General features: G+C 43.8%; 3 protein-coding genes, 1 long non-coding RNA gene and 1 other non-coding gene across 7 annotated transcripts; 1 reads left to right on the top strand and 4 right to left on the bottom strand.

The window, feature by feature from the left end:
- Positions 1–1,362: 1,362 nt before the first annotated feature.
- On the bottom strand, positions 1,363–5,124 carry LOC118944093 (uncharacterized). 2 transcript variants are annotated; one of them, XR_016491281.1, is made up of 3 exons: positions 4,952–5,124; positions 3,023–3,065; positions 1,363–2,507 (listed from the first exon to the last, which is right to left on the bottom strand). It is a non-coding gene; the product is annotated as an uncharacterized LOC118944093 (transcript). The 2 variants fall into 2 exon arrangements; XR_016491280.1 differs by having other exon boundaries at positions 1,595–2,594.
- A 6,944-nt stretch (positions 5,125–12,068) lies between these two features.
- Positions 12,069–36,202, bottom strand: LOC149972345 (uncharacterized). The gene is made up of 4 exons (XR_016491279.1): positions 36,009–36,202; positions 16,750–16,903; positions 13,843–16,594; positions 12,069–13,175 (listed from the first exon to the last, which is right to left on the bottom strand). It is a non-coding gene; the product is annotated as an uncharacterized LOC149972345 (long non-coding RNA).
- A 16,428-nt stretch (positions 36,203–52,630) lies between these two features.
- Positions 52,631–56,711, top strand: LOC110503490 (prolactin-releasing peptide receptor). The gene is made up of 2 exons (XM_090219103.1): positions 52,631–53,563; positions 53,854–56,711. The coding sequence occupies exons 1-2, from the start codon at positions 52,739–52,741 to the stop codon at positions 54,178–54,180; spliced, it is 1,152 nt and encodes a 383-aa protein (XP_090075229.1). The 5' UTR covers positions 52,631–52,738; the 3' UTR covers positions 54,181–56,711.
- A 10,430-nt stretch (positions 56,712–67,141) lies between these two features.
- On the bottom strand, positions 67,142–77,096 carry LOC110503491 (G protein-coupled receptor 4). Of its 2 annotated transcripts, XM_036962018.2 has the most exons (3): positions 76,574–77,089; positions 73,255–73,349; positions 67,142–69,175 (listed from the first exon to the last, which is right to left on the bottom strand). In XM_036962018.2, the coding sequence occupies exon 3, from the start codon at positions 69,132–69,134 to the stop codon at positions 68,142–68,144; it is 993 nt and encodes a 330-aa protein (XP_036817913.1). In that variant the 5' UTR covers positions 69,135–69,175; positions 73,255–73,349; positions 76,574–77,089; the 3' UTR covers positions 67,142–68,141. The 2 variants fall into 2 exon arrangements, with proteins under 2 accessions (XP_036817913.1, XP_036817914.1); XM_036962019.2 differs by lacking the exon at positions 73,255–73,349 and having other exon boundaries at positions 76,574–77,096.
- Positions 77,097–82,953: 5,857 nt separating this feature from the next.
- Positions 82,954–141,231, bottom strand: LOC110503492 (serine/threonine-protein kinase D2). The gene is made up of 18 exons (XM_021581826.3): positions 140,261–141,231; positions 102,287–102,425; positions 101,398–101,529; positions 99,389–99,690; positions 98,903–99,086; positions 98,736–98,807; positions 98,019–98,181; positions 97,799–97,910; positions 96,485–96,562; positions 95,879–96,200; positions 95,443–95,495; positions 95,223–95,295; positions 95,020–95,126; positions 93,379–93,540; positions 87,515–87,613; positions 86,420–86,687; positions 86,213–86,298; positions 82,954–85,981 (listed from the first exon to the last, which is right to left on the bottom strand). The coding sequence occupies exons 1-18, from the start codon at positions 140,585–140,587 to the stop codon at positions 85,769–85,771; spliced, it is 2,892 nt and encodes a 963-aa protein (XP_021437501.3). The 5' UTR covers positions 140,588–141,231; the 3' UTR covers positions 82,954–85,768.
- Positions 141,232–144,179: the final 2,948 nt, after the last annotated feature.

Genomic DNA, 144,179 nt, shown 5'->3' with positions numbered 1-144,179 from the left:
AAACGGTTTGCTTTGAGACGACACGGGGGTGCCACGTGAAGGGGTAGGCCTGTTCAGCCAATTGAAATCAGGGACTCCCCTAGATCCAACCAATCCCAGGAAAAGCCGTGTGCATATTGGATGGGGTCAGGGATCAAACTCCCCACCCTACCCTGACCTTTACCCCACCTATTTGACCAATCAGACTCTCAGTTACACCTGGTAATAACGTGCCCTGTGATCAGATTTGACCCACAATGTCTACTCCAGACCAATTTGATTGGGTGTGACCGGATGTGACCACAGATCCATTGCCAGGGCACATGTTAATATCAGGTCTCAAGGGGGTCTCAGATTCCCCCCTACCGGCACCTCCTGCCCCAACAGCATTGCTACCCCACTATTAAAGACTCTTGTACATAGCAAAGTGTTTTGTATAAATAAGTACTGTTTTCAACATCTCCAAATGAAACCAGGGCAACAATGTAAACTTTGATTCAAGTTATAACTTTAAACAGGAGAGGGTTAAAGAAAACTATAGAATTATAGTGACACTGCTTTAGAATTAGATTTTTGAATGGGGCAACAACAAACGAAATCCAGAATTGCTTTCACAATTGGTTCCTCTTTTTCAAGACGTTTTGCTTAAAATATTGATTTTCTTTCTTGTTCACTTTTTTTTTTTTTTTTTTTCTGTTGAGGAAAAACGGCATTGCATGCTCTGAATTATTTGTTGGTATAAAAATAAAGATGGAGAAACACATTTATGAAAAAGGGGTGAGGGGAAAAGCGTTTTAAAAAATACTGAGAGAGTTCTTAAAGTTTTATGGAAAATTTGCTTCAATTTGCAATTGCTTGTTTAACTCTACCGTTTTTTTTTCTTTTCTATGAAAACAAACAAAACCAGAAAAAGAGTACTCCAACACCTTGTGCAATAAAGCTATCTTTCTATGAGTCATATCTTCCTTTTTCCATCCTTTCCTTCACGCTGGATCAAGGGGTGTATTTATTAGTACATAATGTGGCAAAGCGTTTTGCCATGCAAAAACTTTTTGAACTAAAACGAGCAAGTTTTATTGAAAATCTCACAAGAATGATTGAATACTTGGTCGGAATAACCCAACGTGAAACTAGAGCAATTCATTACTTCAGCACTAGAGGGCAGTGCAACAACATAAAGAACGCCAATCCAGGATTACCCTGGAGTTTAATGGAGTGTGTTCAGTGTATGTTTTTTTTTCATTAGCAATCCATCTATTCATCTTTGAAATAGGATACATACTGCAATTACATACAGCACAATGTGCACCTTCTCACATGCTCGCTTACACACACACGCACACGCAAAGATACTCTCGCACATAATTATCTTCACAAATACACATATGCACATTTTTTTATTTATTTTTATTTTACCTTTATTTAACTAGGCAAGTCAGTTAAGAACAAAATCTTATTTTCAATGACGGCCTAGGAACAGTGGGTTAACTGCCTTGTTCAGGGGCAGAACGACAGATGTCAGCTCGGGGATATGAACTTGAAACCTTTCGGTTACTAGTCCAATGCTCTAACCATTAGCATATAAAGGACATATTATTCATATATATTCAGTTACATAGTATAAGACGGGATGTGTGTCATATTTAGTCCGTTCATTTTGTGTGTGTGTGTGTGTGTGTGTGTGTGTGTGTGTGTGTGTGTATGTGTGTGTGTGTGTGTGTGTGTGTGTGTGTATATAATGTCAAGTCAGTCTGTACTATTTACTTTGTTTTACTTAACACGCTGCGCAACACAGGTAACAGAGTTAGAGGAAATGTTTAGTCCTCTTGCTCTTTACATTTTGGAGAGGTCTCTGTCTGTCTGTCTGTCTGTCTGTGTCCCCCGCCAGTGTGTTTGTGTCCATCTGTCTGTCTGTCTGTCTGTCTGTGTCCCCCGCCAGTGTGTTTGTGTCCATCTGTCCGTCTGTCCGTCCGTCCGTCCGTCCGTCCGTCTGTCTGTCTGTCTGTCTGTGTCCCCCGCCAGTGTGTTTGTGTCCATCTGTCTGTCTGTCTGTCTGTCTGTCTGTCTGTCTGTCTGTCTGTCTGTCTGTCTGTCTGTCTGTGTCCCCCGCCAGTGTGTTTGTGTCCATCTGTCTGTCTGTCTGTCTGTCTGTCTGTCTGTCTGTCTGTGTCCCCCGCCAGTGTGTTTGTGTCCATCTGTCTGTCTGTCTGTCTGTCTGTCTGTCTGTCTGTGTCCCCCGCCAGTGTGTTTGTGTCCATCTGTCTGTCTGTCTGTCTGTCTGTCTGTGTCCCCCGCCAGTGTGTTTGTGTCCATCTGTCTGTCTGTCTGTCTGTCTGTGTCCCCCGCCAGTGTGTTTGTGTCCGTCTGTCTGTCTTGCAGAGCTCGGGTGGTGCGGGTGTGCTTCTACTTGGTCTCCTTCTTCTTCTGCTGGTACTTCCTGAACTGGTTCTGGATGGTGGCGGCAGCTTTCTCCACGGGCAGGGTGAGGCCGAGGGGCGCCGCTGCACACCCGTTGCTGCAGGCGGAGTCTTTCCGGTTGCACGTCAGGAGACAGGGCACAGCCAAAGTGGCAACAGCAACAGCCAACGTTGTATTGGGGAAGAGGTCCGAATTTACTGTGTGTAGCACACGTAGCAAGTACATAAGTAGTAAGGCACAAGTGGTTTGTAACGTTAGGGGTTATGAAGTAATGTAGCCTTTCAGCAAGCCTCTACTTTGGGTAGGCGATTCTACTACGTTGTTATCAATATAGATATATTGCCACGGAATGTCCGGGTGTTATAGATAAGAAAAACATAAATCCACACACTCGTATTACTGCTCCCGAAGTGTTTTGACGAGAAAATGATTTTTCGACCCCGTAACTGGGTTGCAATGAGGAAGACCCAGTCAAACCATTAAAACACTGTGTGAGCAGCATACCAGTGTACCAATTAAAAAATATATATACACGAATGATTTCCTCTCGGATCCATTTCCTGGGAAATGTTTTCGAGGTGTGTGCATTTCACTCTTTTAAACATCGTTTGGTCTCATTACTCACTCTTTCTGAACACTCCTAGGCTGTTCCTCCTCGGGCCATCGTACTGTAAACAAGAACACAGTGTGAACTGCCAAAGAAGCTTTAAAAAAAGACTATAATAAAACATTACAGGGAAAAAAAAAGGTGGTTAAAGGGGCAATCTGAAATTGAAACAACAACTATTTTGGTGAAAACCTGAGGGGGTTGGTGCCGGAGAAAAGTAACCCCTTGGAAATTCATTGACGGAGAGCTGTGGATGCAAGGACTGGCCATCCATTACATAAAAAGTATAGTTTTAAGCATGTTTGGAGGCTATACGGTGTCATTTTTACATTTGTTTTATTTTACAAACTTGGGGTAGAACGAGCTTATATTCTGAGTTCTCATGGGGTACAGGCAGTTGAACGACGCTCACGAGGCATTTACAAAGTTATTTTCTTCCAGAATTGATGGTTGCGTATAATTTATAAGTACCAAAAAAACTGGATGTACGCACCAGCAAAACTGCAGGTTACATCCCTTTCACTTACACACACACGGGCACGCAGCACGCAGCACACGCTCGCAAACAACACACGGGAAATGCTCGGCTACTGCGGGAACGCCCTGACTGTCCACCTCCTGTTTGCTCAGTGTATCGGGTCATTCTTCACAAGCCATTCCAAGGAAGACAGACAGACTTGCAGACAGGCAGCTATGTGTCCCCATAGCTAAGGTCATGTAGCGAATGTCATTCCGTAGAGGTGTTTCAGTAGCCAATTCGGTAAATGTTGGTAATTGACCCTTGTGTGTTTCAGCACTACAATAACGGGTGGCCCGGAGGCATTGAAAAATGCTGTGCGTTGATGGATCCAAAAACGTGTTGTTAACTAGCTGTTCGTGGTGTAATTCTGTCATCGCCATGGCATTGAAAAGGCTAAGTTATGCAGTCCATCCTTCTGCCAGTACGCTTTGGTCTCTCTGTGTCAGAATGACTTTGGCGCCCCCTATCGCATCTGAGTATGGCAGACTAACAAAAACTAGGCACCTCAAACATAATGGTTTCATGAGATTTTCATGACCTTATTTGTAATAAATGTCTGGGGAAATTATACTTAGCACTGTCAGATACCTCTAGTCTGTTATATACCTCCATTCCCCTGTACATTTGTTCAGTTCATTATATCGGCAGATTGCTATCCCTTCCACCAGAGATCACACAGCTACAGCTGCACATGTTCTTGACAGAACTGTGGGCCTTGACCTTGAGCAGAACCACACACACTACCTCTCCGATCTCCGGTCTGGGTAACGTCCGTCCGCAGACACAAATCCCCTCAATAGGGATTACAGGTACCGCCTGCTGGAGAAGGTGAAGCCTGGGATTGGCCTGCCTGTCTGTCTCTCTGCTGTACCTATTGGCCTGTACCAATTGAGCTGAGGCCTTACATCGTGTCGGTCAGCAACCATTCTTAAGACATTTGAGGTCAGGCTTTTCAAAAGCGAAAGGCTGCTTCTGTCTTGTTATTGTAGCGCCACTTTCCATTGTTTCTCATGAAACAGTTCTCAGATAGCCTGTAGAGCCATGTTTCCTTGTACACGGCTACCATCCCCCGCACCCTACTCTTAATCCCAGTCCCAGCCTGAGCCGTCACTGCTGCTGTAACACATGACTACCTGCTGGCTGGATGTTGAGCCGAGGTCCTCGGTCAACGTTAGCTAATTCAAGAGCGTGCAGTGGGGCGAGAAATTGACTCCTCCTCCTCCACAGCAGTCACCTCAGCACAGCGCGTCGTGTTGCGACGTCAACGAGTCAAAAAAACGCTAAACGAGGACGTATCCGACATGAGTGGTTGTTTCAGTTGTGAGGTCATGCCACAGGGGAGGCATGTTTCCGGGGAGGGTGAGGTGGTGTTAGGGGTGTGGTGCTGGCGGTGGCAGATGGTGGATGGGAATGTTTGAGGGACTGACCTCTGCTGTTGCGCTGCTCCTCCTCTTTTGGGACACATGGTGCACCTGCCAGGGCAGAACCTGGGTCACCACGAATCATACCACCATGATTACATTTGCGTGTGCGTGTGTGTGTTCCTGAACTTCTTGTTTACCTTAACGTCAGTGGAACACTCTTGTCGTGTGCGTGCATACTGTGAGAGAGAGAGAGGGCTGCAATTTAACCATGACTATTTGTGTGTGAGATAATTAAAGCCTCTTCAATCTGTGTGTGTGTGTGTGTGTGTGTGTGTGTGCGTGCGTGCGTGCGTGCGTGCGTGTGCGTGTTCATCCAATTACATCAAATCCTAAAGTGAAATGATGAGATCAAGTTGAGTATTGACCATCAGTTCCCTCTCTTTTTACAGAACACAGAACACTAATCAGGACAACTTCCTCAATATTTCTTAATTAAAAGCCCTCACTGTGGAGAAAGCTGTCTAAGATATTCGTTCTCACGCGAAAAAAAAACTTATCAGACAGTATTGACATAGCAATGGCTGATGGGGATCCTGATAAACTAAATGTAGCATCGTAGCGCCATAGATATTACATACGTGGACAACTCTTTCGGATACTCCATTAGGACATTTGATGACGCTACTTAGACAGCAGCTTGAAGCCTATCAAAGCCTATAAAAGCCTATCAAATGTGCAATACAGTGGTACAAAGTCAAATATACAGATCGAATGGTCTCCAGAATGCATATCGAACTCCACGAGTTGGACCAGCTGTTGACAGCATGTAAAAGTTATCGATAGACATGGGCTTACCTTTTCAACTACCCTGACCACCATGTACATAGCAGTTAGCATTGTAACTATCATCGTGACAACTCTTCCGTGATGCCACGGGATAGGCCCGCCGTGATACTGCTTATTTCCCTTATTTCCTCAGTCCAGCCGCGGAAGAGAGATCAGGTACACGCTGATAGATCCAAACAGTCAGTGGAGTGTGCTTTGCAGGAGGTAGATGGAAAACACACACACACACACACACACACATTCTCTGCCACAGCAGCCTAAGACCAATAAAGAGCTTGGCGGTACAGAAATAGAGAGGCGGTAATCATTTCCTCTACGCACGACTTTTCGTCCCTCTGGTGTGCCCTCGCCTCCTTGACAGTCAGGGAAGCTCTATATTCTCTGGCCAACCCAGGTGGCAAACAAATCATCTATCATAGAAGAAAGTCAATAGGTTAAGTCAAACAGGCCAATTTACATTCATAGTGGGGTTGTTGGATGGACCTCTTTGATTGGGCATCCGGGTCGAGCAGATGCCAGGCTGCCTGGGGTCAGATGTTATGCTACAGGCGAGGAGCAGCTAGAGTATAGACGACGCAGTGGCCAGGGATTTGTGAACAGATTGAGCTCGGTTGATCAATGAGATGACAACGTACGTTCACCCACTCAAAAGAAATACATCAGAAAGTTTGTTTGCGTTTTTCCCAATGTGTTATCACCGTGCTTTCAACCAACTGAAAGCACAACCAAATTCCAATGTAAAAACTATGTCTGATTTTTGGATTGGCTGTCATCGAAATGTCCATCGCTACGCTTTCAACCGTTTGAAAGCACAACAGCGTTCAAATGGGAATACAATGTCAGATATTTTCTTTATTTATACAACAAGGTGAATGTGTTATCACTGTGCTTCATCTAATAGCACAAACAAACACCTGGATTGCAGTTGAGACTACATCAAAACTGGATGGTGCTTGTGATCAATGCCGTTGGAGATTCTGTGCAGATTATTAAAGCCATTCTGAAGATCTCCACGTACCGGCAATCACCTCTGCAAGCTATCTTGAACATGCACACTTTCTATAGGTAGCCTAGCGGGTTGCCTAGCGAGTAGAGCGTTGAACTAGTAACTGAAAAGTTGCGAGATCGAATCCCCGAGCTGACGAGGTAAAAATCTGTCGTTCTGCCCCTGAACTAGGCAGTTTAACCCACTGTTCCTAGGCCGTCATTGAAAATAAGAATTTGTTCTTAACTGACTTGCCTGGTTACATAAAAATATGATTTTATAGGAAGAAATGCATAGTTACAGCAACTTCAAAATGTGGCCATGGGTGTGTTACTCATGTTAAGGTTGACTGTTACATTTGTTTGGAAGCTAGTCATAACTTTAGGCTATTTTACTGTATTACAAAGGTAATATTGAATTGTGTTTGGGTGACAATGCAACCAAATATCAACATTTAAATGAGATGCATCAACTACTGCTTGTATAGATCCATCTGAGCCACTGGCTTAATCCCATTTCTATCTTCTTTTTTTTTTGGTTGAGTTGGAGATGTGAATCCAACATACAATTTGTTAACTTGTCGATAAGTTACATGGCAATTTATTGTATTTGAAAAGTGATATTTGATTGTTGTTTGGTTGACAACACTGGGCACAGCACTTCATTTCAACGTGGATAATTGGGTAATATTTGATTGAGACCTTGATCAATGAGATTATAACCTATCTTCACCCACTCAAAAAGACATCACAGCCAAATATCAACATTTGAAGGAGATGTATCTTCTACTTGGATAGCTCCGTCTGCCCCACTGACTTAGTCTGGCTTTAATTCCAGTTTGTCTACAAATGAATAATTGATGCGAAGGATTCACGTCTCCATCTCAACCAAAAAATCTAAGGTAGCCCTTTCCTGCAGTCAATGACCAAAAGCGCCCATTTTGGCCTCATGTGTGGAATGTGATTAGTATTTCTCATAATGTCATCATTCTTCTTCTTTTTTACATTTAAACAACGAAAATCCTGTTTCTATGTCAGACAGTTTTGTTATATTTCAGTCTTCTGTGATGTATATAAAGTGTATATAAAGTGTAATATTGGGACGTAAACTCAAAATTGAATACATGTAACTCTATATATGACATGGAACAGGTGTCTTTTTTTTTGTAAGCCCATAACCATGTGTGTGCGTGTGGTGTATACTTTTGATTCAAAGTAGATTTGTATAAGACTATCAAGAATCACTCTGTGTGACCCTGATTTAGCCCACTACAGTAAAAGGTTAAACCCAGCTAAATTCAAAACAGCACTGTTTTTGAGAGCTGTAGCAACACTTTTCCTGTTGTGCAAAGCTATAAGCTATATCTTTTCAAAAACCTGCAGTAGCAAAGATGATCTATACTCTATACTGACCGGGGAAACCCCCATTCTGTTATAGACAGAATCCTGTGACGTGACAGACCAATCAGGACTCATCTTTCGGCATGGCCAACCACCCCATTATCTAAGCCAATAATGACTAGCTAGGAGAGACATTTCATTCTCCGGTAAAGCTAAGTGCTTTCCCCTGTGCTAAACTAGGCTCATAATTTAACATTTGAATTCATATTTACGGATCACATACACGTTTGTAATTATGGCACATGAAAGTTCACATGTTCAAGAATGAATTTCAAAAATATATATACACAGTATCTCACAAAAGTGAGTACACCCCTCACATTTTTGTAAGTATTTGAGTATATCTTTTCATGTGACAACACTGAAGAAATGACACTTTGCTACAATGTAAAGTAGTGAGTGTACAGATTGTATAACAGTGTACATTTGCTGTCCCCTCAAAATAACTCAACACACAGCCATTAATGTCTAAACCGCTGGCAACAAAAGTGTGTACACCCCTAAGTGAAACCTTTGAAAACTTTTGAAAAGTGCCTTCCAAAAGTATCCATCCCCCTTGGCATTTTTCCTATTTTGTTGCATTACAACCTGTAATTTAAATGGATTTTTATTTGGATTTCATGTAATGGACATGCACAAAGTAGTCCAAATTGGTGAAGTGAAATGAACAAAATGACTTGTTTCAAAAAATGATAAAAAATTTCAAACTGAAAAGTGGTGCGTGCATATGTATTCACCCCCTTTGCTATGAAGCCCCTAAATAAGATCTGGTGCAACCAATTACCTTGAAAAGTCACATAATTAGTTAGATTGTACACAGGTGGACTTTATTTAAGTGTCACATGATCTGTCACAGGATGTCAGTGTATATATATACACATGTTCTGAAAGGCCCCAGAGTCTGCAACACCACTAAGCAAGTGGACCTTTCCAAACAGCTCAGGGACAAAGTTGTGGATAAGAACAGATCAGGGTTGGGTTATAAAAAAATAAACAAAACTTTGAAAACCCCATGGAGCACCATTAAATCCATTATTAAAAAATGTAAGAATTATGGCACCACAACAAACCTGCCAAGACAGGGCCGCCCACCAAAACTCACGGACCAGGCAAGGAGGGCATTAATCAGAGAGACAACAAAGAGATGAAAGATAACCCTGGAGAAGCTGCAAAGCAGCACAGCGGAGATTGGAGTATCTGTCCATAGGACCACTTTAATCTGTACACTCCACAGAGCTGGGCTTTACGGAAGAGTGGCCAGAAAAAATACATTAATTAAGAAAAAAATAAGTAAACACAAAAGGCATGTGTTTTTTCCATCTACGTAACATTGCAAAAATCAGAAACTTTCTGTCCAAAAATTATGCAGAAAATTAATCCATGCTTTTGTCACTTCTAGGTTAGACTACTGCAATGCTCTACTTTCCGGCTACCCGGATAAAGCACTAAATAAACTTCAGTTAGTGCTAAATACGGCTGCTAGAATCCTGACTAGAACCCAAAAATGTGGTCATATTACTCCAGTGCTAGCCTCCCTACACTGGCTTCCTGTCAAAGCAAGGGCTGATTCCAAGGTTTTACTGCTAACCTACAAAGCATTACATGGGCTTGCTCCTACCTATCTCTCTGATTTGGTCCTGCCGTACATACCTACACGTACGCTACGGTCACAAGACGCAGGCCTCCTAATTGTCCCTAGAATTTCTAAGCAAACAGCTGGAGGCAGCGCTTTCTCCTATAGAGCTCCATTTTTATGGAACGGTCTGCGTAGTCTGGCCCAGGAGTGGGAAGGTGAACGGAAAGGCTCTGGAGCAACTAACCGCCCTTGCTGTCTCTGCCTGGCCGGTTCCCCTCTTTCCACTGGGATTCTCTGCCTCTAACCCTAACCCTAACAGGGGCTTAGTCACTGGCTTACTGGGGCTCTCTCATGCCGTCACTGGAAGGGGTGCGTCACCTGAGTGGGTTGATTCACTGATGTGGTCATCCTGTCTGGGTTGGCGCCCCCCCTTTGGTTGTGCCATGGCGGAGATCTTTGTGGGCTATACTCAGCCTTGTCTCAGGATGGTAAGTTGGTGGTTGAAGATATCCCTCTAGTGGTGTGGGGGTTATATCCTTCCTGTTTGGCCCTGTCCGGGGGTGTCCTCGGATGGGGCCACAGTGTCTCCTGACCCCTCCTGTCTCAGCCTCCAGTATTTATGCTGCAATAGTTTATGTGTCGGGGGGCTAGGGTCAATTTGTTATATCTGGAGTACTTCTCCTGTCCTATTCGGTGTCCTGTGTGAATTTAAGTGTGCTTTCTCTAATTCTCTCTTTCTCTCTTTCTTTCTCTCTCTCGGAGGACCTGAGCCCTTGGACCATGCCCCAGGACTACCTGACATGATGACTCCTTGCTGTCCCCAGTCCACCTGGCCGTGCTGCTGCTCCAGTTTCAACTGTTCTGCCTTATTATTATTTGACCATGCTGGTCATTTATGAACATTTGAACATCTTGGCCATGTTCTGTTATAATCTCCACCCGGCACAGCCAGAAGAGGACTGCCCACCCCTCATAGCCTGGTTCCTCTCTAGGTTTCTTGCTAGGTGTTGGCCTTTCTAGGGAGTTTTTCCTAGCCCCCGTGCTTCTACACCTGCATTGCTTGCTGTTTGGGGTTTTAGGCTGGGTTTCTGTACAGAACTTTGATATATCAGCTGATGTACGAAGGGTTATATAAATAAATTTGATTTGATTTGATGATTTGATTGGATTTGATAAATTTGATTTGATGTGGGAGACTGTCCAAACATATGGAAGAAGGTACTCTGGTCAGATAAGACAAAAATGTTGTTTTTTGGCCATAAAGGAAAACGTTATGTCTGGCACAAACCCAACATCCCCATCACCCCGAGAACACCATCCCCACAGTGAAGCATGGTGGTGGCAGCATCATGCTGTAGGGATGTTTATCATCAGCAGGGACTGGGTAACTGGTCAGAAAGCACTAAATAACTTGAGGGAAACCTGTTTCTGTCTTCAAGAGATTTGAGACTGGGACGGAGGTTCACCTTCCAGCAGGACAATGACCCTAAGCATACTGCTAAAGCAACCCTCGAGTGGTTTAAGGGGGAACATTTAAATGTCATGGAATGGCCTAGTCAAGGTCCAGACCTCAATCCAATTGAGAATCTGTGGTATGACTTAAAGATTGCTGTACACCAGCGGAACCCATCCAACTTGAAAGAGCTAGAGCAGTTTTGTCTTGAGTTTTCGGTTTAAAAAAAAAACGTATTTCGTGTTTGTTTCACAATAAAAAAATATTATGCATCATCAAAGTGGTAGGCATGTTGAATAAATCAAATGATACAAGCCCCCCAAAAAATCTATTTAATTTCCAGGTTGAAGGAAACAAAATAGAAAAAATACCAATACCTAGGTATTTGTAGGATGACACTTTTTCAATGGATAAACCACCAGATGTGACAATGCTAACGTTCTCTGGCAGAGTTCTAGCTCTGGTAAAGGTCATGAATTTATTTTTTTGTACATTCAAGGCCAGTTTGAGACCATAAAAGGAGGGCTGCAGTGACTGAAAAGCAGTCTGGAGCTGAACCAGAGAAGGAGCACATAAATATATGACTGTATCATCGGCATATAGATGTAGCTTTGCTGGTTGCATCCCATTCCCCAAATCATTATTAAAATTGAGAACAACACAGGAGCTAAAATTGAACCCTGGGGCACACCTCTATTAATCTCAAGAAAGTTAGACGTGTGATTGTCAGTATATACACATTGTGTTCTGTCAGAAAGATAGTTCCTAAACCAATTTACAGTTCCTAAACCAAGTTACTGCCCCTTCACTGAGACCAATATTTCTGAGTCTAGCTAGAAACAATTCATGGTCAACTGAGTTCAAAGTTCTTAGATAAATCAACAAACAGATTACCGACCATTTTGAATCTCACCATACCTTCTCTGCTATGCAATCTGGTTTCAGAGCTGGTCATGGGTGCACCTCAGCCACGCTCAAGGTCCTAAACGATATCTTAACCGCCATCGATAAGAAACATTACTGTGCAGCCGTATTCATTGATCTGGCCAAGGCTTTCGACTCTGTCAATCACCACATCCTCATCGGCAGACTCAACAGCCTTGGTTTCTCAAATGATTGCCTCGCCTGGTTCACCAACTACTTCTCTGATAGAGTTCAGTGTGTCAAATCGGAGGGTCTGTTGTCCGGACCTCTGGCAGTCTCTATGGGGGTGCCACAGGGTTCAATTATTGGACCGACTCTCTTCTCTGTATACATCAATGAGGTCGCTCTTGCTGCTGGTGAGTCTCTGATCCACCTCTACGCAGACGACACCATTCTGTATACTTCCGGCCCTTCTTTGGACACTGTGTTAACAACCCTCCAGGCAAGCTTCAATGCCATACAACTCTCCTTCCGTGGCCTCCAATTGCTCTTAAATACAAGTAAAACTAAATGCATGCTCTTCAACCGATCGCTACCTGCACCTACCCGCCTGTCCAACATCACTACTCTGGACGGCTCTGACTTAGAATACGTGGACAACTACAAATACTTAGGTGTCTGGTTAGACTGTAAACTCTCCTTCCAGACCCATATCAAACATCTCCAATCCAAAGTTAAATCTAGAATTGGCTTCCTATTTCGCAACAAAGCATCCTTCACTCATGCTGCCAAACATACCCTTGTAAAACTGACCATCCTACCAATCCTCGACTTTGGCGATGTAATTTACAAAATAGCCTCCAATACCCTACTCAACAAATTGGATGCAGTCTATCACAGTGCAATCCGTTTTGTCACCAAAGCCCCATATAATACCCACCATTGCGACCTGTACGCTCTCGTTGGCTGGCCCTCGCTTCATACTCGTCGCCAAACCCACTGGCTCCATGTCATCTACAAGACCCTGCTAGGTAAAGTCCCCCCTTATCTCAGCTCGCTGGTCACCATAGCATCTCCCACCTGTAGCACACGCTCCAGCAGGTATATCTCTCTAGTCACCCCCAAAACCAATTCTTTCTTTGGCCGCCTCTCTTTCCAGTTCTCTGCTGCCAATGACTGGAACGAACTACAAAAATCTCTGAAACTGGAAACACTTATCTCCCTCACTAGCTTTAAGCACCAACTGTCAGAGCAGCTCACAGATTACTGCACCTGTACATAGCCCACCTATAATTTAGCCCTATCAACTACCTCTTTCCCAACTGTATTTAATTTATTTATTTATTTTGCTCCTTTGCACCCCATTATTTTTATTTCTACTTTGCACATTCTTCCATTGCAAAACTACCATTCCAGTGTTTTACTTGCTATATTGTATTTACCTTGCCACCAAGGCCTTTTTTGCCTTTACCTCCCTTCTCACCTCATTTGCTCACATTGTATATAGACTTGTTTATACTTTATTATTGACTGTATGTTTGTTTTACTCCATGTGTAACTCTGTGTTGTTGTATCTGTCGAACTGCTTTGCTTTATCTTGGCCAGGTCGCAATTGTAAATGAGAACTTGTTCTCAACTTGCCTACCTGGTTAAATAAAGGTAAAATAAAATAAAAATAAAAAATAAATCCACAAATAGAGCAGCACAATGTTGCCTTTTATCAAGTGCATTAATGATGTTGTTTGCCACTGCCACAGCTGCAGTTGTGGTGCTGTACCCCGATCTAAAGTCAGACCGAACCCTGCTCAGTATGTTCTTTTCAATTAAGACGTTTTTTTAACTGAGTTCACTAGAGATTCATCGACGTTGACCAGGATAGGGAGTTTAGAGATAGGACGATAGTTAATAGCATCTGAGGGATCTCCACCCTTTTAGCAGTGGGAGGACATAAGCTGATTTCCAAATGCTTGTTATGGAATTGGTCAAGAGACTCAAGTTGAAAATGTGAGCCACAGGTTCAGTAATAATACCAGCTGCTATCTGTAAGAGGTAGGGGTCCAGGTTGTCTAGACCTGCAGACTTTTTAGTGTCTCTAGCCTTTAGTGTTTTATAGACCTCAGTATAAGAAACAGGCTCAAAGTTCAAATGGTTCACACGAGGGCCTATATCATAGTTGACTGTAACAGAGCTGACATTAGAGGCCTGGGCATCACCATTATCAATAACTGAACCAGAAGATATGGAGTGTTTGTTAAAAGCCCCTACGATATCGGCTTTATCCTTCACTTCATTTGAATCCATCATTAAATGGTCAGGAAGGCCAGAGGATACATTAGAACCTGATTCTGATTCGATTAGCTTCCAGAACTTGGTAGGGTTGTTTAGGTTCTCTGTGTCTGCATTTAAATAGTCATCTGATTTGGACTTCCTGATCAATCCTGTGCATTTGTTTCTTAGCGCTCTGAGTCCAGGAGATATTTCTCTCTCTAATTAATTCTGCCAAGTTATCTGAAAACCAGGGATTGTCCCTTTAACTGATTCTAAATTTCTTCACAGGGGCATGCCTATCACAAATCAACACACATTTCATATAAAAATAGTCCCAGGCAGTGTCAACATCGGGAATCAGTTACTCTGTCAATATTATGGTACAGATCACGTAAGAACGCTTGCTCATCAAACAGTCTAAAATGTATTTTTTTAAATATAATAGGGTTTGGATTTGGTCATTTTTGTGTTTCTAACACAAGCAATTGCACAGTGATCACTGACATCATTACAGAATATCCCAGTCGATGTGTATTTGTGATGGGGATTCGTTAGAATAATGTCCAATAGAGTTGATTTGTTAGGTGCTCTGGGATTCGGTCTTGTAGGAGCATTAATTAATTGAGCGAGATTCAGAGAGTCACACAGTTCTTTAAAAGAGTCCGATACATATCTAAGCACGTCCCAGTTCAAATCTCCTAAAATACTGAATTCAGAGTCATGTAGCTTATGCAGGACATCAGAAAGAGAGTTTAGTGCGTCTCCCGAAGCCGAGGGCGGTCTGTAGCAGTCGACTACAGTGATGTGGGAGTCCTTACATCCGTTCACTTTAACCGCAAGCAATTCAAAATGTTTGGCTTTGGTAATCGAGAGAATTTAAACTCGGATTTAACATAAATTGCAACCCCTCCTCCTTTACTCATCCGATCCGTTCTAAAAAAACATGTACCCGTCAATAGAAGTTATTTGACACAGATTGCTTTAGCCAAGTTTCTGATAAAACCATTACGTCTGCATTTGTCATTTTGGCCCATATTCTAATCATGTCTATTTTTGGAAATAGACATGTGACATTAACATGTAAGAGGCCAAAACCTGCTCTGTTTTTAAAATCACAGGGAGTCGGTAGAGATTGCATGGTATCTACCTGCCCAGGGTTTGGTCGCACATTACCAGAGATCAACAATAAAAGCATAACAATGTATCTGGGTTGCCTAATGCGTGAGGACTTGGTGGAGCCAGCCCCATTGTCAAAAATAACGAACTTGAGTCTTTCGACACACAAAAAAAAAGTCAATCAATAGTTAGAGATTTTGGAAGTATGCCATCAAGTATAGGTCCAGTTGCGTTTGAGTGTGGTACAAATGTAATTGTAGAAAGAGACCAAGTTCCAGGTGGTATTGACATGATGGTCTCGTCGGAGTGTTTGCAAATTGTAGGGCATAAGGTGAAGATAATTCACTCACCCATTGATCATTCAGCCTATTAAATCCAGGATGGCATTTAGTAGAGAGCAGGCACAGTAACAGATACATAATGCCGGTTTTTAGAGGTATTTCCGTACAAAACAATAAAGGCCTTCTCAATCCAAAATCTTTGTACAAGTAAATTTCATAAAATAGAGACTGAGATCTAAAAAATAATAGTTGTTATATACAGCATCCACCTTCGCACACAAAGCATTTTCTTCTGTAAACAGGATCAGGGTCATTAAAACATAAAAACTCTTAAAACTCTGAACTCAAGGATCACACATACAAATGGACAGACTGATTGGCTACCATCTTGGATTTGACTGCATGTTCTTGTGCAGTTCACGGCTGATGAGGTTCTCTTTCAGCTTTTGGATCACCCTAGCAGTAATGTCCTCTTTCAGGTCTAATGTCAAAAGTTAGAGAGCGACTCAGACCACAAACCTTCAAACTCCTCTTCCAGGTCCTTGTCTTCTAGAGGAGAGTTGTTGAGCTTGCTGCTCTCCATCAGTGCATGCAACTTCACCTCCATCCAATACTGTCTGAAAGCTCATCAGTATTGATTGGACAGTATTGATCTTCTATAGCACTCTGTAGCTTCTTCATCATCTCACTCGTTGCCCGTTCCTGGAGCGCATTCAAACTCTTTTAAAAGTGGGGCTTGTACCTCTCAATATACACACTGTGGAGGTCATCCTTCTTCAAGTTATCCTCCAGTGTTGACCGGATTTTGTCTAACTCTACCTTGACTTCAGTCATGGCTTCCTCCTTCGGCACACCAAGAGGGTCACCTCCTTTCTCCAAAGCTGTTGCCTTGCTGGTGATGATCTGATCCAGAGCCTCTGAAACATTGAAACAACTATCAGTTAGGTTGTGTTTCAATATAAATTATTTGTTCATCACAAAAGTACACACAGCATATTCAATTTAGCGTTGATTTATGATTTACTGGTGTAGGGCCTTACGAAATATATTGCCACTGGACATGGGAACTTACTCTTCTTCTTGCTGCTTATTCTTTCAGACATCTTTCAGTTCACAGACATGGTGAACCTGGGTGTGTTTCTGCTTTATCACTGATTGGGCAATGGCTGTCATCCAAACATGTCCCCAACACAGCCTCAGGTTAATCTCCCACGTTTCCTTGGATACTGCCAACAACAACAAAAAAACATACAGTATATTCACGGAAACGTTCTCTTTTTTTGGTATGATATGTTTTCAGTGGTGGTAGGTGGGGTTCAACAACTACTGTTTAACAACCCACCTCCCCCTACCCTCCCCAGAAAGATAACATATTCTCATGTTTACATTAAAGTGGACCTTTTGACTGTAATACACTTGGCACTGAACATAGTGGACAGTATGTGACCTCAACAGTGGTCAGTGCATCGACAGGTGACAATAATAAGAGTAAAATGACCGGAGGGGAGTTAAACTGCCTCTGACATATCTCTTAAAAGGTGTCTGTTGACCAACACCTAGATCGGATAAGGGTTTCTCTACATGTGGAACCTACAGTTGTGTTAGCAGGCTGGTTTGTCCTGTCTTTGTCTCTCTGAAATGGTTTACAGGAGTAGGCTCTTTCATTTCAGTTAAAAATGGAAATGGGTTGAGGCGAAGGAAAAACAAATAAGTGCTACCAAATATGACAATATACATTTCGTAAATAAGACGTATTAAACACGTCTGTAAAACCACAATGAGGACATAGACCTATAGAGCAAGTTTACATTCATCATTGGGTACATCGTACAAAAAAAAAAACATCAGAGTAATCTTAAATTGAGAATAATTAATGTTTAAATTCACAACACAACATACGTAGGCATTTCATTATTAAGTCCTTTAGGAAATAATGTCTGGAGGGTGAAAATCACAAAACATAATTCTGATATCGTAACTTTCTCTATGCCACAAAATGTAAAAGGTAGAAATGTCATGCTTTAGGTCATTAAAATGGTCACTGATTCTCTGTTTGAGAGAGCGGGTGGTTTTACCTTCATAACACAGCCCACATGGACATTTAATCATGTAGATAACATGGGTGGTGGAGCGCGTAATAATGTCAATTATTTGGAACCGTTTTCCTGTCTGTGGGTGGCAGAAATATTCACACTTTATCATTATTGTTGCACTGTGCGCCTCCTCTGCATTTATAGCTACCATTTGGAAGAGGGCGTAAAAGAGTCTGGCTGATTTTCTTTTGTGGCTCCCAGTTGGCATGAACCAATTTATTGCGTAAATTGCGCCCTCTCCTATACACAATAAGTGGTGGATTTTTAAATTCACCCGGCAATGCTGGATCCGATTATAAAATATGCCAGTGTTTCTTGACTGCATCTCCCACTGTTCGCGAGTTCAAAGTACATTATGGAATGTTCTTTAGCGGGTCTTTTTTTGTACCAGTTAATCTCGTGTTTTTCCCAATGCCGATTTAAGAGCTTCATCCACACATTGTGGAGAGTAGCCTCTTCTTAAAAACCTAGTGCGCATCTCCGCTGCTTTTTCTAGATAGTCCTCTGTGTAGTGGCATATACGGCGCAGTCTGAAAAACTGGCTTCTTGGAACTTCTCTTTTTAATGGCTCAGGGTGGAAGCTGTCTCCCTGTAATAGAGTATTTCTGTCCGTTTCTTTTCGATACAGAGTTGTAAACAGGGTTCCATTTGATTTCTCAAGCCACATATCGAGGTAATGAACACGTTGAGTGTCACATTCAATGGTGAATTTGAGATTGGGGTCAATGTCATTGAGTAGTGCCATAAAGACTGACAGCTCTTTTTTCCGTTCTTTCCCATATGCCAGAAAAATGTCGTCAATATATCAATACCACTTCAGGACTTTATTCAAAAATGGATTTTCGTTTACATTATTTACAAAACGTTCTTCAAAAAGACCCGCATAAAGGTTAGCATAACTCGGAGCGAACGTGGAGCCCATTGATGTTCCATTCGTTTGGAGGTAGTATTCATCATCTGAAATAGTTGTACGTCAAAACATATTCAGCCAGCTCTAGAATAAAGTTTGTTAGTGGATATTCGTTAGTGTCTCTGCCTCCCAAATAGTGAGCTAGGGCTGCCCGCCACCCCACATGGGGAATGCTGGTTTAAATACTCTCGACATCTAATGTGATGAAAATACAGTCTTCTTTTAAACCCGTTATTAGTGAGATCCTGTTCATGAAGTCTATAGAGTCTTTCACATATGATGGCATTGCTTGCACATGAGTTTTAATAACAGAGTCTACAAAGATCGACAACGGCTCTAGCATTGAGCCTATTCCTGCAACCACTGGTCTGCCTGGATCGTTGCCTTGTGTTTTAGGTTTGTGTAGTTTCGGTAAAATGTACAGGCGTGGATGTATAGCACATTTGCAGCGAAGATATTCATATTCAGGTTTTGAGAAGGTTGTTTAATAATAGGGCTCCAGATTAGAGCATATATCCCTTTGGAACACCTGTGTGGGTGGCTGGGTGAGGTCTACATAAGGGTGCTAATAAACATTTTAAAAAATAAACTCACAAAAGCTCTGAGGAAGGCCGAAACGTAAAGCTTTTTAAAGATCAGCGATACTGTCAAGAGCAGTGTGCAGTTTCCTTTTCCCTTCATCTTGTTCAACTGTTACCATGCACCTGCAACACGATTGCTCAGATGTGCGAGTGCCTTTTGACTTTTGAGTTAAAATGAAATCAAATGTAATTGTACACCTTGAAATCTCAGCCGTCATCCATGCTTTGGAGATTAGGACCCTGGGATTGCGATGCTATTAGACAGCCCCATTCAGAAGTGAATGCCTTCTTGCCACCGTCTCTTTTCAACCGAAATAATAGGATCGTACCCAGTCTGGTGAGCGGAGCTCATCTGTACCTATCTGGGTCTCCAGAGAGATGATACTGTAAAATAAACGTTCTAGCCCTAGGCGACAATGGTCGATATGCACTACCGTTCAAAATGTTGGGGTCACTTAGAAATGTCCTTGTTTTTTTAAAGAAAAGCCAGTTTTATTACTTTAATCAGAACAACCGTTTTCAGCTGTGCTACATCATTGCAAAAAATACATTTCTAATGATCAATTAGCCTTTCAAAATTCTAAACTTGGATTAGCTAACACAACGTGCCATTGGAACACAGGAGTGATGGTTGCTGATAATGGGCCTCTGTACACCTATGTAGATATTCCATGAAACATCTACTATTTCTAGCTACAATTAGCGGGCGGCAGGTAGCCTAGTGGTTAGAGCGTTGGACTAGGTTGCAAGATCATATCCCCGGGCTGACAAGATAAAAATCTGTCGTTCTGCCCGTGAATAAGGCAGTTAACCCACTGTTCCTAGGCCGTCATTGAAAATAAGAATTTGTTTTTAACTGACTTGCCTAGTTATAAAATAAACAATAGTCATTTACAACATTACTAACAATGTCTACACTGTATTTCTAATAAATTTGATATTTTACTGAACAAAAACATTTCTAAGTGACCCCAAACTTTTGAACGGTATTGTATACAGCCCATGAGCGAAGTATTACTGTATCTGTCTGGGTCCTAACAGTCATCTTGGAGGACACTCTAGGATATCAGTCTTACCGTTTTAGATTAGCCATATAAAATAGCAATATAAAGTTAATTACTATGATAAAATGTACAATTTTAAGGTATTAAACAACTCAATACAGTAAGTCCAGAATATATTTAGTACGTCTGGTAAATACCCTTGGTAAATCTTACACATACATACTATTAATATTGTAAATATCCATCAGCATGGACAATTATGCTCCAACCAAAACACAGTTCTTAACTGTGATGTGCTTCCTTTTTCAACTTCTGGATAAACCAACGAATGGTATAGATGGCGTAGCCATGAAAGTGTGACAGAATGACCCGCTCTCGCTCTGGGGGTGTTCTCATACCTGTGTTTAATCAAATACATTCCTAGAGATATCTAATCCTCCTTGTACATGTGGAACGTGCGCATGCACATTCATAAGCCAGGGATATCACATCAGGGAAAGCGATCTTTAGTTTAACAGGTTGGCAGGAGCGAATTACATGTTTACAAATTCAACCTGCGGGTTGATGTCGAACATAAACTTGATAACAGCACTCAGCAGAAGGCTATTACTGTCACGGCTGTTAAAAGAAGAGGACCAAGGTGCAGCGTGGTGAGCGTACATTTTCTCTTTATTTGGAAAATGACGCCGAACAAAACAATAAACACAACAACAAACCGTGAAGCTAAAGGCTATGTGCCCTAAACAAAGTCAACTTCCCACAAAGACAGGTGGAAAAGAAAAAGGGCTACTTAAGTATGGTTCTCAATCAGAGACAACGATAGACAGCTGTCCCTGATTGAGAACCCTACCTGGCCAAAACATAGAAATAACAGAGTATAGAATACCCACCCTGACCAAACCAAAATAGAGACATAGGATCTCTAAGGTCAGGGTGTGACAGTACACTCCCCCCCTTCCCCAAAGGTGCAGACTCTGGTCGCAAAACTTAAACCTATAGTGGAGGGTCTGGGTGGGTAACTATCCGCGGTGGCGGCTCAGGTGCGGGGGGACTTGCTGGAGGCTCCGGTCTGAAGGACGTCACTGAAGGCTCCGTGCCATGGATCATCACTGGAGGCTCCGTGCCATGGATCATCACTGGAGGCTCCGTGCCATGGATCATCACTGGAGGCTCCGTGCCATGGATCATCACTGGAGGCTCCGTGCCATGGATCATCACTGGAGGCTCCGTGCCATGGATCATCACTGGAGGCTCCGTGCCATGGATCATCACTGGAGGCTCCGTGCCATGGATCATCACTGGAGGCTCCGTGCCATGGATCATCACTGGAGGCTCCGTGCCATGGATCATCACTGGAGGCTCCGTGCCATGGATCATCACTGGAGGCTCCGTGCCATGGATCATCACTGGAGGCGCCATACCATGGATCATCACTGGAGGCTTCGTGCCATGGATCATCACGGGAGGTTTCGTGCCATGGATCATTACTGGAGGGGAGAGACACACAGGAGGCCTGGCTCTGGGAGCCGGCACAGGACTCACCAGGCTGGGGAGTCATACAAGAGGCTTAGTTCTAGGCGCTGGCACAGGACTCACCAGGCTGGGGAGACATACAGGAGGCCAAGGCACCGGATACACTGGGTCGTGGAGGTGTACTGGCGGTCTCGAGCGCAGAGCTGGCACAACCCGTTCTGTCTGGATGCCCGCTTCCACCCGGCAAAGAGCACACCGGCCTGTGAATGCTCAACCGAGACACCGTGCGCATCACCCCATAGCACGGTGCCTGACCAGTCACATGCTCGCCACGGTAAGCACAGGGAGTTGGCTCAGGTCTGAATCCTGACTCTCCCCCAAAAAATGTTTGGGGGGGCTGCCTCTCGGGCATCCTTGCTAGTCGTGTTCACTCATAACGCTGCCCTGCTTTAGCTGCTGCCTTCGCCTTCCTCTCTGCTTCTACCTGCTCCCAGGGTAGGCAATCCTTCTCGGCCAGGAAGTCCAGGATCCCTTGTCATTTAAAATGTCCTCCCATGTCCAGTCCTCCTTCTTACCACGCTGCTTGGTCCTTTGGGGGTGGGAAGTTCTGTCACAGCGGTTGAAGGAAGAGGACCAAGGTGCAGCGTGGTGAGCGTACATTTTCTCTTTATTTGGAAAATGACGCCGAACAAAACAATAAACACTACAACAACAACAAACCGTGACGCTAAAGGCTATGTTCCCTAAACAAAGTCAACTTCCCACAAAGACAGGTGGGGGGGGGGGAAAGGGGCTACCTAAGTATGGTTCTCAATCAGAGACAACGATAGACAGCTGTCAATGATTGAGAACCTTACCCGGCCAAAACATAGAAATACAAATAATAGAGTATAGAATACCCACCCCAACTCACACCCTGACCAAACCAAAATAGAGACATAAACAGAATCTCTAAAGTCAGGGCGTGACAATTACAATAAAAACCTGGATTAACACATGCAAACACCAACCCATAGGATGACATGGGGCTAATTCACAGGGGTCAAAGGTAACACAAATTACAACATAATCCACACTGGTTGGGGCCATCACTGATCTACGTTATTAAAACCACATTGTTAACATTACTCCCCTATTGGTTCGAGGCACACACAACATTCTTTACCTGGAAAGCTATGGGTCAGCAGTGTTAGTTAATGAGGTATGGGCAGCATGTTTAAACTCTAATCATTACAGGCACAGCATAGTGCCATTACAGTAGGTTGCAGTTAAAGTGCCTCAGAAGTCAAAGGAGAGAGGAGTTGCCGCTTCAAATACAAACACACTGTGCGTGCAGCGACTCTAACGTAGCTAAACAAAATATGTTCGAGGATCGATATTGGAGTATATTCGTTGAACGTTTGGACATAAGCACATTTCACGATCTTTTGTGAAACTCTCCCAGTTGACAACATTATATTTCCAGTGCGCTGGTCAGTGGGTTTGCACCAGCCCTACATGATGTCCTTTCCTAAGAATCCCTTTTGTGTGCTTTTGAAGAAAACACCCACTGGGCACAAACTGGTTGACTCAACATTGTTTCTATGTAAATGTGTCAACCTAATGTGATGTGGAATCTAAGTGAAAAATACATTGGATTTGAAAAAAGTAGTCAACTGTTGATTGAACACTGAGATTTCAACCACATGATTTTCTATCCAGGTAACCAGATTTCAGCAAAGACAAACCTTGTATAAAATATGTTGAATTTGTACCTTTAACACTTCTTATGGCTGCAGGGGCAGTATTGAGTAGCTTGGATGAAAAGTGCCCATATCAAACGGCCTGCTCCTCAGTCATAGTTGCTAATATTAGCATATTATTATTAGTATTGGATAGAAAACACTCTGAAGTTTCTAAAACTGTTTGAATGATGTCTGTGAGTATAACAGAACTCATATTGGCAGGCAAAATCCTGAGTTGAAATCAAAACAGGAAGTCAGAAATCTGAGCTTGTAGTCCCCAATGAAATCCCCTTGAGATATGAATGATGTTGCACTGTCTAGGGGTTCCACTAGATGTCAACCATCAATAGAAATTATAATGAGGCTTCTATGTTGTCGTGGGAGTGAATGAGAGCAGAATATATCAGATGTCTGTCAAGCAGCCATTTTGTGATCGCACTTTTTCCTCATGGTAGTCACTTGCGTTCCAGTGCTCACGAAGACAAGAAAGAATACTCCGGTTGGAACTTTATTGAAGCTATATGTTAAAAACATCCTAATGATTGATTCTGTACTTAGTTTGAAATGTTTCTTCGGCCGGTACTATCACTTTTTGAAGTTCTTGTCCGATATAACGCTGACCAAAATTAGCGGTTGGATATGTATACCAAATGTATTGCAAATTAAATTCGCAACCATATATCAAAATATTTGAAGGAGACAGTTCTTCTGCATAATCTGGCTTTAATTCCAGTTTGTCTTCAAATGAATAACCCTCTACTGCACAACATTGCCCTCAAGCAACAGAAAAATATATTGCCCCTCACACCGCCTATATTTTCTACAATTCATAAACATGGCAGTATGTGATGACATGTCTGTAAACAATCCAATGAGGCGCAGAAGTTGGTATGATGGATCAATTGGGGGAGGGACCTTATTTTTGGAAGCAGAGAGATGTGAGCATATGGTTTAGCGGAGGGTAAGATACATTTCATTATTTAGCATGTTTAAATAGAGATAATGTGAAAAAAAGTCTGAACTTGTGTAGGAACCTCTGTAGAAGCATACTTGATAGGTTTTGAGCATGTTTAATTTTTCTATATACTGCATATTCAATGTTGTGCAGGCTACTTTTCAGGGCAATATCATGCTCAATGAAAAACATGTAATTTGATGTAAAAATGGCCTTGGTCAATGTTTTTGCCAACGTATCCACTCACATTCACAGCCAATGGACACAGGGACATTCTATGGGTGAAAGGAGCTTAATTTACCACACCCTCTGATATTGAGGACAGTGAGCTTGAGGACAGTGGCAGCGAGGAAGAATGGACTCCAGAATCAGGTTTGAAAGGCAGTGAAATAATAGTTTATGCCCAACTTGTATTTTCTTATGAAAATAGTGCTTATTTCACTTAATAAATGTAATGAAAATATGAGATTTTCTTTGGTGTTTTAGTGAAGTGTTGCCCTGAGACAACAAAACAATTCTGAGTGTGGGAGGTAAAACAGTTTTTTAAAGTATGCTGTAGAGGGATAATTGATACGTTGGATTCACGTCTTTAAAGAACAGGACTAAATCAAATCAAATGTTATTTTCAATGCATTTAAAGTTTGATTTGATTTAGTCCAATTATTTAAAAGTAGACTCAGCTAAATGACGTTGCCACAAGCAACACCACAGATATTGAGAGGAAGGAGATGCAAGACTTGTCTCTTACACATTCACACACAATGTCTGCACGGTGTGCTTCAAACTGTTCAAAGCGTGGTAACCAGGCCACCAAAACAGTGGAGAAGTTGAGCCTCGCACTTCAACACTCTTAGTTGTTACGGAAATTGACCCCTATGCTGTTTACTTTCTGCATATTCGTAATATTCACAGAGTCTATCTTTAAGTAGAGAGGACAATGCCATGCTGACTCACGTGTGTTTACATGTGTGGGTGGGGTGAGGATAAGGCTTAAGTGTGTGAACAATGCTGAATGGACTTGAACAAAGCAGAGTTCTCTAGAAGTGTGAAAAGCTCAATGTCTTTCCAAGTGCATTCTTCAAATTAAGGTTTTTTTGTCACGTGCGCCAAATACAACAGGTGTAGTAGACCTTACAGTGAAATGCTTACTTACAGGCTCTAACCAATAGTGCAAAACATTTATTAAGTGAACAATAAATAAGTAAAGAAATAAAACAACAGTAAAAAGACAAGCTATATACAGTAGCGAGGCTATAAAATTGGAGAGGCTACATACAGATATCGGTTAGTCAGGCTGATTGAGGTAGTATGTACATGTAGATATGGTTCAAGTGACTATGCATACAGTGCCTTGCGAAAGTATTCGGCCCCCTTGAACTTTGCGACCTTTTGCCACATTTCATTTTGCCACATAAGTTAATACTTTGTAGCGCCACCTTTTGCTGCGATTACAGCTGTAAGTCGCTTGGGGTATGTCTCTATCAGTTTTGCACATCGAGAGACTGAATTTTTTTCCCATTCCTCCTTGCAAAACAGCTCGAGCTCAGTGAGGTTGGATGGAGAGCATTTGTGAACAGCAGTTTTCAGTTCTTTCCACAGATTCTCGATTGGATTCAGGTCTGGACTTTGACTTGGCCATTCTAACACCTGGATATGTTTATTTTTGAACCATTCCATTGTAGATTTTGCTTTATGTTTTGGATCATTGTCTTGTTGGAAGACAAATCTCCGTCCCAGTCTCAGGTCTTTTGCAGACTCCATCAGGTTTTCTTCCAGAATGGTCCTGTATTTGGCTCCATCCATCTTCCCATCAATTTTAACCATCTGCTGAAGAAAAGCAGGCCCAAACCATGATGCTGCCACCATCATGTTTGACAGTGGGGATGGTGTGTTCAGCTGTGTTGCTTTTACGCCAAACATAACGTTTTGCATTGTTGCCAAAAAGTTCAATTTTGGTTTCATCTGACCAGAGCACCTTCTTCCACATGTTTGGTGTGTCTCCCAGGTGGCTTGTGGCAAACTTTAAACAACACTTTTTATGGATATCTTTAAGAAATGGCTCTCTTCTTGCCACTCTTCCATAAAGGCCAGATTTGTGCAATATACGACTGATTGTTGTCCTATGGACAGAGTCTCCCACCTCAGCTGTAGATCTCTGCAGTTCATCCAGAGTGATCATGGGCCTCTTGGCTGCATCTCTGATCAGTCTTCTCCTTGTATGAGCTGAAAGTTTAGAGGGACGGCCAGGTCTTGGTAGATTTGCAGTGGTCTGATACTCCTTCCATTTCAATATTATCGCTTGCACAGTGCTCCTTGGGATGTTTAAAGCTTGGGAAATCTTTTTGTATCCAAATCCGGCTTTAAACTTCTTCACAACAGTATCTCGGACCTGCCTGATGTGTTCCTTGTTCTTCATGATGCTCTCTGCGCTTTTAACGGACCTGCATTTATACGGAGACTTGATTACACACAGGTGGATTGTATTTATCATCATTAGTCATTTAGGTCAACATTGGATCATTCAGAGATCCTCACTGAACTTCTGGAGAGAGTTTGCTGCACTGAAAGTAAAGGGGCTGAATAATTTTGCATGCCCAATTTTTCAGTTTTTGATTTGTTAAAAAAGTTTGAAATATCCAATAAATGTCGTTCCACTTCATGATTGTGCTCCACTTGTTGTTGATTCTTCACAAAAAAAATACAGTTTTATATCTTTATGTTTGAAGCCTGAAATGTGGCAAAAGGTCGCAAAGTTCAAGGGGGCCGAATACTTTCGCAAGGCACTGTATATGATGAACAGAGAGTAGCAGCAGCATAAAAAGAGGGGTTGGGGGGGGAACATAATGCTAATAGTCCGGGTAGCCATTTGATTACCTGTTCAGGAGTCTTATGGCTTGGGGGTAAAAAACTGTCGAGAAGCCTTGTCTCTTAGCTAAGTAGGCAAGTTTACCGACTTTTAAAGCGGAATAACTTTCTTATGTTTCCTCCAGCTACAGTGTATGATGGACCATTAAAAGCTCTTACATTTGATAGAAGCCTCTATGGAGAAATCCAGACACATTTTGCTGTGGTGGCTGGGACAATAAAAAATAAAAACATCACTTCAAATACATGTTGAATGCTGAACATTTACTTGTCTAAATGTCTCCTCAATAAGTTCTTAACGTTCTTTCTCATTCAACTAGAAATCGTTCAAATACAATTCACACTGATAATGCCTTGACTCTGAAGCACCTGGGAATATTTTTGAAGCACTATTGTTCCAGATGGACTGATATAGTATGGCTTTATGTCTTATGTGGTGCCCAATGTTAAATCAGGAAAGGGGGGGTTTTCGGATATAGAAGGTTTTTATAGTGGAACAAATTAGGCCTACCACACGAGGGCAGGGTAGAACAACTCTTCACTCCGTATGTTGACAGCTCTTTGGATTTCTGTTCTCTGCTTGACATGGCCCACTGTGCGCACGTAATATGTTGTGGTTACTTCTAAGGTTTAATGTTCATAACATCAGCCTTAGAATATACATTGGTTTCATATAGGCCTAATGTGCCAATGTCCATTGTTAGAGACTGGTAAGGGCTATTTGGTGTAATCTATGGCCTATCAAACACTGTTGACCTGTAGCCTACCCTACACCCTAGGAAAGGATTTTTGAATTCATATTTAATGTTTTTGTTTTTATATTTTAGTCATTTAGCAGACGCTCTTATCCAGAGCGACTTACAGGAGCAGTTTGGATTAAGTGCCTAACTCAAGGGCACATCTGCATATTTCATCTAGTTGGGTCGGTGATTCGAACCAGCGACCTTTCTTTACTGGCACAACTCTCTGAACTGCTACCTGATAAAACTGCATGTTGACAAAACAGGCCTTTAGAATGATTTCAAATACAATTGACGGAAAACACAGGTTGGATAGCAAATGGCTCCTGCTGAGAAGAGAAGACTGTGCTGTAAGGCTACCAAAATATTTGATCAGGTTTCAAATATTGTTTAACAAAGTAAAACGAGAGAAAGATAGGCTTTTGGCACAAGAGCATCGGCCATCCCCAACGAGTCAGCTGTGCATCATTGGGTGAGTCGGTGAAACTGGAAATCATTTTTAAGACTATAATTTCCTCCTCCAGTGCCGTTTATGATGATATTATTTTTTGCTTCAGGAGCATGGCCTTATTTCTATTACAGGATATTGGATGACTTTCATTCATATTCCATTCACATAGTTCAATGTAACATCGATAGGTTTAGGCTACTACGTTGTCGTGACTTGACGTTAACATTAATCTGAGGACTCTTATTTATCTAATTAACTAACTATTTAATTGTTAAACCGATTTAAATTAATCATGTAACAGTGAACTCATTAGAATCTGGGGCACCACGAGAGTGGTTCTTTAAAGAGTTACCATCTCCCAAATGAAACTCTGAAAGGTCTTTACTTATCAATCTATAAACAGTCAACTTATTAATCATAACCTTGTTTCATATCATCATTATGAACAGCCATAACCTCCTTGTATCTGCAAAAACACGAGGCTTACTTGTGCTTTCAGTACTACACAAATTGGTTTAATTATTTATTTACGAGCTAATTAAATGGCAACACCGGATAAACACAAGATTATATTTATTTTTTTTGAAAAATGTTTTTTTATTCAAATAGTATATTTGAGTTTAACCACAATATTTGTTGTATTATTTGTTCAGTCTTTTCTGGTGGATTAAACTGAAATTGCAGCCAACTTTCTATGGCTTGTTTAAAAAATAACAATATTTTGGAGATTTCGTTTTCAAGTAACTGAAAGTGAGAGGTTGTAATCTGAATATAGGGAAAAGGCCATTTTTGAACATGAGGTGAGACATTCTTACTAATCTCCTAGAGAACCAGTTGGGATTTAGTATAACTTTTGTATGACGGATGCATTTAGTGAAAAGTCTAGTGCTTTAATATTTAATCATTTCTGCCCTCCTAATTCATATTCATTATATAATAGGCCCTTTTAATTTTATCTGGCTTGCCATTCCAAATAAAATGGAATATTAGGACATCTAGTTTGTCTAGTTTGTGCATGACACAAGTCATTTTTCCAACAATTGTTTACAGACAGATTATTTCACTTACTACTCACTGTCACAATTCCAGTGGGTCAGAAGTTTACATACACTAAGTTGACTGTGCCTTTAACTTCTTGGTGACAAGGGGCAGTATTTTCACATCCGGATGAAATGCATGCCCAAATTCAACTGCCTGCTACTCATCCCCAGAAGATAAGATGTGCATATTATTATTAGTATTGGATAGAAAACACCCTGAAGTTTCTAAAACTGTTTGAATGTCTGTGAATATAACAGAACATATTTAGCAGGCGAAACCCCGAGGACAAAGCATTCAGATTTGTTTTTTTTTGAGGTCACTCTCTTTTCAATGAGATTTCATTGGGAATCCAGATTTCTAAGGGACCTTCTTGCAGTTCCTACCGCTTCCACTGGATGTCAACAGTCTTTAGAAATTGGTTGAGGTTATTCCTTTGTGTAATGAAGTAGCACTGTTCAGAACAAGAGTCACTTGATGTGTACTGTTAGATAGAGGAGCTTGACCAGAAAGCTAGCTACAGTTTGTTTTCCTCCTGTATTGAACACAGATCATCCCATCTTCAATTTTATCGATTATTTACGTAAAAAAATACCTAAAGTTGTATTGCAAAAGTAGTTTGAAATGTTTTTGCAAAGTTTACAGGTAACTTTTGAGAAATTTTGGAGTCACGTTGCGTAAGTTGGAACCGGTGTTTTTCTGGATCAAACGCTCCAAAATAAATGGACATTTTGGATATATATCAACGGAATTAATCGAACAAAAGGACCATTTGTGATGTTTATGGGACGTATTGGAGTGCTAACAAAAGATGCTCATCAAAGGTAAGCCATGAATTATATTTTTATTGGAAAAAATTTCAGTCTCTCGATGTGCAAAACTGATAGAGACATACCCCAAGCAACTGGTATTACAGCTGTAATCGCAGCAAAAGGTAGCGCTACAAAGTATTAACTTAAGGGGGTTGAATAATTTTGCACGCCCAATTTTTCAGTTTTTGATTTGTTGAAAAAGTTTGAAATATCCAATAAATGTCGTTCCACTTCATGATTGTGTCCCACTTGTTGTTGATTCTTCACAAAAAGTGAGGATCTCTGAATGATCCAATGTTGACCTAAATGACTAATGATGATAAATACAATCCACCTGTGTGTAATCAAGTCTCCGTATAAATGCACCTGCACTGTGATAGTCTCAGAGGTCCGCTAAAAGCGCAGAGAGCATCATGAAGAACAAGGAACACACCAGGCAGGTCCGAGATACTGTTGTGAAGAAGTTTAAAGCCGGATTTGGATACAAAAAGATTTCCCAAGCTTTAAACATCCCAAGGAGCACTGTGCAAGCGATAATATTGAAATGGAAGGAGTATCAGACCACTGCAAATCTACCAAGACCTGGCCGTCCCTCTAAACTTTCAGCTCATACAAGGAGAAGACTGATCAGAGATGCAGCCAAGAGGCCCATGATCACTCTGGATGAACTGCAGAGATCTACAGCTGAGGTGGGAGACTCTGTCCATAGGACAACAATCAGTCGTATATTGCACAAATCTGGCCTTTATGGAAGAGTGGCAAGAAGAGAGCCATTTCTTAAAGATATCCATAAAAAGTGTTGTTTAAAGTTTGCCACAAGCCACCTGGGAGACACACCAAACATGTGGAAGAAGGTGCTCTGGTCAGATGAAACCAAAATTGAACTTTTTGGCAACAATGCAAAACGTTATGTTTGGCGTAAAAGCAACACAGCTGAACACACCATCCCCACTGTCAAACATGATGGTGGCAGCATCATGGTTTGGGCCTGCTTTTCTTCAGCAGATGGTTAAAATTGATGGGAAGATGGATGGAGCCAAATACAGGACCATTCTGGAAGAAAACCTGATGGAGTCTGCAAAAGACCTGAGACTGGGACGGAGATTTGTCTTCCAACAAGACAATGATCCAAAACATAAAGCAAAATCTACAATGGAATGGTTCAAAAATAAACATATCCAGGTGTTAGAATGGCCAAGTCAAAGTCCAGACCTGAATCCAATCGAGAATCTGTGGAAAGAACTGAAAACTGCTGTTCACAAATGCTCTCCATCCAACCTCACTGAGCTCGAGCTGTTTTGCAAGGAGGAATGGGAAAAAAATTCAGTCTCTCGATGTGCAAAACTGATAGAGACATACCCCAAGCGACTTACAGCTGTAATCGCAGCAAAAGGTGGCGCTACAAAGTATTAACTTAAGGGGGCTGAATAATTTTGCACGCCCAATTTTTCAGTTTTTGATTTGTTAAAAAAGTCTGCAGGACGACGCCGGCCAGGGGAGTCAGTTAGAAGACCAGGAACCACCGGGCAGTGGTAGTGACTGGGTAATTGTAACCTGTATGTCACCTCATTGACCCTCCGGAGAACCTTGATCGGGAGGAATGTCGATAGATCAGGTGAGTCCTCTCTTCCCTACTATGCAATCAGGCAGGGCCTCTTGTAGTGGGTAGTGCAATGAAGGAGGGGAAACAGGAATTATTACTAATGGTACCTAAACCTTACAGGGATACTGTCCTACAGCTGGCCCATTCCCACATCCTAGGACGACACCTGGCATGGGACAAAACAATCAACAGAATCATGCAGAGGTTCTATTGGCCCAGTGTCACCCGAGATGTGGTCAGGTATTGTAGGACGGGTGATCATTGTCAGCGTACAACCCATGGCCACACCTGCATAATCCTTTGATTCCTCTCCCCATTATAGAGACTCCCTTCTAACGCATAGCTATGGACCTCATGGAACCCCTTCCAAAATCCGCCAGAGGACACGAGTACATCCTGGTGGTCATAGATTATACTACCAAGTTCCCAGAGGCCATACACCTTCGCAACATGTCGTCAAAGGGAATCGCCAAGGAATTGTTTGTGTTTTTCTCCCGGGTGGGCCTTCCCAAGATGATCCTAACTGACCAGGGAACCCCGTCCATGTCCCGGTTGATGAAGGAATTGTCGGTTAAACCAGGTCAACACATATGCACAGTCATATTCCACCCGCAGACAGACGGTTTGTGCGAACGCTTGAACAAAATTATTAAAAGCATGTTGAGAAGAGTGGTGTCCAGAGACGGAAAAAACTGGAACATGCTTCTGCCCCACTTAATGTTTGTCCTGTGAGAAGTACCCCAGGCATCCACTGGGTTCTCCCCGTTCGAATTGCTCTACTGCAGGCCATTTCGAGGGATCCTTGACTTAGCCAAGGAGACCTGGGAGGCCTAACCATGCCAGTTCCAGTCTACAATAGAACATGTTACCCTGATGAGAGACCGCCTGTCGGCAGTCTGGCCCATAAAAGGCACAGTGGACTCAAGGCCGGGCCTACAATAAGTCAGTGACACCCAGGGAGTTCACAGTGGGAGAGAAAGTGATGGTACTCGTGCCCACGGCCGAACACCGCTTGCTGGCACAGTGGATGGGGCCTTATGAGGTAACGAAAGAGCCTCACTGTTCAATTACCTCATCAAGTACCGGCCCTCCGTCCGGTCCTGAGGGGGGAAGTAATGTGGAAGGACCACCAGAGGGCAGGCTGCTCCCACGGACAGTAGCACCGCCCCGGCATGTGAGTCAAGGTGATCAGAGGCAATTAAGCACAGCTGACGGTACTAATGAGCTATTCTCTTTCCCCTACAAGAGAGAGGAGGGAACCGGCAGAGAAGGGAGAAAGAGAAGAGCATTTGCTTCTCCAAAGGAGAGGACGTACCTTTCGGAAGGGAGAAGAAGGGGACAAACTACCTCTGGGGAATGGCCACCACGGATCTGGACCACCACCCGAAGGGACCTCTCCACGGACGGATCGTCAAGGCAGCGACACACCCGTGATTTATGTTAGTTAGTTTAAAGATACTCTCCTTATGTTCATTGTTCTTGTAAAGACGATTTGTGTTTTCCTTGGGAGATAACCCTTGATTGTGTTGGAGTGTTTAAGAAGAAAGAATTTCCTCAGTAGAGAACTTTGTTCAATTCAGAAAACCTGCTCCTGACTCAAAGTACTTGGTCCGCTCACATATTACATATTGCTACTAAAAATATATATAAAAAAACACAGCTTATCTTAATTTCCATAATTCATTTGTAATAATTGTAATTGTAATAATGCAGGTAGTGTATGTAAAGGATTGTTACCTCATACCAGTATTGACATTACAAAAAATACATTTTGGCAAGCAATTACTATTTTAGCAAACAATTATTGTGATTCATCCAATTTTGTTCCTAACATCTTTACTCCCTTGCAACAGTTGTGAGATACACACACACACACACACACACACACACACACACACACACACACACACACACACACACACACACACACACACACACACTCAGACCCTTTCCCCCACAAACAATCATACACTCAGATGGTCAACAGCTGTTCCAACCCAGAGCCCAACTCAAGAAAGGCCTTGATTTGCAAATGTATAAACAGTTGCAGCTGTATGAATAAGCATGCAAAATTGAGCAAAAATTGGCAAAAATTGTGAGATTTGATTAACCATTGTCACGTCCTAGGTGATGGAGATCAGATATACCCCCTTCCCCTGAAACACTCAAACGCTGTCCCCTGTTGTGATCATATTCCCAAGCATCTATGTGCAGTCAGACCTTTGATGATTTTGTGCCACCAGGGCCACAATAATATGCCCCTTCTCTGAGTGTGACCCCCCCTCCCCATGGGATACTGCAGTTAGTGTTGCCAGCACTGCCACTGCCTGGGTGGGGGCACCCCACCGGAATCCCCACCGGCTAGGTACAAGGTCGATAAGATTCTCATTAGCAGCTTTGACAATTTCCTTTGGCTTTGTAGGACCAACCCTGTCAGGCAGGGTCAGACTCTTGAGGGGGCGGTGCTGCTTTAGGAGGTTTCTGACCACATTCATCTTTCTGATTTGGCTACTTACAGTAGGCCCATAAAACAGATGACTTCTCCTTAGTGTATGGGTCTCTCAGGCGGGTGTATAGGGTTGGGGACCATTCCATCATGATAGGACAGTGAATAAATAAATATGAATAATTTATTTTAAAATGTAAATCCCATATCTGCACTCTTGTAACCCCTGCTCACAAACACACATGGTGTCACGTCCTGACCTTAGTTCCTTTTTATGTCTGTGTTTGGCCTGGTATGATTGTTGTCTCTGATTGAGAACCATACTTAGGTAGCCTGTTCCCACCTGTGTTTGTGGGTAGTTGTTTTCTGTTTTCCGTGTCTGTGTTTTCACCATACAGAACTGTTTCGATTTTCGTTGTTTCACGTTTGTTATTTTGTGTTCAGTTGTAATAGATTTAACATGGACACGTACCACGCTGCATATTGGTCTGATCCTTCCTGCTCCTCAGAAGAGGAGGACAATCGTTACACATGGGCTCTGGGATTTGCAACCCGTATCCTTTTTCACTCACTTATAACCTCCACACTTTTCCAAACACAAAAACACACACCCCACCTTCCGTGACGATAGATGCACGCATACCCACATACTGTGCCTTCTATGTCCTCTGTGTTGAATCTCTACCATGTTGATTCAGTACTTTTGCGTTCTAGTTCATTGTATATAAATATGTATTCTTTCTTTAACTATCCTTCTAATGCTGTCTTGTCAATTTATGAAATACTATAAATGGAAAGTCTAATTTTCCAACAATCCCTATCTAGTAAGGTGTAGTTGTAGTTTATTTGTTTAACAATTGTTGTATTTTATTGCTTTTCTATATTATTTTCTATGTTTTTTTCTTCCCATGTCTAGTATTGTTTGTTCCATTATTTGACTCCTCTATGGGAACTGTGTAATATTTAGAATAGCCATTGAGTAGTCTTTGTGTCTCTGAATATTTGGTTATCAATGTACAGTTTATCGACTACAGAACTTTGCGCCGTTGTGCAATTTCCTTCGGGAACTGATCATTCATGCCTATTTTCGTTTCAGCAAGTCTTTTACCCAGGCTTTTAACCATTATTTTATATTTAAAGGAAGCTAATTTGGCAATGATTGGGCGATCATATCGCTGCCCCCTCTGTCTGAAACGGTGTACACGTTCGAGTTGGATTTTATTGGCAGCTTCCCGTGGGATCTGAAGAGCTGTAAGGAGGAACTCTCTAACTACATATTCAGGAACTTCTCCTTCTTTCTCTTGGATACCAGTAAGTACTAGATTCTCTCTCATGGATCTAGTCTGTCTGTTAAGTAAGCCTTCTCTCAGAACGGTGTTCTCCATTTTAAGTTCATTAACATCGGTTTCAATCCCTTTTAGCTTGTTTGCCTTTCTCCAATGTCGCAGCCTCATCTCGAGGCCTTCAACTCTTCTAAATCCTAACTGACTAGTACAAGTATGCCCAGTTTGTCATTTGTTGGTTTTAACAGATCGGTTTCCACACTTACCATCCCCGGTGGTGAAAATATTAAATCGTCTTTGTCTGTCGAAGAGTCACGTTTTCTTTTCAGGATTGGTTCCCCTGTTTAACTTACCGTCGTGTTTGGGTGTAGCTTGTTTTCGTAATATTTGTCGCTAATTTCTCCAGCCTAATGATTTGTTTTGGTTTGTGAAGTGCTAATATTTAATTTAACTTACTGATATTGAATATTATGTTTTTATCTTGAGTTGATCTCCACTGATGTGTTCAGTCCGCCATCTTTACTACCCTTCTTCTTCTATGAGATTTAACGGCGGTTGGCATCTAATTTGTTGCATTACCGCCACCTACTAGACTGGAGTACAACTCCCTTATACTTTGCTTGAAAAATACAAATGTACTAAATAAATACCCTACCATCTAACACTACACTCACTAATTTCAAAAGTATATAAAATCAAATTAGCACCAGCCTGCTCCGTTAATTAAATGTATTTATTCCTACCTCATGCCATTAAGGATGAGACATCACCACTTAACACACCACCACTTAACACACCCTGTAACTCTTCTGATGTCAAGTCTCGTACACCCAAATATCTCTCTGCAGCTGCCACCACCACCTCAATTTTCTGCGACTTCCGTTCCATCCCTACAGTACAGTTGACAGCCATTGTTATAAATGCTAAAAATCCAATCTTACTGAAACTTATCACTTTTTGGCCAATCCCTCTGTACTGGTATGTCTCTACTACTCTCACCACACCTTAACCCATCTTCCTCTACTTTCTCCACTGCCTCAGCATATGACAACTTCTGTACTACTCTAACCCTGGAAACCTCAACCTGGAATCTCTCCAGCTCTGCAAACTCATTCAATGGAGAGACTAGTGTCTGCTGTTTTTGTTTTTTTCTTTTAAATTAAAACTTAAACAATCGGGTAAGGGGAGTTATTTACTACTTAGTGACCTTAATTCATCAATCAAGCACAAGGGAAGAGCAGACACTCAGCGCCCTGGAATGAGTTTGACACATGTGCAAACAAAGTCAAAGTCGATGTTCTGTGTCTGCATGTACTCTATATGAAAGTGTTCAACTTCAAATCTAGCTATATAAAAAAATATCTGAAGTTGTACATTGTACTAATCACAGAAAGTGAAATGATGATAATAGTAGTCTACATATTGGTCAGGGATGGGAAACTCCAGTCCTTAGGGGCCTGATTGGTGACACATTTTTCCCCCAGTTTTAGCTCACACACACCTGACTCCAACAATCAACTAATCATGGTATTCTGTTTAGAATACAATTAGTTTAATCTGGTGTGTTAGCTAGGGCTGGGAAAAATCAGTCCCCCTCTGACTGGATTTGCCCATCCCTGATATAGATGATCAATTAGTTAATTGATGACAATTAATTGACAACAATCCCAGGGCTCTGATGAAAACCTTGACCGGTCACCCAGGAGCCTGGACCTCCACACCCGCCCACCCACCCAGGGCAGGATCCGGAAGGCTTCTTGATCTGCCCTACCTCTGAAGCTGCTGGAGATGGCCACTTCACAACTGGAACCTGCCCCACGCCTCTGGAGGCCCCCCTCCTCCTGCATGCTCGGCAAGGCAGGGAAGTGTGAGGCAACCACTTCCCACACAGCCAGGACCCCCCCCCCTCCTTGGTATTGATGCCGTTGGCCAAAGAGTCAACCAAGACCTTACAGAGGAACCATCACAGCCCGGGCCCCAACTGACTAGACCAGACCAGAGCTGACCAGACCAGAGCTGACCAGACCAGTGCTGAAGGTCAGGAAAAAAAGCACCAGCATGAACAAATCACTTCATAATGACTTTGAGATAAAGGATGAGATCTTTCTGACAGGTTTACTCTGAAGTTCTCCGTAAAGTCAATATCTGTGTTTCCTATCTGGCCTCATAACCTTGGTGTGTGTTGATGGTACAGGGTACTGCACTGGTAGAATTAGTATTCTGAGCCTGTCGTTGAATCCTCAGACTTGGGACACGGGACCAGGGAGAAGCAGCAGGGATGGAGCTTATCAAATGAACCGTGTAGCAGAGCCGGTGAGAAGCCAGTCATCCCTGATATACAGGTAAGAGGTCCAATCACCTTCACACACACACACACACACACATAGAGAGAGATGTCAAATGGCACTCCGGGACACTTATTATATATTTCTCACCATCTCCTGCAGTCAAGAGGCAAATCCAAGTGGAGACGACGACAAAGTTAAACAAACAGCTCCATCCCCTGACCACCTCAATGTTTTTTTTTTTTTTTTTTAACACTATGAATAAATGTTATCGAAATGATTGCATTCAAGCTGTTAAATGGTAGTGTGTTCTCATTTATTTTAATCTACTCATAAGTTGACTATATCTCTTCTCACTGTCTGTGTATCCTCCATGAACAAAGCCTATTGGGCCTACGGACTATTCAAACTTTGCATTATAAATGTGAATTAGTCAGTTAGTGGCTAGACAAAGACTGCCTGCAAGTCATTTTCATAATCTGGAGTATTAATAGACTGGGTAAATTCATGACCGGGAGAGAGAGAGAGAGAGAGAGAGAGAGAGAGAGAGAGAGAGAGAGAGAGAGAGAGAGATAAAGAGGTAAATATGCAGGGATGATGAAACAGGGTAGACTGTTTTCAATTAGCCGAACAGAAATTACATTCAATGATTTTAATTAGTCTCCTCTCTTAGACACCGAGCACAATAGTGGTTTGACAGGTTACAATATAATAACCTACAGAGAGATGACAGGAAAGTATAATCGCAGCTTAATGTCAGTAACTTAGACATATGGAAGCAATAACCCGTTTCTATCGGCATGTATTTCATTTTCTTCTAAATTGTATTATATCTCACTTCACACTGACGTGAGTTTGCACAGACGTATTTGTGCCTGAGAGATATATTGGGTTGTATGTGGGAGGTTAACTTGAGTGTGCCGGTCTGTCCTCTATAGGCGTAGATGAGGGGTTTTGGCACCATCAAATGAAACGATGACAGGCTGAGTGTAGTGCTCTCTGTCTCCCTCTGTCTCTGTCTTCAAACAACAACCCAACATTCCAGCCAGAGAGCGAGTGATGAGGGAGGGATGAAGGCAGGTGACCGGTGGGACGGTGACCCTTGTCCTTCACTTATAACCTCCCTCTCTCTCTCTCTCTCTCTCTCTCTTTGTTTATTTCCTCTTCCCTGGCCACACACAAAGGCAGCAACCTCACCACTCAATAAATGTTTCCTTTATATAATGTGCAGATTTTTTTCCAAAGTACAATCCACATTACTACTAAAAAGCAAACTTACCGTCATTTGTTAGAAGTATAGTTTAGCTTTCTAAATGTTTAAAGGTAGACAGCGCTAGGACGTAGCTGCAGAAAGTAACCAGCGGGTCAATTAAATAGTAAATAGTGAGTCAATTTCCACGACAACTAAGAGCATTTGAAGCAAGTTGATTGACAAAGTCATGAACAATTGGAAGAATTGAAGGAACCACATTTGGACTATGATAAAAAAATATATATATATGCCTCTTGGGTCAAAGGGATAGCTTGAGGGTTAAGTCTCAAAACAGGTTCCATTGCACCCTTCCTTCAGTTCCTCGTGGGTCTATATACCATTCTGTCGTGGCTGCCTTCTTTATGCTGAGACTAGTTGCTCCACTGGGTTCAGGGTTCAGGGGTCAGACCTGAGGTGGTGCTAGTAACTGGTCCCGGGGTAAAGCCAGGATTAAAGTGATCTGTCTTGATTGTGTTGGACTAGCGGCATGGCCCCTGGCCAATGCCACTAACAACCCAGGCTAAGACATTTACCAAGACAGACAGGCTCACAATTAACCTTTCAACTCTTCCCAGTTCACCTGTATAATCATAGCCATTATAGCTAGCTGTATCTTAGGGCATCATTCAAGGAGACGGGAACACAATCACATCTGAAGTTTAAAAAAACAACTTTTTATACCATGTTTACTCTGTCAACGTTGACATTGGTGGGCTGTAAATATGGTTCCTGCAATTTACATTCTAAAACTCTTTCGACAACAAGCCTAAGCATAAATTCTATGCCCATACAATATGTTAAAACATTTCCAAATATGCAGTTTTGCGTGTATTATCGGCAGCAAGCAACATGATGGTTATAACCCATAGATTCAATCAGATCCGGCGTTAACCGGCGATAGCTGACACCGGCACAGCTGATGTTTTGGCCGTTGTCGGATGTGCCACTACATTGCAGCTGTCAAATCGCTGCGCAGCTGCTCTTGAGATCATTGTCATGAAGCCACACCTGTCCCGCCCGTATTAGAAATTCAGAACGAGAAGACGGAGCCCATATAGAAATAGTGATGCTCAATCTGAAAATCATTAAACGAGGTAATGAGGATTTCTATCAGCCCGAATCGAAGTGTAGATTGCATCTCGCGTTCCAGGGTTCAAACTTGTAAACAAGACTGCAGAGGATTTCTCTGAAGGTGTCCGTGCAGCCAATGGCAAAGTCCACTTTAGGTACAATGCCAGGAGCCGCTTGTACATTTTCACCACCGGCACCGCCAAAACAACCACTATGCGGATGTCGGCTAAAGCAGATCTGATTGAACCGAGACCTACATTTTCTCTTAAATCACTTACTCTTGTGCCCAAAGGACTGTGCCCTGTATCGTCTCTAAGGGGCAAAACAGGAGATGGTGAAGTTGGACTGCCCTTCTCGTTGGACTTTGTGTCGCTCTTGTTAAGGTGTGAATCATGAAAGAAGCTTGTGGGACCTTGTTCTCGCCTGTTGTGTTCTGTTGTTGTGTTGCCTTCTGTTGTTGTGTTGTGTACCTTTCGGACACCTTCTGCGGTCTGACCCTCTCTGCCCTGCAGTTGACGCTCACGGTCAGCACACACACACAGACAGACACACACACACAAACACACTCACTCGCTCACACAGGCACGCACACACATACTACCACGCACATTTAAACACATTATGTAGCCACACAGAGCACACACAACAAACACCAACAGAATAATGTAAGCCTCAGAGTGACTACACAAACACATGTCACTTGGACTGCATCATTTGAATTGTCACCAAAACCACACAAACACGATGGCCACTTGCACGTTGGAGAAGTGTGCTCTTCACGGATGAATCCCAGTTTCAACTGCACCGGACAGATGGCGTGTATGGCATCATGTGGGCGAGCATTTTGCTGATGTCAATGTTGTGAACAGAGTGCTCCATGGTAGTGGTGGGGTTATGGTATGGTATGAGCAGGCAAAAGCTGCAAACAATGAACACATTTGCATTTTATCGATGGCAATTTGAATGCACAGAGATATCGTGACGAGATCCTGAGGCCCATTGTCATTCATTCGTGCCATTCATCTACCACCATCAAGAAGGACGACACAGTACACATGCATCAAGTGGAAGAAATACATTTGCAACATACACACAGTAAAACTCTGTTCCTCATGTTGTGTGTAGACCGGCCTTATTTGTGTTCAAAGGGGCTCATTTATAATTTCCATAAAATACTGTATGTAAAAATGTGTCCTTCCAATTTGTTCAGTTCAAAGCAACAAACATCAATAGTGATGCACACCTTGTTTCATTTGTATTTGAAGATAAACATGATTCATTCCACCCATTTTTTTATTATAAACATTTGACATAAAAAAAAACGATTAGCGGTTTTATTGATGAATGTGATCTAGCAGAGGTAAATAGCATACATGGTTAATATTTGCCATCTAAATCGTTTGTAATTTATATAAGTCAACATGTAAGTATTATTAATGATATCACCCATTTACACACAATACGCCATAAGGATGAAGTGAAAACATGTTTTTAGAAATGTTTGCAAATGATCACTTAATATTCTTTTCTGAATTCTTCAAGCTCTGTCAAATGCGTTTGACCATCGCTAGACAACCATTTTTCAGGTCTTGCCATACATTTTCAAGTAGATCGACGTCAAAACTGTAACTCGGCCACTCTGGAACATTGACGGTCTTCTTGGTAAGCAACTCCAGTGTAGATGTGACCTTGTGTTGTAGGTTATCGTCCTGCTAAAAGGTGAATTCCTATCCCAGTGTCTGGTGGGAAGCGGACTGTACCAGGTTTTCTTCTAAGATTTTCCATTAGCTCCTTTCCGTTTCTTTGTTTTTGTTGTCTGTGTTTGTTTCAGCTGAGCTATCATGTCAACACATTCAGAGATTGATCAGCTTCCATACTAATTTGCGTAGACTACCTAAATAACACCGTGTAGTTTCAATCTTACTTTTCTAACAGAAGCTGTTTCTGAAAGTAAATTCAGAGTGAGGTTGGGTTTATGTAGGCTACATTGACATCTGATTTGCCCAAAGGACACCATCATTCCAATGGGAAGGTATACTATCATTCAACCATGGTTGATTGGATCTTTGGAAGTTTAGAAGTAGTTACCATGAGCCCAAAATCGGATGTCAAATTCATGATATCTATAATAAACTTGTACCTTTGGATATTGTCGTTTATGTTATTCATTATGTACACTGAGTATACAAAACATTAAGAACACCTGCTTCTTCCATGACAGACTGACAAGCTGAAAGCCGTGATCACTTATGTCACTTGTTAAATCCACATCAATCGGTGTAGAGGAAGGGGAGGAGACAGGTTAAAGAAGGATTGAGACATGGATTGTGTGTGCCATCATTCAGAGGGTGAATGGGCAAGACCAAAGATTTCAGTGCCTTTGAACTTTAAATATAACACAATAGATCTGGCAAGAGAAAGGCCATAATGTATTATTCCATTGCAGGTGTAATTTCAATTTTGGCCACTAGATGGCAGCAGTGTATGTGTAAAGTTTTAGACTGATACAATTAACCATTGCATTTCTGTTAAACATTTTGTATCAAGACTTCCCAAATGTGCCTAATTTGGAATTGTAGTGTACAATGCACTGCTGAAACACCTGGGTTGTATAAGAATAAACAATAGCAAGAAAAAGTATGTGAACCCTTGGATTCAATAACTGGTTGAGCCACCTTTGGCAGCAATAACCTCAACCAAACGTTTTCTGCAGTTGCGGATCACACCTGCAAAACGATCAGGAGGAATTTTGGACCATTCCACTTTACTAAACTGTTTCAGTTCAGCAATATTCTTGGGATGTCTGGGGTGAACTGCTCTCGATTCCTGCCACAGCATCTCAAGTCGGTCAGGACTGACTGGGCCACTCCAGAAGGCATATTTTCTTCTGTTGAAGCAATTCTGTTGTTGATTTACTCCTGTGTTTTGGGTCCTTGTCCTGTTGCATCACCCAACTTCTGTTGAGCTTCAATTGGTGGACAAATCGCCTAACATTCTCCTGAAAAATGTCTTCATAAACTTGAATTCATTTTTCTGGCGACGATAGCAAGCTGTCCAGGCCCAAGGCAGCCCTAAAACCATGATGCTCCCTCCACCATACTTTACAGTCGGGATGAGGTTTTGATTCTCCACCACAGTGTTGTGTGTTCCTTCCAAATAACTCAACTGTAGTTTCATCTGTGCACAGAACATTTTGCCATTTTGACTTCTTCCGTGGTGTCCTCCCACGAACACCATTCTTGTTTATCGTTTTATGTATCTTAGATTCGTCAACAGAGATGTTAGCATGTTCCAGAGATTTCTGTAAGTCTTTAGCTGACACTAGGATTCTCCTTAACCTCATTGAGCATTCTGCACTGTGCTCTTGCGGTCATCTTTGCAGGACAGCCACTCCTAGGGAGAGTAGCAACAGTGCTGAACTTTCTCCATTTATAGACAATTTGTCTTACCATGGACTGATGAACAAGGCTTTTAGAGATACTTTTGTAACCCTTTCCAGCTTTATGCAAGTCAACTATTCTTAAACATCTGCGATCTCTTTTGTTCGAGACATGGTTCACATCAGGCAATGCTTCTTGTGAATAGCAAACTCAAATTTTGTGAGTTTTTTTATAGGGCAAGGCAGCTCTAACCAACCTTGTCTCCTTGATTGGGACTCCAGGTTAGCTGACTCCTGACTCCAATTAGCTTTTGGAGAAGTCATTAGCCTAGGGGTTCACATACTTTTTTTTCCAAACTACACTGTGAATGTTTCAATGATGAAAAATACAACAATTTGTGTGTCATTAGTTTAAGCACACTGTTTGTCTACTGTTGTGACTTAGATGAAGATCAGATCAAATTTTGATGACCAATTTATGCAGAAATCCAGGTAATTCCAAAGGGCTCTTATACTTTTTCTTGCCACTCATCATTTGAATTTCATTGAATGGTGTTAAAGGGAAAACTCCATCCAGAAGCTATATTTTGGTACTTGTTTCATTAGTCCATTGTTGACACTGCCCCAAAATATTTTGCTTGTCAGCAATCAAGTTTTCAAGACATGTCACTTTCAAAATACAGAAATCGTCGTATGATCGTATGATATGACACTGCGTTTTGCATCGTACAATGGAAAATGCATCATACTCTTATGTACTTTGAAAGTGACTATAAAACATTTTGGGACTATGTCAACCAGTGGTGGAAAAAGTGCCCAATTGTCATACAAGTAAAGATACCTTCATAGAAAATGACTCAAGTAAAAGTGAAAGTCACCCAGTAAAATACTACTACAGTGAAAGTATTTGGTTGTAAATATACTTAAGTATCAAAAGTAAATGTAATTTCTAAAATACTTTAAGTATATCCAAAGTATAAATCATTTCATTACATTTTTGAAAATGTACCGGTAGCCAGGGGCACAATTCAATTGACAAACTAGGCATGTGTTTAGTGAGTCAGACCAGGGATCTACTCTTGATAAGTGTGTGAATTAGACCATTTCGCTATCCTGCCCTGCGAAGCACTCAAAATGTAATGAGTACTTTTGCGTGTCAGGAAAAATGTACAGAGTAAAAGTACATTATTTTCTTTTAAAATGTAGTTAGTGAAGTACAAGTTGTCAAATATAAATAGCAAAGTACAGGTACCCCAAAACTTAAGTAGTACTTTCAAGTATAATTACACCACTGATGTCAACAATGGTGGATGAACAAAAACTCAGGAGTGAGGACCAGATTTCAATGTAACCCTTAACTAGTTGCTTGAACACACCTCCTTAGCAACTCAACAAGCACCAGCTGCTAACCATTGCCAATCAGCCTCCTATTGTTTACAACACTTACCTAGTTTCCCTGAACTTTGCTCCTCAAACAAGCTCCAGCTGCCACTAACTGCTAATCAGCACACACACCCGTTCTTAATCACCATCTCCAGCCTATTTAAACCCAATCAAAGAGGCATTCCTCCTCTGTTTAGTGTTGCATCCCTCCTTCTCCCATGTCATTCTCCTTTTACATAGGTTCCTTCAAGGATCTGCTGGGGGGGGGGGGCACAGCAGCAGCCGCCTTACCACAGCAGCCTTACCACAGCAGCCTGAAGGTGATGTCTACCTGAGACTCCAAGCAGCAGGGGTATCAAACACATTCCATGGAGGACTGAGTGTATGCTGATTTTTGTTATTTCCTTTCAATTTGTGTCCAATTAGGACCTAGACACCCAGGTGGGGGGAGTTCCTAACTAATCAGTGACCTTAACTGATCAATCAAGTACAATGGATGAGTGAAAACCCGCAGACACTCGGCGCTCCATGGAATGAGTTTGACACATATGCCCTATAGAGTCAACTCCCCTGGATCCTTCATCTGCAGCCCTTGGCTTCATCTGGTCTATTCATATTCTCAATATTTCCTCAATAAATATGCTAAACCCATTCCAATTTCTGGTCCTTACACTTCTGAATACACTTTAAGCTGATCAATTACATTGACACATTGTAGGGTTGCAAAATTCTGGGAATGTTCAATAAATTCCCTGGTTTTCCATAAATCCTTGTTGGACGATTCTGGATTTCCTGTTTATTGCTGTTCTGATTCTGGGAATCCTCTAACCAGGATTTCTGAAAAACCAGAGAATTGAAATGAAAGTCGCTGGAATTTTGCAACCCTAATGCAATGTAAGCGGATAAATTTTGAGCAGAGAGACTAGCGATACTGTATCAGCTGACATTTAGAAAAGGTGATCTTGTACAATGGTGCATGGGGCATAAATGGCACACAGCACCTTGCTATTTTTTTTGTTGAAAGTAGCTAACTGCTTTACAATACCCTATTTCTGACGATTTGTCCTATGCGTGGGTTGTGTAAGGACAATGAAACTGTAAGACTGACAAACTTCTCAACATGCTCACAACCTGCCATTGGATACAAAACACTTCAAGAATTGTGCATTTCAAGTTTTAGTTAAGTACAGTATAGAAAATCATAACGCATTCTACTATTCTTACCAACCAGGACTTCAAAATATAACATTTTTGAAATGTGCATCTTGTTTTTTTGCCTTTGGATTAAATGGTAAATGGTGAGCCCTATCCTCATCGGATGTATTGGTGACGAAACCAAATGTTCTCATGGTATTTCACGGAAAACTTTGATTCTGCATGAATGACTGAGGGGTGAACCATGTTTGAAACCCCGAAGCAAAGTCAAAGGTTCTGAACATAAGACAGGGACCATCTACAAGTGTTATAAGTTTGACGTTTTGTACTTTAGAGTTTAGAAAATATACCACCTACACCTGAAAAATGTGCCAAAGTGATTGAAAGAAACTAGCCCTATAGATAGGATGCCAATTTCACAACACTAACAATATGCCTTTACCTCTGAATATATGAAGATGTGCAAACTCACAATCCTGTTCCAATTGGTTGCCTTAAGGATCGCACACGTCGCACCAAATGTGGATCTAGTATCCGTCTTACCGGTCATTCAGGCTGTGTTTCCAGGGACCACTCGCTGGAAACGCCTGCTGAAAATGCTCATGCGATTCTACGTGTAAAATTGGTGCCCACTCAGTTCGAAAATAACACTCAGAGGTGCTAAGTACTCTCGGACAGCGAACGCTCTTGGTGTGTCTGAGCCCTTACGTTGAAATCCCCCCAAAAATTACTCTGAGTGTGTGTCACAGGACGCTGCTGAGGGGAGGACGGTTCATAATAATGGCCCGGAACGGAGCAAATGGAATGGCATCAAACCACCTGGAAACCACATGGAAACCACCTGGAAACCACCTGGAAACCACCTGGAAACCACATGGAAACCACATGAAAACCACATGGAAACCACCTGGAAACCACCTGGAAACCACATGGAAACCACATGGAAACCACCTGGAAACCACCTGGAAACCACCTGGAAACCACATGGAAACCACCTGGAAACCACCTGGAAACCACATGGAAACCACCTGGAAACCACCTGGAAACCACATGGAAACCACCTGGAAACCACCTGGAAACCACATGGAAACCACCTGGAAACCACATGGAAACCACCTGGAAACCACATGGAAACCACCTGGAAACCACCTGGAAACCACCTGGAAACCACATGGAAACCACATGGAAACCACCTGGAAACCACATGGAAACCACATGGAAACCACATGGAAACCACCTGGAAACCACCTGGAAACCACATGGAAAACACCTGGAAACCACATGGAAACCACATGGAAACCACCTGGAAACCACCTGGAAACCACATGGAAACCACATGGAAACCACCTGGAAACCACCTGGAAACCACATGGAAACCACCTGGAAACCACATGGAAACCACCTGGAAACCACCTGGAAACCACATGGAAACCACCTGGAAACCACATGGAAACCACCTGGAAACCACCTGGAAACCACATGGAAACCACATGGAAACCACCTGGAAACCACCTGGAAACCACCTGGAAACCACATGGAAACCACCTGGAAACCACCTGGAAACCACATGGAAACCACCTGGAAACCACCTGGAAACCACCTGGAAACCACCTGGAAACCACATGGAAACCACCTGGAAACCACATGGAAACCACATGGAAACCACATGGAAACCACCTGGAAACCAACTGGAAACCAACTGGAAACCACCTGGAAACCACATGGAAACCACATGGAAACCACCTGGAAACCACCTGGAAACCACCTGGAAACCACATGGAAACCACATGGAAACCACCTGGAAACCACCTGGAAACCACATGGAAACCACATGGAAACCACATGGAAACCACCTGGAAACCACATGGAAACCACCTGGAAACCACATGGAAACCACATGGAAACCACATGGAAACCACCTGGAAACCACCTGGAAACCACCTGGAAACCACCTGGAAACCACATGGAAACCACATGGAAACCACCTGGAAACCACATGGAAACCACCTGGAAACCACCTGGAAACCACATGGAAACCACATGGAAACCACCTGGAAACCACCTGGAAACCACATGGAAACCACCTGGAAACCACCTGGAAACCACCTGGAAACCACATGGAAACCACCTGGAAACCACCTGGAAACCACATGGAAACCACCTGGAAACCACATGGAAACCACCTGGAAACCACCTGGAAACCACCTGGAAACCACATGGAAACCACATGGAAACCACCTGGAAACCACATGGAAACCACATGGAAACCACATGGAAACCACATGGAAACCACCTGGAAACCACCTGGAAACCACATGGAAACCACATGGAAACCACATGGAAACCACATGGAAACCACCTGGAAACCACATGGAAACCACCTGGAAACCACATGGAAACCACCTGGAAACCACCTGGAAACCACCTGGAAACCACATGGAAACCACATGGAAACCACATGGAAACCACATGGAAACCACCTGGAAACCACCTGGAAACCACATGGAAACCACCTGGAAACCACCTGGAAACCACATGGAAACCACATGGAAACCACCTGGAAACCACCTGGAAACCACCTGGAAACCACATGGAAACCACCTGGAAACCACCTGGAAACCACCTGGAAACCACCTGGAAACCACATGGAAACCACCTGGAAACCACCTGGAAACCACCTGGAAACCACATGGAAACCACCTGGAAACCACCTGGAAACCACATGGAAACCACCTGGAAACCACATGGAAACCACCTGGAAACCACCTGGAAACCACCTGGAAACCACATGGAAACCACATGGAAACCACCTGGAAACCACATGGAAACCACATGGAAACCACATGGAAACCACATGGAAACCACCTGGAAACCACCTGGAAACCACATGGAAACCACATGGAAACCACATGGAAACCACATGGAAACCACCTGGAAACCACATGGAAACCACCTGGAAACCACATGGAAACCACCTGGAAACCACCTGGAAACCACCTGGAAACCACATGGAAACCACATGGAAACCACATGGAAACCACATGGAAACCACCTGGAAACCACCTGGAAACCACATGGAAACCACCTGGAAACCACCTGGAAACCACATGGAAACCACATGGAAACCACCTGGAAACCACCTGGAAACCACCTGGAAACCACATGGAAACCACCTGGAAACCACCTGGAAACCACATGGAAACCACATGGAAACCACCTGGAAACCACCTGGAAACCACATGGAAACCACCTGGAAACCACCTGGAAACCACATGGAAACCACCTGGAAACCACCTGGAAACCACATGGAAACCACATGGAAACCACCTGGAAACCACCTGGAAACCACATGGAAACCACCTGGAAACATCCTGGAAACCACATGGAAACCACATGGAAACCACATGGAAACCACATGGAAACCACCTGGAAACCACATGGAAACCACCTGGAAACCAACTGGAAACCACCTGGAAACCACATGGAAACCACCTGGAAACCACCTGGAAACCACATGGAAACCACATGGAAACCACCTGGAAACCACATGGAAACCACCTGGAAACCACCTGGAAACCACATGGAAACCACCTGGAAACCACCTGGAAACCACCTGGAAACCACCTGGAAACCACATGGAAACCACATGGAAACCACCTGGAAACCACCTGGAAACCACATGGAAACCACCTGGAAACCACATGGAAACCACATGGAAACCACCTGGAAACCACCTGGAAACCATGTGTTTTGATGTATTTGATACCTTTCTGTTGATTTTACTCCGGTCATTACCACGAGCCCATCCTCCCCAATTAAGGTGCCACCAACCTTCTGTGATGTATGCGTGTGCATGTGCGTTTGAGGCAGGAAGGGATGGAGGGATAGCCTACATAGACATTCAATTGCAGGTTGTCCATCTGTTGTTAGCACATCATTTGATGCAGGTTAGGATTTTGTACCTGACTGCATAAGAGAGAGAACTATATGCGTTGCATTGTGCACTTATGGAAGGAGGTTAGCAACACGTTTTGGGAGGGAAATCATTTAGAAATTCATGCAGTGTGTGGGATTGACATCTCTGGAGCGTGTGAGGGAGAAAGGGAGAAAAAGAGGGAGGGGGTGAAGGGAGGATAGTGTTGGGACACCACACAATCTCTCTTTTCAATCACCTGCCTATATATATGTGCTGTGAAGGATACAGCGTCTGTGGCAGCCTGCTACCCCCCATTCCCAGACTTTCTGCTGGAGCACAACCACTGGTTGGGCTCAGAGAGAGAGAGAGAGAGAGAGAGAGAGGGGCAATGCTCACATCACAGGGAGAGGGGGAAGAGAAGAGGAAGAGGAGAGAGACACAGTCACAGAAGTGAAGCGACGTGACAGAGAGGAGAGACGCGTACTGCCTCTGAGGAAAAGCAAGGCACTGTACAAGTAGGCTTTCTCTCTCTTATCTTACACACAATGCACACAAATGATGCGTACAAAAAAAACCTCACAATACACATAATTACAGCTTAAATCAATGTTGCTTGTTTTATTGTGGAATACGGAAAATGTCAACACTTGATATTCTATTTTGAAAGGTTCACTTAGCCCCCCCCCCCAAAACAGTACTAAAACTACAGTATGTACAGTTGGTTTGACGAGTTGGAAGGATGATTTCATGAAATTGTTAAAGGTTCAAATGCTACCAAATATTATCATTTGTAATGATATGTCATTTGTTCAATCACAGATAAAAAAAATTTTTTTAAAAGGAATGTGTAAAAATGTTATGTGTATTATTAATTTTGCATTAGCCAGTCTTTTCTTGTGCGTTTTTGTCGTCAGCCTGATCCACCAGTGTGCTAGATCAGATGGCAGGGCAACAGATTAAACATGTTTCAGGAGCAATTTGACTGTTGCCTCTGTTTGCCATAGATTTTTTTAGGCTCACTTCAAAGTAAATAGGGAACCTGGTCATTTCCCTGTTGAAATAACCATCCAAAACTAGCCTGCAATACCACCCAGAGTACAGGACTGTCTTTCATCTCAGTGTCTCGCTCTGCTTGGACGAGTACATCACATATGCAGCCTATAAAGACCTGAAGACTCACTCAAAATGTACTGTAGGCACTGGACATTACGGCATGAAGACACCACTCACAAACGCGTTGTGTGTTATGTCACAGTGCAACGATTTAAGCTACATATTCAATCCCTCCTTCTTCCTCTCCACCTGTTGATTTACCACATTCAGAGCGACCGGGGGACAAAAACGTGAAACCTTTTTTCAAATCTGTATATCAATCTACCCACCTCTGTATCTCTTGCCTAAAGCATATTTGATTACGGGCAATCATAATAGAATTCTTCGAATAGTAGGCTATGATTGGGGGGTCACTAATAATCTCCTTTTCCTAATCGAAGAAATCATGATAGTCTCCCACATTAACTAGAAGAAGAGGGTAAAAAAAACAACATTTAAATCAATAAAGCCATCTGATTAATCCCACAGTATGCGTCAGTGCAGATGTGACACGGTTGAGTTTTGGATGAGCTGTAAAAGAGCTCCTCCGTTATTGCAATCAGAGGGTTTTCAGCTCTCGTCGAGGATCAGAAATAAGTGGCTGGAAGAACTCTATCAAGTGCATTGCAACAGCATTAAAGGGGAGGGATATCCGAGGCGCTGAGACCAAGTGAGTAAAGTGAGTGCAGGTAGTAAAGTGGGCGGTCACAGTATTAAAGAGACCGGACAAGGAAAAACATGACGTTTACACACACACTCACATCCCGCCTCCCCCCAAAAAATGAAAGAACATTCAGGTTAGTACATACATAGAGGATAAAGAAGAGAGATGCCCAACTAGGTGGAAAATCTGTCTCTCACCAGCAGGTGGCGCTTTTTCGTTGTTTCGCCCACCAAGCGAGGAGTTTCTGTATGGAGGACAATGAGTGTTTCGAATTTGGTCAACAACAAAAAATGAATGGCTTATTGATACGTGAGGTTTATTTGATTGAATGGAAGTTTCGTCATGCTGACGTTGTTACAAGTGTACTAATATAAGTAGGACACGTGACATCCTGGGCAACTTTGAGAAAAAAAATAACTTTTATCTGTTGTCTTGAGATGGCTTTGCATATTCATGGGATGAGGCTAGCAGCATAGCATCTCCATTGAATACAGGTGGTTGATGTCAACAACACTCATTGAGTATTCAAAAAAGGATTACAGTAATGGGATGCATCCACCAATCAAAGTAAGGATAGGCGGGAGCTAGACAGCCCACCGTGCCGCTTTGTGGACAACGTCTCCCATTGTTAGGGGCGGAGAGACATCTATCTTGTCAGTATATCCATAATCGTTGGTACATATTAAGTTAGCAGCTAATGCAGAAAGGGCTGATGAGGGTCATGGTTATGAACAGGTTGAACTCAGAAAATAAGTGAACTTCGATATTGGTTCAAGCCTTTTCTTTGCTATATCATACTGTAAGTGCTGATGCTTCCCCCAGTCTTTCTTACCTGCCACAACTTAGTGACTGTCTATGTTGTGTCGTAGGGGAGCAGTGTACTGAGATGGATCCCATCCTGGAGGTCCTGAGTGGGCCCAACACTACTGGAGGCCCCTCCCTGAACCACAGCAACAACCCCCTGGACATGTTCTCTGGCATGCAGCTGCTGCTGCGCTTCAAGCCCCTCTTCCTGCCCCTCTACTGCCTCCTGGTGGCTGTGGCCGGCATAGGCAACTCCATCCTGCTGGCCTGTATCCTGGCCGATAAGAAGCTCCACAACGCCACCAACTTCTTCATCGGTAACCTTGCGGCCGGCGACCTGCTGATGTGTCTGACCTGTGTCCCTCTGACCGCCTCGTACGCCTTCGACAACCGCGGCTGGGCCTTCGGACGCCCTCTTTGCCACCTGGTGCCGCTGCTGCAGGCTGCCACCGTCTTCGCCTCGGTGCTGTCCCTCACGGCCATCGCCGTGGACCGCTACGTGGTGGTGGCCCACCCAGTGAGGAGGAGGATCTCTGTCGGGGGCTGCGGCGCGGTGGCTCTGGGGGTGTGGGGGTTGTCTCTGGCCCTGGCTGCCCCTCCCTCCCTCCACACCCGCTACCTGGACCTGAGGCCCCGTGGGGTGGAGCTGGTGGTGTGTGAGGAGTTCTGGCCCAGCTCTGGCCAGCTCAGGCTGCTCTACTCCTGCTGTATCCTGGTAGCCTCCTACATGATCCCTCTGCTGTCAGTCAGCGTGTCCTACTGTGCCATCACAGTGCACCTGAGACGCCACACGCTGCCCGGAGAGCCCTCACACTGCCAGCAGCGCTGGAGCCAGAGGAGGAGGAAAACCTTCTCTCTCCTGGTGGCCTCTGTGCTTGCCTTTGCCCTCTGCTGGCTGCCCCTGCAGGTGAGCACACACACATGCACCGATGCGCACGCGCACACACACGCACAGGCACAATGCACTTTCCTGATAGCCTATCAACTTTCCTGTCATTTTTATATAATTGAGCAGATGTCTTTGAGAAAATATGCTGAAAAAGCATTTTAGGGGCAGTTACATCACCTAGGCTGTATGCAATCCTAATGTAATCCTAATGTAATCCCAATGTAATTCTAATGTAATCCCAATGTAATCCACTGTAATCCTAATGTATGTGACCCCTGAGCATGTGTATTCCTCCTCCCTCCCTACAGGTGCTGAACCTGCTGCTGGACCTGGACCCAGACTACCACATCGTGGACAAGCGCTATGTCAACGTGCTGCAAGTGTGCTGCCACCTGGTGGCCATGAGCTCCGCCTGCTACAACCCCTTCATCTACGCCTCCCTGCACAGCAAGATATGGCTGCACCTCAAGGGCTACCTGTGCCCTTGCCGCCGCCAGGGGCCACCAGGGGGCCAGCTCCTCTCCCGCTGCACCTCCCGGAACCCGGCCACCTGCCTCAGCCTGCTCTCTGAGGTCCCCGCCCCCGGGAAGGAGACCCCGGGGGCCGCCGGCCGAGAGTCCGACAGCACCCTCTGAGAACATCAGGAACCACAGCATGGTTTATAGATAGGGTTCAAAGGTCATATGCCATAGCAGCAGCCATTACACATATCTCATACACACAGTTAGAGACGACGTAGGAGCAGGGAGGAGGGGGAGAATGAGGAGAGGCAAAGAGACCGTGGGACAGGGGGGGGGTCAGGCTGCTCTGGAGATCGTCACCCCTCTGGGCCGTTCATTCTATTTGCCTTGGGTGTCACTACAGCAGCCCTGCTGCCCAGGACGATGAGCAGGGTCCCGCATCTTCTGTGAGGCAGAGCGTGTAAACACTGTTATGACCTTGGGCCGGGATGCAGCAGAGGCAGAGCGGCAAAGCGGCAGAGGGGGGTGATGACCCTGCTCTGAACTCCTCACTCTCCAAATGGATTACACACACAGGAAACAGAGGAGGGCAACAGGGCACAAACAGTCCGCAAAGATAGCTCACCCTTTTCTGTTGTTCCCTCGTTCTGCTGTGCCTTCGCCTGATTTTGACATGTTTCCTACTTTCTCTCGATCCCTTTTTCCGATTCATTTCAATGCATGTAGCTTTACTTTTATTTTGTCTTTCTCTCTGCCTGGGCCATATGGAGCGATTCCCCAGCTCAGTGCTAGTTAGGTGTGTTGGAGTATCTTTGAACAGGTGTTGTTCCCTGCAGGATTTCCCTGCAGTCTCAAACCCAATCAGCTCCCCGGAACTCAATTAATCCGAAGCAAAGCGCTATCTGTGCAGTCACCCACAGTGATATTATGGCTGCCATGTTGACTGACAGCCCAGGAACAGCACCCGGTCTGCCAAATGTACCTCACATTTGGATTCGTTTCTTATCTGTTGCTGAGTAGCGCAACTAGAACGCAACATACACTTTTTAACCCATTGTTATGCCACTTGAGCCTAATAAAATGGATTCATTCCCAGTGGCCCTTTCTGTTGGTGTCTGTGAATTGCTGTTATGTTCTGTTAAAAACGTTAGTTGTTTTCAAAGTGAGTTTCTCCCCCCCCCCCCAAAAAAAAAACTGATGTTGCACAAAAGCTCCTGCCATCTGATTTCCCAGTGTGTCTCAACCCCAAATCATAACCCTGTTGTCATCTTTTGACAACACAATATATAGCGATGGTTACACTGAGTGAAAGCGAGCTTTCTAGCCGTGGTTTCAGTGGCTGTATCAGAGGAGGAAGAGTGCGTTTCTAACAGGGTTGGGCAGCGGTGTCCATGTCTGTCTAGTTCGCTGGGGTTCATGTAGCTGACATTCACAAGGCCTCTGAGCACGCTGTCACTGACTCACTCTAGCACACCACCCACAGTGTCAAAGTCCAACAAGAACACTGGGTTTGAATGGCTTTAATTGTGATCTGTATGGATGTTTGTGTACGACCAGATATCATCAATCTGACTTCAAAACAGACTGCCGCTGTTAAGTGTGAGCAAAATGTTGTTGTTTTTTCAATCTTCATAATCAAATATAATGGAAAAGGCACAGGGGGTTTTGAAAGAACCTCCTTTAAACAAATAGATAATGTAGGTTTTGAGTAATACACCGTGTCACACATACTGTACACACATCAGAAACAATTACTCACAGCGAATGCATGCCTGCAGTTTCACACATCCCTGTTACACACACACACACACACACACACACACACAGTGTTTCTGTTCATTCTCTGTAGAGGCACCTGTTCTACCCTGCCTTATTGTTGCCATCACCTTGGTTTCCTGTATGAGGTTCAGAGGCATCAAGGGAAGATTTTTTTTTTTTTTCAGATGTTAAATGAATTACTGAACAAAATGTTTAACCCCACATTTTCACATAATTATTTATAAAAAGATCTGTCAGTTGTATTTTGCAGAGAGGGCACAATGACTGGACCAGGAAAACAGTACATCCCCCCTCCCCCATTCTACCTAGTAAATGGTTCCTTCCAGGGTTAAATCAAATCAAATTGTATTAGTCACATGTGCCGAATACAACAGTGAAATGCTTACCTACGAGCCCCTAACCAACAATGCCGTTAAAAAAAAGAGTAAGAACAAGAAATAAAAGTAACAAGTAATTAAAGAGCAGCAGTAAAATAACATTAGTGAGACTATACACAGGCGGGTACCGGTACACCACAGAGTAAAGATTGGCTCAGCAGGACGCTAAATACTGTACTCTAGTGCAGTGGTATTCAACTCTGACCCTACGAGGTCCGGACCCTGCTGGTTTTCTGTTCTACCTGATAATTAATTGCACCCACTTGGTGTCCCAGGTCTAAATCGGTCCCCGATTAGAGGGGGACTATTTTTTTTTTTAATAATACAATTGAACTGGCTTCAAAGTCCAGAGTTGAGTTTGAGGGCTCTAGTGCATGCAGACAGTGTCGTCAGTAGAGGAGGAGAGAGCGTGTCGAGTGACAGACACGGCAGTTGATTTGATGTTAGTGGCCGGTGATGGCCAGGACTTGCAGGAGGTGTGTTTGTAAATGAATTTGATCAAGCCATGTAGACTATTGATTCCTTCTTGATAAATATATAAAGCAAAAATGTTTGATTGTTTCTCTGTTATTACTAGCCACCTAGCAATTTTTTCCAGCTAGCTATGGTCCCAATCTCCCAACCTTATAACCAGCTACCAAGCTATTTCAGGCTATCAATCAAGTTGGAGTAGCTTGTCTAACTATCTTAGCTGGCATGCCTGCTGGCTAGGTTGTTTGACTTCAAGAAAAGCAAGGAAATGCTAAAATGTACTGAACATTCACATTCCTCTTTTATCCAGATTTTTTTTTTTTTTTGCAGAGATGCAGAAAAAGCATATTTAGTTTCTTAAATCAATTTAAAAAAAACACCGGTCAGGAACATACTTAGTTTAAATGTGTTCTGACAATTTATGATGATATCAGATTATTTGTGTATTAATTATGATGCCATGATATGTGCCTGTATTGATGATGTATGTTATGATCCCATGTAAGGTGTTGTAGTTTGGATGTAATATCCTAGGCATGTTAGTGCAGTATGTTGAGGTGTGGGATTTACAACAGTCAAAATGACACCCTCATTGAAATGACAAATTGAACAGGTAAATAGGTATGCTGACTATGCAGAAAAAATATATATTTTTAGTAGGAATTAGGCATAATGATTATGGCTCTAGATTGCAGGAAGAAGCTGTTTTGGGTGTTTAAAAAAAAAAATGCAAAAAGCTCCAACTTACCATCCCCTCCATCCTCCGAAAATAATGTCTGCATGACGCACGCCCCTGATCCTGTTCGTTTGCTAATTAAAAAGACTGTGAAATCATACATGTGGGAAGAAAAAAAAATACTCTTGTTCTTTTTTTTTTGTCTATTTCATTCGTCAGGTTTTCACATACACACAGACAAAACAATGACATATACACATGCACACCCACCAATAGCAACGTGATGTAGCTATTTAGACCAGTAGCAGTGACAAATGCCACAGGAAGTGGCTCTTAACAAAGGGCAGAGGTGTGAGATGGACCAGTAATGCCATGGTGCTAAATGTGTGTGCATGCTAATTTGTTTACTTTATCCTATCTGGCAGCCATTACAGTAATGGGATTAGAAAGCCTGGATATAGCCTGTCTTTCCCAGGACCAGCAGGGCTCAACACACAACAACAGCAGTTGCAGCTTATGGAGATAAGTGTATAGTCTACGGATGAACCCTAGGGACAGAGCTCTCTCTCGCTGGCGCCAGCTCCCCAGATAAGTCTCTTCTCCCTGTGTGTGCGCGTGCATGTGTGGCATGTAGGGAGGGACTGAGTCACGTGACCTTTACAACACGGACATGCATTGCAATTAGGGCCATCACATCAAGTTAACCGCAGGATTTGCTGTGATTAATCGCACATTTGAAATGGTCTCGAATTGAGCTGTAATTTAATAAAAACATTTTATAGAAAGAGAAGTACAAGAATATTAGGCGAGTGGCCAATCCTCAAAATGAGCTTTGGTTTTTGAGATACCGCTGACCGGCGGACAACCGAACACATTTTAATGCAAAAGTGGTTCAATTAAATTAATAGATATTTTGATGTACTACATAAACTCATGTAACCCAATTTAACAAGCGCTGATATTGATAAAAATGTGAAATACAAGTCAGTGGTCTTCCCTTCATACACAAACAAACAGCATTGCGAAATCTTAATTCATCTTGGAAATATATACCTGTAAACACAGAAATATAATAGGTGGAAACATCAACTATGAATATTTATAATTAATGTAAGCTTGTCTTTTTGGTAGCTGAATAATAGACAACTTTCCAAGTCACATTTGCTCTCATTCAGTGCTGTATGGTCCTGCTGACAGAAAAATTGTGCTCTGGGACAGGTTTTTAATCAAGGATCTCTCTGTACTTGGCACCTTTCATCTTTCCCTCGATCCTGACTAGCCTCCCAGTCCCTGCCGCTGAAAACCATCCCCACAGCATGATGCTGCCACCACCATGCTTCACTGTAGGGATGGTGGCAGGTTTTCTCCAGACATGATGCTTGGTAAGATGGCACCGCAGACATGCCAGCTCTGTTTCTAGCTCCTAAGCAACAGTATTTTGTTTTTTTGTGTGTTACTTCTATAGCCCAGAACATTTTTTGTGTTATTACATAAAGTAACTTTTGGATTTCAAAGAGGCAGTAAGTAACTCACCAGTATTACAACTAGGAATACGACTTTCCGAATTCGATCCTTTGTTCGTACCCCGCAGGTCAATTTAACTTATCACAGAGGCTGCTCCAGTACGCCACCAGCAGAGAAGAGTTATTCGGAGTTGGTCAAGGTAGGAAACAAAACCTCCACTACAGGAGCCCGACAAGGATGCGTGCTTAGTCCCCTCCTATACTCTCTATTCACCTGTGTCTGCATGGCCACGCACGCCTACAACTAGGCCTGATTACCAACAATGACCAGACGGCCTACAGGGAGGAGGTGAGGGCCCTCGGAGTGTGGTGCCAGGAAAATAACCTCTCACCCAACGTCAACAAAACAAAGGAGCTGATTGTGGACTTCAGGAAACAGCAGAGGGAGCACGCCCCTATCCACATTGACAGAACTGCAGTGGAGAAAGTGGAAAGCTTCAAGTTCCTCAGCGTACACATCACTGACGATCTGAAATAGTCCACCCACACAGACAGTGTGGTGAAGAAGGTGCAACAGTGCCTCTTCAACCTCAGGATGCTGAAGAAATTTGGCTTGGCCCCTCAGACCCTCAGAGACTTTTACAGATGCTCAATTGAGAGCATCCTGTCGGGCTGTATTACCACCTGGTATGGCAATTGCACCGCTCGCAACCACAGGCCTCTCCAGAGGGTGGTGCAGTCTGCCCAACGCACCCCCGGGGGAACACTGTACCCTCCAGGACACCTACAGCACCCAATGTCACAGGAAGGCCAAAAAGATCATCAATTACATCAGCCACGGCCTGTTCACCCCACTATCATCCAGAAAGCGAGGTCAGTACAGGTGCATCAAAGCTGGGACCGAGAGACTGAAAATCAGTTTCTATCTCAAGGCCATCAGACTGTTAAATAGCCATCACTGGCCGGCTACCGCCCGGCTACTCATCCCTGCACCTTAGTGGCCGCTTTCCTATATACATAGACATGAAATCACTGGCCACTTTAATAACGGACCACTAGTCACTTTAATGATGTTTACATGGTGTAATCCATTACACTCCAATCCTGCTCACGGCTGGGTTTCCCGTCGCAATCTGTGGCAGTTGCAAGTCCTGCCACATTCGACGAGCATCTGTGCCAGCGCAGTAGGATTCGATCTTAGTCCGGTATTGACGCTTTGCCTGTTTAATGGCTCATCGGAGGTCGTAGTGGGATTTCTTGTAGCGTCCTTGATAGAGACAGCTCTATTCTTTAGCCTGTAACCCATGGCTTCTGGTTGGGATATGTACGTACAGTCACTGTGGGGACGACGTTGTCGATGCACTTAATAGTGAAGCCGGTGACTAATGTGGCAAACTCCTCAATGCCATCAGATGAATCCCGGAACATATTCCAGTCTGTGCTAGCGAAACAGTCCTGTAGCTTAGCATCCGCTTCATCGGACCACTTCCCAATTGGGCGCGTCACTGGTACTTCCTGTTTTGAGTTTTTGCTTGTAGAGAGAGCTTTGTGTGCGTTTCCTTAGGGCTGTATGAAAATCCGTATCGCCAAAGCATCGCGGAACATCGGTGTGAAAATTTTAGAAGTCATTTCCGATTGAGCCGACATACGCAGTGTTTACCGTGAATGCAGTCTCTGCAACCACGGGAACATTGCCTTTAATTGTCAATCCTGTTACAAAACAGATCTTCAGCGTCACGGATTGAATAGAGCCCTCAAAGTTGAAATCTGTAGAAGGGGAAAGAGCGCCTTTGTTTTTGTTTTGTTGATGAAATTAAAAGGGGGCATCCAGCATTGCGGTAAAAGGGACACAAGATGTTCGATGTTTGAAGTAAACTTCTTTGTTGTTGTAATATTGTAAACAGACATGGCAGTTTCACCAACTACAAATATCATTTTCAATCGGTCTACTTTATTCTCCTTTTCTTTACACCTATACTCCAACTTTTCAATTTCCTCCCGTGTTAAAAACACTTCTAATTTTCACTATAACACACATTGGAACACCAACTGTGAGAGTGGTGTGGCAGGGAATCTGTCAGTTGTTACTAGTATGTTCATTGTAGCTGCTCCATACCACATTTAGCAGTAATGGAAGATGTGGCACTGAGAGACAATAGATTCGCTTTTAGCTTGGATCTGAAGTACTTATCTTTTGTGATTTCTGTTTTCTATTTTCTACTCCTCTAAGAGCTTAGTGCTTAGTTGTATCTCACACTGGATTCGTGTTGGGTACCATATATCAATGTTTAAGGGAGCTTGTCATTGATAGTACCAACACACACTGCAAGACCATGACGTTCTTCAGTGACAGGGTGAGGGAACGTTTTCCACATTCGTAATTGAAAGCAAATGTCTTGTTGTGCTTTCTTCCTGTAGTGTAGCAATGAGATTTCATTGCTTTTACAAGGGTTGAAAAATTAGTGGAAATGTCCACAAATGTTGCAACCTTAATGTTTTACACAGATCTGTGCGAAGTGAATGGGATCCTGTGTAGGCTTCAAGGAGAGCTGCGGAGATCCGAACATGATCAACCGTGTGTATACAAGTGTGTATGCAAGCCGTAGTAGACATGAGAAGACTTGAGGATACATAAGGCCGTAGTAGACATGAGAAGACTTGAGGATACATAAGGCCGTAGTAGACATGAGAAGACTTGAGGATACATAAGGCCGTAGTAGACATGAGAAGACTTGAGGATACATAAGGCCGTAGTAGACATGAGAAGACTTGAGGATACATAAGGCCGTAGTAGACATGAGAAGACTTGAGGATACATAAGGCCGTAGTAGACATGAGAAGACTTGAGGATACATAAGGCCGTAGTAGACATGAGAAGACTTGAGGATACATAAGGGGACGAGTGTCTTCAAGCATACACACGCACACACACACACACACACACACAAAACATGCATATCAGGGAGATTATCATAACTGTTTGTTCCACTGAGTGCCTAGCCCTTGATATTGTTTTTCAAACTGCTCATTGGTCAAGTGTTTTCTATACATACAACCATTTTTACTGTAGCATGATCATATACAAGCTTCAGCTGCCTTAATCTCTCGTGGACAGATTTAAATGGCGAGAATGTTTCAAGGCTCACATAGAATTATGTGATTACAAGCAGTAGCTCCTGGTTTTGGGTTTTCATCATTGATTATTTGGACTAATCGCGACTAAACCTTTCCTTTTTTGGCCATGAATAACACGGGTTAAATTAGCAGAAGGGAGGGGTTTGTCCTATAGTTTTCATTTGCTAGGGAGGAGACTTCACTTCCTCCATTTGCACAAAGGTAATCCAAATCAAATCGAATTTTGTTTGTCACATACACATGGATAGCAGATGTTGATGCGAGTGTAGCTAAATGCTTGTGCTTCTAGTTCCGACAATGCAGTAATAACCAACGAGTAATCAAACCTAACAATCCCACAACAACTACCTCATACACACAAGTGTAAAGGGATAAAGAATATGTACATAAAGATATATGAATAGGCAAGATATCTTGCATAGGCAAGATGCAGTAGATGGTATAGAGTAAAGTATATACAGTGGGAAGAACAAGTATTTGATACACTGCCGATTTTGCAGGTTTTCCTACTTACAAAGCATGTAGAGGTCTGTAATTTTTATCATAGGTACACTTCAACTGTGAGAGACGCAATCTAACGCAAAAAATCCAGAAAATCACATTGTATGATTTTTAAGTAATTAATTTGCATTTTATTGCATGACATAAGTATTTGATCACCTACCAACCAGTAAGAATTCCGGCTCTCACAGACCTGTTTGTTTTTCTTTAAGAAGCCCTCCTGTTCTCCACTCATTACCTGTATTAACTGCACCTGTTTGAACTTGTTACCTGTATAAAAGACACCTGTCCACACACTCAATCAAACAGACTCCAACCTCTCCACAATGGCCAAGACCAGAGAGCTGTGTAAGGACATCAGGGATAAAATTGTAGACCTGCACAAGGCTGGGATGGGCTACAGGACAATAAAATCCTGCAGTGCACGCAAGGTCTCCCTGCTCAAGCCAGCGCATGTCCAGGCCCGTCTGAAGTTTGCCAATGACCATCTGGATGATCCAGAGGAGGAATGGGAGAAGGTCATGTGGTCTGATGAGACAAAAATAGAGCTTTTTTGGTCTAAACTCCACTCGCCGTGTTTGGAGGAAGAAGAAGGATGAGTACAACCCCAAGAACACCATCCCAACCGTGAAGCATGGAGGTGGAAACATCATTCTTTGGGGATGCTTTTCTGCAAAGGGGACAAGACGACTGCACCATATTGAGGGGAGGATGGATGGGGCCATGTATCGCGAGATCTTGGCCAACAACCTCCTTCCCTCAGTAAAAGCATTGAAGATGGGTCGTGGCTGGGTCTTCCAGCATGACACCGACCCGAAACACACAGCCAGGGCAACTAAGGAGTGGCTCCGTAAGAAGCATCTCAAGGTCCTGGAGTGGCCTAGCCAGTCTCCAGACCTGAACCCAATAGAAAATCTTTGGAGGGAGCTGAAAGTCCCTATTGCCCAGCGACAGCCCCAAAACCTGAAGGATCTGGAGAAGGTCTGTATGGAGGAGTGGGCCAAAATCCCTGCTGCAGTGTGTGCAAACCTGGTCAAGAACTACAGGAAACGTATGATCTCTGTAATTTCAAACGAAGGTTTCTGTGCCAAATATTAAGTTCTGCTTTTCTGATGTATCAAATACTTATGTCATGCAATAAAATGCAAATGAATTACTTAAAATTCATACAATGTGATTTTCTGGATTTTTGTTTTTAGATTCCGTCTCTCACAGTTGAAGTGTACCTATGATAAAATTACAAAATTACAGACCTCTACATGCTTTGTAAGTAGGAAAACCAGCAAAATCGGCAGTGTATCAAATACTTGTTATCCCCACTGTACATATGAGATGTGTAATGTAGGGTATGTAAACATAAAAGTGGCATTGTTTAAAGTGGCTAGTGATACATGTATTACTTAAAGATGGCAAGATGCAGTAGAGGGTATAGGGTACAGTATATCCATATGAGAGGAGTAATATAGGGTATGTAAACATTATATTAAGTGGCATTGTTTAAAGTGGCTAGTGATACATTTTTACATAAATTTTTCCATTATTAAAGTGGCTGGAGTTGAGCATCTGTAAAAGTTTTTTTGAGTGCTTTTGGTGACGAGACGAATTTCTTCAGCCTCCGGAGGTTGAAGAGGCGCTGCTGCGCCTTCTTCACCACGCTGCCGAGGAACTTAACTTACTACCCTCTCCGCTACTGCTGTTTCCTGAAGTCCACGATCATCTCCTTTGCTTCACAATTGTTCATTGGGTCCCCCCCCCCCCCCCTCCAGAAGTGAAACAGTAAATTACAAACTTTCGCAAAATCATTTTACTTCTGCGTAGCCCAGAAAGGGTTAAAGTCACATATTAATTTATTAGCATCATTTTACATCTATCACAGGTTGAAAACTCCATTCATCTAGGCCATTTGTGCTTGAGTGCTAGAGAGCTGCATTAATAGATTATAAAATAACATTATATCGCTACAGTTCATGCATAATTTAGCACATTGCTTTCACAAATGGTACACATGGAAGTAACGGTTTAGGTAATCTAATATTCTTCCATAATTTGATGAGATCTATCAAGGACCCTTAGACAGAGGAAATTGGTTTTCAATGAGGCACTGCTTTTATAAAGATCCTAGATTTACATGTTGTGTTCGCAAACAAAACTCACTTTTGCAACATACATAATTCATGAGTAGTTTCCAGGGCACAGCGTAACAAACAGAGCAAGCAGAAACCCGGACCACTCCCGTGGCTTTTAGAGAAGTAGGACCTAGTCTACCATCTTGAATTAGTTGTATTTCTGAAGAATGTTCACAGTCTCCAAAATGAGCACTGTCTGCATATCTTTCCTTGGCATCATGTTCAACAAGGCTCTGGCACTGAGACAGACCAATAGTCATTCAGTGAGGTAAAGAGAGGAAATTACAATGGAAATTACAGTTTTTTTATAGCTATATGAAAGTACCTTATCGTTATCTCTAAGAGAGGGGGGCTTCCTTCTGTAAACAGGCTGTCCCCAGCCCTCATGAAACCAATTCAATATGACAGATAAATCTGTGCTTTTCAGTGCGTCTCATTTCAAGAGTTTAGTCCCCGTGAGCAGCTCAGAATCAGAGCAAGCATTCACGTCGTACACAACTGGTCTCACCAGTAAAATGCCAACCACTCAGCCTGCTACAGTATCGACGGGCACAGTGGGAGCTTTATTGACAAGCAGCATGCTATCATGTGAATCATTGGACACCATTCCACACATAGCAAGATAACCTGCAATTTCAATGCTGTCCCTCTTTAACTCTCTCCACTGTCAGAGCTAAGGAAGGTCACAGAAATGCTTGCCACCGAGAAGCGATTATTGAACCCTCCTTTTGGTGACAAAGAATGTGGCGGCCGATTGTGTTCCAAAACCATTTGAGTCTGGACCGTGTCTGGAACCCGACTGTTCCTGTCAGATTTAGTTAAACATCTTCTCTTCTCAGCTCTTATCATCTGATCAGCGCTGAGCAGATAGAACAAACGTCATTTCATCCATGCAAACACCGTTATATTGGATTGTAGTAAGTGATTCCATTACAAACTTTCCTTCTCACCGCTGGTTATTGGATTTGCTTCATGAGACCAACCTATTGGCTTATGTCCGTTCTCTTCCAAATCATCAAGCAGCGCCGACATGACCTTGCTCGGGAGCGATGTTCAAATAAACGCTCTGAAAGCAGTGGATAATTGTCCATCCCTCTCCGTAACTGCAGCAACAGAGACGTAACATCGCTGGCCGTTTTAATTATGGCCTGTGGGGCAGTCTGCTGATTATGGACTGTTTTAATTACGGCTCATTTTACGTTATGTTAGATGTCAGCGAGGCCGGATTGGAGCCGTGCTCTCTGTCAGCCATAGTGTCTCCCGAGTCTTCTGTTCAGCTTTCCTCATCAGCACCAGAGAGCTCTTATCCAGAATGTAAGGATCAAAGGGACCGCCACTAGGATAGGAACCATGAGCCCCACAAATACCCCACCCCCCCAACCCCCACCTGGGAACAGAGGGACTACAGTAAGTCCCATCCCCACAGCCGCATCAATCAATCAATCAATTGTATTTATAAAGCCCTTCTTACATCAGCTGATGTCACAAAGTGCTGTACAGACACCCAGCCTAAGACCCCAAACAGCAAGCGATGCAGGTGTAGAAGCACGGTGGCTTAGAAAAACTCCCTAGAAAGGCCAGAACTTAGGAAGAAACCTAGAGAGGAACCAGGCTATGAGGGATGGCCATCCTTTCCTGGCTGTGCCGGGTAGAGATTGTAACAGAACATGGCCAATATGTTCAAATGTTCATAGATGACCAGCAGGGTCAAATAATAATAACCACAGTGGTTGTCAAGGGTGCAACACGTCAGCAACTCAGGAGTAAATGTCAGTTGGCTTTTCATAGCCGATCATTCAGAGGATCTCCACCGCTCCTGCTGTCACTAGAGAGTTGACAGCAGCAGGTCTGGGACAGGTAGCACGTCCGGTGAACCGGTCAGGATTCCATAGCCGCAGGCAGAACAATTGAAAATGGAGCAGCAGCATGGCCTGGTGGACTGGGGACAGCAAGGTGTCATCGGTCCAGGTAGTCCTGACGCATGGTCCTAGGGCTCAGGTCCTCAGAGAGAGAGAAAGAAACAAAGAGAGAGAAAGAGAGAATTAGAGAGAGCATACTTACATTCACACAGAACATTGGTTAAGACAGGATAAATACTCCAGATATAACAGGCTGACCCTAGCCCCCCGACACATAAACTACTGCAGCATAAATACTGGAGGCTGAGACATTAGGGGTCGGGAGACACTGTGGCCCCGTACGACGATATCCCCGGACAGGGCCAAACAGGCAGGATATAACCCCACCCACTTTGCCAAAGCACAGCCCCCACACCACTAGAGGGATATCTTCAACCACCAACTTACCATCCTGAGACAAGGGCGAGTATAGCCCACGAAGATCTCCGCCACGGCACAACCCGAGGGGGGGGCGCCAACCGACATAAATCAGCATCACACTCCGTAATTAAAGCGACGGTCTACAGTGACCTCTCATGTTCAGAGCATTTGTTAAAGAGCTGTATTGACTAAGTGTCTAAATTGATGAGGCAGTTCATTGTTTTCCAGCGCTGGATTTTTGTTTTTTAAATATTTCACCTTGATGGACAGAGAGGGGAACTGATAATGGAATTGTACATGGAAACGTAAGAACAAATGCACATTTGGGTAGCTTCCTTTTATGTTTATTGGCTGAACATTTGTACGACATGTCTTCAATGTCCAGTACTGTATTTTCTTTGATTTCAACGCCAGTATTGTTTATGACGTAGATTTAGTTTGGGATATACAGTATATGAAATTGACAAATGTTCTTCTGATTGATGTCAGTCCACAAAACAGGCAAATTAGAACAAGAAGGTTCATTTGTAAACCAAGCACATGTCAATAAAAACCCGTGGCAGGCCTGAAGAGAGTCGAGGGCCCTTCAAGCGGAGCAATCCTGTAACATAAAGCCAGAACAGACAGCCTTTGAAAGGATTTTCCTTACCAATGAGGACAGGCATTAATAGAAAGCACAAACACAATACCCATCCTCATCACCAAGTGGAACGTTAAGAAAAACCTCACAAAGGCTTTTCTTTGAACATTTTAAAAAGACAACCTGATTGACTGATTGTCCATGAAAGTGGGTTGATATGAAAGAACATGTTATTGAAGTCACACAGAGCAAACATGCCGTCCTTTTTACAATGTGCACGGAAGGGATTTACTGCAATAGACGAAGGGCATAAATACAACACACGTCATTTGATTACAATAAAACGGTAAGTGTATTCAGTTACGTTACCAGCAAAGATATTGTAATCAGATTACCGACAACATGATTACTTAGACTACTTTTAAATTCAGACACCTTATGACAACATTCTGTTTTCTCAATGACATTCAATTCAGCATTGGAAAAAGCATCAGTTTGTTCCACCTGAGTGAGTCAGAGACCACTAGGATGACATACCAAATGCTTTGAATGGATCCTTTTTTGTCTTCTTCTAATGCCTCTTAAAGGTAAGGCAATCCAAAAGTAACTGAGAGTGAGTTTGGGTAATCCAAAAGTTACGATACTAATTACAATTTTGGACAGGCAACTAGTAACTGTAATGGATTACATTTAGAAAGTAACCTACCCAACCCTCCACACAAACACACGGTATATAATCAGTATGTAATCAGATCATATGTGTGTTCCATGGTTCAGTGGAGAGGGGACTTTCTCTCTCCCTCTGACCCTGTCTGTTCCCACAGAAGCACAGTCTCATGTCCTCCCTCACCCCGTTACTGACCAGCACATACAGCACTGGGTCCACCACACTGTTCAGGCTGGACAGGGCCAGCGTGAATGAGAAAGGGAAGTGCATTTTCTGCTCAAACTGACAGTACATCTTTTCGTCCATGTGGTAGTAGGCCAGGGAGCGGGTCAGCAGGAGGAGGTGGTAGGGGGCGAAGCACACAGAGAAAATCCCGATCACCCCGAAGGACAGCAGCCGTACCTTCCTCTTAGCCTGCTCCCCCAGCCCCTCGCTCTGCTTCACCTGGCCCATGATCCTCCAGTAACACAGCCCCAGCACCAGCAGGGGCAGCAGGAAGCCGATGCCCACACGCAGCAGGTTGAACAGGGCCACGGGCTGCGGCATGGGGTAGGTCTCGTAGCAGCGGTCCTGCGTGTCGTCGTGGGCATCCTGCAGGTTGTCCTTGAACAGCACCAGGCCGTGTCCGGACATGACAGTCACGCACACGACCAGACAAAGCACCCAGGCGTAGCGCGCGCTGCGGAAGGCTTTGGTCCTCAGGGGGTAGGTGACAGCCAGGCAGCGGTCCACAGAGATGCAGCACAGCAGGTAGATGCTAAGGTACATGTTGGAGTAGTAGAAGAAGCCGGCCACGCTGCAGGACAGGCTGCCCAGGCTCCAGTGGTGGTCCCGGTGGTAGTAGTTGATCCAGAGAGGCATGGTAAAGATATAGAGTAGGTCAGACAGGGACAGGTTGAGCAGGAATACCCCCAGGGTGTTCTGGCTGCGGACCTGCTGGACGATGGGGCCAAGGGTCAATAGGTTAAAGGCCAAGCCCAGGATAAAGGCCAGGATGTAGATGCTCATCAGGAAGTCACTGATAGGGCTATTAGAGATGGTCACGCAAGTCAAGTTGAAGTTTGTTTTATCCATCTGTTTCTCTATCTTTGTTCAGGCCCAAACTGGAGTAGTTCCTGAAAAGACAAACAAATCAAAATCAAATGTGCTGTATACAACAGGTGTAGTGTAGACCTTACAGTGAAATGCTTACTTACGAGCCCCTAACCAACAATGCAGTTTTTTAAAATATGGATAAGAATAAGAAATAAAAGTAACAATTAATTAAAGAGCAGCAGTAAAATAACAATAGTGAGGTATATACAAGGGGGTACCGGTACTGATTAAATGTCCGGAGGCCCCGGTTAGTTGAGGTAATATGTACATGTTGGTAGAGTTATTAAAGTGACTATGCATAGATGGTAACAACAGAGAGTAGCAGTGGTGTAAAAGAGGGGGGCGGGGGCAATGCAAATAGTCTGGGTAGCCATTTGATTAGGTGTCTTATGGCTTGGGGGTAGAAGCTGTTTAGAAGCCTCTTGGACCTAGACTTGATGCTCCGGTACCGCTTGACGTGTGGTAGCAGAGAGAACAGTCTATGACTAGAGCGGCTGCAGTTTTTGACCATTTTTAGGGCCTTCCTCTGACACCGCCTGGTATAGAGGTCCTGGATGGCAGGAAGCTTGGCCCCAGTGATGTACTGGGCCGTTCACATTACCCTCTGTAGTGCCTTGCGGTCGGAGGCCGAGCAGTTGACATACCAGGCAGTGATGCAACCCGTCAGGATGCTCTCGATGGTGCAGCTGTAGAACCTTTTGAGGATCTGAGGACCCATGCCAAATCTTTTCAGTCTCCTGAGGGGGAATAGGTTTTGTGGTGCCCTCTTCACGACTGTCTTGGTGTGCTTGGACCATGTTAGTTTCCTGGTGATGTGGACACCAAGGAACTAGAAGCTCTCAACCTGCTCCACTGCAGCCCCGTCGATAAAAATGGGGGCATGCTCGGCCCTCTGTTTGCGCGGTATGCAAATTGGAGTGGGTCTAGGGTTTCTGGGATAATGGTGTTAATGTGAGCCACGATCAGCCTTTCAAAGCGTTTCATGGCTCCAGATGTGAGTGCTACGGGTCAGTAGTAATTTAGGCAGGTTACCTTAGTGTTCTTGGGCACAGGCACTATGGTTGTCTGCTCAAAACATGTATATCTTGTATGTTATTAGTGTAAAATAAAATATAGCTTAAATCGCTTGTGATGTATGAACCCTGATCAGAAAAGCTTGATTATCACCTGTGTTACAAAATCAGGTTTTGGTAGTCTTTGCCATTTTTTTTTATTAAACATTTATTTAACCAGGAAAGTTGTATTTAGACACAGTCTTGAGTCATAAATGAGACTAGTCTGTCTTTCCTAGATCTTCCTGTAGTCTCATTTAGTAGAAAGTTACTCACATAGGGCTCTACTCAATCCGCATTGCGGAAGTTCAGCTTTACAGCTTGTTTGAAATTTAAAGGCGATGGTCCCGCTTTTGGCAGGAGACTGCATTCCCAGTAAACACTGCATATGTTGGCTCATTCAGAAATGACCTTCACATTTCTATCGCGGAATCTGTAACACTTCAGCTTTACAGATTGAATAGAGCCCATAAAGTGTGTCACAGAGACACATCCAGTGCATTCGGAAAGTTTTCAGACCCCTTCACATTTTGATATGTTACAGCCTTTTTTCCCTTTATCAATCTGCACACAATACCACACAAAGCAAAAACGTGTATTTTTTAAATATCACATTTACAGTATTCAGAGCCTTTCTCAGTATTTTGTTGAACCACCTTCGGCAGTGATTACAGCCTTGAGTCTTTTTTGGGTGTGACGCTAGAAGCTTGGCACACCTGTATTAGGGGAGTTTCTCCCATTCTTCTCTGCAGATCTTCTCAATCCCTGCCAGGATGGATGGGTAATATCGCAGCACAGCTATTTTCCGGTCTCGCCAGAGATGTTTGATCGAGTTCAAGTCCGGGCACTGACTGGGCCACTCAAGGACATTCAGAGACTTGTCCCAAAGCCACTCCTGCGTTGTCTTGGCTGTGTGATTAGGGTCGTTGTCCTGTTGGAAGGTGAACTTTCGCCCCAGTCTGCGATCCTGTGCGCTCCGGAGCAGGTTTTCATCAAGGATCTCTCTGTACTTTGCTCCGTTCGTCTTTCCCTCGATCCTGACTAGTCTCCCACATCCCCACAGCATGATGCTGCCACCACCATGCTTCACTGTAGGGATGGTATTGGCCAGGTGATGAGCGTTGCCTGGTCTTCTCCATGCGTGTTGCTTGGCATTCAGGCCAGAGTTCAATCTTGGTTTAATCAGACCAGAGATTCTTCTTTCTCATGGTCTGAGAGCCCTTTAGGTATCTTTTGGTAAACTCCAAGCGGGCTGTCATGTGTCTTTTACTGAGGAGTGGCTTCCGTCTGACCACTCTATTATAAAGGCCTGTTTGGTGGAGTGCGGCAGAGATGGTTGTCCTTTTGGAAGGTTCTCCCATCTCCACGGAGGAACTCTGGAGCTTTGTCACAGTGACCAACGGGTTTTTGGTCACATCCTTGACCAAGGCCCTTCTCCACTGGTTGCTCAATTTGGCCAGGATGCCAGCTCTATGAAGAGTCTTGGTGGTTCCAAACTTCTTCCATTTAAGAATTATGGAGGCCAATGTGTTCTTGGGGACCTTCAATACTGCTGGTATTTTTTGGTACCCTTCCCCAGATCTGTGCCTCGACACAATCCTCTAAGGACAATTCCTTAGACCTCATGGCTTGGTTTTTGCTCTGACGTCCCACAGTTGACAGTGCACCTTATATAGACAGGTGTGTGCCTTTCCAAATCATGTCCAATCAAGTTGTAGAAACATCTCAAGGATGATCAATGGACACAGAATGCAGCTAAGCTCAATTTTGACTCTCATAGCAAAGGGTCTGAATACTTATGTAAGTAAGTTATTTCTGTTTCTTTTGCAAACATTTCTAAAAACCTGTTTTCACTTTGTCATTATGGGGTACTGTGTGTAGATTGATGAGGAAAAAAAACTTATTTAAATCCATTTTAGAATAAGTCTGTAACGTAACACAATGTGGAAAAAGTGAAGGGGTCTGAATATATAGCATATATATAGCACATATGAGTTGAACTCATCCCTCAAAAGATGGCATCCTCTTACTCACAATCATTACTCACAATCATTACAGTATCCAGCTCATCACACTTTGCTCCAACCCATTTCATTGACAAAATTGTTTGTGTGTGAAAAAGATAAAACCCTTTGGCTATCCACTCTGACACAGTCAGAATTGTAACATACTATTTGAGCTTGATAATGGGCTCTGGGTGGAAAATATGAGTCGACCCTTCAAGAGTGGGCCTCTGAGGTTTAGTCATGGTCTCACAAATATCGATTTGAGCCTTATTGCAGTGGAACTGGCTAACTCCAAATTGCCTGTGAAACCATCTCTCCACTTTTAAATACTTTGTGTGAAAAGCCTAACCAATTTCAGGATTTGTGACCTTCTATATTGTCTGACCCCCTCTGTGTATGATAGGAGTTACTGTCATTGGCTCCCTCCTCCTAACGGGTTTAAATTACCTTATGTTAATGCCGCTGTCCAGTAAATTGCATCAACATGTTCCATGGTTATTGTTCTGCATGGTTTCAAACTGGCTGACTATCTGCCACCGCACAGGTTGTGATTCGCGGGAGAGCATTTGCACTTCATCGTGACGTTCAATGTGCCCGAGCCAGGCACTGGGATTGGATTAACCAGATATTTTGGAGGCAATAAGACTGACAGCAGGACCGTTCGTAGCTTTAATGCTTATTTAAATACTTTAGTGAAATGCAAGGAAGGACATAGTTCTAATAAGGTCACAGGGGTGCTACGGTCATAGCGTGAAGAAAATATGTCCCGCGGCAGTAACTTTATCAATCAATTGGCGATGACATTTTCGGACTGGTACTACACACTGATAATCAGATCTACGTTTCTGTGCTCGCTTGCTCCTGAAACAGACATGCAAGTCTGACGATCACATGAAACAAACATCACTGTACCAATGTAAATCCCAATTAGGTTCTGGGAAACGTGGCAGCCATTCATAAAGATGGGCATCTATGTTCCTTTCGATACCACTAACACCAACGTGTGTTTTCAGATAATTAGTAGGGCAATCACATAATTACCTTCTCAGCTCTCTGATGGACTAATACAAAAGTCTTCTTTTGAATTATTGCACTAAAAAGGTGTTGATTGGCTCGAATTGGAGAAAAGCCAAGTTCTGAAAGATAAAACAGGAAATCGTTAAAAAAAAAAAAAAAATGATGGGGCTGAGAAGATGATCTTGCTATGTTTCCATCCTCATCCCACACTCAGGCTTTGTTGGTTGTTAGTGTGCAGAAACAGAAGGCCCTTAATGGTATACGTGGATGATAATACATTGGCATGAATTGGCATGTGATGTAAATGTGCTCTAAGGTATATAATTAGTATGTAATCCAGACTGATCAAGCACTCGTTCATATTCCGTGAGTTAATGCTCATGATATGGATCTTAAAGGGTAATTATATGGTTGATCCACAGATCTGTCATTAATCTAAGTTCTCACCATGTGGATGACGGCAAATAGCCTACCTAAGGTAGGCATTTTGCAGCCAATAAGAATGAGCGTTGACTATGTGACGATCTGCACATTTTCCTTTGTATTATTACCACGGTGAATTGGGCAACCTGAACACTGTACTTTGGTTTGTTGAAAGATGACGGACCATAACGTGCTAATCATTAATCAGAGCATTCTGCTATGCTGGTACAATCTACTGACTAGTCAGGCCATTTGGCCTCCAATAATCACTGTGTAATTTAGAAGCATCTTTCACTTTCAGAGACATTGATGGAATAATCTTTGCGTTAGTTGAACATTTTGCGCCCGTGACAACGTTCATCAGAAAAAGTGAAAAGGCTGAACGTAGGTGTCGGTGGCATACCGATAGCTTGAGTTGTGAGTAACTGTGGTATTCCCCTCTTAGTAACAAGGAAATAAAGAACGGTCTGGTCTAGATTACTAATGTTCCATTGACTCTTAACCAAAAATAAATTCATAACTGCTGATACAAATCTTTCCAAATGCTGACATGACACCACATATATAATGCTGAATCTGTGGCCACCGTGGGTGCGTTCTTGATAACTGCGCTATTGTGGTTACCCTTTGCTATAACACAGACTCATTTCCTCTTTCTTAAAAAAACATTTATATACACTTAGGTTGGAGCCATTAAAACTCGTTTTTCAACCACTTGACAAATATATTTTTAACAAAGTTAAGTTTTGGCAACCCGGTTAGGACATCTATTGTGTGCATGAAGCAAGTCATTTTTCCAACAATTGTTTACAGACAGATTACTTCACTTATAATTCACTATATCACAATTCCAGTCGGTCAGAAGTTTACATACACTTGACTGTGCCTTTAAACAGCTTGGAAAGTTACAGAAAATTATGTAATGGCTTTAGAAGCTTCTGATAGGCTGATTGACACCATTTGAGTCAATTGGATGTGTACCTGTGGATGTATTTCAAGGCCTACCTTCAAACTCAGTGCCTCTTTGCTTGACATCATGGGAAAATCAAAAGAAAATCAGCCAAGACCTCAGAAAAATAATTGTAGACCTCCACGAGTCTGGTTCATCCTTGGGAGCAATTTCCAAACGCCTGAAGTTACCACGTTCATCTGTACAAACAGTAGTAAGCAAATATAAAGAAAATAAAATGATGTGGATATATTGAAGCAACATCTCAAGACATCAGTCAGGAAGTTAAAGCTTGGTCGCAAATGGGTCTTCCAAATGAACAATGACCCCAAACATACTTCCAAAGTTGTGGAAAGATGGCTCAAGGACAACAAAGTCAAGGTATTAGAGTGGCCATCACAAAGCCCTGACCTCAATCCTATAGAAAATTTGTGGGCAGAACTGAAAAAGCATGTGCGGGCAAGGAGGCCCACAAACCTGACTCAGTTACACCAGCTCTGTCAGGAGGAATGGGCCGAAATTCACCCAACTTATTGCGTGAATCTTGTGGACGGCTACCCGAAACATTTGACACAAGTTAAACAATTTAAAGGCAATGCTACCAAATACTAATTGACTGTATGTAAACTTCAGACCCACTGGGAATGTGATGAAAGGAATAAAAGTTGAAATATATAATTCTCTCTACTATTATTCTGACGTTTCCACATTCTTAAAATAAAGTGGTGATACTAACTGACCTAAGACAGGATTTTTACTCTGATTAAATGTCATTAATTGTGAAAAACTGAGTTTCAATGTATTTGGCTAAGGTATATGTAAACTTCAGACTTCAACTGTACATTCCAGTACATTACTGGAGAACACCGTAGGTCTACTTTCCCAGGCAAGTTTTGTTATCTCATGTTTGACCTGAAGTATGCACTTTTTAAGCTATTTGTCCTGTCTGATTAACAAAGCATCATGAATATTTGTGTAGCAGGCTACCCTTCATAAGTCTGCAACTCTACATGCTACTTGCCTTGCGTTCTCTCCCACAGGATTCTCTGTCTGTCAGATTTGCACACCATCTTGGTTAACTCCCTGAGATTGTGGGTTTAGTTTAGTCCTCGTGTTGTCCGTATTCTCTTAAAGTCAAATGAACCTTGCTTAGCAACTAGAAGAGTCCATTTGACTGACACTACATGTAATATCTACCCACTGAAGCCATCCTGAGTAGCCCTCTCCAGACCGCTTCTATTGTGGATTTCACCCCATTACATCTGTCCAGTAGCATGTTAATGTTCTTTTAGCCAAACGCACAGGGAGGGGACTCTCAGACGTACAGTGACAGCTAGGCGAAAGATCTCCCAGGTCACAGATAGTCTCGTGTCCCAACGGTCCCAAAGCGTAACTCGTTTACATCCTTGAAAATGTCCACTTTTGTTCTCAATCAGCAGACAGTCCTCCACATTTCCACAGTTCTCAGAATCAACCCTCTGTTTTGCCCTTTAAGCACCTGTGGGAGCAATTTGCATGTTTTCGAACGTTGAATCAGTCACTGGCTACATTCCCAGACCTCTTTAGTCTAATCATTTAGTAAGACTGACTCACACTGCTACAGGTTTCCTTTTACCACTGTCATCCTGGGGCCAGAGCAACAGGGGAAATTGTGTGTTGGGGGGGGGGGGGGGAGTTCTTTTAGAACGGAATTAAAATGTATCTTGTCAGCGCAATGTTTAGGTAGAATATTTAGGAAGTGTAGACGTGCATCTGTGAAGGGATTGAACTGAGACCTCAAGAACTCGCAATCAATTTGAGACAATATGTGTATGTCTTATCTTCTAAAATATACAGTGATACTCTGTGTACTAACTTCCAGAGAATGTCTGATCTCCATCGGAAAGGAAAAAGTTGACAAAAGCGCTATCATTCTTTCATCTACACTTTTTACCACTTCTGAGTCCTGACCACCGTTTTAGAAGACCTCACCTGTCAGTTGTGGGACTCAGCTTGTTGTCGACAATGGTTCTCCAAAGTGGAAGAACTTCTGTCTCCTTCAGTAACCCTCAGGCACAGGAGATGTCCATTCAGACAGCCTGAGGGGAGGCTTCAGAACCTTTGAGTTACTGCCAGACCAGAGTCCCACATGACGACAGGAAGAGAGCTGCGCCCACTCCAGTTAGAAGCACTCTGATGAGAGGAGACAACCGACAGACTGATGGTTTTCAACCCAGTACACGTCCTCTCCTCTGATGGGGAAATGCCAACCATTAGCAGTCAGTCCACTCACTGAAGTCAAGATGTCAGACAGACAGCCAATGCACGAGAGAGACACGGAGAGAGAACAAGTCAGACACGAGAGAGGAAGAGAAGAGTGATGTTTAGGGGAGGAGGGAGTTTCCTTCAGCATACACGTGCATTGGAGAAGTAATTACTTCAGGGCGGGGGGGTAGACACTTCTCACACACTAACTCCCCAGCAACCCCTAGATGGATCGTTCAGACTGAAACTTACAACTTGACAGGCAGTCAGGCTGATCACAATGGTCGTTTCCTCCACAAGAGACCACAAAGAGAGCAATCCGCAGCAACCGATATTATAGACACACAGGCAATGTGAGTCAATAACACAATAGAGCAAAATTATCTTTAGATGTGACTAATGGGCTATTCCTGTTGGCATAGAAATCTAATACACATGTCAACCTGGACTGAAACCATCAGTGAAAAATCTAAAATGATTCATCACGGGTCAGGTCGTCTCTAACGTCATCTCCGTACCAGAAGTAAATCACATCCGGAGATTACATGACTTGGATGGCATCTGCCTATTAATTAATAGAGGAGGGAAACATGTGTATCACAGTCACAATTCAACTGGGAATGGGAAGCGAATATCCTTTATAAACGGACCTGCCCTACACTCCGTGTTAATATTTATCATCCCATCTTTGCATTTTGTCTTGTAATAACTCTCTCAATATGCACTTGAGGTTGAATGCTTCACAGCCGTTTCCAAAGTGATTTTTGTTGTTGTTGTTGAATGAACGTTGCTGCAGGGAAATGTACAGGAAGGCATGAAGGTGTGTGGGTAAATGAGCAGATAGTCTACAATTGTCAGTGGTGATAAGTTTCAGAGATGCGGTCAGAAATTAGAAGTTGGTAGTTGGAGAGGAAAATCTATCCGGAAGTGAGGCTGCGTTGTGCTCAACAGGGAGATGGAGAGACGAAACGAGAGACAGAGCCGCCTCTATGGGTTGGCAAAGTACGGGGTGGCAAAGCCAGGCACGGGATGGACCCCCTAGACATACCCCCCAGTTTTGTTTCCCGATAAACATAACAAATGGTTGATGATTTTTGCCAATGCAGAGTTGTCGGGCCTGCCAGTAGCACAGACCCGGGATAGAGGCTATGCTGGGTACGGGCTCGTGATCTGAGGAGGGGGATGTAATAATGTAATGTTTAGTAGGTAAAATCCCAAAATGCATTGTGATTGGGCACCTAGCCATGCATTGTCATAAGGTACCATCTTCATTACCTTCATTTAGGAAACTCATTGGATTCCACCCAGGGCAGGGTAAAATTGACCGTTTTAATAGGCTAGCTAGTAGCTACTAGCTTCATTAAGTTTTGGTAGCAGTGAGCTGAATATTTACAGTTGGCTAATCAGCGTGGATTTTTGAAAATGGCTAGGCACTGCCAAGAGCATAAAAACGGAGGACCACCATGTCGATGCCAAGCTTACCGAGCAGCCCACTGGTCCTACCCACTGGGCCGAGGTTGAGGAGCCTTGCAGCAAATGTAATACCCGTCCATCGCGCATACTGCCTGCTGACCAACAAGATGGAGGAAAGCCAGGGCCAAGCACCAGCTGCACAAGGGTAACATCACGACAAGCACCTACACCGCCGTTTCCCCAGCCACGAGTAACTTGCACCTGACGGACCTGTTGGATCAAACCAAAACTGAACCAGTGGAAGCAGATTGCTTTGACTCTTGCAAAGTGAAATCGCAACCACAGCCAGCAACAACAAATGGATCCCACTCAGTGGTCTTTAAAAGATTCGGCAGGCCTTTGTAATCAATGCCGACTGTGCTGTTGGCACTGAAATATGGGTTTGGATTAACATTTGGGACATCGACAGCAGTGTGTGAAAATTCCTTCTCCACTCTAAAGAGCTTACTGAGTGATGTTACATCAACGGAAAGCCCAGCTGGTCCAGCTGGCATTTGAACTAGACCTGGCAAGTATATTTCGTCAGGAAGGAGAATGGAATCAGAGATTTCTCAAGAGGTTCAACACAGCATGGAGTAGGCAAAAAAACGTGTCTAAATGGCAAGCTACAACCTTCATGGCCCTATCCGCTGTGCCAGAAGGGTTATTTCATTGGTTTTCCCTCATGTAAGCCTACTGGTTGTTTGGCAGATTTGTTTTGTTTGTAATGTAAACGTATAGTTTAAGCCTTTGCTTTTTACTTCAATGCATACTTTAGATGCATCTGTGATTCTTAATGTCATTGCTTGCTTTTGCGGGTCTAATTGCTATTGATCGATATGGTGACAATGACCAATGTAGCCTATTTGTTGCGCTCGGAGGTGATGCTGAAATTGGAAGTGCTTTTTTTTTTTAAGTCCTCCTTTCATTGCGCTGACTGGAGGTAGCCTTCTGTCCATGGTCCTGAATAAATTGTGTTTTTCTTCAACGCCTGGTGCTTTCTTGTGTGCGACACGACAGCCAGTTGTTGTGTATACGGCTGCATTTCAGATAGGCCTACATTTTTGGTACATGTCATATGTAGGACCCATACAGTGTGTAGCCTACTGAAACAAATAGGCAAACTTTCACTCTGTTCTGCATTACAAAGTCATTGTGTGATGGGCTACTGTAAAAGTAGCCCAGCTACTGTAAAAGTAGCCCAAATACTATGAAAACGGCTTACTTTCTCGGCACCCTCCGTGCTCTCTTGCTATGACGTGTGTGTGTGTGTGTGTGTGTGTGTGTGTTGCGCTCAGAATGGGAATTTAGTCTTATTCCCGGCAGATTCAAATGAGCTACTGCCATGTACATCAGCTATGACTATAGAATATGCACTTAGCTTGATTGAGTTCTCTTTCCTGAAACGCTCCCACACATAAAATATTGCGCCCCTGGAGAAGTGACGGCTTGGTTATGCTCAAGTGTCACAAATTCAACAGAAATGTAGCCTATACGGGCCTCCAGAGTGGCACAGCAGTCTAAGGCACTGCATCACAGTGCTGGCTGTGTCACTACAGATCCTGGTTCAATTCCAGGCTGTGTCACACCTGGCCGTGACCGGGAGACCCATTAGGCGGCGCACATTTGGCCCAGTGTCGTTAGGGGGGCGTTGGGCCGGCCAGCCAATCGTTCTCTAGCAACTGAGTGCATGCACGCTGACACAGTCGCCAGGTGTGCGGTGTTTCCTCCGATACATTGGTGCGGCTGGGTTAACCTGGCATTGTGTCAAGAAGCAGTGCGGCTTGACCTCGACCTTCGCCTCTCCTGAGTCCATAAGAGAGTTGCAACGATGGGACAAGACCGTAAACTACCAATTGGATACCACGAAATTGGGGAGAAAAAGGGGTACAAAAAAAAAAAAAAAAGTAGCCTATAGTTCTCATTTTTCAAGTTTAAGCTTTGAAGCCTGTAAGAATCTTTGATAAGCTCCTACACAAACAACTTTATACAAAATGTACAGTGCTGGATGTCATTGTGACATTATTCATCCATGGAACAACACACATAAACCAAGCTGACGTGAAAGTGAAATAAATAATGTCAGTGAAGGGAAAATGGATGGGGCTGAAATTCCACTTAAGGCATCAAGGCCATTCTATTGATTTACCATGGCTTCCTCTTGCCGGGAATATTCTAGTCCGGCTCTTTTAAATAACTCATGAGAGATTCTAGGCTTTTCTTATATCTCAGAGAGAGACCAAAGCCAGCGCTCACCTCTGTGCACCCATACATCTTCTCCTACAGAGTTTATAATAAAATGGGCTGATATCTCCCTGTTTAGGTCCAAGGAACGTATAGCCATGTTGATTAAAGACTTCATAACAAAATGTTAATTTAAAGCAAGTGAACTTGTGATGGAAATACTTCAGCTTAAGGCACTGTACTATGCAACAATAATGTTTAAGAATAAATTACCTGTCCATGACCATATTTCTCCAGCTCAAACAAAATATAGTATAACATGGATACATGTTATACAGTAGCAGTTGCCAGGCAATAAAAAGGTTATGTATTCGATTTAGAGAAGATTATAAACATGGGCAAGTTATAATTATACCTAGTAGTGATGGATGTCATTGTGACATTATTCAACCATGGAACAATAAATATAACCAGTGATTGGTATAGTTTTTTTTTCAATATATATATATATTTGGGGGGGGGGGGGGGGGGGCAAGACCTGGTCTATAAAGTTACTTTTGGTAGATTTAAACAAACAATATTGAAATCACCATGGTCACAACCATAAACTCTAGATGAAAGGAAATCACTCAAAACCTTGTCACATCATCATGACTCATCACTTTGCTTCTTGAAAGTCCAATATCTTGACAACTTGACTGCTGAAATGCAAAAAAATATTTTGGCACTGTATCAACGGTGGACTACTGGAAAAAAAAGACCTAATTACAGTTTTGGAGTGGATTTTTATTTTAAGATAGAACAAGAACATGAATTTTGATTCAAAGCGAGCGACATTTTCAGTTTTTCTTGCTGGGGAACTTAACACCGCAATTCCATAAAACATAAACTCCTTCAGATTTTTGTCTAACGTCAACTAAGAATTATGAGGTTCTTCCGTTACATGGTGTGATAGCAGATGCTCTCAAATATATATATTTAAAATGTTTAATATGAAGAAAAATAGATTTGTGAAAATAAAGTTTGGGATTGTTCCATCTTTTAGGAATCACTGAGATATCAGTTTCCCCTTTGGGCTACACTGTATTAATTAAGGGCTCTATTCAACCAGATTCGCTTTAGCTGAAAATTGCATAGCGTTGTTTTGGCAGTGTCAGCAGTGGAACTGCAATAGAGCTGTCAAATGCACAGGTGACCCCCGGCATTCTATCTAAAGCAGACATTGCCATTGGCTGCACAGAGTCACATGAACAGAAATCCCATGCAGCCTTGTATACAAAAACACTGGAGTGTGAGCTGTAATCTACACCTCCATTGGAATGATAGAAATCCTCATTATTTAGTCGAGTGATTTTCCTACTTGAGCGTCATTATTTCGACATAGCCTACACTTTTTCGTTCTGAACTTCCAATGTGAGTGAGGCAGGTGCGGATTCATGACAGTCGTGCAAGAGCAGCTGCTCACCGAGTTGAACGCTCCAACACAGTTCCACCTCCGACACAGCCAAAACACCAGCTATGCGGATGTCTTTCATCTCTAGGCCTTAGTAATATTTATTTAGAATGAATCTCTCTGAACACCGATAGACACACCGTTGGACGTACACGCTCACAGTTGTGCACTCGGAGCAGAGGAAGACCGTCACCAGTCTTGTTCATGCCATTTCTACCCAACTGGTAATTTCCCACTTGCTAAGTACAGATCACCTTGATATTAACTGTTAAAGAACGCTACAGGAAACAGGCGTCAACATAACTGCTGTATGATGCAGAGCTTTGGCAGACCCAGGCAGCGGGAACTAACTGAGTTCAGGGGAGGAGAGCAGAGGTGGGGTACTGAGACATGCTTTACCGCAAAATGTTCAAATATTTTCCATCTCGCTCTCCATTTCCCCTCGCTCAGTCCTTCTCTCGGTCTTTTCCCTCTGTCTTTCTCCCTGTCTTTCTTTCCCTCTCGGCCTGGCTCCAGGATGACATACACGAGTGGGCATTTTAAATCCACAACTAGAATTGTGTCAGAGCCCAAATAACACAAGGTTCCTACTGCATGCTCAAATGTACCGGAAACGTAGCCGTGCACATCAACAACCGTCGTTTTGATAGAATAGCACATGAAAGAGTTGCGCCCAACTAGAACATGTATGCAGCCGTAGCTGCAGCAGGCCTACCAACATGCACAGATCAGCTCGACAGGATGAGCACCAGGATGTGCGTGTGATGACTTCCAACTGATGACCTTGTTTGGCATTGTAGCGAGATGAAAACCGTACTAGTCGAACATGTATACTCGTAGGCCTATTAGGTCTGTTGCCATGGCAGCTAATAGTCAAGGCATTGTCCTATCATTGAAATACCCCCTTTCCATAACTTGACTGCTTTGTGGATCACATCACATAATTTAAAACAATCGAGTATGGGTTTCAGACCCGGGTTAAAATACTATTTAGTGTATTTCAATAACTTTCAAAGACATTTGGATATATTTAAATATTGTTTTATTATTGAAAAGACAGCTAGTTGAATATTGGAATGTATCTGGAAAAACCCTTGAAAAGTATTTGAAAATACCTATACACTCACTCAAATATATCCCATGCATTTAACCCTGGTTTCTAAAGATAGCATTTGAAATAAGTACTTTGAAATAGTAGGCTATTTATAGAACATTTTCAAAATATACTTCAAATACTTCCAATAGAAGTAGTTTATTTGGGCCACATTATTTGAAAATACTCAAAATACACAGAAAATAAGTATTTAAATAACAAATACACATGTCTTTGAACCCAGGTTTGATGGGTTTGTTGCTGCCACCAATAGTTTCAGAGTATGATGTCTTTTTTTACCTGCTGGGTGAGACGGCCACTTATCCTCCAACCATGCTTCCCTCTTGACCTTTCCAAGACAGTAAGAGTAACAATTGTCCCTCTGGCAGACCCAGCAGTCTAGTGAAGAGCTCTCACCATTCAGCATGGTCCTGTGGCTCAGTTGGTAGAGCATTGCAATTTCAAGAGCTGTCGGTTCAATTCCCCCTGGGGCCACCTATACGAGAATGTGTGCATGCACGACTAAGTCACTTTGGATAAAAGTGCCTGCTAAATTACATATGAAAAATTGTAATTAACAAGTGGTCCTTTCTTTCAGAGCTGGCCACAAGGCTCTCATAATATGCTTGTGTAGAATAATGCAAAACGCTGGCTTTGTGTCCTGACAAGTGGCACAGGTGTCAAACTCATTTCATGGAGGGATGAGTCTCCGCGGTTTTCTCTCCGCCGTTGTCCACTATGGAACAACTAAGGTCCCTGATTAGCTGGGAACTCGCCTTATCTGGTTGTTTAGGTCTTAATTGGACACAAATTGAAAGAAAATAACAAAAATCCGCAGACACTCGGCCCTCCGTGGAATGAGTTTTGCTCTCCCCCCCCATGTCCATCTGAAGCCCCAGTTCTCTCCCATCTGTCCATGTGTAGCATGTCATTTACACTCGTTACCTAGGAGAGCTGATTGACAGGCTGTGAAAAGGCCTTGGCAGCAGGCCACCCATGATGTATTAAATAGGCAGACATTTGGCCTGTCAATCAAAAAGGGGAGCAAGCATCGTGCGAGGAAAACATCATCCATACACGCTGATTCTTTATTGGACGCTCGCTACATATTTATCGCACTCAATTTGTCATTCAATCCACATAGTGTATATGCTCCAGTGTGATGGAAATTCTGAGCAGGTAACGTCTGAAGAGCGGTATGCATAAATCACCGTCATTATTTCCTCCTATGCTTCGCCCCAGCTTTCCACCCCCCCCCCCCCCCCCCCCCCCCCCCCCCCCCCTAATCTTCCGTCTCAATGTTCAAGAGGCTACACGCCGGATAAAATGACACAGATGAACAATTGTACGTCAAGGTTTGTATCGGTGTCACATATAAATGCTGGGACCTTCCATGGGTTTACATTCTCCACCGGGCATACGTTGACTACACTACATATAGATATGGTTACACATGTACACAATATTCCTTCATGACAATGCTTTTCCTCTAGACAAAAATGGACCTCACGTGGACATCCAACGAGTTGACATGCTAGGTTCATAGTCAGCCATCGATATCGGAGCCCTCCTCCCACACTTTAACGTTGACGCCAGAGATGGGCAGTCGGTCGTCTTTCTACAGTAACTAGAAGAGCAATAGCATTCCCCCCCCCCACTGGTGTTTAATGGTGTCCCCGACAAACTATTTAGAAAAGGTCCGCATTGCCTTCATTGTAACCGTGCATGTCTACGGGTCTAGGGCACCCTCGAATCACCAGGACTCGTGAATTTGCACTACCGATGATAAGCGAGTCTTCACTAATAAAGTCGTCATCGATAATGACGCTGGGCCAACTAGGAAAGTATCCGTGGACAGTTTTAAAAAAAGGTGCAATCCTCGATCCACTTCCGGCTTTGTTTTCTTCTGTCGTCGTTTGAAACGGCAGATTTCCTCGGAGACCATGACAGCCCACGAGCGCTGGTCTGCTGCCTACAGTTAGAAGCCCTTTATCTACCACTTACAGGCACTAAATGACTCCTTTGTCCCCATTAAACTCTTCGAGGTCTGCAGCAAACCGGTCTGACAGTACAGGCAGGGCGCTTCCAGTCATCGCATTCAATGACAATAAAACAGTTCATAAGGATTTGTTTATGGGTGGATGTAAGTCCCGCGTAAGTGGATTGATCCGAGTCCTTCAAGTTTGTTTGTCTGTCTCTATCCCCGTCTCTCATCACAATAAGCAGGGGATCCCTGTGCTTCGGAGATAGAAAGATGCAAGTTGTGCCTCTGCCAGGAGCTTAGATTGCATTTTGAGTGTTTCACCCAAACTGACCTCTGCCATACTGCAGCTTAGACTGAATGAGCACACTGCAAGCAACAATATTCTACACATCCCCTGACCACTGGGTACAGTACAGCATGGCCTTGTGGGATACAGAAGAGCAAATCTCTTACACTCAAAGAGTTCAAGGGTGGAAGAGCTAAGCTAGACCGATGAGAGAGGGGTCAAGGATGGGGTCTGGAGACTGGACAGGCTAGGGCCGGAGTGGGACACCATTAGTAGACGGACAGGGGCGGGATCATCTCAATAGAAGGCGCTTTTCTAACAGCTAAACCTCCCAGCCTCCCCCTCCCCACTCTCCAGACCTCCATCCATCCAGCCAGCCCCTCTCGCTCTCTCTCTCTACTTGCTCCCCTCCTCTTCCCTGGGTCAGTCCGAGTCCCTTGGGTCCGCGTGGGTCCTGGCTCTCCAGGTTCTCAGAGTATGCTGACCCTCTCGGTGAGCCCTTGCATGTCTGCGTCCTCATCGTCGGAGCCGAGCGCAGGCAGAGGGGGCACCAGGTGGGCCGGGTAGGGGAGCGTGTGTTCGCGGGCAAACATCTGCCAGCGACAGTCGTCGCTCTCGTGGGTGATGTAGCGCTCGCCCAGCTTGGTCTCCAGCTCCCTCAGATCCAACCACGTCTGGTAGTCCTGGAGAGGGCGGGAGGGATGGAGGGAGGTGAGGGATGGAGGGAGAGAGGGATGGTTGATGGGAGGATAGGGAGGAGGGGAAGAAGAGAAGAGCATGGAAGGAGGAAAGAGGATGAGATAAGAGGTTAGAGAATGGAGAGAAACATGAGAAATAAGTAAGTTTGGTGGCCTTGTGTCTCCACTGTAGGTAATGGACCTTTGTATCGCCACCATGCTTGTTGACTTGTGTACCTGTAGATAGGAGTGACTGAGAGACTTGTCCACGCTGTAGCGTTTCCTCATCTTCACCTGGAGCAGGTTGTTGATCAGGTCAGTGGCTGAAGAGGAACACAGACACACAGTTGAGAACAGTGTGTGAACGCCATAACGATAGACTTACCCATGTTTGCGTAAGACAGTTGCATTTGCAATGCACGAGTACAAGTGTGTGTGTCTTACCATCAGGTGAGATCTGTTTCCAGGGGTTGGGTGGGTACATGAAGGCAGCGTTGTGGATCTGGTCGTTGATGTCCTCGTCCTCGTTGAAGGGGAAGGTGCCACTGAGGCTGACGTACATGATGACTCCTACAGACCACATGTCCAGGGAGCGGTTGTAGCCCTGGTTGAGGAGCACCTCTGGGGCCAGGTAGGCCGGGGTGCCCACCACCGAACGCCTGAACGACTTCTCACCAATGATACGGGCAAAGCCAAAGTCACACAGCTTCACCTGGACACACGCGCACAGATGGAGACAGCGAGACAGACAGAGAGAGAGAAAGTGAGAGAGAACGAGAGAGAGAGAAAGTGAGAGAGAACGAGAGAGAGAGAAAGAGAGAGAGAGAGAGCGAAAGAGAGAGTGAGTGATCAAAACCTTAGAAAAACCTTGACAAAGTACAGCACAGCCTTGCCATTGAGAAGGGAAGACACAGGAAAACCTGGCTCCCCTGTAGAGGAAAGGCTGTGCAACCACTGCACCACAGCAGAACCTGAGACAGAGCTGCATTTCCTGACAAAATGTCTAAAAAATAAAACAATTAGAAAGTGTCATTTCCCCAAATTTGAAACCCTTATTCAAGCAAGATTTTAAAGACCTCTCTGATGAGAGTAGGCTACCCGTCCTGTTGGGGGAGGACGCAGAGAGCTGTGGGTTGGCAGTGCACTACATTGCTGCCTGCCATAAGATGAGGGACAGTGTCTGACAGACCAATCACCCAGCACATGTCCTCTACTGTATGCTTATTGTTATTGTTGAATGTATGGTTATTTTGACCCTTGGTTATTGCTGTTACTGTTGTCCTGTTGACAATTTTGATTCTTATTATTTCCATATTGTAAATATCCAAAGTAAGCTTTGGCAATGTGTATATTGTTAGGTCATGCCAATAAAGCAAATCAGACAGACAGACAGACGTGTGTGAATTGCTGCTTTGGAGTGGAATAAAGTCGGGGTGAATTTGTATACTATGCATGAAGGTGCATTACATTGAGTTAAGGGCTGTCTACATTAGCTTGGATGTGTAGAGTCATGGTGTGTGTGATGACAGGTGTCTGTACCTGGGGGAAGGGCTCAGCAGAGGCCAGCAGGACATTCTCAGGTTTCAGATCACAGTGGACGATGTTCTTAAAGTGCAGGTGCCTCAGGGCTGCCAGAATCTATACACACATACACAGGATATGGTTTAGACTCTCTGGGCTGTGACAGGAAACCAAAACGCACACAGAGAGTGAGAATATACCCCTAAGGAAAACATCTGCTTCAGGAAGGACGTATGTGTTACGTGGTGAGTGATCTGTGGAGTGAGTAACTACAGAACACGACCGGGAACCAACAAAACTCTGAAGTAAATTTGACACTTCGATGGTTTGACTGCAGGTTTATTTTCATGATGTGAGAAAATATGAGAAACACACAGCGGTTGAGAAACTATACAACTGTAGGAAACGCACAAACACACCTAGATAAGTTTATTAAAATGTGGTGTAAAAAAAAATACAAACTATGAAAAACAGTATCAAACCCATGCAGATAAAATTTTTAAAAAAAGTATATTTCAAATGCATTTCAAATTTGCATCTTTACTAAAATGCATATAATGCCTGACAATATTCCAGAAATTCAGGGCCCTGACATCTAGTCTACAGGGTAGCTAGAGCGGTTACTAATTTGGCTTTTTAAATCACTCTTTACATATTGATCAGTAGTTAGTTTCCATCCAACTGGCGACAGATTTTCATGCAAAATATTCTAAAATCTGCATTTTCCTACCAGAGATTTGGTTCCAATAATACTATTTAAAGGCTGTCTGTGATGACATAGTGCACATTCAAATACATTTTGGGTTTAAATTCCCGTGTATCAAATAAAAAATGTAAAAAAAAACAACAAGTAAAATGGTTTTCTCACAAAAATGTTGCGTTATATAGCGAGTGTGTTCACTCTGGTATTGGCACGTGCTCTCTAGCCTACAGCGTTATCTCTAGCCAACAGCATTATCTCTAGCCAACAGCACTATCTGCAGAGTACATTGAGAACAGCAAACATTAGGAACACCTTCCTAAGCTCGAGCTGCCAAAGTGAGTTGCCAAATCAAGTAGATCTTATTCGGGCAATGGGCGCAGCCATCTTTGACTTGACTGATTTGCGTCTTAAAATGAATGGCATTCTGGGATTAGGGAGTTTTCGCTTGTCAAACATAAACAAACATGGCTGCCATCATAAAACAAATTAGCCGACACGCATCTCTTTTCTAAATAATGTTGCATTTCTCCCTTGTGCTCACCAGAGATGTGGTACATTGTAAACAAGTCTAGCTGTTAGGTCACTAACTTATGTTTAGTTCTTTTGTCAGTGCAACCGGTTAATGAATGGAATGAGTTTGGCTGTGGATGTATTCTGTGTGATGCTATTAAGTTCGCATTTATGTTTCACAATAAAAGGTGAAATTGAGGAATAAAGTTGTGAAGACCTTTATTTCCCATCAGTACAAAACATTGTTGAGGCTTTTTCAGACAACAATGCTGTTTAGATGCGTTTGTTGTATCATACGTTCTGTTGCTACTGTTCCAATCACATATTGGCGATGGTACGCTGCAGGGACAAATATGTGATTATATGCATCAAAAGGGTTGAGCCTGAAAAAACCCAGCAGTCTTGCAGTTCTTGACACGAACCGGTGTGCCTGGAACCTACTACCATACCCTGTTCAAAGGCACTTAAATATTTTGTCTTGTACATTTACCCTCTGAATGGCACACATACACAATCCATGTCTCATTTGTGTCAAGGCTTAAAAATCCTTCTTTAACCTGTCTCCTCCCCTTCATCTACACTGATTGAAGTGGATTTAACAAGTGACATCAATAAGGGATCACAGCTTTCACCTGGATTCACCTGGTCAGTCTATGGTCATGGAAAGAGCAAGTGTTCTTAATGTTTTGTATACGCAGTGTTAAGCCTACATGAGATTATTATGGACCAAAAAGCATGATTTTTCATTTTTCAAACGGCTGCCAAGCATCGATTGTCTTGTCACCAGAATAAGACAATGTCACTTTTTGGGTGATCCGAACCAAATTCACATAGAAATGTGAGATCTGTCATTCTCATTGAAAGCAAGTCTAAGATGCACATTAAACATCTCCAATCCAAATTAAATCTAGAATCGGCTTCCTATTTCGCAAACAAAGCATCCTTCACTCATGCTGCCAAAAATACCCTCGTAAAACTGACCGTCCTACCGATCCTCGACTTCGGCAATGTCATTTTCAAATAGCAATTTCTGCATAGTGCACCTTGAACATGTGCTCTTTATGACACAATGTTAAAATTCATAAAAAAAATAAAAACAGTTTTCCCATCTCAAAAGGTAGAAAAAAAAACAGTAAGTAAGTATTTATTTTATGAATCAATTAAATAATAGATATTGGGCACTTTTTTTCTTTTGTTTTTCTTTTCTTTTGTTTTGTTTTTATCGATTCAAACAATATCTATACAGCGTGCAACCAGTGGTGACCCGTCATTCAGCGCGTGTGGGGCAGAGCCACCTGTTTAGCAAAAAAACAACAAACATATACAGTTTCAAGGAAAAGTATGTGAACCCTTTGGAATTACCTGGATTTCTGCATAAATTTGTCATCAAATTTGATCTGATCTCCATCTAAGTTCCAACAATAGACAAACATAGTGTGCTTAAACTAATAACACACAAATTGTTGTATTTTTCTTGTCTATATTGAATACATCATTTAAATATTCACAGTGTAGGTGGGAAAAAGTATGTGAACCCCTAGACTAATGACTTCTCCAAAAGCTAATTGGAGTCAGGAGTCAACTAACCTGGAGTCCAATCAAGGAGACAAGGTTGGTTAGAGCTGCCTTGCCCTATAAAAAAAACTCACAAAATTTGAGTTTGCTATTCACAAGAAGCATTGCCTGATGTGAACCATGCCTCGAACAAAAGAGATCTCAGGAGACCCAAGATTAAGAATTGTTGACTTGCATTAAGCTGGAAAGGGTTACAAAAGTATCTCTAAAAGCCTTGGTGTTCATCAGTCCACAGTAAGACAAATTGTCTATAAATGGAGAAAGTTCAGCACTGTTGCTACTCTCCCTAGGAGTGGTTGTCCTGCAAAGATGACCTCAAGAGCACAGCGTAGAAAGCTGAATGAGGTTAAGAAGAATCCTAGTGTCAGCTAAAGACTTACAGAAATCTCTGGAACATGCTAACATCTCTGTTGACGAGTCTACAATACGTAAAACACTAAACAAGAATGGTGTTCATGGGAGGACACCATGGAAGAAACCACTGCTGTCCAAAAAAAAACATTGCTGCACGTCTGATGTTTGCAAAAGAGCACCTTCCTCGGACGTTCCACAGCGCTACTGGCAAAATATTCTGTGGACAGGTGAAACTACAGTTGAGCTGTTTGGAAGGAACACACAACACTATGTGTGGAGGAAAAAAGTCACAGCACATCAACATCAAAACCTCATTCTAACTGTAAAGTATGGTGGAGGGAGCATCATGGTTTGGGGCTGCTTTGCTGCCTCAGGGCCTGGACAGCTTGTTATCATTAACGGAAAAATTAATTCCCAAGTTTATCAAGACATTTTTCAGGAGAATGTCAGGCTGTCTGTCTGCCAATTGAAGCTCAACAGAAGTTGGGTGATGCAACAGGACAACGACCCAAAACACAGAAGTAAATCAACAACAGAATTGCTTCAACAGAAGAAAATATGCCATTACTTGTTAGATGCTACAGCACTGTCGGAGCTAGAAGCACAAGCACTTCGCTATACCCGCAATATCATCTGCTAATCACCTGTATGTGACAAATAAAATTTGATTTGAAATTACTCCTGACCGTTGTGCAGGTCGGATCTGCAACTACAGAAAACGTTTGGTTGAGGTGATTGCTGCCAAAGAAGGGTCAACCAGTCATTAAATCCAAAGTTTCACATACTTTTTCCAGGCTGCACTGTGAATGTTTACATGATGTGTTCAATAAAGACATGAACAATTATAATTGTTTGTGTGTTATTAGTTTAAGCAGACTGTGTTTGTCTATTGGTGTGACTTAGATCAGATAACATTTTATGACCAATTTATGCAGAAATCCAGGTAATTCTAACATACTTTTCCTTCCCACTCTGTATATACAGTGGGGCAAAAAAGTATTTAGTCAGCCACCAATTGTGCAAGTTCTCCCACTTAAAAAGATGAGAGAGGCCTGTAATTTTCATCATAGGTACACTTCAACTATGACAGACAAAATGAGAAAAAAAATCCAGAAAATCATATTGTAGGATTTTTAATGAATTTATTTGCAAATACTGGTTTAAGCAGAAGGACACGTCTGGCTAAATACTTTTTTGCTCCACTGTATATACACTACTGTTCAAAAGTTTGGGGTCACTTAGAAATGTCCTTGTTTTTGAGAAAAAAAACTTTTTTTTGTCCATTAACATCAAATTAATCTGAAATAAATAGATTGTTAATGTTGTAAATGACTGTTGTAGCTGGAAACGGCAGATTGTTTGTGGAATATCCTTTGGCCTTTTAAAATGCTAAACTTGGATTAGCTAACTGATCATTAGAAAACCCTTTTGCAATTATGTTAGCACAGCTGAAAACTGTTGTGCTGATTAAAGAAGCATTAAAACTGGCCTTCTTTAGACTAGTTCAATATCTGGAGCATCAGCATTCGTGGGTTCGATTACAGGCTCAAAATGGCCAGAAACAAAGTACTTTCTTCTGAAACTCGTCAGTCTGTTTTTGTTCTGAGAAATGCTATTTCATGCAAGACATTGCCAAGAAACTGAAGATCTGGTACAACGCTGTGTACTACTCCCTTCACAGAACAGCCCAAACTGTCTCTACCCAGGATAGAAAGAGGAGTGGGAGGCCCCGGTGCACAACTGAGCAAGAGGACATTAGAGTGTCTAGTTTGAGAAACACAGACGACTCACAAGTCCTCAACTGGCAGCTTCATTAAATAGTACCCACAAAACACCAGACTCAACGTCAGCAGTGAAGAGGAGACTCTGGGATGTTGGCCTTCTAGGCAGAGTTGCAAAACAAAAAGCCATATCTCAGACTGGCCAATAAAAAGAAAAGATTAAGATGAGCAAAAGAACACAGACACAATAAGTGGTTTGGAAGGAATTAATGGCTAACTGCAAGTGTTGCAAAGCAATTGCAATCGTTGCCTGCTATTCGGTGGAGAGGGTGTGTGGTCCAAGTCTGGGTTTAAGGATTTAAAACATCCGTCTGAAAGTATATTTTTTTCCAAGCTTAAAAGGATAAACATTCACACGCAACAGAAAAGGTTGAATACATTGGCCATGCTGTCAATCCAGCATGATAACTGCCGCGTTCAAAACAACTGGAAACTGGGAGATCTCAGACTTTAGTGAGTTCAACACGGGGAAAAAACGAGTTTGGACTGGGAAAATACATTATGAACGGTCATCCAACGCGGAATTCCAAGTCGGGAACTCTTGCCTCTTTCTAGAGCACCGACCTGAAGATCTTTGGTTAACTTCTAGCTTGTTAGCTCGGTAGCTAACGTTAAATCTTCTTAGAAGTCACAGAGGGTACACAGGTACATGTCCAAATGCTGAATTTTATTCATTTTGAAATTTTGATTTATTGAATTCTCCATGTGCTCTACGTTAAAGAGCACTTCATTTCATATAACAGAAGATTAAAAAATGAAATATTGGTGAATAATTGCTACTTAACTTATCAAAGGGATACAAAAGGCACTCACTTCGTGGAACATTACAATTGGACAAATACATTACTTGTCTAATTGTACATATTTCACATGTATCCTAAAACATTTATAAAAAAATATATATTTTAAAGTTTTTTTCCCCCCCGTATGGGAGTAGACACACACACACAAACACTCACCTGTGTGATGAGGAACTTGGTGAGCCTCTCTGGGAGCCGTCCTTTCTCACTGGACAGGATCATCTCCAACATGTCTCCATGGAGCTTCTCCATCACCACAAACACCTTCTCTGGAGTCTCAAACATACACTCCAGGTTCACTATGCCCAGGTGACGTAGACTCTGGGAGATGGAGAGAGGGAAAGCATGGGGGGGGGCACGAGACAGTGTGTGAGTGAGTGAGAGAGTGAGAGAGAGAGAGAAAAGAAGAGAGAAAGAGGGCAGAAGAAGAGTTGGGAAATGGCACCCAGGGAGGGAAAGAAACAGGGAGAGGTAGAGTGGAGGGGATGGAAGACTGAGAGAGAATTAGACTGAGTATCAGTTAGAGTATAGTGCGATGGCAGTGTTTATTTGTCACTTGACCTTTATCTAACTACACCCCATAGAGATGATAATTCTGCTGCAAAACCTGCCAATGTAATTGAACGCAGTTGGCATGACAACCCTATGATTTAAAAAAAAAATGGACCCTCGTGGCCTGTACAGAGGTAAGATCTTAATTGGATAATTTTTTTGTTGCTGAGAATTGTCCTGCACAGCATGTGTATTCAAGGTTTAAAAAGGCTTCTCAAGTTTGTAATTTCCACTTTAAAACTTGATTTGTCCTCACGAAAAAAGCCTCAAACCCTGAATTATAATCCACATAATAATTCACATTGTCTGTTGCTGCAGGATTCATCCTCGGTTGCAACACTCACTATCAAGTTCCAAACTGCCTCTGGAAGCAACGTCAGCACAAGAACTGTTCCTCGGGAGCTTCATGAAATGGGTTTCCATGGCCGAGCAGCCGCACACAAGTCTTAGATCCCCATGTGCAATGCCAAGCGTTGTCTGGAGTGGTGTAAAGCTCGCCGCCATTGGACATTGGAGCAGTGGAAACGGGGACTCTGGAGTGATGAATTAAGCTTCACCATCTGGCCGTCCGACGGACAAATCTGGGTTTGGTGAATGCCAGGAGAACGCTACCTGTTCAAATGCATAGTGCCAACTGTATAGTTTGGTGGAGGAGGAATAATGGTCTGGGGTTGTTTTTCAAGTTTCGTGCTATGCCTCTTAGTTCTAGTGAAGAGAAATCTTAATGCTACAGCATACAATGACATTCTAGACGATTCTGTGCTTCCAACTTTGTGCCAACAGTTTGGGTAAGGCCCTTGCCTGTTTCAGCATGACAATGCCCCACAAAGTGAGGTCCATACAAAAATGGTTTGACAAAATCGGTGTGGAAGAACTTGACTGGCCTGAACAGAGCCCTGACCTGAACCCCATCGGACACCTTTGGGATGCATTGGAACACTGACTGTGATCCAGGCCAAATCTCCCAACATCAGTGCCCGACCTTACTAATGCTCTTGTGGCTGAATGGAAGCAAGTCCCTGGAGCAATGTTCCAACATCTAGTGGAAAGCCTTCACAGAAGTGGAGGCTGTTATAGCAGCAAAAGGGGGGGACCAACTCCATATTAATGCCCATGATTTTGGAATGAGAAGTTTGACGACCACATGTCCACATACTTTTGGCCATGTAGTGTAGCTGATGAACTACACTAGTATTGTACTGGTAGACCTGTTGAAAATGTGTATCTGTGTCTCCCCCTGGTGGTCACCTGCAGTATGGCAACCTCGTTCCTCAGCTGGCTCTCCTGCTTGGTGGGGAAGCGCAGCTTGTCAATCACCTTCACCGCCACATCACGCCCCGACTTCCTGTGCTTCCCTGATGGTGGTGGGGTAGAAGAGAGGAAGAGAGGAAATTACAGGAGTCTGATTAACTGACTCAATACAGCGATGGTAGAAGACTGGAGACACTGACCCCCATACACCACTCCAAACTGGCCAGAACCAAGGATTTCATCTGCAAATATCTGGTACACCATGCCAATGTCCTGGAGGAGAAATTGACGAAGGCAACATAAACATCACCGTTATCGTACATTTCATTATCATCATCATCACCACAATGTCCTTGGTAATGATTGTGAATGTATAATGTACGGTCGTGTATTACGACAGTATGTCAAGAGACTACTCACCACGTTCTCCTGGATCACACTGTTGGACACTGAGATGCTGACTGAAGCCTGTCCTGAGGATCAAAGAAGAAAAAAAAGAAAAAATGCTAACCATCCACACTAACATATACAGGACTCCCATCTGACCTTACGTGGGGTCACAACAGCGATAGAGTGTGTGTGTGTGGTAGGAGCTCTGAAAACAAGCTTCTGTTCCTCGACCTTTGGACTGCATACCACCCGTAAGCCTTTCACTGTAACCTCTCCCACAACACCAGCCCCCCTTGCCCCAGATCACAAACAGCAGGACTGTAAATCCAGACTAAGAGCTAAACTGATATCAGATCCAGACCCCGTGATTCTGTTCTTCAGATGGCCAATTTGGCTGGAACGTTAGGAACTAAGACACTTGGGAATGAAAGTTTAGCTAAAAACGTGATGTTGTATTTTATCTTACTGTGAGGAGTGTGTCCCTCTATCGGTGGTGCATCCTGGAAGATGACTGGCATGAGGGCCTGGCGAATGGCGCCCTCCCACGCCTTGGCAACCTCCCGTCCCACGCCGCTATTGGGAACCACGTTGCTGGGTGAGGGGGGTGTGGGGGGGAAGGCCTGGGCGGCGGTGGGGGGCAGGGCGGGGACGTGGACGTTGGGGTCCTCCCCCACAAAGTAGCGCATGGCTCCCATGACGAGCTCGAAGCAGTGGGGACTGGTGCCCGGAGGAACCAGGGTGAAGTCCCCTGAGGGGCGCACCTCCAGAATCTCAGACAGAGGAATCTCCTACAGGATATGGGTGGGTATGTTCACAAGTGAACATGTGAACACAAACGCGATCAAGACATTTCTGTTTTGATTCTAGAATTTTTCTTTCACTTTGAAAATCCTTCCTAAATAATAACAATAACAATAATAATGTCATAAACATGCATCTACATCTGTATCGCTTGCTCTTTGGGGTTTTAAGTTGGGTATCTACAGTATATAAGCACTTTGTGACCACTACTGGTGTAAAAAGGGCTCTATAAAATAAAGTTGATTGATTGAGACCCTGGAGAATACAATACCTTATAGTACTTGTTGGTGGTGTTGTTCTGGAACAAGATGATGCACTTGCAGTCCAGACGCCAGTAGTGCCGCTTTCTCTGCGGGGGGGGGGGGGAGGGAGTAGGAGGAGTAGGAGGGGACAGGAGGTAAGAGGGTTCAAAGGGGTCAACCAAGGTTCACAGAGGGGTCAAAAGGTGAAGCTGTGGTCCAGGAAGGAGTGGTCAAGGAGAGGGATGGGCAAGTTGAGAGGTGGAGGAGAGGAAAAAGCAAAAGGGAGTGGGCAGGAAGAGAGACCACAGCAGTGTCAGAAAAGCCAGGACAGGTTAGCTTTGAGAAGGCGGAAAGTGTCCCAGGTCTGAGTTCAGGTAAACAGAAACACTTTCTAAGAGGAAGGAGAGAGAGAAGAAGAGAAGAAAAAAAAAAAGAGGCTGTGGATGTGAATTCAACACACGTCTCTCGAGTGCTTTAGTGCGGCAGGGAGCAGGTATTCACCATCTATCACACTCAGCCGGAGACACACAAACACACAGATGAAAAGGAAGAGCATTAACGGCGACGGAGGTAGAAGTTATAGAGGTAAGATAAACTCCAACGGGAAAACACTGCAAAGAAGAGATGGAGGATAGGAGAGGCAGAGGGAACGATGAGCAGAGGGGGGGTCAGCGTCATGGAGAACAAACACGGAGAAGAAAACATCTCGGAAGGTTCCAGAAAAAGAAGTAGAATGTAAGAGAGGTTACTACTTTAAAAGGATACCTAAAATCAACCATTTCTAAGGCCTTCATATACTGTGCGTTCTATTACCTTGACATCTATGACCCACGTACTAATTATTAGTTCAGTCTTTTTACAGTCCCTAATCTAAAGTGAGTGCTATTTATACTTTATAAATATGTTGTTTTTTTATAAATGGGGTGACCAGTGTAATTTCTCACAAATAAAGATGGGCATGCCATTGGTTAGCCGACTCAACGCCGCGATTTACGGTGGAGTTGAGCGGCGACTAGTGTAAATCGTGGAGTTGAGTTTAAAATCGGCTAGCCATTGGTAGACATCCCAGCAGTACCTGGTAAAAGAACAAGTGACGCTTAAGGAAATAGAAATGTGGGAATAACTAGCTGACTAACGTTTACAAACGTGGGAGCAACGATTCATAAACGGCAAACACACAACTTATAAATGCCTTAGAAAAATGTTAATTAGGCGCCCTTAAAACAGAGTGGAATACGTTTTAGAAACGAAGTAGAAAGAAAAGAAAAAGAAGACGGAATCCGGTGTGGTAGAGAAAAATGTTTTGCATTGTCGGCCAGTACATCACCAGTCAATAGTATTACCAGTGTGTCCTTGTTGCTGTAGTGCACCATCCAGCCCTCTTTGATGGATGTGCTGGAGCGACGGGTGGTCTGCCTCATGGACTGAACCACCCTCATCAACGGGATGTTAGCGCTGAGGAACAAGCGGGACAGGGTTAGGTGGTCGGTGGGTGTGATGCGCGTGTGTGTGTGTGTGTGTGTGTGTGTGTGTGTGTTATTGTGCGTGAGCGTACGCGCGTACCTCTGGTCCCCGCCGACCCCATCCTGGCTACACTCGGGGGAGAAAGAGCCAGGGATGCTGCAGGCCTCGTCTGAATCGTCCGTCAGAGAAGACTTGTCTGAGTCGGCATACTCACTGCTGTAGTCCATAGGCACCTCGTGGTCCACACTGGGACTCAACATGTCTGCAGGAGAGAGGAGGACAGAGCCAGCCACACATGACTACAAAGAGATGTAGAAAAATAGACAGAGAAAATAGCATAACACCCCCTTCCATTACAAAGCCCATTATACCAGTATGTGAGTAGGGCAGTACTTACAACTTCTGTTGTCTGAGAAAAAAAAGGTGTGAAGTACTATATAATATTAGGACTCTACATATATGTACTAATATTGCATATAATATTGGCAGGTATGGATGTGGGTACGCAGATCCACAAGCCACTGCGGCCCCTCATGACGAATTTTGTTTTTTTGTGGCCCACATCAAAGTTACTCATCTCTGCTGTAGACAATGTAAAAACTTTTTTTTTTTTGTGCGCCGCCCTATGGGACTCCCAATCACAGCCGGAAGTGATACAGCCTGGATTTGAACCAGGGACTGTAGTGACGCCTCTTGCACTGAGATGCAGTGCCTTAGACCACTGCGCCACTAAAGTGTGGCTGAACAAATCACGGCCACACTTCTAACAACATGACACAACATGATACAACAAAAGATACGTTTGGTCTTCTTTACCTCCTATGGTCTCCCCCAGACAGTCGTTGGGAACCTTGTACGCACAGCGCTTGTGGCAGTTGAACTTGCAGTCTACGACACAACACGGACAATCAACGCTATTGTTAGACAATTTATCTTCCTCAAATATGCACTCCAAATACACTAACCTTTGACACCATACTAACCTTTGCATTGCAGCCCTTGTCGGAAGAGGCCCCGGAGCAGCCTCTTGCAGTACTGGCACACGGTGGGGCGCGTGTAGGAGTGCACGGCGAACGTGTGCGGCACCTTCACTTTGCTCATCAGTATCTTGTCCAGGTGCACCGGCCGGCCCGTGTAGAACCGCCGCGCCTCGCTGGGGGTGCGCGGCTGGGGACGGGAGGAGACGGAGAAACTCAAATGATAACGCTCTACCCGTGGTATTTCCACGCATGTAAATCAGTGTTGGCTATCCAAAACTAATCACACAGAGCCAAGGTTAGAGCTCAATCCCATTTCAACTCAGTCGATTCAGGGGTAAAGTAAAACTGACCCCACTCCAATTCTTCCGAAAAGCAACAAGTCAATTTACTTCCTGAATTGATTGAATTGAAATGGAAGTGACCTCAACGCTGCACAGAGCAGTGTCCTAACAATGACAGACACTAAGTGGAGTTGAGTGGATGAAGTACCATCGGAGTGTTGGCGCGGGCCATGGGTCTAGTGGTGGAGGGGCTGGTGGACAGGCCCAGGGACGCTGACGCGGTGCAGGTGGAGTTCGGGAGCGTCTGGGTGGTGTGAGAGCGGATCAGGCTGGTATCCTCCATACAGGAGCTGACTGAGCTGGAGCCCACGCTGCTCAGGGACTCGCTGGTGGACAGACGCAGCGACTGGCTACTGTTCAGAGACGTGGTGGACAGGCGCCGCTTGCGAGCGCCGCTGCAGTTGTTGGGGATGCTGAAGGCACAGCGCTTGTGGTAGTTCAATCCACAGCCTGCAGGGGGTGGTGGTGGTGGTGGGGGGGGGGGGGGGCGAGGAGAGAATTTTGGTATTTTATTAGGATCATATAAAATGTTGGTATTTTATTAGGATCAATACATACACAAACTATCTAGAACAAATAGGGGAGAGGCGTTGCTTCATCTGTTTTTAAAACCAGGTTTGCTGTTTATTTGAGCAATATGAGATGGAACAAAGTTCCATGCAATAATGGCTCTATATAATACTGTACGCTTTGTTGAATTTGTTCTGGATTTGAGGACTGTGAAAAGATCCCCGGTGGCATGTCTGGTGGGGTAAGTGTGTGTGTCAGAGCTGTGTGTTTGGGATTTTCAACACATGTTTCTTATAAAAAGAAGAAGTGATGCATTCAGTCTCTCCTCAACTCTTAGTTGAGAGACTAGCCAATAGAGACTAGCATGCATAGTATTTATATCAGCCATCTGTTTACAATGAAGTGCAAGACATGCAGCTCTGTTCTGGGCCAGCTGCAGCTCAACTAGGCCTTTCCTTGGAGCACTCGACCACATGACTGGACAATAATCAAGATAAGACAAAACTAGAGCCTGCAGAACTTGCTTTTTAGAGTATGGTGTCAAAAAATCAGAGCAACTCTTTTATTACGACAGATCTCTCCCCATCTTTGCAACCATTGAATCTATATGTTTTGACCATGACAGTTTACAATCTAAGGTAACGCCAAGTAAGTTAGTCTCCTCAAATGGTTCAACAGCCACACCAATCATTACCCGTTTCAGCTGAGGTCTAGAACTTAGGGAATTATTTGTACCAAATGCAATGCTCTTAGTTTTAGAAATGTTCAGGACAAGTTTATTACTGGCCACCTATTCCAAAACAGACTGCAACTCTTTGTTAAGGGTTTTAGTGACTTCATTAGCTGTGGTTGTTGATGCGTATATGGTTCACTCATGCGCATACACGGAAACACATGCTTTGTTTAATACCAGTGTCAGGTCATTGGTAAAAAAAATAGAAAAGAGGGCCTAGAGAGCTGCCCTGCAGTACACCACACTTCATGTTTGATATTAGAGAAGCTTCCATTAAAGAAAACCCTTTGAGTTCTATTAGATAGACAGCTCTGAATCCACGATATGGAAGAGGTTGAAAAGCCATAACATACGTATTTTGAACAACAGGTTATGGTCAATAATATCAAGGCTGCACTGAAATCTAACAGTATAGCGCCCATAATCTTCTTATTATCAATTTATTTTAAAAAATCATCAGTAATGTGTGTCAGTGCAGCACATGTTGAGTACCCTTCTCTATAAGCATGCTGAAAGTCTTGTTCATTCGTTTACAGAGAAATAGCATTGTATTTGGACAAACAATTTTTTACAACAGTTTGCTAAGAGCTGGCAGCAAGAGGAGAGAGAGAGAGAGACAGGGAGAGAGTGGCAGAAAGATAGATAGGCAGAGAGAGAAAGGAAGGAGAGGAGGTGGGAAGTTGAGGGGAAATTACTTTGCTGATGGCTACTTTGAGGAAAATGCACTTACTATCACTGAGATATGTGGTTGTCCCACCTAGCTATCATAAGACGAAAGCACTAACTGTAAGTCGCTCTGGATAAGAGCGTCTGCTAAATGACTAAAATGTCACCATGCACATCTTTAGACAAAACGTTTATCAGGCAGGCAGAACAGCGCACCCCCCCCCCCCCCCTCTTTCTCTCTCTCATACCATCACATTTGAGGCCCTGCCTGACCAGTCCAAACAGCATCTCTCCACAGTGGTCGCAGAAGGCCGGGGCACGGTACGAGTGGACGTTCAGGGCATGAGGCCGAATCTGGAAGTCCTCGAAGGTGGCCGCAGCTGCAGACAGACAACACAACAGAGGAACAACAGTAGTCAGTCTGGGTTTCAACCTGTCAATCACTTTAGCAATGATACGTTTGTGAATATGCTCTATGCTCCAGCATTTTGGAGTTGAGGCCAAATGTTTCATACGAGGCAATAGTACAGAAGGTCATTTTTTACTTGAGTGTATTTTCATACACGTTTGTTTTTCTGGTTAGAAATGAGAGTGCGGTTGTATCTAGTCTTTCAATTTGCATAAGTCATCAGCATTTGGACAAACTCACTTATAGTGTAGTCAAACATTTCAAAAGTAAAAAGCTTTGTATTTTGGTCCAATAATCCCTGCACACAATGACTACACGAAGCCTGTGACTCTATAAACTTATAGGACGGATTTGCTGTTTGTTTTGGTTGTGCCTCGGATCGTGCTTGGCCCAAAATCCAAAAATCTGGAACACGGAGCGGAATTTTAAAAAATGGCAGCTTCACCGTCCAAATGCATATGGTGTTGAGTGCACGGCGTTATGCACGTTTCCTCTGTCTCTACTTCGTGTTCATTAAAATAAGGGACGCGAGGGAAAGGAACAGAGGCGGTTAAGGAGGAATAAGACGACGAGAAGATCAGAGAGAATGAAAAAAAAAAGAGGGGAACGGGAAGACGAGTACGGGCGGAGGATGAGAGGACGGGCGGAGGATGAAAGGATGGGTAAGGGGGAGAAGAGGGACGGGCGGATGAAAAGAGAGCAGAAGTGGATGAGAGATTGCTACCCACCAGAGAGCACCACCTCCACCAGGTCTCCCTCCTGGATGTCCTGGGGAGCCTTGACCAGCTGCAGGATGTTGTTGGTGCCTGTGTCATGCTTAAATAGCAGGATCTTGTCATAGATGCCATAGAAGCCACACTCTGGGAACTACAACAGAGAGAGAGACAGAGAGACAGAGCGAGACAGAGACACACAGAGCGACAGAGAGAGAGAGAAAGGGTGACAGAGAGAGAGAGAGAGACAGCAAGAGAAAGAGAGAGAGACAGCGAGAGAAAGAGAGAGAGACAGCAAGAGAAAGAGAGAGCGAGACAGCGAGAGAAAGAGAGAGGCAGCGAGAGAAAGAGAGAGAGAAAGAAGGTTAATACCTCATTCATACATTTTTTATAATTTCATCATCTCTAAAATCAATGTAATCTCGGACAGTGCTGTACCGTCATAATGCATGCGAGAGGGAGAAGAGACATGTAACGTGTAGCCTACAGAAATGTTATATGGTGTCCCACCAAAATTGGTGAGATTTGAAAAAAATTCTGACAACACAGAGGCAAGTTTTTTTTGTTGCATAGTGACAGGCTGCAGGTGTGCCCCCAGTGGACAACTCTGCTCACTTAGTGAAGCGTTAGAGAAGGATAGCACAAGGAAAAGTGGGGGAACGTGCACACAAGCACACACACACATACACATTGATAGGCCTATGCACGCAGGCACGCACACGCACACCTGGCAACTAGGTGGTGAGTTCGGGGAAAGGGGGGGTAATAAACCGTTTCCTGTTGTGTGTGTGGCTCTCTCTCACACACACACACACTCACTCTTCTGAGAAAACCATGGGGGTCACATGGCAAACATACACACACACCTATAGTGGGCTCCAAAATGATTGACACCCTTGATAAAGATAAGCAATAATGACTATATTAAATAAATAATTCAAATACTGTATTGTATGCTCTACAAAATGGGAAAGTATATTATTTTATACTATTTCAATTGCTTAGAGAAATATATTTTGTTTAACAAGTAATACTTTTTTTTCTCTCAAAAAAGGTAGGGGTAAAAATGACTGACACCCCTAAAGATTCTTATAAATAAAGTAGTCAAAAGTTTAGTATTAGGTCTCATGTTCCTAGCACACAATGTGACTCTACGAACTTCCTGGATGCATTTGCAGTTTGTTTTGGTTGTGTTTTCAGATTATTTTGTGCCCAATATAAATGAATCGTGTCATCTATGAGTCCCTTTCATTGTAAATGAGAATAGAATATGTTTCTGAACACTTCTACGGTCACGTGGATGCTACCATAAATTGCGGATAATCCTGAGTGAAACGTGAATAATAATGAGTGAGAACGTTTCAGAGGGTCAAAGATCATACCGGTAAGACATGCGAACCTCCCCTGTTATTGGGAATGGTGAGAGGTTAGCATGTCTTGGGGCCATGTCAATCATTTCAGACTCCACTGTATATAATCCCAGATTGTATTTCAGATATCAAGCAGTTCAATGTATTGATAAGAGAGTTTGAAAAAGATACATTATAAATGGTGCAAAACGAAAGTATCAGAGTAGGCAGGTGTCAAATCAAATTCACAGCTGACTGAGCATCACTGTCACAATGACACTTCCCTGAGCAACGGAACTGAGAAGCAACAATCAAATCACATTTTACTTGTCACATGCTTTGTAAACAACAGGTGTAGACAAAATTTGTCCTTTTTTCCCCCAACAACGCAGAGTTTAGAATATATAGAAATAGTGACACGAGGAAAAAGTACACAGTGAATAATGAATAACAATAACAGGCTATATACAGAGAGTACGAGAACCGAGTCGATGCGCAGGGGTACGAGGTAATTGAAGTAACTATGTACATATACTGTAGGTAGTGGTAAAGTGACTAGGCAACAGGATAGACAATAGACAGCTCATACCCAATCAGGCATAACAACAGCTCAGCCAAGCCTGCTGATGGGAACAACAACACACACATCTTGCCAATCCCACCCTAAAAAGGAACACAATGTGCCCATTGGTCCTCCTGGATTAACACACCAAATCTGAGTTACGGACATGGCCAGTGACCAGTGATAGGCAAGGGTGCTCTGTTACATACAGACAGACATCATCGAGAAAGACACAGGGGTAACACTATACCCCTGTCACACACACACACACACACACACACACACACGAAAGCGTCAGTCAAAGTCACCTAAGCGAGCCTAGGTGGTTGATTGGACAGCCTCGGGCTCCTGAATAGTTAATATAGCCTGGTTCAGGTCAGCAGCACTATACATGTTCCAGGGCACGGGTCAACAGAGCTGGGACATGATCTCAACGCCCAGCACCACAAGAATACCCAGGATCCTGTATAAAACAGTCGGCATATACAGGATATGAAATAGAATGGCTTGACGGTGGCATCCAATGCAGAATGCTGGTAATGTTAGCAAGGGAATTGGCATCTGGGTCATTTATAAGAGCCAGGTGGTGACCTCTCCCATTCGGGGCGTGGCACAGGGATTTATGGGGTTAGGGGATAGGGTTACTCTTTTACTAGAAGAGAGGAGAGTAGGCCAATATGCTGGAACTTACATATACTGTAACATGAAATAGCTAACATCAGAACACCCGGGGCTGGTCAAGAGGAAGCAGGCCCTATGGCATAGCCTCGCTCTCGCTCCTACCAACTCACCTGGAGGGCCTGTCACTCCGAGGTTGACTTTCAGACTGACGAGGGGAATATGAAATAAAACCGTCAACTTCTGGACGCACTGGGAACTTGAATGACGCAACTCAAGTTCCACGTGGTAAAACGAGCATGAAACACAAAATAACAATTCCGGTCGATTTACAATAGACTGTATTGACCTCAATAACAGTTGAACCTTTCATTTGGGAGGTATTTCATGTGTTACGTGTCACGTCTCGAAATCAGACACAAACAAATGCATGTGGCAGATAATCACGCACGCCTCTCCGTTATTTTTGTATGATATTGCGTAAACTCCAAAACATATCGCAGTGTGTGTTGGGATAGCTCTTTGCTCTGGAGCTTGCAGCCTTGGTCGAAGTGGTTATCAGAGGGTCTAATTAGCCCCTACACCCTCGATAAGTTTCACTCCCTAGTTTTGGGACACTTGTGGCGGAGGTGCACGTAAACAGGCAAATGGAGGGCCGAGAGGCGAGGGAAAGAGACTGGTTTGGGATTCAACATCTGTCTCTCTCCCACCCCCTCTACAGCCCATCTGGCCAGACCCTACACACTAACAGGAAGAGGAAGGGGGAGAAGGTAGGGAACTTGTTTGTCTGCCCTCTATTAAAGACCAACATTTGAGAAAAATGTGCACACTCTTGGCATTCTCTCAACCAGCTTCACCTGGAATGCTTTTCCAACGGTCTTCAAGGAGTTCCCACATATGCTGAGCACTTGGCTGCTTTTCCTTCACTCTGTGGTCCAACTCATCCCAAACCATCTCAATTGTGTTGAGGTCGGGCGATAGCGAAGGCCAGGTCATCTGATGCAGCACTCCATCACTCTCCTTCTTGGTCAAATAGCCCTGACATAGTTTTGATGTCTTCACTATTATTCTACAATGTAGAAAATAGTAAAAATAACAAAAAAATCCTTGAATGACTAGGTGTGTCCAAACTTTTGACTGGTACTGTAGGTAGCAAAAGTGTTGAGAAATAGATTATTGATGTGCCACTTCCATGGCACATGATTTATGATCTGATTCGCAAAAGAGCTTTTCAATTGAAATGATTATACAAAATTCTTGCCACAAACAGAATGTTATGTATATAGGGCATACAACCATCTCATCTCTGCAGATTTTTCTATGTAGAGACAGAATCATTAGATCAATTATTTTGGTATTTCCCCTATATACAGTAGCTTGTTCTGGAGACAGATATCATGTTTCAGACATTCCTGAACCTATCTTAAATTAACACTACAAATAGCACCGTTGGGAGATTTGGAAAGCCATAATAAATCGATCAATATTTTCAGTAAAAACATTATCATATATTAAAATAATACTTTTAGTAAAATATATGTATCTTTAACTTACCATCTTTAGATTGTATGAGATTAGACCGGTTCAGAATTTATGTGAAAGATCACAGCACAGTTGAAAAATATATGGCACATGGAATTCATAAGAGGGCGGTTTACGGAGATAGGTGGGATGGACAGAGTAGCTGAGGGGTGGGTTTACGGAGATAAGTGGGATGGACTGAAAGTAGCTGAGGGGTGGGTTTACGGAGATAGGTGGGATGGACAGAGTAGCTGAGGGGTGGGTTTACGGAGATAGGTGGGATGAACTGAGAGTAGCTGAGGGGTGGGTTTACGGAGATAGGTGGGATGGACAGAGTAGCTGAGGGGTGGGTTTACGGAGATAGGTGGGATGGACTGAGAGTAGCTGAGGGGTGGGTTAACGGAGATAGGTGGGATGGACAGAGTAGCTGAGGGGTGGGTTTACGGAGATAGGTGGGATGGACAGAGTAGCTGAGGGGTGGGTTTACGGAGATAGGTGGGATGGACAGAGTAGCTGAGGGGTGGGTTTACGGAGATAGGTGGGATGGACTGAGAGTAGCTGAGGGGTGGGTTTACGGAGATAGGTGGGATGGACAGAGTAGCTGAGGGGTGGGTTTACGGAGATAGGTGGGATGGACAGAGTAGCTGAGGGGTGGGTTTACAGAGATAAGTGGGATGGACTGAGAGTAGCTGAGGGGTGGGTTTACGGAGATAGGTGGGATGGACAGAGTAGCTGAGGGGTGGGTTTACGGAGATAAGTGGGATGGACTGAGAGTAGCTGAGGGGTGGGTTTACGGAGATAGGTGGGATGGACAGAGTAGCTGAGGGGTGGGTTTACGGAGATAGGTGGGATGGACTGAGAGTAGCTGAGGGGTGGGTTTACGGAGATAAGTGGGATGGACTGAGAGTAGCTGAGGGGTGGGTTTACGGAGATAGGTGGGATGGACTGAGAGTAGCTGAGGGGTGGGTTTACGGAGATAAGTGGAATAGACAGAGTAGCTGAGGGGTGGGTTTACCGAGATAAGAGGGATGGACAGAGTAGCTGAGGGGTGGGTTTACGGAGATAAGTGGGATGGACTGAGAGTAGCTGAGGGGTGGGTTTACGGAGATAAGTGGGATGGACAGAGAAGCTGAGGGGTGGGTTTACGGAGATAGGTGGGATGGACAGAGTAGCTGAGGGGTGGGTTTACAGAGATAAGTGGGATGGACTGAGAGTAGCTGAGGGGTGGGTTTACGGAGATAGGTGGGATGGACAGAGTAGCTGAGGGGTGGGTTTACGGAGATAAGTGGGATGGACTGAGAGTAGCTGAGGGGTGGGTTTACGGAGATAAGTGGGATGGACAGAGTAGCTGAGGGGTGGGTTTACGGAGATAAGTGGGATGGACTGAGAGTAGCTGAGGGGTGGGTTTACGGAGATAAGTGGGATAGACAGAGTAGCTGAGGGGTGGGTTTACCGAGATAAGTGGGATGGACAGAGTTTTTTTTTATACAAAGAATTGTGACATGTATGTAAAATGTGTGTAGAATGTACATGTAACAACAAAAAGCTGTAAAAACAAACAGGAAGAGGGAACCATGCGCTCAGCCTCAAAGCATACAGCACACACATACAACACATACGGACACACACACCCTTCAACTCTTCTTCTCCGTGGTACTAGACACCAAACACAACCTCCTATACACACTGACATTACACACGGCCTCCTGTACACACTCCCACAGTCCCTCCGTTTCCATCTCTGCTGTTAGTTAACCAAACACACCCTCTTTCTTTCACGCAGTGGGGAATCCACAACAGCACATTTTGAGGGAGGCCAAGAGCTTGGCTTGTCTCCCTGCCAAACAACACTGTTAGCCCACCCCACCCAGCCGGGTCTACTACTGAACAGGAGTCAACAACACAGACCGTGAGACACACTCCAGACCTGGCCTGTCCCAATACCCAGGAACCTTACTGCTCCCACACTAACCTTCCAACTCCGTTAGTCAACACCACACCCAGACCTGCTATAGTGCCAGACCCAGAACTCTGTCACCACAGACCTACTCCAGGTCATAAATGTCCATCTCCCCCTGAACCAAACCACAGTAGTGGGCCCTAATCACAACACACTGTCCCACTATCCCAGGACACCACACCCTGCCGTGCTGCTGCTGTTGACCCTAGCTAAAGAAAGACTCACACCAGCCAAATGACTCCACAACCACCGCCTTCCCACCCTTCCCCTCCGACCCAAAGACAGGCCCCAGCTGACCCACACTAAGCCCCGCAAGGCATGCTAGGGCAATTACTGTGGTTCTACTGGCCGAGGCAAACATAGGCCTTTAGCAGCTTCCAGTGCTCTCAACAACGCCTCCTCCTCACACTGTAGCTCTGCCGGCGTCCTCCTAGCCTTGATGTGGATGATAATGATAGTATTAGCCTAGCTGCCAGTGTCTTTCTGCTTTTGCCAATTTGGTTGGCCAAAACAAGCCGAGGCAACAACGTAGCATTGTCTGGCACGTAGGCTAGATGTGGTGGGGGTAACAGCACATCCTCTCTTTCCCAGTATCTGGTTTAGCATAGCGTATGGGCAGCATAGTATACTGAGCTTCTAAGCAGTCTGTATCTAAATGCATGGAGGCTATGTGAGTATTTATTTGCACAAGTGTTGTTTGTACAGTAATGTATTCAGACAATGGGAGTGGGTGCAATCATAGCTACTGGCAGATAGAGTTCGTTAGCTTGCCTGGAGACAGGGCTGTGTCTCCAGCAAGCATCTTTGTGTTGCCAAGGATTAGGTTTCCCGCCAGCTCCTCCTCAGGCCAATGCCTTCATTATGACTGACTGGTAAATTACAGAGGCCCTTCTCTCCCTCCCTCTCTCTCTCTCTCTTGATCCTGCCATATTCCTCCTTTGTTTTTCCTCCCCCCTTCCTACTTTTCTCCCGCCCTACTCTCTCTCGCCTCCTCTCTTTCCTGAATCCTCCGCTCTCTCTGCCTCCTGTCTCCTCTTTCTATCACCGTCATCCTCTGCTCTCCTGCTATTCCTGCTTCAGAATGAGCTACTACCCAGAGTGCTCAGAGGCTGAGTTTCCCAGCCCAAGGTAAAACACCTGACATGCATCCATCCCATCAGGACGCCAGGACTTTAGGGGCCTTTCCAACCACTCCTTCCAACCCCAGTAAATCTAGATTAAATACCTCAGGTTGTCGCTAATAAGCAATGATGCCATTGCCAATTTGCTCCGTTTATCCTGTCTAGCATGGCTGTCTAGCATGGCCATCTAGCTAACTGTTACTTTTTTAAACTCTGTTTTAGAATCTAACGGACAACTATAAAAGAAAAAGCTCAAACCAAGTTTATTCGCTCACTGGGCCAGAGAGCTGAGCAGACACAAACGTGTTCCCAACAGCACAAGTATATAGACCCCACTTTAGGCGAAGTCTCCTCCTCTTCTCTGACCATAACAACCTTTGTTGCTCGGCAGGAAATTAAGTGACGTGGGTAATAAACTGTTCCGTATCCCTTCATGTGACCTGACCTCGCCCCCCCCCCCATTCCTCACTGACCCACAGCTCTCTACTTTTATCAGTGACCGCAACCACGGCTCATATCCAACCGCGCCATATACATCCCTCCTACAGATAACCATTCACTTCTGGCGTAGAAACCAGACTGTGGCCCTACTCCTTTCCATAGGACACCTGATGTCTAACAACAACAGGTTCCGACAGAACGTAAACCTCCTGCATTCCCCGCTCTCCCGCAGTACCGTGAACAAAGGATATTTCATAGTTCAAGTTTAGAAGTCAGAACCCATCACTAACAAGCCATGATACCATTGCCAATTTGCCACGTTTCTCCTTTCTAGCATGGCCATATAGTGACTACGCTCTACCTCCTTCACTGGCTCCGACCTCTTCCTCCTCCTCCCCGTCATTCAGAAGCCAAACAAACATGGGGAGAAATGTGTCCCCCGGTGAGGTGGGTTCATTCCCTCTATTAGCAGATGAAGTTAAAGTTGCTGTTGGCTGTGTCTGAGGGGAGAGAGTTCTGTCTGGACTGGCTACTGGCTGGAGAGGCTCTGCTGCTGCGTTTAAAATGTTAAGACGATCACAGTCTCCAGGATTTCTGGGTTTGGCCTCCTCCTTCTAGCCTGGGCACTAGTCTGTTTCGGCTCTCTTGCCAACTCCATGAGGATTTGTCATGTCAAACATGTTCGGATTGACAATGGAGTAGGAAAAGGCAACAAAAAAAAATACAGATCTGGAACAAGAGAAGGGCTTACCAAGAAAAACTTCCAAAGGGACTAATTTGAGGTAGATATTAGTCTCAACAGAAAAGCAGAGATTGATTTATTTTAGCTCAGTCGATTGAACAGGATGTGGGACAAGGCTGTATTCATTCTATTCTCACTGCCTGGACTCTGTTTCGAGTCGCACAGAGAGTAGAAGGGTAGAAAGAGGACCCTATAGTAGTCCGTATAGTAGCCAGCCCTCATCAAAAAAAAATGTCCTACAGACTGCACATTATCCCTTTCGCTGGGTGTCCACCAGGTCGCCACCGTCAATAACCACAAGAATCTTTATCTTGGGCAGAGGGTAGATTGTCCAAACACCAGTAATGAAAATACACACACATATCAAAAAATATCAAAAACATCAGCAGTCAAAACAAACATAGTGACGTCAAGGGTACACACACACGCACGTGCACACACACACACACACACACAATAGGCTGGGTGTCATGGAGAAGTCTCTTTGAGAGTGAAATGGGAGCTCAGAGAACAATATATTCTATTCATACACAATATTTTCCATTCAAACACAATGATGTCACGCTCCACAGCGCTGCACTCCCATCTGTTTGTTTTACTGCTTCCTTGTTTCTTTGAACAGTGTTACCGCCTGACCTCCTGGCCGTCTGATGTGATCCAGGCTGTATTCAGTAGCCTCTGGCAGAGAGGTCTTTGTCCTGCTGCACAGTCTCAGAATGTGGCTTCTCTTGACATCATCTTTTCTCACCATTATTTTCTCTCTCTCTCTCTCTGTTGTCTCTTGAGGCTAAGGGCTTGATTCAAATCGGTGTTATCGGGCGATTGAAATGAAAAAAGGCGAGGCAAATTTCCGATTGAGCCAACACGTGCAGCTTTTACCGTAAAATGCAGTCTCCGCTACAGCGGGAACGCAGCTTTTTAAAATCGTGCTACAACACGCTACGGAACAAATCGAGTCCTAAATTGGTTTTCCTTCCGCTCCAGTCTTGGATCAACCAGACATATCGAGACCATGTGATCATACGGTAGAACACGACAGGATTAAATGTTGTTGGAAAACGACATGCTGTTGGGAAACGAGGCATGTCAGAACCATGTCACAACTATGGTCATTTCCATATTTACAAAAAAAATACTATAGTATTCACTGCAGTGTTCTTGCAGACTGTAGTATTTACTATAGTGTTTCTGTTTTATTATCTTTGACATAGAAGTGGGGGACTTTCTCCTTGAGGAAACCTACTGGAGAAATGCTAAAATAGATTCTTCTCTTTTCTATAACCTGTAGGGAACACAGTATATTGTCTATACTTGGCATGTAGGTTTCTCACTTATGGGTGGCACAAATTGGGATATGGGGGAGGGGAATGGGCAGGGGATATGCAAATTAAATACTGTAGTATTTACTTCAGTTTAAAAAAGTGTAGTGTTTTGCAAACTGTAGTCTTTTTGCGGACATTACTGTAGTATTTACTACAGTGTTTTTTTTAAACGGATACTACTGTTGTATTTACTATAGTATTTTACAATATACTACAACATTCTATAGTAAGTACTACACATGATCAAGGGAAACTACAGTGTGTGGTATAGAATTGAGTATTATACTGTAGAATACTATAGTAAGCACTACACGATCAAGGGATACCACAGTATGTAGTATAGTACTCTACAGTATACTACAGTGTACTATAGTATTCTATAGTAAGTACTGTAGTATTCTATAGTCAACTCCCAAACATTTATTAAAGTGGTATCCCTGAGAGGGATCAGAGTGGGACAGATATCTTTCAGTGTATCGCTTCATCTATTACACTTGATACTTCAACACTACACCACACTAGCAAGTAATCAGCCTGAGTCAACTATATCACAATGACAATGATACACACGACCACCGCCACCGCCAACGTCCGTTTCCGACCTTTGAGGAGCCCTCTACTTCGTTGCTAGACGCACCAGAGGGCTTCAGAGTTAGGCGACGAGTTATAAATAGCCTGTCTAGGTGTGAAGCGCAGCGCAGAGGGGGGACGGTCCGACTCAGAGTTCTATTTTTTTACATCCTCACCACGACTTCCTCCCTTGCAGCTCAACATGCTGTCGACACGGTCCATATACGACCGCCCAGCCTCGCGATGAGGTGGCGAGAAAAGACATGCTCGAAAAGCTACAGCCCCCCCACGACCTACGACCCGGGAGAACGTTGAAACGTGAGGGTTTTTGTGGTGACCTCTCCTAGGACAAACTCTCATATTAGGGCATAGCATAGCATTCTACAGTGCTTAACACCATGGCCTCGCAGCAACAGTAAGGACTGTATATATGACATCACAGAAAGAGGAACTGTTTATAACGTCAAAGTCCCTTTCTAATCAGTCTGTGGCACGCAGGTGGTTTTATTTGGCCCCCCAAGTTTTCGGAGCAAATAATAATAATTATTGTTGTTTTATAGAATTTTCTCTGTTGGACATAAGACTATAAAAACATCAGGAAATCAGCTCCAAGTGGTCTCAATTTTGGATATATGTTACAAAGTATTCCCAAGCATAATAAAGAGACATTTGATCGTACACAAATAATAACAATGGATTAGATGTATATAGCACATTCCTACCGAGGTAATCAAAGCACTTTAAATAGTAGAGGGAAACTCACCTCATTCACCATCAATGTTTAGAGCACAAATCAGTGCTGCACGGCAACCATTTTGTGCCAGAACGATCACCACACATCAGCTATCAGGTGGAGAGGTGACGAGTGATACATGCCAATTGGGAATGGGGGGGATGATTAGGTGGCAATAATGGAATGTGGCCAGGTTGGGAATTTAGCTATGACACCGGGGTGAACACGCCTACTCTTTCAATAAGCGCCATGGGATCTCGTGGCTTGGGGGTAGAAGCATCTTGGACCTAGACTTGGTGCTCAGACACCGTTTGCCATGCGGTAGCAGAGATAACAGTCTATGATTAGGGTGGATGGAGTCTGACAATTTTTAGGGCCTTCTCTGACACCGCCTGGTATAGAGGTCCTGGATGGCAGGAAGCTTGGCCCCAGTGATGTACTGGGCCATACGCACTACCCACTGTAGTGCCTTGTGGTCGGAAGCCGAGCAGTTGCCATACCAGGCAGTGGTGCAGCTGAAGAACCTTTTGAGGATCTGAGGACCCATGCCAAATCTTTTCAGTCTCCTGAAGGGGAATAGGTTTTGTCGTGCTCTCTTCACGACTGTCTTGGTGTGCTTGGACCATGTAAGTTTGTTGGTGATGTGGACGCCAAGGAACTTGAAGATCACAACCTGCTCCATCGATGAAAATGGGGCCGTGCTTCGTCCTCCATTTCCTGTAGTCCACAATCATCGACTTTGTCTTGATCATGTTGAGGGAGAGGTTGTTGTCCTTGCACCACAGTCAGGTCTCTGACCTCCTCCCTATAGGCTTGTTGTTGTCGGTGATCAGGCCTACCACGGTTGTGTCATCGGCAAACTTAATGATGGTGTTGGAGTCGTGCTTGGCGGTTCAGGAGGGGACTAAGCGCGCACCCCATGAGGGGCCCCTGTGTTGAGGATAAGCGTGGCAGATGTGTTGTTACCTACCCTTACCACCTGGGGGCGACCCAACAGGAAGTCCAGGATCCAGTTGTAGAGGGAGGTGTTTACTCCCAGGGTCCTTAGCTTAGTGATGAGATGAGATTTGAGGGAACGATGGTGTTGAACGCTAAGCTGTAGTCAATGAATAGCATTCTCACATAGGTGTTCCTTTGGTCCAGGTTTGAAAGGGCAGTGTGGAGTGCAATAGAGACTGTATCATCTGAGGATATGCTTGGGCGGTATGCAAATTGCAGTGGGCCTATGGTTTCTGGGATAATGGTGATGATGTGAGCCATGACCAGCCTTTCAAAGCACTTCATGGCTACAAATGTGAGTGGCTACAGACGTGAGTGCTATGGGTCAGTAGTCATTTAGGCAGGTTACCTGAGTGTTTTTGGGTGCCTTAGACTGCTGCGCCACTCAGGAGGCCCTAAATATATATTATTATGTTTTGATTCGCCCCCCCCCCCCCCATCTATACACTCAAGACAAAATTGTCCGGCTAGTTGATGATCCCTGGTCTATGATCTCACAGAGACAAGGGGACAGCATCTACTGTATGACCTCACACACAGAGAGCGAGAGAGAGCGAGAGCGACTGCATCAATGACCTTACAGAGAGAGGGGAACTGTGTCTGTGACAGCACTTCCCAAACTAGCTGTCGTGTGATATGAACTTTCCAAAATCCGGAGAAAAATGTAATTATGATTATATGCTGTGTATATATTTATACATATATATGTATATACAGTGGGGCAAAAAAGTATTTAGTCAGCCACCAATTGTGCAAGCTCTCCTACTTAAAAAGATGAGAGAGGCCTGTCATTTTCATCATAGGTACACTTCAACTATGACAGACAAAATGAGAAGAAAAAAAATCCTGAAAATCTCATTGTAGGATTTTTAAGACCACTGCAAACTTTTGTATCTGTTTCCGCCAGCATCTTCACAAGGTCCTTCGCCGTTGTTCTGGGATTGATTTGCACTTTTCGCACCAATGTACGTTCATCTCTAGGACGCTTCTCCTTCCTGAGCGGTAGGACGGCTGCGTGGTCCCATGGTGTTTACACTTGCGTACTATTGTTTGTACAGATGAACGTGGTACCTTCAGGCGTTTGGAAATTGCTCCCAAGGATGAACCAGACTTGTGGAGGCCTACAATTTATTTTCTGAGGTCTTGACTGATTTCTTTTGATTTTCCCATGATGTCAAGCAAAGAGGCACTGAGGTTGAAGGTAGGCCTTGAAATACATCCACAGGTACACCTCCAATTGACTCAATAGATGTCAATTAGCCTATCAGAAGCTTCTAAAGCCATAACATCATTTTCTGAAATTTTCCAAGCTGTTTAAAAGCACAATCAACTTAGTGTATGTAAACTTCTGACCCACTGGAATTGTGATACAGTGAATTATCAGTGAAATAATCTGTCTGTAAATAATTGTTGGAAAAATTAATGTTGTCATGCAAAGTAGATATCCTAACCTACTTGCCAAAACTGTAGTTTGTTAACAAGAAATTTGTGGAGTGGTTGAAAAAAAAAAGCTTTAATGACTCCAACCTAAGTGTATGTAAACTTCCGACTTCAACTGTATGTATGTATGTACGTACGTACGTGCATGGTTCATTGGACAGAGACCCTATGGGGAAATGAAAGGTGTTTTTGTAGGTGTTTTTGGGGGATATAAAATAAGGTCTGATACAGTGCCTTGCGAAAGTATTCGGCCCCCTTGAACTTTGCGACCTTTTGCCACATTTCAGGCTTCAAACATAAAGATATAAAACTGTATTTTTTTGTGAAGAATCAACAACAAGTGGGACACAATCATGAAGTGGAACGACATTTATTGGATATTTCAAACTTTTTTAACAAATCAAAAACTGAAAAATTGGGCGTGCAAAATTATTCAGCCCCTTTACTTTCAGTGCAGCAAACTCTCTCCAGAAGTTCAGTGAGGATCTCTGAATGATCCAATGTTGACCTAAATGACTAATGATGATAAATACAATCCACCTGTGTGTAATCAAGTCTCCGTATAAATGCACCTGCACTGTGATAGTCTCAGAGGTCCGTTAAAAGCGCAGAGAGCATCATGAAGAACAAGGAACACACCAGGCAGGTCCGAGATACTGTTGTGAAGAAGTTTAAAGCCGGATTTGGATACAAAAAGATTTCCCAAGCTTTAAACATCCCAAGGAGCACTGTGCAAGCGATAATATTGAAATGGAAGGAGTATCAGACCACTGCAAATCTACCAAGACCTGGCCGTCCCTCTAAACTTTCAGCTCATACAAGGAGAAGACTGATCAGAGATGCAGTCAAGAGGCCCATGATCACTCTGGATGAACTGCAGAGATCTACAGCTGAGGTGGGAGACTCTGTCCATAGGACAACAATCAGTCGTATATTGCACAAATCTGGCCTTTATGGAAGAGTGGCAAGAAGAAAGCCATTTCTTAAAGATATCCATAAAAAGTGTCGTTTAAAGTTTGCCACAAGCCACCTGGGAGACACACCAAACATGTGGAAGAAGGTGCTCTGGTCAGATGAAACCAAAATTGAACTTTTTGGCAACAATGCAAAACGTTATGTTTGGCGTAAAAGCAACACACCATCCCCACTGTCAAACATGGTGGTGGCAGCATCATGGTTTGGGCCTGCTTTTCTTCAGCAGGGACAGGGAAGATGGTTAAAATTGATGGGAAGATGGATGGAGCCAAATACAGGACCATTCTGGAAGAATGATGGAGTCTGCAAAAGACCTGAGACTGGGACGGAGATTTGTCTTCCAACAAGACAATGATCCAAAACATAAAGCAAAATCTACAATGGAATGGTTCAAAAATAAACATATCCAGGTTTTAGAATGGCCAAGTCAAAGTCCAGACCTGAATCCAATCGAGAATCTGTGGAAAGAACTGAAAACTGCTGTTCACAAATGCTCTCCATCCAACCTCACTGAGCTCGAGCTGTTTTGCAAGGAGGAATGGGAAAAAATGTCAGTCTCTCGATGTGCAAAACTGATAGAGACATACCCCAAGCGACTTACAGCTGTAATCGCAGCAAAAGGTGGCGCTACAAAGTATTAACTTAAGGGGGCTGAATAATTTTGCACACCCAGGTTTTCAGTTTTTGTTTTGTTAAAAAAGTTTGAAATATCCAATAAATGTCGTTCCACTTCATGATTGTGTCCCACTTGTTGTTGATTCTTCACAAAAAAATAGTCTTATATCTTTATGTTTGAAGCCTGAAATGTGGCAAAAGGTCGCAAAGTTCAAGGGGGCCGAATACTTTCGCAAGGCACTGTACTTACATACATACCATACATAACATACACCTGGTAGGTGCAAAGTCGACAGTGAAGAGGCAACTCCGGAATGCTGGCCTTCTAGGCAGCGATGCAATGAAAAAGCCATCTCAGACTGGCCAATAAAAATAAAATATTAAGATGGGCAAAAGAACAGACACTGGAGGGAGGAAGGCCAGCATCCCGGAGTCGCCTCTTCACTGTTGACGTTGACACTGGTGTTTTGTGGGTACTATTTAATGAAGCTGCCAGTTGAGGACTTGTGAGGCAGCTGTTTCTCAAACTAGACACTAATGTACCCTTCCTCTTGCTCAGTTGTGCACCGGGGCCTCCCACTCCTCTTCCTATTCTGGTTAGAGCCAGTTTGCTCTGTTCTGTGAAGGGAGTAGCACACAGCGTTGTTCAAGGTCTTCAGTTTCATGGCAATTTCTCGCATGGAATAGCCTTCATTTCTCAGAACAAGAACAGACTGACAAGTTTTAGAAGAAAGTTATTTGTTTCTGACCATTTTGAGCCTGTAATCAAACCCACAAATGCCGATGCTCCAGATACTCAACTAGTCTAAAGGCCATTTTTATTGCTTCTTTAATGAGAATAACAGTTTTCAGCTGTGCTAACATAATTGCAAAAGTTTTTTTTTCTAATGATCAATTAGCCTTTTAAAATTATAAATTTGGATTTCCAGCTACAATAGTAATTTACAGTATTAACAATGTCTACACTGTATTTCCGATCAATTTGATCTTATTTTAATGAACAAAAAACGTGTTTTTCTTTCAAAAACAAGGACATTTCTAAGTGATCTCAAACTTTTGAGTGTACATAGTACCAGTTAAAAGTTTGGACACACCTACTCATTCCAGGGTTTTTCTTTATTTTTACTATTTTCTACATTGTAGAATAATAGTGGAGACATCAAAACTATGAAATAACACATATGGAATCATGTTGTAAAGGAAAAAAAAGTTTTCAACAAATAAAAAAATATTTTATATATTTGTAAATCATTGTAATGTGGTTAACCTTAAAAATCTAAACGATTGAAATCTAAAAGATAAAATTCAACCAGAGAGAGTCTCCTTCAGAGCATTAAAACTCATGGTACCCTTCGCCAGCTCATATCTGTGTGAAGTTGGATTCAGCAGTGCTCGTCTGCACTAGTGCAGCATTCAAAACAACTGGGAACTCGGAAATCTTAGACTTTTGACGTCAGTGAACATCCAACTCGGAATTCCATCTCGGGAACTCTTACCTATTTTTAGAGCTCCGACATTCTGACCTAAAGATCACTGGCGTCATGATTTGACCTCGTATTTTTCCGAGTTCCCAGTTGTCTTGAAAGCACCGTAAAACCAAATATTGATCCAGGATGGATGTGACAGCAGAGATTAGGTGTGCACTGTTGACCACGCCCCCTGACTTTGAGAAGTGCCAAAGTGACATGCGTCAAGCACTCTCATTAGTGGTGTTGAGATAAAGCGACATTATGTCACACAAATTTGCAATTGACTGTCATAGCCCCACATTAAAAGCATGTGATGGTGAGTTGAGAAGACAATCAGAAATACTGTTAGAATGTTTTTCAATTGACTACCATAGCCCCAAATGAAATAAAAAGTTAACATTGAGTGTTAATTACATATTTTGTTTCACAAGATTGGGGTCCCGAGAATTTTCAGATATCAAAATGGCGTCGTGGATGAAATAAGTTTGAGAACACCTGGTCTATGACCTGACACACAGAGAGAGAGAGAGAGAGAGTGAGAGGGACGACTGTGTCTATGATCTCGCAGAGAGTGGAGGACAGAGTTCTTTGAGCTCACAGAGAGAGCAGAAGTGTTTGAGCGCGGTGGGGAAGTGGAGACAGCAGCAAATCACACAGGAGGAAGTGTCTCATCACCGGAGATAAGAACTCAGCCACAGATGCACACTCAAAGATTATCATGTAAAAAACCCTGACGGAAATTCAGATGGGCCACCAGAACAATGTGGGATTGTTCCCTGTGGACGACCCATCCACTCTGTACCGTGTACACCTCCAGCCATTCCGAACAGCCAATAGATCGCCAAAGCGATGACATTTTCACACATAATCTACGAGCAGGGACACAGGAATACCCCTTTCATCCTCCTCCTAAATATTGTGCAACTAAGACCCAAAAAGTCGCTTTTTAATCAATAACGTAACTCCATGCCTTACGTTGTGAACAGGCTCCATAGTACAATAACCAGACACGGCTTTACGAAACAGAGTCAGAAACAGAAGGGTTCTCGCAACAGGTTCGTCCTCCTGTTCTTCTAAAAGGGAAGAAGAACATCCTCAAACAACAGCCATTGTTTAGACAGCCATGTCTCGTTTTTCAGCTGAAAACACTGTACAGAAAACAGCAGCAATGCCAAACCCCATCACTGGGCGTGTGAGTATCTACAGGCAGAGGGTGGTAAGTGGAAAGTCCTGCTGTGGGGAGTGGGGACCATCCCTGTTCAGGGACCTGTTTCAAACAGGGCCTAACAGAGCACCTGAAAGTGAACCGCGCTGCCCGCCGGAACAGGGACAGGTGTTTAATGAGGCGTTGCCGCGGCGACCGGGTTGTAAAAGACGCCGGCGCGCAGCCCTCGTTGGCACCTGACAACGGCGTGGCTCATCGCTGGAATTTCTGCTCTCATTTTGTGTTGCTGTTGGCAGCGTGGCAGAACAAACACGTTAGCTGGGCACGGGCTATTTTTTTAACCCTGTGAGGTCACTGTGACGGAGGGATGAAACCGACGGCAGGAATGTCATCTAATCTTGTCCTCCCTTTGCCCCGAATCAGCACCTGCAGGGTAAGAGTGACAGCACAGGCTGGGGACGTCAGAGTATAAAGAGAGGGGGAGAGAACGAGAGGGAGAGAATGAAATACACATGAAAGAGAGAGGAGGGTGGTGGCAGGAAAATCACCTATTGTTAATGCCCTAAATCAGATGTAAAAGTGTGAGGGTGACAGCTTGTTGCCAACACTGCAGAACTGCTTACGTCCAAGTTGATACAAACACACACACACACAGAGAGAGAGAAAGTCAACCCCACTAACTAAAAAGTCTAGACTTAAAAGGCCCAATACTGGAAGTCAGGAAGTCAGAGTTCTCTCTGGAAGAGAGTGTCCAAGAAAGGGCAGTAAGAGTCTTCCTGTTTGTGTCACAGCCCTGAGAGCATTATTCCCCTGCATCCTCACGATCAGCCTTGCCACACACACAGACACACAGAGGAAGAGACAAGCTCAGGCCTCCTAAATGCTTGACTGGCTGCAAACACACACAGCTGGCCCAAGTTTAGAGGGGGAAACCCTGGAGTTGAACAACAGAGACTACAGGTGTAGGATACCAAATGATTCACTACTAGCCTATTATAAAAGTTAGAGCAATATTAAAACTAAGTATGTGATTTTAACATTTGCCCTATACATGGCTATGGGCATAGTGCTGTGTAATGCAAGGGAGGCCCCTCAGAGAAGGAAGGGGAGGACCATCCTACTTAGTGAAGTAAAAAAAAAAAGAAAAAAAAAAAAGAGTAAAACATTTTTAAAAAGTAATATATTTTTTTTACATAAAACTATACTGAATATATTCAGGTCACTAAAACACTGTTCCACAACAAAGACCTGCAGTAGTAGTCTCAACAGCACCCTCTAGGGTAGCACCACGGTGTTGCCAGAGGAAAGCTATTTTCCGTCCTCCTCTGGGTACATTGACTCTTCATTGACAATTCAAAACCTATGGAGACTCATGGTTCTCAAACCCTTCCGAAGACGCACACATTAACTATGACGATTTCCGGAGGAAATCTTCCAACCTATCAGAGCTCTTGCAGCCGATCAAAGGATCAGAAAGTGAATATAGTACTGAAAACATAAGCTACAGCTAGCTGCAGTACACGAAGTGTGGCGAGTAGTTGACTCAAAAAAAAAGAACGTTTTGAACAAATACATTTCTTAAAAAAAAAAAAAAATGAAGGACAAGAAGAAGGAACGAGAGAAAGAGAGACAGCTATATTTCGTGGTATTAAAAAAAATATTCTTAGTTTCCCCCATTCACTTAGTTAGCTAGATACTCAACAACCTGACTCACACAGAAAGGAATGCTCTTTATGGATGTTCAGGTTCAGTGAACCCAAATCTTTTTCCCCTGGCTCGTGGTTGGCCGGTGGAAGGAGGTATGAGGCAGTGAGTGATCTGTCTGAACTTCGTCACGGAGAGTAGGGCATGGAAAGACGCACAGGTTTACATTCCTGACGTGGCTGGAGCATACCAGAACACACTCTGTAAACCAGCAGGACAGGAGAGGGAGAGGAGTGGAAACACTGATGACACACACAAGCAAGCACATGAATATAAGAGGCCCACATTCACACATTGTATATGAATTGCATACACAAACATGCTTGACATACACACCAATAAAAATACACACAGCATACTGTACAGTGTATAAACATATATAAACAAACATGCAAAGTGTAAACAAGAATACACACAGCCATATACACTATATACAGTTGAAGTTGGAAGTTTACATACACTTAGGTTGGAGTCATAAAAACTCGTTTTTCAACCACTCCACAAATTTCTTGTTAAACTACAGTTTTGGCAAGTCGGTTAGGACATCTACTTTGTGCATGACAGAAGTAATTTTTCAAACAATTGTTTACAGACAGATTATTTCAGATTATAGCACAATTCCAGTGGGTCAGAAGTTTACATACACTAAATTGACTGCCTTTAAACAGCTTGGAAAATTCCAGAAAATGATGTCATGGCTTTAGAAGCTTCTGATAGGCTAATTGACATCATTTGAGTCAATTGGAGGTGTACCTGTGGATGTATTTCAAGGCCTGCCTTCAAACTCAGTGCCTCTTTGCTTGACATCATGGGAAAAATCTAAAGAAATCAGCCAAGACCTCGGAAAAGAAATTGTAGACCTCCACAAGTCTGGTTCATCATTGGGAGCAATTTCCAAATGCCTGAAGGTACCACGTTTATCTGTACAAACAATAGTACGCAAGTATAAAAACCATGGGACCACGCAGCCGTCATACCACTCAGGAAGGAGATATGTTCTGTCTCCTAGAGATGAACGGACTTTGGTGCGAAAAGTGCAAATCAATCCCAGAACAACAGCAAAAGACCCTGTGAAGATGCTGGAGGAAGATACTTTTGCATCTATATCCACAGTCAAAACGAGTCCTATACCGACATATCCTGAAAGGCAGCTCAGCAAGGAAGAAGACACTGCTCCAAAACCGCCATAAAAAAGCCTGACTACGGATTACAACTGCACATGGGGACATAGATCGCACTTTTTGGAGAAATGTCCTCTGGTCTGATGAAACAAAAATAGAACTGTTTGGCCATAATGACCATCGTTATGTTTGGAGGAAAAAGGGGGAGGCTTGCATGCCGAAGAACACCATCCCAACTGTGAAGCACAATGTTGTGGGGGTGCTTTGCTGCAGGATGGACCGGTGCACTTCACAAAATAGATGGCATCATGAAGAGAGGAAATTATATGGATATATTGAAGCAACATCTCAAGACATCAGTTAAAGCTTGGTCGCAAATGGATCTTCCAAATGGACAATGACCACAAGCTTACATCCGAAGTTGTGGCAAAATGGCAACAAAGTCAAGGTATTGGAATGGCCATCACAAAGCCCTGACCTCAATCCTGTAGAAAATCTGAGGGCAGAACTGAAAAAGCGTGTGCGAGCAAAGAGGCCTACAAACCTGACTCAGTTACACCAGCTCTGTCAGGAGGAATGGGCCAAAACTCACCCAACTTATTGTGGGAAGCTTGTTGAAGGCTACCTGAAACGTTTGACCCAAGTTAAACAATTTAAAGGCAACGCTACCAAAAACTAATTGAGTGTATGTAAACGTCTGACCCACTGGGAATGTGATGAAAGAAATAAAAGCTGAAATTAGTAATTCTCTACTATTATTCTGACATTTCACATTCTTAAAATACATTTTGAATTGTGAATTTTTATACGATTAAATGCCAGGAATTGTGAAAAACTGAGTGCAAATGTTTTTGGCTAAGGTGTATGTAAACTTCAGACTTCAACTGTATACAAACATATGTGAGCACCCCTTCAAATTAGTGGATTTCGCGATTTCATCCACCCCCGTTGCTGACAGGTGTATCAATTTGAGCACACCGCCATGCAATCTCCATAGACAAACATTGGCAGTAGAAGGGCCTTACTGAAGAGCTCAGTGACTTTCAACATGGCACCGTCATAGGATGACACCTTTCCAACAAGTCAGTTCGTCAAATTTCTGCCCATGTGCTCTTATTGTGAAGTGGAAACATCTAGGAGCCACAACAGCTCAGCCGCGAAGTGGTAGGCCACACAAGCTCACAGAATTGGACCACCAAGTGCTAAAGAATGTAGCACGAATAAATCGTCTATCCTCGGTTGCAACACTCACTATCAAGTTTCAAACTGCCTCTGGAAGCAACGTCAGCACAAGAACTGTTCATCGGGAGCATCATGAAATGGATTTCCATGGCCGAGCAGCCGCACACAAGCCTAAGATCACCATGTGACATGCCAAGCGTCGGCTGGAGTGGTGTAAAGCTCGACACCATTGGACTCTGGAGCAGTGGAAAACACATTCTCTGGAGTGATGATTCACGCTTCACCATCTGGACGAATCTGGGTTTGGCGGATGTTTTTCATGGTTTGAGCTCAGCCCCTTAGTTCCAGTAAAGGGATATCTTAAAATCTTAACGCTACAGCGTATAATGACATTCTACACGATTCTGTGCTTCTAACTTTGTGGCAACAGTTTGGAGAAGGCCCTTTCCTGTTTCAGCATGACAATGCCCCCGTGCACAAAGACAGGTCCATACAGAAATGGTTTGTCGAGATCGGTGTGGAAGAACTTGACTGACCAGCACAGAGCCCTGACCTCAACCCCATCAAACACCTTTGGGATGAATTGGAACGCCGAGTGCGTGCCAGGCCTAATCGCCAAACATCAGTGCCCTACCTCACTAATGCTCGTGGCTGAATGGAAGTAAGTCCCCTCAGCAATGTTACAACATTTAATGGAAAGCCTTCCCAGAAGAGTGGAGGGTGTTATACCAGCAAAGAAGGGACTTCCATATTAATGCCCATAATTTTGGAATGAGATGTTTGACATGCAGATGTCCACATACTTTTGGTTTTGTAGTGTATAAAACAGGTCTACAGGCTATAATAAACGCAGACTTCATTCACACAAGCCCCCACAGAAAACAAAAACACACTGATCCTGACCAAAACAGATGTGGGGTGTATTCATTATTGCACACATAGAAAACGTTTTGCAATGAAAACAAGCTTTTCTTATGGGACAAGTTCATGTTAGTGCCTCCCAGTTTCGGTATGTTTGCTTCCTCTTGGTTCCTAGTGAATTCACCACTGGACTACCATGTTAATGCAGACACGTGTAAAGTCTGGGCTCTCGAGTGGCGCAGCGGTCTAAGGCACTGCATCTCAGTGCTAGAGGCATCAGTACAGTCCCTGGTTCGAACCCAGATTGTATCACATCCGGCTGTGATTGGTAGTCCCATAGGGCGGAGCACAATTGGCCCAGGCCGTCATTGTAAATAAGAATTTGTTCTTAACTGACTTTCTTAGTTAAATAAAGGTTACATTTTTTTTTATTTTTATAAATTGACCCTCCTAGGTTAGGCCATAGGGCCAGAGGGACTGAAGCGGGGGTCAGCACCAGTTAGCATCAACATTTGTCTCTCATTTCCATGTAGGAACAGACCCTCGCGTCACATCAGCACAAGCTCCTTGTGCAGGGGCCTATCAACTCCCTCCAGTCCAGGAACCCTGGTTGACCCTACTGGCCAGAAGAAGTCCCTTTTGAAGTGCCAGGCTTGACCATCAAGGCCAGCATATAGTCCCAATCAGCCTGCTATCATGATCCAGGGCTATGACATATTCTAAACAAAGAGCCCAAGCTGGAATTATTTTTGCTCCCGTATACAACAGGGCAATAAAGTTCAAATCCAGATACTTCCTCTTGACCGCAGAAAGTGGCAAGCCTAAGAAAACAGGCCTATTCATTCAACGATGGACCAAGATGTCCAACCTGGACTCAGGGGTAAATGTAACATAGTAAACGTAAATCCGGAATACTACAATTAGTGTGATATGTATTCATTTGGGGATGTCCATCACCCATTTCATACTATATGTTACGAATTCCAATTCGTATGAAATGTTACAAATTTGCAAAATGTATGATAACGTTAACTAGGCGGCTAACGTTAGCTAGGCAAGGGGGTTAGTTTGAGGTCAGGGTTAATGATAGGGTTAGGAGTTAGGTTAAAGGGTTAAGATCAGATAGTGCTGCTGCACTGTCGTCTGACCAATGTCATCTGACCCCCCCCCCCCCCACTCCATCAATTGAGAGTAACTACACAGCTAATTGCCATTTCTCTCTAATGTGTAGCGCTTTAGGTTAACGTTAAATATCAGCATAACATTATCGCTGAACCCCGACTTGCCCTTTTTAAGTTGCTCCCGCCGCTCACAATTCACAGACCACACTCTTTCGCAGTACGCACCCGCGTGACCTATTAGGTGTAGTCTTGAGTATGTAAATGTTGCTCCGTGCAAATTGAGAACATTATCCTCTACCACTAACAATTTGCTGGTAAACAACCTGCTGAATTAAACAAATCCAGTATCAAATGCAATTATCATCACTCACACTTACGCTTTGTGTTTGACCTGTTATCATGTGTGTTTCTCTGATACACAACTTTTTAGAAAACGGTAGACGTTTCTGAATCTGACATTAGGCTCGTCAGGTATACCTTCAGATAAATCAGTTGTGGCTATTGTTCTAAATTGGTCTAAGTGTGTAACTCTGATGCGTCGCGGGTCAAGCCTTGTTCAAAAGTCATTGTCAATAACGGACTGGTGCCCCGATTTATAACATATATGAATTGATCCTTACGAGACACATTCATAACTTATAGTAACAACCTGACCAATACACCACACCACACAACGACCACGTGCAAAGAGTGTGCAAAGCTGTCATCAAGGCAAAGGGCTGGCTAATATGCTTTGAATTGTTGAACACTTTTCTTGGTGGTTGCTACATGATTCCATATGTGTTATTTCATAGTTTTGTCGGACGTTGTCGCTATTATTCTACAATGTAGAAAATAGTAAAAACGAAGAAAAAAAAACTTGAATGAGTAGGTGTGTCCAAACTTTTGACTGGTACTGTAGCTATTATAGTACACAGAAATACCTGCCGGTTGTTTTTCGAGCAGCCCAGTACTGTGAGGCGTCTCTTGTGAAACCGGAGGGTTATGCTTAGGAAAGAGGGATAAGCTCATATGCTTGCAGGGGGAAATAATCAAGGGCTGTGTTCATTTCCATGTGTGTGTGCGCCTGCATTTAAGTTGGTTTGGTGGGATCGGTGTGTTCGTTCTTGTATGTGTTGGAGGGGGCTGGTCTCGGGTGGGGGCTCGGAGACAAAGCATCTTATTCTTTCTGTGGGAGCGGGTAGGTAACGTGAGAGCCGTTCCCAGACTGGAGAGGGGGGACCTGGGGATAAAGGAGCTGCGCTCGGCTGCACCGAACGGGGCTTTTGTGGGCCTGCCTCTCCCTCTGCCTGGCTGGCCAGGTAAGCCGATAGAGGCCCAGGGGATCAGGGCCAGGTTCCTATCTACACACTCAGCCCAGCTTTCTATATTCACAAGAAAAGGAAAGAGAGGAAAAGAGGGGGATGGAGAGCAAGACCTGAAAGAAAAAGAGAGAAAGTAAAGGAGTCAGGGATAGTAGAGGGAACAGATGTACGAAACATACAGAAGTAGGATCTTCATTTGACCAGTTTCTCACAGCAGGAAAATAATCCTGCAGCAACAGGACATGTGAATAATTGCGTGGGATATAATTAATGGAAAAAAGTTAGGTCAAATCACATTTTTAAGTGGAAATGACAAACTTTAGAAGCCTTTTTTAAACCTTGAATTACGTGCCATTTCCTGCTGTACAACAGGGTGATCCAATTATGATCCTACATCTGTAGAGCAGGAAAAGAGATGGATAAGGAGGAGAAAGAGGGATCAAGATGGACAAAATGTAGAGGAGGTAGAGAGACAGAGAGAGTGATTAGTGATGCCGGAGCTAGTTGTTTACCTCCCCTCTTCTTTTCCCTAAAAAACTGATTATTCTCCTTCTCCCTCCATCCCCCTCCACTCAGCAGGCCGGGTGTTGTAGATGGGACTCTCCAGGGAGATCTCAAGAGAACACTGCACAACATGTGTTTGCTAAACATTCCCAATGCGTGCTGGGAGTGCATGGTCGGTCACACACACACACACACACACATCAACCCCCCCCCCCCCCCCATTCACGCTGAGAGCCACAATGGACACATTACTGTGCCGTGAGTCATTCCCTTTATGTAGGCTCCCTCTCCTCCCTCCATTTTCCTCCCTATGCTTTTATTCCTCCCCTCCTTCCCATAACCCATTCTGGTTTTTATCCCTCATTCCCATTTTCAGGTCAGGATGAAAGGGTTTTCACTGATCTGCTTAGAGAGAAAGAGGAGGGAAAGAGAGAGAGAGAGAGATGCAGGCTAGTGCTCTAGCTCCAGTCACTAATGTGAGCACTCGGCTCTCAATGAATTCCACCCCATAAAGAGTTTGGCTGGACATTTTTTATAAAAAGAAGAAGACATTTTTACAAGGGACCCCAGCGATCCCTTCTAGTGATGCTCCCAGCACAATACTAGAAACAAAACATTTAAGTCTGACTCCATCTCTTTCTCTCTCTACACTCGGTCTTTCCACCGAGTCCTCTCCTCAGCCCTAATGTAATTTGTTCACCTACTGAGGTAGCGCCCGTAGCCTAGCTCCTCTCCTGTCCACCCCCATTACTTTCCTCAGCCAGCCTGGCAGTCCTCTCTCCCCCTCAGGCCCAAAACAGGCGACCCCACCCAACCAGCCCTCATACTGACCCATTGTCGTCGGGCTTACCTAACACGGACCGTTACCAAAACACCAACCCTAACTCCTACACTAAACCCTTCTTGTCATACGGTGGCCATTTTGGTATTGCTACATTTTGGGAATATAATGTGGGCATGAAACTACGTACTGACTTCTGTAGAATTGATGTATGAGGTGTCCTGTACTTCCTGTGATTCTTACTAAAAACACAAAACAACGAAATCAAAGTAGCATGTCAGAGATCCTATAGAAGAGTGAAACCTCTAGTTGGGATGAATCACGTTTGTTAGCCCACATACTGTAAGTAATTAGCCACGGTTCAACAGGTTTTTCACAGTGAACCCAGAGCACGAGGCCAAGCGTGTTGAAGACCCACATGACACGCCTATATATTTCTTTCATGTAATCTACAGTTTCGTAATCTTCCCTTTTCGTCGCCCCCGTTTCTTCTACCTCATCCTCCACCCATCCCTGCTGACGTCTGTGTCGCTCCCTTCCTTCCTATGAAAGTCACTGCAGTGCCAGCTTCAGTGGTTGAGTATTTACGACATGCCTCTCTAACCTCAGGTTACCCTAGGTTCAGAGACAGAGAGACAGACAGAGAGACACAGACAGAGTGTGAGTGTCCACAGGCCTCCACCACACATCCCGGACCAGCACAGACAAGCAAGTTAAGCATGACCCACAAACCACGGGGAGTCTGCAGCTGTCCCTGGTAACCACTGCTGCCATCTTATTAAAAAATTAAATAAAAAAGGCCCTCAGACCCTCTAGAGCAAACACTGCTTTTCCTGAAACGCACCAAACAACACCACCCAGGCAGCCTCTCCAAAAGACACAATGTAAGTTAAAGTTGCAATATGTCACTTTCTGGGCGACTTGACCAAATTCACATTGAAATGCGAGTTATAGATAGGTCATTCTGATTGAAAGCAAGTCTAAGAAGCGGTAGATCTGTTCTGTGTGCTATTTCTAGGCTTCCGGTTCAGAACACTAAGTTTTTTGCATCTTCAGTTTTGTACACCGGCTTCAAACAGCTGAAAATACAATACTTTTGGTTGTGGAAAGGATATTTCACAGAGGTTTAGATGGTGCAATGATTCTCTCTCTACACTATAGCCCGACTTACTTGCTTTGTAACATAAACTGAAATTAGGCGAACTATTGGAATTTTAGCAACCAGGAAACGGTGGAGCGATCTTTAGGAGTCTCTTCCTCAGGTTCCAATGTATACCAATTGGGAGAGGGCTTCCTTGCAGCTTTTATGTAAGTCGTGTTGTTGAGATAGAAGGGTACATGTCCTGCTAACCTTGCTCTACAGAGCTCTCAAAGAGCCCTGTGTGTTCCCTCTGTTGCCCTGAAAAGAGAGGAATTTTGATGCCTGCCTGCCTGCTGGACCAGCTGGGAGGATTTTGGCACAGAAACATGCCACCAAATGCGTCTGCTGCTGCTCAAAATTGGATTACGGTACAAAACTGGTTTCGAGCAGAGCTAAATCATTGGATTAGTATCATAAGGTCTCGGGGTGATCTGGAATGCAGGGGCTCTACAGTAACAGTAAGTATGGATCTACTCTACTGCCTTAACACTTTCTGTAGAAAAACACTGAAAAAGGTTGTAACTAACGAGACTAACAGTGATAGGCATCAACAATTCCGAAGTGATCAAGTCCACTTTCATCGTGTTGAAATTAACTGCATTGCCAAACTCTATGAAACCGTGGCTTCAAACTGGAAACAAAACCACAGAATTCCCATTGATTCTAGCAGTGTATGACCTTCCCATCTCTCTCCTCTCCCTCTTTCTCATTCTCTGTAAATGTCATTTTCTCTCTCTCTCTCTCTCTCTCTCTCTCTCAATCTCTGTCAATTTTGCTTTTCGCTCTCTTGCCCTCTTTCTAAAGCTCTCTCAATCTCTGTCAATACACCTTTATCTCTCTCTCTTTCTCATCCCATCTCTGCCATTAGTAGTGTTTTGAATAGTCAACTGGAGGAGTACGCTGCCTGCTAATGCCCGCCAGGAAACACAGTACGTCCATGCAAAGCTGCTCCGCTATGATGCAAATTAACGAGTGGGGAAGAGAATGATGGACGGGTACGGGGTTTCGGTGAGGGAGCACTGCGCGGATCATTAGCGGCGGCCAATGTTTTTGATATGGGACACCATTTCCTCCAGAAGTCTGCTGGTTGTGTGTGTGTGTGTGTGTGTGCCTTAGTAAAGCTATGGTGTGGTAAAGGTGTGGCGGCTCAGACCATTGTGCTACCATGCTAATGCCCTCCTGACTCACTCTGCTGCGCACCTGCCTGGGTTTAGCGAATTCACTGACAAAAGGCTTTGGTCTGATAAGCAGTGTAGGTATTAGTAACCAATATAGGGCTCCAAAAACAAACACACACATTCAACCAAAATGGGTTAGAACAAGACCTAATGTATCAAACCAGATCATGTCAGCCAGTGAACATGTCATATACTCAGACCTATCATTCAGAAGGCTGGATCGGTTTGACAGACAGACCTGGGGTTAGGCCCGAAGTCGCCACGTACAATAACACACAAGCATTGAATGCTAGACGATTGTTTTCAGCCCCACAATGCAACACCGTCCATCAGGCTGGACCCTTATCAACGTCATCGTTACAGTGTGTGTGTGGGTGCGTGAGTATTCTTTACCGCTTTCGTGCGTGAGCGTACGTGCGATACCCCTGCCCGTGTACAGTGTGGTGTGTGTGCAGTTGTTTAAAAAGTACTTAAGTAAAAAATAAAAATGTATCCTCTTCACTGGCGAGTTCCAAATATCTCTTAACGGTCGCCCCAGCATGAGGTTTTGAGATGCGCGTGATGTCAGAATTCACTCACTGGTACAAAATGTGATTGTTACGCAACAGGACAGTTAACGTGTCTTGGTTGGAGGGCAATGTGTGTTGCCTGCTAATTATCTATAGGCTGTGTTTCAACTTGTCAGTTTCAAATTAGTTTGAATTGAGGTGTGTTCCACCTCCTCATTAATTCACATAGATGTAGCCCATTTCACTGTTGCAGACAATTTATGTTTGAGGCTTTACTGAGCTTGAAATTCAGGCCAAAGAGTTTAATTTTGGTTTCATCAGACCAGAGAATCTTGTTTCTCATGGTCTGAGAGTCCTTTAGGTGCCTTTTGACAAACTCCAAGCAGGCTGTCATGTGTCTTTTACTGAGGAGTGGCTTCCATCTGGCCATTCTACCATAAAGGCCTGATTGGTGGAGAGCTGAAGAGATGGTTGTCCTTCTGGAAGGTTCTCCCATCTCCATAGTGGAACTGGAGACCTGTCAGAGTTACCATGGGTTCTTGGTCACTTCACTGACCAAGGCCGTTCTCCCCCGATTGCTCAGTTTGGTCGGGCGGCCAGCTCTAAGAAGAGAATTTGTGGTTCCAAACTTCTTCCATTTAAGAATGATGGAGGCCATTGTGCTCTGGGGACCTTCAATGCTCCAGAAATGTTTTGGTACCCTTCCCCAGATCTGTTCCTCGACACAATCCTGTCTCGGAGCTCTATGTCATGTTTTTTTCTCTGACATGCACTGTCAACTGTGGGACCTTATATAGACAGGTGTGTGCCTTTCCAAATCATGTCCAATCAATTGAATTTACCACAGGTGGACTCCAAGTTATAAAACATCTCAATGAGGATCAATGGAAACAGAACACATCCGAGCTCATTTTCAAGTCTCAGAGCAAAGGGTCTGAATACTTATGTAAATAAGGTATCTGTTTTTTATAAATGTGCAAACATGTCTAAAAACCTGTTTTACTTTGTCATTAGGGGTTATTGTGTGTAGATGTATGAGGAAAACCATGTATTTAATACATTTTAGAATAAGGCTGTAAGGTAACAAAATAAAATGTGGAAAAGGGGAAGGGGTCTGAATACTTTACAAATGCACTCTATATTTCAGCAATTCCATTTACTTTTGATACCTAGGTATAATTTAAAACCAAATACTTTTAGACTTAAGTAGTATTTTACTGGTGACTTTCACTTTTACTTGAGTCATTTTCTATAAAGGTATGACAATTGGGTACTTTTTCCACCACTGGGTGTGTGTGTGCATGTGTGTGTGTGTGTGTGTGTGTAAACGGGAGACAGAGGTAAACAGGAGATTGTGTGTGCGTGATCACGTTCCCCGGCCCATTCCAGAACGGAGGTGGAAACAATGGCCAGGCCAGGAACTCTGTCGCAGCTGTGTGTGTGTGTGTGTGTGTGTGTGTGTGTGTGTGTGTGTGTGTGTGTGTGGAGATGGCCCACCTGTCCAATTCGCTACACCTCTTCCTGTTTACAGTTCCCCATTTCAATTGCCCTCAGCCTTTATTGCTCTCTGTCTTTCTCTCTCTTTTGCCCTTGTGCAAATCCTTTTCACTCTCTCTTCTTCTCTCCATTCCTCTCTATGTGAGGTAATCTGATCAACAACACTCAGTGAGACTCATTCACTACAGATACCACTTTATAGAGTGCCCATAAGGGAGTAGCGAGGGTAGCCACTTGCTGCACGCTAGACTGAGGATCACAGACACACATTTTGAAACCTAAATAGCAAGGAAACAAGGTCGAGTTAACAGTAGCAATCTGTGATCCTGATAGAGCATGTGAAACCATTTTCTCTCTACCCCTTTTGCCCAACGGAAATACAGGAAGACAATGAAGGGTGTTTTCTTAGTGAATAACTATACCAACCTTGGGTCTGTGGGAAGTTGTAACAGAAATCAGGTATTACAATCATCTGACATGATGAGCCTATGGCGATAATACAACACCTCCACTGACACAGTCAAGCCTCGACAGGTCGGCCCTCCCCAGTCTCACATGACAAGTACAAATAGTAAACAGGTTATTGGTCTGAGAGTTAAGGACCCGTTAAATAGACACACATCCTGGCAGTGAGACTTGACTGGCTGATGAGAAACAGACAAAACGAGGGACAAAATAAAGCTCACAGTCACATGGTACCGTAGTAGGCCGAATGGGTTTTTGGAGTAGGGCTGTTACTTTGACCGTGTTACCGCCACAACGGCGGTCACGAGTCATGACGGCAGTCAAATTCCACGTGACTGTTTAGTCCCGGTTATGATGCTTCTCCGAGCTCTGATGCTGCTGATGGTCATTTCTCAACTTTCCTAATATTAAGCACATTGCTTATATTTACAACAGGAGTATAGCCTACCTGGTTGGCATGAAAATGAACAGCGGGAAAAGCATCCTCCATTCGCTAAGTGTCATTACACTACATGTCATTTTCCCCCCTGCCCCCGTTTCGAGACAGTTGCATGATAATAGCCTAATAGTTTATCAACATTTTAAGCTAGACCTCCCTCCCGGGTGGCGCAGTGGTCTAAGGCACTGCATCACAGTGCTAGCTGTGCCACCAGAGATTCTAGGTTCGAGTTCAGGCTCTGTCGTAGCCGGCCGCAACCGGGAGGCCCATGGGGAGGCGCACAATTGACCCAGCGTCGTCCGGGATAGGGCGGGTTTGGCCGGCGTGGATATCCTTGTCTCATCGCGCACTAGCGACTCGTGTGGTGGGCCGGGCGCAGTGCACACTGACCAGGCAGCTAGGTGTACAGTGTTTCCTCCGACACATTGGTGCGGCTGGCTTCCGGGTTGGATGGGCGCTGTGTCAAGAAGCAGTGCGGCTAGGTTGGGTTGTGTTATGGAGGACGCATGGCTCTCGACCTTCACCTCTCCCGAGTCCATACGGGAGTTGCAGTGATGAGACAAGACTGTAACCACTACCAATTGGATACCACGAAATTGGGGAGAAAAAAAAGGGGTCCATTTTTTTTTACAAATGTATATTTTTCAAACATTTTAAACTACAAGTTTTGATCTGTTGCGTCAGCCTCATTGCTTAAAAAAAGTTAGTGGTTGGATTAAATTTGGGATCTATCGCATCCCACAACTGTTCCAGACTATGCTTGACATATTTATTTCTCACACAGAATAGGTCAACTTTTGCACTATGGGGTAGATTGACATAGGCTAGTGCTTTTGCTGTTTGTTAGGCCTACTCATCTTGTTGGCTGACGAAAAGTAAATGTGGACAGTTCTTCCAACATCTTCAATATGCACCTCAGAATTGGACAAGGACGCGTAGAGTTGCGTCCCCGGTGTGTCGGTCTTCACTTGTCGCCTGTGACAAAGACCTGATCACGTGACAGCTCAATTATTATTAGCCAATGCCTATCTGAGAGAGCCATGTAAATGAAAGGTTCTTTGTGGGAACGCAGCCGGGAGAAGGGAATTACATTTATTATATTCAGCCCAAGGCCAAAACGGCCACAGGCCACAAAAGGCAAGGATTTTTTTTTAGGGGGCTTTACGTCCACACAATGGGGATGTCGCCGGACAATTTGAGGTATTATCAAGTGCTTGTCAAATTGTGAATGAGAGACTGATGAAGTGTGTGGAGCCTGCGCAAAAAAAAATAAAAAATCAGAGCTCATGCCTTTTATGCATATTTTTTCAAATCATCATTGGAGTCGCATCACGCAGCCTTAGAATGTATAATAACCTTAAACATATAGCCCAACAAGTCACATTAATAACTCTAAATGAAGCATATAAGAGGACCTGTTTCTTTGTTAACAGCTCAACACAGAATAGCCGCATGTGCGCACTCCCTCAAATCGTTTGGAGAAAATATCCTTTCTATTTTACTCAGCCATGTTCAATTGTGTTCTTCATACTACGAAATAATGTAAAACAATGCCAAGGGATTCTAAGCTAATCTTGTCTGCTGAATGAACTAGTGTAGCCCACAGCCATTTGGCATAGCCAGATCAGGACCTAACATAAGGACAACTCAGAGTATGCTATCCTGTTCTTCTGAAATAGACTACATTAGACCGGTCTAAAATAAATAATGGATTTATTGTGACGGTGTAGGCTATATTACATGGATTTATTAGACTTTTTAAAATGTAGTTGATCCAATGGTCTGCATCAGTGGCTTATAGGCTATGCGTGGAAGCCAGGAGATGCTAAATGTGTTAATGTGAATGGTCAATTACCGTGAGACCGGCAGTTATCTATGAGGAGACGAGCTTGAGGATTCACCCAAATTCCCACTTCTCAACTGGTGCTTGTTAACAACATTAAACTTTCTAGCATACATCCCTGACACACACATATATACTGTAGATAGTCCCGTTTGGCTTTACAGTAAGGCCAACCAAAATAGGGGAACCCCATATTAGCAACTGACCAATGGGAAGCAGGGTCATCTCTATGAGTCAGAGTTACCCTATGAACCTCAGCAACACAAAGGGAGTGGAGGCTCTATAGACCTCAATTGTCCTGAAACAATGAGAGAGCTCTACCCAACAGTTAGCACCAAATTATCCTACCATACCTCTTCTCCCACCAACCCCAGAGAGAGGGGGAGTGCCTTGGGGTAAAATGTGGAGGACGAGGGGAGGGGATGGAGGTGGTAGAGGAGGATGTGGATCGCCCCCGACAGAGTGGACTCCAAAAGGAAACATGCCTCATTTCCTCCTCTTTATCCATCAGACAATGGGCAGCAGGGAAAGGGATGGATAAAGGAGATAGACGAGGGGATAGGGAGGAGGAGTGGAGAGGAAAGGAGAGGAGGAGAAGAGGGAATAACTAATGTGAGAAGAAGAGAGGGAAGGATAGGGGAGAGAGGTGAGGATGAGAGGTGAGGATAGGGGGAGAGAGGTGAGGATAGCGGGGAGAGGTGAGGATAGCGGGGAGAGGTGAGGATAGCGGGGAGAGGTGAGGATAGCGGGGAGAGGTGAGGATAGCGGGGAGAGGTGAGGATAGCGGGGAGAGGTGAGGATAGCGGGGAGTGGTGAGGATAGCGGGGAGTGGTGAGGATAGAGGGGAGAGCGGAGCCGATAGGGGAGGGGGGAGCCGATAGGGGAGGGGGGAGCCGATAGGGGAGGGGGGAGCCGATAGGGGAGGGGGGAGCCGATAGGGGAGGGGGGAGCCGATAGGGGAGGGGGGAGCCGATAGGGGAGGGGGGAGCCGATAGGGGGAGCCGATAGGGGAGAGCGGAGCCGATAGGGGAGAGCGGTGAGGATAGAGGGGAGAGCGGAGAGGATAGAGGGGAGAGCGGAGAGGATAGAGGGGAGAGCGGTGAGGATAGAGGGGAGAGCGGTGAGGATAGAGGGGAGAGGATAGAGGGGAGAGCGGAGAGGATAGAGGGGAGAGCGGAGAGGATAGAGGGGAGAGCGGAGAGGATAGAGGGGAGAGCGGAGAGGATAGAGGGGAGAGCGGAGAGGATAGAGGGGAGAGCGGAGAGGATAGAGGGGAGAGCGGAGCCGATAGGGGAGAGCGGAGCCGATAGGGGAGAGCGGAGCCGATAGGGGAGAGCGGAGCCGATAGGGGAGAGCGGAGCCGATAGGGGAGAGCGGAGCCGATAGGGGAGAGCGGAGCCGATAGGGGAGAGCGGAGCCGATAGGGGAGAGCGGAGCCGATAGGGGAGAGCGGAGCCGATAGGGGAGAGCGGAGCCGATAGGGGAGAGCGGAGCCGATAGGGGAGAGCGGAGCCGATAGGGGAGAGCGGAGCCGATAGGGGAGAGCGGAGCCGATAGGGGAGAGCGAATAACAGCGCTGAGAAGAAGAGAAAGGGAATGAAGGATGGAGGGAATGAAGAAAGGAGAGAAGATGGGAGTAGGAAGAGGGAATGCAATGATGCCTTTCCACAAATCACTGAATAAACCATCAAGTGTTCTGCTGTTTCAGGGTTGAACTGACAGACAGACACAGCCTTAGTGTGAAAGTCTTATTTGTTCCTATTCCACTAGGAGCAGGGGCTGGGGGCAGGGAAAGAGAGTTGTGCTCTTACATACTGTAGGCTCTGAAGTTAATGGAAAAACGTGTCAAATGGAACACAGGGAGACTGGCTGGCTGTTAAATAAACAGAGAGTAGCCTGGCCGTGGTGACTCAACATTTCTGACTGAGACGGACGAACTGGAGAGGAGAGCCGAAAGGAATGATGGAAGAGCCGTGCCAAAACACTCGTACTCCTGACACACACGCATGCGCACAGTCATAAAGAAGGCGTGACAGCGCCTCTTTCCCCTCAGGAGGTTGAAAAAGTTTGCTGTGGGCCCTCAAACCCTGTGCGGACAGACCAATACATCACTGGGACCAAGCTCCGTGCCATCCAGGACCTCCATATCAGGCGGTGCGAATAAAAGGCCTGGAAAATCGTTAATACGTGTCACATATCAGTTTGCAAACAATGTCCAATAAAGAAATACTTGAGTTATTAAAGCTGCATACAAACATGGTCTCTTTTTTGCTTTCTTGAGTAAGGCAGCTCCAAAATGCAGGTGTTTCAGCCTAGCTCAGTGCTTTCTGTGGTGGTGGGGCAGCCAGCGGAAAATATGTAGTGTAGGGGTTGGTAATGTTCTCTACTTGCGCCGTGATTGGCTCAGTGTCCCGTCACTGCAAAATCTACGGGTAGAGCTAGAAAATTCAAGCCCCTTGGGTGCTGCCATAGACTTAAATGAGATGTTCCCATCCAAGAAGGCTCAAGGTCATTGGCCACAGATAAAATAACGTCAAATCACATATCTACGGAAGCTTTGGTCCAGTGTCGTCCGGGTTAGGCCGGCTAGGATGTCCTTGTCTCATCGTGCTCTCGCAACTCCTTGTGACGCCTTCAAGTTAACTTCAGTCGTCAGTTCGACAGTGTTTCCACTGACACATTGGTGCGGCTGGCTACCGGGTTAAGCGAGCATTGTGTCCAGAAGCAGTGCGGCTTGGCCCTCGACCTTTGCCAAGTCCATAGGGAAGTTGTAGCAATGAGCCAAGATCGTAACTACCAATTGGATATCACAGAAAAAGGGAGTAACTGCATGGGCTAGAAAAGTTTGAAAACATTGGCCATGCTGTCAATCCAGCATGATGACTGTCGAGTTCAAAACAACTGGAAACTCAGAACTGGGAGATCTCAGACTTTAGTGAGTTCAACTGGGAACTCGGATAAAACTGGTAAAATACAGAAAATTATTTTTAAAGGTCATCCAATTTCTGGCCTCTTTCTAGAGCCTACAAGAAGGACAGCCATGCCACCTTCCTGTTCAAGTGAGCACAGCAAAACAAGGCGAGTCCAAAAATGTATTGTATTCTGCTGCATAAATTATGTAATATGCCTGGGAGATATGTATACTGTCGCTAAGAAAGTAATACTAAGTGTATGTTGTGTGGTAAGCTGTTAGTAGCCCCTATGCCTCACCCTAATTTGGTCCCTTTCCCTGTCATAATTTAGCCTACTGTTCTGACTTGGTGGTGCACATGTAGCCTCTAGGCTGTTTTAGAGAAATGTAATCACCTAATATAGTAAGAGCCTTCTTATATGCCCCCTTTATTTATCCTATGGTTCTGACTTGGTGTACAGAAAAAATACTTTAAGAACGGTCAATGTTCTGAATTCTGTCGCTGTACAGTTCAAAAGTACTGAACAAATAGTTATATTGACTACGTCCGTCCTACAGTATCTCGCTCATTAATGTCTTCATCAAAATTACGGATTGCCTCTTATCCGCTCGTCGTTATCCGCTCGCCCTTATGCCATAGTTTGTACAACTCAGTAGAAACCACATTTGTTTAAGCAAGTCAGCCATATCAGATACGTTTTATTTAAAAGGCAGTAAATGAGGCTGAATGAACTGTGTCGCTGCCCGACGAGGCTCCGCTGATTTCCAGGTGTAGCGGTGGTAAGGATTCACTCCGTGGTGCTGAAACTAAAGATCTAATGTTGGGTCAGCTTTATGTAGGCCCTAACAGTTTGTGGGCACCGTTTGTCACGGTTATCGCGCAATGCATGTATTGTTTAGTGTCGTAAAGTGGCTTTGCTGTCATGCGTCAAAAAAAGAAAACATTGATATTGATTACTGCATTATTGGGTTTAGAGCTGGGAAGAAAGTCACTGTACAGATGCAAGTGACATGAAAACTTTAAACTTGAGTGGACACTACACTACAGTATTCTGAAGGGAGTCCTAGCATCACATTTACAGTCAACAGAGACTCATACAATTGGCATTGGGCTGGTTTTGTTCCACACAACAATTACAGATTAGGGAAAGCAGTGGTGGAGGCTGAGGGAGATTTGTTCATGGCTAATTTTTCAAGCTCCCACTGGCCAACCTCCAGTGACCGGCTTTGGAAATCTGGTAATCTAACCATCTCAGGGTCTAATTGGCTGATAAAAATCTATGCCTCTTATTCAAGGCACTGATTTGCGGATAATGTTCTCCTGCTGGCTGCTGCAAAATGGCCGCCTTGCTTCTTCTCTGTGTTTGTGTGTGTGTGAGAGAGAGACCGTTGGAGAGCAAAGGGTGGCATAGAGTCTCACTATTACTGTTATAGCACTTAGAGCTTGTCAGTGATTACTAAACAGGTAAACACGAAAAATACAAACATATTCTCTCCCTCACACACACACAAACGTGGTCTCAGGGCAAATATATTACTCTGTACGTAAATCTCACACACACCAATGTGGTCTCAGGGCAATTCGTATTATTCTGTACTTAAAAATGTGTCACAACATGTCTCAAACACGCAACCTTTGGATTGCTAGACGGTCGCACCCACCCATCCTCCCTGATCAACCTTCCTACTTTTGTTTCTGTCTAAAGTAACTAGACCACTAGTAGGTATCATACATCGTGGAGATGCTCAGACATACGTCAAGTATGTTTCGTATGGCTCTAAGGCCAGGCTGCACACACAAACACACACACAGCATGTGCTCTCACCTTGATGTCTACGATGGAGCAGGCGATCTGTTTGACGTAGGCTAGGTCAGCGGTCTGTGGCAGCAGCACTGACTCTCTGGTCAGCCCAATCTGGAGGATGAAGGAGACCCCTGCCGGGATGGGGGGCACGTGGGACATGGCAACCCCCCCAGGGCCCTGCCCGGCCCCCAGGTCCACAGGGGGGAAGCCACCCTGAGTAGAGGTGGGAGGCACAGCCATGGGGGTCCCCTGCTGCATCACCACAGAGCCTGGGGGAGAGGGGCCTCCTGAGTGGAAGAAGACCTGGGACAGGGGTCCCGACGACATGCAGGGGCTGGCATTGGCCATCCCTCACTACACACACACACACACACACACACACGCTCTACCTCCCTCAGAGAGCAGGACCGTGAGGATGTGGACACGCTGATCCACACACAAACACACTGCTACAGAGTCTCTGTCCTGTGTCCACCCCCTCTCCTAGAGGAGTCAAGAGGAGATCCCTATCCAGGAAGCACTGCTCCTTCCTTTTTCTCTCCCTCTTGATTTTTGTGACCTGCACTCACACTTGTTCTTTCATTGTCCCGGCAAGGCAAGAGTGAGCGACAGACTGAGAAAAACTAATCCCCTCCTACCTCTCCTCCACCCCTCCTCCGGTGAAGAAGTTGCTCTGCAGATGAGAAAGTCCAAATTTTTCACAGGAAACACTGAGGAATGAGAAAAAATAACAACCAAAAGTTTGTTGTCCTACACGCCAACCTGTACAAAATAGCTTCCTTGAGCAGGAAACTGAGAGAACGAAGGAGAAAGACAGTCTGGTGGGGCTTTTCTTTTGCGCTGTTTCAGTTTCAGCCGAGTTAACTATTTTCTGTAGAAAAGCAAGACCGAGACAACTACGTGAGGATACCTCCTTCTCCCCCTCCCTTGTCCTTTCTGAACTTGCCACAACCAAGGAGGAAGTGATATGACTGACACTGCTCTCTGCCAATGGGAGGGGAGGGGTGAGCTCCGCATAAGCCCATGTCTGTCCCTCCCACTCCCTGGTCTCCTCCCAAGCTAGCAACCCCGCCCCCTTCTCTCTTTTTTCTTCCTCTGTGTTTAACGTTGGGTTAATTCTTCTTGTTTAACTCCTTCTCTGACAGCTGGCCTCGTCTTACTCTAGCCTGAGGGGGAACTGCTCACACATATGTCTCTCTTTCTTTTAAAACACTATCAATCTTTTCTCCGTGGCTTTGCTTTTTTGGTTCACTCTCTCTCCTCTCCCCCTTGGCAGTGCCAACGAAATATACAGGTCTCTCTCTGATTCTAATATAGGACCGCACCTTCAGTGCATCTACCGTTCTACTCAGCGAAGTATAGAACGGAGCTGTAAAAAATGGGAGTAAAAACAGAACTGTAAACATTGATTTTCTAACTAGCGTTATTACTTTTGGTAGGTACTCTTTGTTGAATGTTTGCTCAACGTCTAATTGCTTATTATGAAAAACTATTATTTAGATATATTTTAATTAGCATCATCTATGACTAATAGATTGAGAAGTGACCACAATAAACCTACTGTAAAAAGCACATTTTTATCGGTGGTTGTTCTGAGTTGTAGAGTTGTGTCCCACTAGGGACATGCATCCCTCAGAGTCTCTGACATCTTCATCATAAGACTGATCCAAGGTCTGTTTTGATCTTCATCACATAAGTAATACAACTGACCTTGCTAGTCTTCAGGAAGGGGTGACGCAAGCTTGATATTTCTGAGTTGTCTTCTCCAGAGCATGGGTAGCAGGTGGTCATGGACTGTCATGTTAATGTGACTTTTTCATGAACAATCCTTTGGTCACTTGCTTGTTGTGGGTCCTGTTGTATGTTATCCCAGAGACCTGTAAAAACTGTCTAGTTCATTCCGATTCTGGACAGAAGGCAGGTGAGGGAGAGAAGAGTGTATTGATTGAGTTGTTCCATGAAATTAGCCCCTTTTGGGTAGTGTAAAATTTGATTTCACCAAATGTTCACATTCTGTCGTAAAGAGGACAGGACAAACTTAATAAAAACATGTTTTCCCATCTCAAGAGATGTTACATTTTTAAATAAATGACTTGCAAGTAACAGGGTTGACGATTTCATCTTAAATCAGTCCTAAAACCCCTTGTGACAGGAGGAATGTTAAAACTTTTTAGCCTGTCGATCTATTGGCAACAGGGTTGACATATTATGCTAAACTCGCTCAGTTTTATGAAAAAAAAAAAAACAGAAAACAGCCAAAAAGAGTACAACCAGGTCAAGATTTTACACTATGATTTGATGTTCAATATTTCTTTTGAAAAACTTTATTTTAAGGAATAGTTTCACGATATTAAAATGTGAGTTCAGTTCACATAACAGGGTTGAACTTAAAATGAGGGCCAGGTTGTTTAAAAAAAAATGTTTATCTAAAAATGAATCACAAATAAACAATAATCTTTAGAAATGACTTTGTCAAAGCAACAAAATAACTAGGGCTTTACAATGGTGAAACCTTGGGAGAAATGTTGGGGTTAAGTGGGTTTCAATCCTAGAAGTCTCAGATGGTGCACAGAGGGACATGTCAAAATGATGAATTTTGGCATTTTAGCAAGACTTTATTCATACATTGTTTTTGCATTTTCCATGTGGTCTATATTACAAGGGCACTTCATTTAATAACAGGCTTTAAAAATTCAATTTTGGCGCACAATGTCTACTTAAAATGTCAAAAGGGACTCATTTTGTGGAACAACCCTACTATGTTTCTATACAAGGAACATATGAGGGAAGCCCTGGATCATTAGGTTGATCATTAACATGTAACATACAGCAAAGAATGACAGTTGATAAGAAATAATGAATGACAATATTGCTCTCAAATTCACTGTGCAAAATCGTTTTTTTTTTCTTTTCATTTTTCATTTTTTCTTTAATGACATACAACACGAGACCCGCAAAGTAAACAAAACCAAAGGAGGAAAATCTGTCATTTGATACAAGCTAAAAATGCAGTTCAAAAAATATATGTAATAAAACAAACTCAATAAAAAGCAGGTCTCTTATCCATTGTAGTTAGAGGAAATTGTTTGAATGCAGCTTAATATGATATACAAAATATCACACAGTGATAAGTTGCTATTAAAAAAATAAAAACACAAAGAAACGAGTCCTTTACCTTGGCCTCGGACTGATCACTTTTCGATGTTTTTAGTTTTTTTTGTCGTTTTTCAGATTTGTTAACCTTTTTTTATTTTTATTTTTTAAACAAGGTATACATTGTCATTATCAATCACAAGCAAGTTCTAAGCCTAGCAAAGAATAATTATTTATCTTATGATTCTACAGTATTCTTCCATAATAATTATAATCAAAAGCAACAAATGAAAATTGACATGTACACCACATAACGGCAGCTCTAGTCTTTTATCATTTACAGTCCTTTTTATTTTCCTCTCGCTTTGTTTCATTTGTCACATTGATTTGTCTGTTCTCAGAAGAGGGACATATTTGAGCGTCTCGGGACCAGTCTATAGCTCAATGCTGCAGACGTACATGTAGACCGACTGACACAAAGACACTGAGTGCAGAGTTCATCCAACACACTCATGCCGTCTCAATATTTACGTGAAGGGAGGAGAAATGCCAGTGAGACACTTCAGGTGTCTGGTTTCCCGATAGCGATGGAATTTAGGTTTACAAGTGTTTTAACAATCCATCGTTCCTACAACGCCCGAAGATGTAACATGCGTTTCCCAAAACACAACGCAGAAAGAACGTTCGCCAAGTGCGTCGTTGGAGCATGTGTCAATACTGATAGGATCGAAAGAAAGGCAGCACTGCTCTCGGATCAGTTCTGTCTATTCATATCTTACTTTAACATTATAATAATTTCACAATACTGACAACGGATCAGCTCCTAGAGAGATTATCACCTAATGGC

Source organism: Oncorhynchus mykiss, chromosome 24 (assembly GCF_057628025.1).
Source record: "Oncorhynchus mykiss isolate SJ-2025 chromosome 24, ASM5762802v1, whole genome shotgun sequence".
Classification (NCBI taxonomy): Eukaryota; Metazoa; Chordata; class Actinopteri; order Salmoniformes; family Salmonidae; genus Oncorhynchus; species Oncorhynchus mykiss.
This window is presented reverse-complemented; position numbering and strand designations above follow the sequence as displayed.

Coding starts and splice junctions, on each gene's coding strand:
- LOC110503490 (XM_090219103.1), top strand. CDS start 52,739: ATGGATCCCATCCTGGAGGTCCTGAGTGGGCCCAACACTACTGGAGGC. Junction 53,564..53,853: donor TCTGCTGGCTGCCCCTGCAG/GTGAGCACACAC, acceptor CCCTCCCTACAG/GTGCTGAACCTGCTGCTGGA.
- LOC110503491 (XM_036962019.2), bottom strand. CDS start 69,134: ATGGATAAAACAAACTTCAACTTGACTTGCGTGACCATCTCTAATAGC.
- LOC110503492 (XM_021581826.3), bottom strand. CDS start 140,587: ATGGCCAATGCCAGCCCCTGCATGTCGTCGGGACCCCTGTCCCAGGTC. Junction 98,808..98,902: donor ACAAGGGCTGCAATGCAAAG/GTTAGTATGGTG, acceptor GTTGTGTCGTAG/ACTGCAAGTTCAACTGCCAC. Junction 97,911..98,018: donor GGGGTCGGCGGGGACCAGAG/GTACGCGCGTAC, acceptor CTTGTTCCTCAG/CGCTAACATCCCGTTGATGA.